This window comes from the organism of the source record quoted next, unplaced genomic scaffold (genome assembly GCF_019419815.1).
Source record: "Pyrus x bretschneideri cultivar Hongxiangsu unplaced genomic scaffold, Pyrus_bretschneideri_v1 Contig1, whole genome shotgun sequence".
Taxonomy (NCBI): Eukaryota; Viridiplantae; Streptophyta; class Magnoliopsida; order Rosales; family Rosaceae; genus Pyrus; species Pyrus x bretschneideri.
The window spans coordinates 6113720-6240486 of NW_025999390.1; the positions used below are offsets into that span (position 1 = coordinate 6113720).

The window sequence follows — 126767 nt, forward strand, 5'->3', positions numbered from 1 at the left end:
CACCTAATGGCGGATCCAGGATTTCAACATTGGGTGGTCCTAATTGTAAAAGTTTCAAAAAAACTTAAAACAAAAATAACATTGAATTTTTTATAACAAATTACTATTTGATGTTAGAGAGAAACATTCCAAGATCAGATTGTATTTATAAAAATACTATTTAATATATATATATATATATATATATATATGAAATTATTATTTGCACTCTAAAAATATCACTTTGTATTTATAACTTTCTAAAATGAGAAAGAAATCTACACTTACGATGAGTGAAAAATGTGATTTTTAAAGTATAGATAAAAGTTCTCTATAGATTAACCAACAATGATCAAATTGTTATTAAAAAAATCATAAACTACATCACAATAATCATATGAATATTTTCATCTAATACACATAAGACCAAAATCATAAAATTTAATTGAAATTCAATATTGTAATGGGGTGATGATGGAAAGATAGAGGTGGAATAAAGGCGCATTTACTAATCCATAATCAAATTGAGAGGAATTGAATTGAGGAGGAAATGAAATGAGGTGGAATCAGAATCAAATTCTTGTTGAAGTTGTCTACTAAAACTGTCATATCCCGGCCCGGGGCGGATCATTTCCCGGGCCTACTCCACCACCGTAGCACGATATTGTCCACTTTGGGCTTACCATTCCCTCACGGTTTTGTTTTTGGGAACTCACGAGCAACTTCTCAGTGGGTCGCCCATCATGGGATTTTTCTAGCCCCTTTCTCGCTTAACTTCGGAGTTCCTACGGAACCCGAAGCTAATGAGCTCCCAAAAGGCGTCGTGCTAGATAGGGATGAGAATATACATTTAAGGATCATTCCCCTGGGCGATGTGGGATGTCACAATCCACCCCCCTTAGGGGCCCGGCGTCCTCGTTGGCACACACGTGACCAGGGTTAGGCTCTGATACCAAATTGTCATATCCCGGCCCGGGACGGATCACTTCCCGGGCCCACTCCACCATCGTAGCACGATATTGTCCGCTTTGGGCTTACCATTCCCTCACGGTTTTGTTTTTGAGAACTCACGAGCAACTTCCCAGTGGGTCACCCATCATGGGATTGCTCTAGCCCCTTTCTCGCTTAACTTCGGAGTTCCTACGGAATTCGAAGTCAATGAGCTCCCAAAATGCCTCGTGCTAGGTAGGGATGAGAATATACATTCAAGGATCATTCCCCTGGGCGATGTGGGATGTCACAAAAACTGTCTGGAATCGAAATAGAATTCCATAAAGCTGTTTACTAATTCAGCAGAATCGGAATATAAACCAGTATGATTACTAAAATGCCCTTGTCCCAAATCAAATATTTTATGTACTTTTTTAATAAAATTTGATATAGTATATAATAGTAAGAAAAAAATTAAATTGCTTTTTTATTTCATAGACACACTAAAATGATTTTGTTTATTTATTTATTTTTATAAATTTAAGTATATACTTTAATATCTAAATTTTCTCGCTCAAGTTGTAGTTTCTTCTCTTCAGCATATATATGGAGTTGTGCATAATGTGAGTCTAGGGTAAAGGATAATCTTGAAAATAATGAATATAAGTGAGGGCACAAATGGAAAAAAATTATCATTCTGATTGCTTGTGCAATCCGGAATCCAAATACATTCTCTATGTTAGGAAAATCAGCCAAATCTTGGAATTGGATTCCATTTTTTGTGTGGGCCACACGCACTTTTGATTCCTCCCAATTTTAGCAAACACATGTATAATCCGTAATCGAAATCAGATTCCTTATTCTCATTCTGATTACGGATTAGTAAACACGCTATAATTGTGGTGGGGTTTCGGGGTAAGGTTTGTATTGGATGGGTGGATTTAGGGTTTTGTGCTAATTAAAAGAGGGAATTGCATGAGGAGTAGTTGGGCCTTGGGTTTGTAGACGAAAAAGAGTTTTAATTTTTTGAATGGCCTGACTCAAAACGGCACCTTCTAGGCCAGGAGAAATTTTTAAATTATGATGAGAATACAAGTAGTACACCACATGTTTTAATAAAAGTGGTACGAAATTTTATTTTTTAAGTTATTAAATTTTTACCACACATATCTCACAATTTGTATAACAATATTAAACTTTCTTCTTCTTCACTAAATTCTGCTGGGTACTGAGCTGCAAATTCATGGAGTTCCAAAACCAGCACAAGACCTGGCAGTCTGGTGGTCCTCAACGATCTTCACATATGCTTCTCTGATCTTCCGAAGGGTCCTGGGACCACCCAGGTCCTGTAATGGATCCGCCCCTGATTCCACCCCAAAAAAAAAATGCGCCAGCACTCAGCCTATATATCCACTCAATGAACAGTAATAAACCCTAATGAATAATAATAGGCCAAAGTATCTCCACATCTAACAAAAAATAGCCTAGTCAATTTTATTAAAATATATTTTTTATTTTTTTATAAAATAATTTTTTTATTTTTATTTTCTGACTTTAATCTCTGTAAGCTCTTTGCAGCTTCTTCTTTCCCAACGTCACTCCTACACTTTAAAACCCGAATCAATGATGCAATAATCCCGGCTCTAATCAAAACAACCTTGTACGAACGAAACCTAGAAATAACAAAAATAATCTTTGTAGACAACCTCATGTCGTCTCTGCAAGCTCTGTTGCCGGGCCTCGAAACTACGATTGCAAACTGCCGTGTCAAAACGCCGGCGTTGTAAACCTCTGATAGGTTTCTTGAGTGAATATCGAGTCTTGCGGAAAGCATGTCCAAGTCGCTCTGCATCCGGAGCTTCCAGTTGTACGAAAAATCGATGCAGTGCTCTCCCTCATTCTCCCTCCGTGGCTCCTTGCCCTTTGACGCCACGGTGGCGTCAGAATGGCGTCAGATGGGCCGGTCCCAAGGTCTGTCAATTTTGGGTTGGCCTGGAGACCAGCTTGGGTTGGTGCCTGGCAATCTGCTGGGCTGGAGAGACTTCCCTAGGTGCCGGGCCATTTTTTTGGCTGTGTGCCGACCTATCCCACCTCGGTGGAAGTGCTCTTAGCACATTACAACAAAGGGCCATTTTGGGATATAATAAAGTATCGCAAAATATGTGAAAATATATTCATTTTATAGTTTCTTTTTACGCATGCATCTGATGACCAAAGATTTAGAGTTGTAAACTAATTGATCAGTTTGTTAGGCTTATGCTTTTGATTTCAGAAAGTGAATAAGAGTTGCTAAACATGCTTTGTACATTAAAGGGTATGTTTCAAACCAAAAAAACAAAACCTCTTTACCATCCAAATTTATCACATTCAATATTTCATCGTTACGATAAAGAAATGGCAGATACAAAGTGTAGAGAGCTGAGAGTACCTTCTAACTCTAAGTGCTAATTCCAGCAAATGCAAAAACTTGCATTGCTGAGTCCATGACCATTTCTTCCTCTGAAAAAGAAAACCCTAACAAAATCCAAAAAAGAAAACCAAACTAATTTGGGAATGTTTTTCATTTGTAACTCCTTAGGTGGCTTCACGATGGGAGTTTGTCATTGAACAAGTAAATTACAAAGATTGAACACCTTTTTTATTTAGAAGATTTAAACTTTTATTAGAAGCATGTATCAGCGGCTGGAATTGAATGTCATCAGCTAATCGATGATCAAAACTCTTGCTCGGCGAATATCTGGTTCCAGGCTCCAAATTAACCAAAATTTAGAACTCCCTGGAATTTAACATTACATTATCTGTTTTGGTTTCAGATTTTTGTGTACAACAAAGGAAAACGGAAGCATAAGAGTATCTGTATTTGAAGCGCTACAAGTCCATGAAGCATCAAAATAGACTTTTAATTAACTTTATTATATAGTAACAGGAATACAACAACAACAATAATAATACAAGTCAGTCAAAGTTCTTTGATCAGAGTAACAACCATTTCACTTCCAGATCTTGACAAACTTATCGTGACTAGCCGAAGCAATCAAACCTGTAACAGTTGACACCGCCAAAGAAGCAATGAGTCCTTCATGTGCTGGTAGAGTCATTGTCTTGTTCTCTGTGATGTTCCATAACTCCAGTGTCTGCAATTATTTTCCCCAAATAAAAATCAAAATATGATATCTTGCAGCAACACTAGTACCAGTAAAGGATTGTTTCTCCCGTGTAAAATGGGAACAAATATCCGAACGGCTTAAGAGAGTAGTGGTCTCCAAGCAAAAAATGTAACAAACATTATATAAGAACAATAATGCAGAATTGACTTGCCTGATAACAGCCAACGACCAGCAGTGAAGTATCTGCAGGATGGAAAGCGCATGAATGAAATTTATTTCTGTTGCAGCTTAACTCATGAACGCATTCCCCTTTGCCTCCCGCTCCAAGTGCCCAAACTCTTACAGAGTCCTCGCTGACAGATGCAAGGAATTCGCCAGAAGGATCCCAACACACAGAATGGATAGGCTTAGTATGCCCCTGCATTCAAATCCAAATTCCCAAGTAATGCAGTTGAGAATTCACATGATAATATCACATGATCCGTTTAATTACAACTATGAAAGAAAAATTATAGTGACACAAAAAGTTAGACTGACCTGTAAAGAATGCCGACAAGTCAGAGTCTCAACATCCAGTATAGATACAACATTCTCTGCGGCTGCAGCAAGAAATCTTCCAAGACGGGGTTGAAATCTCATTTGTGCCGTACCACCCTAATACGTTCAAGCATATCAGAATCACCAAAACGTAAATAATATGAAAACCACCACTACCCCACCCCCATGAACTTCCTGCATCCCAGAAGACAAGATTCTACCTTAGACACGCACAAGCAGCTGCCCTTGTGAATACTCCAGTAGCGTATCTGACCATCCACGTCGCAAGAACAGATGAGGTCATCTTTATTTGGGTGGAAATCTAATGACATAACTGAGGCCGAATGTCCCATAAAGGTACGGAGAGGATAACGAGGCTGCAGAATAAAACCATAAAGAAGGCTTGATACAGCATGTCACAAAAGATAAATCATCTTTTTAAGAATAGAGGCACAAACTCAGCACCCGAGCAATGAAGCATATAGAAGAACTCATAATGGCAAGGATTACAGAATGTATGATAGAAATCAAACTAGAAGTATGTATACTTAGTTTGATTACTCTAACAAGTCTTCAAATCTCGAATCAATAGGTTAAAATCAGAGTATAAGCTAACTAGATGATAAGGACAGAAGAATTTTTCACTAACATTGTTGGCATCCCAAACCCTGACAGTCTTGTCAAATGAAGACGTTGCAAGACGTGGCATGCTCGGACTAAAACGAACATCAGTTATAAAAGCTGAATGTTCTTGTAGCACACTTATTGGCTTTAATGTATCTGTGTACCACAATACAGCCTGCATAATACACATGTCAAGAACACTCTAAAAAAGTAGAAGCATCAACCAACAAAGTAAACGTTATAGCTTTTAAGAAGTAAACTAAACAAACAATTTCACATGTTAATGTTCGGGAAGAATCAATTAGCCCATATGTAGCAGCAGTTCTGAATCCTCCCACAGAAGTTATTAGCAATTTCAACATTCATTCACTCACCTTTTTATCATGGTCCCCACTAGCAAGAAACTTCCCATCTGATGAGAAGTGACAGCTTGTAACCTTGCTTGCGCTTGCTCTAATAGAGTTTACTTCCGTAAATGTGAACCCTGCAGTCAAATTCAAATTCTGAGCCCTCAAAGTAAACAATAGTAGCTGCGAACAACCAGGTTTACTATTTTAATTATTTAAAAAGAAAAAAAAACTACGATGAACAAAATAACACTTACAAATGCAATTCCCTGAAACCAAGTACACGACCAAAAAGATGAAAAATTGGTTGACAGATTTTTTATTAGTTGACCGTATGCTATTTACTTCCTATGATAAGTTACATCTACATTCTCTCTTTTGAATGTTTCCGAAGATAAGAAGAACGAGTATTGACACTGTTTGTGTGTTTGTGGACAACACAATTATATATGGGAGATAAAAATTGACAAAAGAAAAAAGACAAAGATCATTAATTGAGACTTGTGAGTCAATACAGATAACTTGCACTGTCCTGGTTTTTATGAATGTATATATCTAATATTCAAGAAAATACGAAAGAATTGCATTGTAGGTGAGAAAATACTGGCAGATACTACGTTCAGGATGATGTTAAACAAAGAATTCATTCCACAACATGGCACCCACCGCACCTTTGCTGACATCGATACCTCGACCAATAGCATCTCTATGATCCACATCATCAGGGGATACAAGAGACTGGACATTATCATCAAGAGACCCATCCTCTACAAATCGATCCATATCAGCCTGCAATTCAAGATCTTTATCATCCCACTGCCAAAATGGAATCCCAATGAGAATCCGTGCAAGGAATTCCCTGGCTGGTTTTTTGAAACCTTAAATTGCGTAGGCAAAACTGTATAAGGAGCTTCCCCAAGAATTCTCGACAATGTGTAAATAAAAAATTGAACAATTACTATTCTACAAGGTTGTAAGTTTGATAAGCAATACGAGCCTGAGTTAATTGACCAAGAAAAAGTTCATAATAAATAACCATAAAAGGACAGACCTGATCATTTCCTTGAAAAGAGTTCGACATGCTACCAACCATAGTGATGCTGCCAGCACCCCCCATTTTATCTTGCTGATGGGGAATGAGATTTGAATTTTGTGACTGCTGATTGGAAAGAGCGTGCTGTTGAAGCTGGTGAAGTTGAGGCAAAATAGGAGGTGATCCTATATTTGCAAGGCCATCCTTCCCAAGAACGCGATTCGATAGCATTCTTAGTCTTCTACTTTCATCATTGGCAGCAGACGGTGATGTCATATTTTGCTGAAAAAGTCCAGAGCAAAGCTGCTCCAAACCCTAACAAGGAGAAAAACAGCTGTAGAGTATTAATGGGTGATACCCTAATCTTCGGAAATGCAACCAAATAGACGATAGAGATTATAAATTTAAACGAACATTGGTCGCTTCCAGATTCTAAACTTCACAGATGGACAACAACTGAACTAATATAGTTTCCAAATTCAGAAACAATGTAATATTGATGCATTTAGAGTGGGGATAACAATTATAACCGTTAAAACCGCTAACTGTGAATAACTGCCCGAATGAATTAGATTTAGGTATGAAAATTCGGGTATATTTTGGATATGGAAAAACTGTGAATAATATTTTGTTATGATTTTGGATATGGTTACAGGGATCCTCAATCTATATCCGTCTCCGAATTAGAACCGAATTATATATAATATAATAATATTTATATATAACATAATTGTATTATAATATATATATATATATATATATATATATTATTCACTGAATCCATTACCTTGAGAATACAAAAGTTGCACTATGTGAGTTGCATTTTGTTGGCAAGTTAAAGGGTTTTGATATGAATCAAAATCTATGAGAATCCAGACCAATAGTACTTATGGGATGTATCAAAAATCAGCCAATATTATTAATGTTTAGCTTTAATTTTTATGCTCCATAAGATCTATTCATTAAGTCATTTTATACATCAAATATTTAATGACGAAATTAATATTTACCAAATTATCATGTGTCAATTGAATTAATATATTTTTTGTATTGACGAAGATGAGTATAATCGTTAACCGATGGGGAATTTGTTACCCGATGAGTATGGTTATGGAAATAACTGATGGTTAATTGACGGTTATGGATATGGTTAATTTTCATCGTTATGGGGATAGATATAACATTTCCGTCTCTAAACCAAACCGTTGCCATCCTTAATTTAGCACATCTATTACCATTGTTTTAATACAGGACCAGAAACTCAAGAAAAGAAATGGTCCAAATAGACAGAAGAATTTTTCTAACAAAGGCTAAGAAACAAACAGAAAATTATCCAGCCATAAAAAACTTACTGTGAGCGACCATCCTAGAGCAACTCCATCGTAGGTGGGTGCTCGGGGGACAGACCCGAGAAAAGAGGTCGGAGGCCCTATGGACCGGCTCCAGCGTGAAGGAGCCCGAGTGGAAGTGGAGGCCCTAGCTTCGGGCCTGGGAAGAATTGCCAGCCCAAGTAGAGATGGAGGCCCGAGCTCTGGGCCCGAAGCCCTGTGGGCCGGCTCTAGCGTCAAATTATTTCCACCCAGATTTGATCCTGAAAAAGAGTCTTACATGTAAGGTACAAGCATCATTATACAATATCGTCAAAACCTACAAAATCTTTCAACTCTATAACTACTAACTCACAAATTACTTTCGTGTAGCAGGCTACCAATATAAAAATAGAATACATTAATCAGCACAGCGGATCAATATGTGCACATAATATTTCAGAGTGAGACATGGTCAATCAAACGTCGTGAAAGACATTATCGGACCTGCAGCTCTGGGATTCAATACTGGATTGATTTCTGTCTTTATGTCCTAATTCCATATACAAGCAAGAACAGATAAACATGATCCAAAACACATTTAATGGAATTCCAAATAAAACCAAGGTCATCTCCAACTTAAGAGTTCAGATGACCAAGGGCTTAAAAATAATCCGAAAATCGTCTGCAATCGAGGGCTAGGCCAAAGGGCTCATGGGCCCCAATGAACAAAAAAGGGCCAAAGAGCCAACCAGCTGGCCCAACTCAGCCAACCAGCAACGGCTAGCTAACTTCAGTTACCAGTGGATTCTTTTTCTTTTTCTTTTTTTTTTTATATTAAATTTAAGTTGTTGTAGTTTTCAAATTTAAGTTAATGTTGTTTTTAAATTTAATTTGTAGTTTTTAAATTTAAGTTGTGGTTTTTAAATATAAGTTGTAGTTTTTAAATTTAAGTTGTTGTAGTTTTTAAATTTAAATAATAAATTATATTTGGTCTTATGGTCCTTTAGCCCATGGTTAAAGAGGAAGACAAATATGATCATGTACTGTTCATTAAAATATTAATATCTTTGAAGACCAGAAGGTTAAAACAAGCCTTTTGGTCAGCTTGGAACTGGCCTAAGCATACCGGTGTGGACCCTGCCGATTGCCAATTGCTGATTTCGAGCTTGGACTTGTTGAGTCATCACACCAGCTGTACCATGCAAAACTTGCCTGCAAAAAAGCGTTCACTGTTTTATATTTAACGTTGATAACAGGATCAAGTAACAGCTTCCACATCTAAAACCCTATCAGTAAGTAGTTATGCGGGCACAGCATACGAACTAACATTTTACAGTTTTCCGAGCCATATGCAGGTCGCACTTTACTCTAAATCCTAAAAATATATAGCAGAGCAATCCCAAATTTGGTATCATCAATATGAAACTGTTTTCTCCAAGCCCTAAAATACACCAGGCGCATCTTATTGTGTTAGCGTCAACGCATGCTACAACAATTAATGGCCCAGCAACATAGCCCGTCGACCCAAACCGGGTCCATTAAGTAAAACCGAGTTGAATCGTTCGAGTCAACTCGTTTCCTGGTATACTCTAACCAATTTTCATGGTTTGTTCATCGGGACTACGGAAAAACCAACAAACTTTATCAACCATAGTAGGCGTATTTTAGCTGGGGAGAGGAATAGTAAGCTAAAATGCGCTGGTAGTGAATGACGCGTACCTTGTCTCTGAAAACTTGCGTGAGGTACTGTCAGAGCGGTCGGGCTCGTGACGCCTCTTTTTCAACGGCTCTAAAGAAAGGGGAGAGTTCGCGCTAGACACGGAAGAACCGATATCTGTGTGCCCGGTAGAATCGATATCTTCGAGCTCGGGAGAATCTGATCTTTGAAGCTCGGAAAAAGTTATTCCAGCTGTGATTTTTGTAATGATTTCCCTTATAAACATTCCTTCATACCTGATAGGTAAATTTGAAAACGAAGCAAAAATACGTAAGATTTATTAGCAACTACAAGGTTAAATAAACTAAAAATATACCTTGATTCATTATTACTAAAGAGCTTGGGAGTGAATAAGATTTGAATTATGTATGAGTCCAACAATATCAATCAAAATCTTCATATGCCATTATATCTTACCACATGATACATATCTCATGTTTTTCTAAGGGGTCCGTTTCATAATCACCAAGGCAAGCGATATACACACTAAGGGCAAGGGTGAGGGTTTGAATCGTGAATCTAGTGAGTTGTTGATGAAGGGCCCAACCATCATGGCAACCCACCACTTACCACCTAATAATTTTTGTTTTCATTTTATATGAAAATTAAAAACTTGTTTTGTAACTAAAAACTAAAAACGAAATAGTTATCAAATGATTCCTAAGTTTTGTACTACACTGTTTAATATCAAAGATTTCAATCCATACTCACAATCATTTTATAGGTTTTCATGTGGGCAATTAACAACCTTCTTTTTTTTATGTGAAATGATAAACAGTTTTACTAGAATCTTAAGGAAATGTACAAAATTCAAAGAGATTTTGGCAAGTGGTTTGTAACTTAGTTGGTTAACAGCATTCGCTCTTTCACTCGAGGTCCATGTTGTGTGTTACGGCTCAAAATTAGAATGATGCAGAAATTAGGTTTGTGTTACCTATCTCATTTTGGTGTGTATTTGAGTTTGGATTTGACTTCTTGGTTGGATTTTCTGTTTGGTAGAAATTTTTTGTTAATTAACTATTTGATTAGGATTTGGATTTACATCCAATTAGGATTAAGATTCTCATTCTAGCCTAAGTCCTATGCATTATAATTAGGACCTTAGGGTTTAGTTTATTTTGTGTGCCTTCACCACTGGCTTAGAGAATTTTCTCTAATTGGGTTTTGGGGTGAAGGTTAGCATTTGGAGTCATGAGTGCAGACAAACGTCATGGCTCATTCGTTTGGCAATTCATGAGAATCAATTTACGAGTTAGAGAACAATTTAGGAGAATCTTCTCGATTTGTTTTAGGTTCTCTACTCATTTGGTTTAAGGTTTGTAATTTGTGGAATTTGGGTTGTGAGAGTTTCGCTCATTTGTAATATTCGTTTTTTTTTTTAGTGAAATGATAAGCAATTTTATTATAATCTTAAGAAAATGTACAAAATTCAAAGAGGTAATTTTAGCAAGTGACTGGTAACTCAATTTGTTAAGAGTATTTGCCCTTGCACTTGGGGTCCCATATTCAAATCCTCATTTTTGTAAAAGGTAATCCTGAAGCAAATTTAGAGGGTCCTCAAACAAAGAAGGCTTCAAAGAAAAAAAAAGGCCAATTTGGCCAAACTAATAGCCACCATATTGGCATCGAATTTATAATACGACAAATCACGACAAGCAACAAAAGAACATGTTCATCACTCAAAAGTCAAAAGAACTTCAATTTTGGAAACTAAAAATTCAATCACGTCTTATAAAACCCACCACATGAGAGATTATGCGCACAGAATCACCAACCAAATTAGTAAGGGAACACTGTGCATAAAAAAGCACCTGACTCCAAATAGAAATACAAAAGATACAAAAGATTCTTCGCGCCCCTAACTGCCATTGAAACTACTGGTTACATCGGGATAGACAACACCAACACGAGACACTAACAAAGACATAAGTCCAAAAGAGCAAAGACAAGCCGCACTAACATCTATAAAACTCACACTACGAAAACTCAATCTTTTACTAAGCCCACACTACCCTAAAGAACCAAAACCCTAAACAAATCTAAAAGTTAGGCCTCGTTTGACATCCCATATAAGTGATTGGATAGGATAAATAATACAATCCTGGGTGTTTAGTGTAATTGTGTACTAAATAGTACTCATACAATTTCTCTGATCCCACCCTTTAGTCCAATTCACACCCACTTATTTATCCCTTAAAAAAACTCGATATAATTAATTGGGTCAGCGATATGCTCTCTCTAGCTTCCTCCCTGTCTCTCGTTCTCTCTATTTCCTTCTCCAATCTATCTCATGCACATCAGAAACGCGAATAATCAGCTACCCACCCTACCTCGCAGGTGACGCCGAGAACACCATCCTCTCATTCTCCATTAGCCTAACCCCGATTTCTCCCATCCCAAGATCCATTTTCGTCCTCACACATTGACATCGGCTATAAATCGAACCCATTCCTCCTCATCTCTCTAACCGTGTTCTTTCTCATCTGTCATTCATGGTGTTCTTGTGAATCCAGTAGCAACACTTCGACAAGAAATGTGGCTAGTAGGGTTTCCTCTTTCAAATCTGCTTTGAGTTTTGAGTTTCAATTCTTGGTAAAGATTGAGCAACTGCAATTTTTGGTTGTACTTGAGTGGAGGTTGATGAGTTGGGTTTGGATTTGGTTGGGTGAAAAGCAAAGGTGTTGAGAGGAAGATGGAGAATTTTTGGCTTTTCTGTGTGAGGAGCAAAGGTCTGGGCAAATCTGGAAGTATCAAGGCAAACTTTTTGTTTTGGATGAAACTAATCAAAGTTGAGGCACCCAAATTTTTATCTAAAGTTAGATTTATAATTTATCTTCTCAACAATTATCTTTTTAAAATTAATTTTGTAAAAATAATAATTACAGTATGATGATCGGCACAATATCAAACATTATATTAAATAGTCAACTTTTTAATCTGGTAGAGCACCAAATGTCCGATTAATTATGTCAGTACTATTCGATGACTAATTATCTTATTCGACTGAAATAGTCAATACAGTCTTAGCTATCAAACGAGGCCTAAATCATGAGTACCACCGCCCCCATTTGAATGAGCGCAGCTATCAGGCCACACACATCTAGAAGAAACAATTGGAGAACAAGCTCATGTATCTTTAGAAGGCTTGAACTCTAGCCATTCAACTTTGACGTTAAATTTAGAGAAATTGATGAAAGTTAGAAGGAGAATTTCGGGAGAAGAATTGGATTGAAAAAGAAAAAAAAAATCACAGAGAACTCAGAGTCAAATCTAAGCATGACTGTTGATGACGATTTAAAAAAATAATGAACAAACAAACAGAGAAAAGTACGTACTAACCCATTAGTCGTTCTGAAAACCCGGACTGTCAAACCTGCAGCTGCAGTAGGAGCATCTGCCCAGACTGTCAAACCTGCAGCTGCAGTAAGAGCATCTGTCCACCGCCGTAGCTTTTCTTGTATATCTGTATCTTCATGGAAGCGCTCTCTATGCTTCTGAAATGCTAGTACAAAAGTACCTATAACATCTGACGGACTAAGATCGTAGAATATTGGCAGAACCATTTGCTTCACTGTTCCTCTGCACTCCATGATCTGCACTAGCTCCTCAAGACACCAGATGGAATCCGCATACCTACTTGAGAAGACGATGACCGAAACCTTAGACCCTTCGATTATTTGCTTCACTTTGTCTGATATATTTTCCCCTCTTCTTATTGATTCGTTCTCCTCCATAAAGAAGTCAATTCCGGCGTCTTTCATTGTCCAGTAGAGGTGGTCCGTGAAGGTTTTGCGCGTGTCTTCGCCAAAGCTCAAGAACACATCGTAGGGTGAGGAGGAAGAGGTGGTGGAGAAGGAGGAGGACGGTGAAGATGAAGATGAGGCTTCAAGGGCTGTACTTGTATCCATAACTGCTTACTGCAAATTAATGATTAATTCAAGTCAGATCACCCTTCATTTCTTCATTTCATTTCAGTACATGAAAAAAGAGAAGTACTTTTCTATGTATATAATTGGATCGAAGTGCGCAGATCCGCTCGCCCAAGGTAAAATGAAATACGATGGCTTTTCATAAAAGCAAATAAACTATTAATCGAAAACAGAGGAAAAAACCTGCATGATCCTTCAGGCCACGCCTCATTCCCCAATTTACTAGATGAAAGATTTGCAGAGGAAGAAAGAAAGAAAGAGGGAGGAGATGGAGAGCTGCATAAGTAGGCAAATATACTTCTTTGCCTCTTTCCTTCCGTTGAAGTTAAGGGATCTTCGAATAATTTTATTGGAGGGACAAGTTGTGGTGCTTATTCCGGAATCTTGTTCATCGATTTAAATTATTTGTATTTTAGACATTAAGATTATAGATTATTAATGTAAAAAATTAGACAAATTCAATACCGTTAAGACATCCAATTACAGTAAAGAAAATTAAGGTGTGTTTGCTTGACAAAACTAGCTTTCATTGAACTAAATTGGACTAGACTAACAGCTAGTGTAGTCGCGTGTTTGGCGCAGCAAAAGATAACTTAAATGACGCTATCTCAAACTTGCTCGTGCCTTGCTAGCTAATCCCGACCGAAAACATGGTATTAGTTAAGACTTATGTGGATGACCACTTGTCTTCCCCAAACTCGTCTCAAGCAAGCTTTTTCAGTGACTTCAACCCTCCACAACCTAAAATCTTAAAATTCTGTTACCACCTAGAATATGGAAAAGAGAATTTTTTTATTTTTTTATTTTTTATTTTTTGCTTTCTACTTTAATATTGTATTAAAAGCTTTACTAAATTAGTCTAACTTAATCTATTTTAAACTAGTTTAGCTTAGTCTTTGAAATTAATTTAGTTCGAGATATTATGTTGTAATAAACTCACCCTAGATGAATATGAATACAATTTTTCAAAGAGATACTAACAGTACTACTATTTAAATCAACAGTCAAATAATTTGAGATGTGAGTGATTTTTTTAGAGAAATGATCCTTGAGGGAAGATGTACAAGGTGAACGATTAGATCATTGAAATATGATGTGGAATGGACCCTATAAAGGATCCCTCAAATAAGCCTTAACGGAAGGGACGTGCATGATCCACTTGTCTCAGGAGGATATAGCTCAGTTGGCAGAGCTTCGCTTTTGCAATAGGGTTGTTGCGATTATGGGTTGAAGTCTAATTATCCAAGCGGTAATGATAGTATCTTGTATCTGAATCAGTGGCTCACTTCTTTAAGCAATGGGGAAGATGATTGAAACAAGTCACTAAAAGACTCTAAAACAGAATTGTAAAGGAACAAAGAAGTATTGTCTTGCTTATTGGCACTTGAAACATTAATTGTCGTCGAAGAACTCTAAAATTTTAATTGTACACCAAGAAGTGCACGATTAGGTTATGGGTAAAATGTCATTTAACTCCTTGAACTATTTTTCCAGTTGAAATTAAACCCTTTGAACTATTTTTTTAGTAAATTAACCCCCTAAACTATTTGAAATAAGCAAATTGACCCCTTGTCGATAGATTCCATCCATTATTTCGTCAAATTCAAAGGAAAATTAGTCTTTCCTTCATCAATTCTTATTTATCAACTATAACAAACAATGTAATTATGATATGTGAAAACAAAATAATGTGTAATAACAATGTGAGATGATTCATTATGTAAACGTTTGGTTTTTATGTTTTCTCATTATGCTATATATTTTTGAATTATTTTGTGTCCATGTGTCAAAATTTTATTGGTGGTTATAGCCGATAAGTAACAATTAATGATGAAATGACTAATTTTTCCTTGAATTTGACGAAATTGATTCTGTAATCTAACGGAAAAAAGTTAATTGACTGATTTTAAATAGTTCAGAAAATTAATTTTTCAAAAAATTAATTTAGAAATCAATTTCAACTGGAGTGGAAAAATATGACAAAAGTGGGAAACACTTTCCCTTCGTGATTTAGGGAGACTGAAGGGTCACTAAAGCGACTCGTTAACTTGGCATTTGCACATCATCTGGGAAAACCACAAGCTCTGCCAACAACAATCCATGGATACTACCATCACAGCCGTTGATCCCTCCTCTGCATCTTTACCCTCCTCCTCGAAACAATGGAAGCACGACGTTTGTTCTTGAGCTTTAGAGGCGAAGACACGCGCCGAACCTTCTACTGGACATTAAAAGAGATTAATGGGGACGCTCCAATCTGCAATAAAATTGAAAAAGATTCTTCACATGGCTTTGTCCGTGACAATGAGAGACTTTGATTATATTTGCGATGGCCACTGTTTCTGTGTATTTTGAATTGAAGATGGCTCAAACATATAGATTAATGGGGACACTCCAATTTATGATAAAATTGAAAATGATTCTTTACACGGTTTTGTCTGTGATAATGAGAGATTTTGCTTCTATTTACAACAATCATCGTATGTGTATTTTGAATTGAAGATAGCTTAAAGAATATAAATTACTAAGATGCTCTAATGTATGATTAAATTGAAATAGATTCTTTAAATAGCTTTGTCAGTGACAATGTCATATTTTTGCTTTCTCATTTGATGGTGGAATGACTTTATTTGGTTCTTTGTATCTTTTTCATTTTTTGGTCAAGGTTCTTTGTTTTTTTTTTTTTTTTTTTTTTTGGAAACTGGTTCTTTGTTTCATTTGGGACAAAAGTTGCTATCTGTGCCTTGTTTAACGATTTTATGTGTTGAATGTCGCCAACTTGGAAGTTTTTATCTTTTTTATTTGGACTGACATAAACGGTGGCCACTGACTGAAACCTAGGTTCATGTCCATGAAAATGGTTTGAAAACTTGAGTTCTAACGATAAGGGCAAAATAAAAGGTAAAGTAAATAATATCAAAATTGATTTTTTAGTGTAAAAATATGATTTTTCGTTAAAATGAACAGTAACAAAAATTTTCGTTAAAGCTTCTTAAAATGAAATAGGATGGCTTTTCATAAAAGCAAATCCAATATAATATCCAAGTAAAATCTAATTGAGAAACTAAAGACTATTAATCGAAAATAGAGGGGAAAAACCTGCATGATCCTTCGGCCCACACCTCATTCCCCAATTTGCAGGATGAAAGATGAACAATATTTGACGGCTGAAAATTTAGTAGTTATTCTAGTGTTTATTCAATTAAATTTGAACATGGATTCAAATAATTGAAATTGTAAACACAAATTAGATATATATATATATATATAATTTTTTTTTTTAATTCTTAAAAATTCTATTTTTTTCCTTATAAATACCTAAACCATTCATTCACCATTTCTTTAAATTTAATTTATAGTTTTTAAATTTAATTCGTCGTTTTTAAATATAAGTTGTAGTTTTTAAATTTAAGTTGTTGTTGGATTTGAATTTAAGTTGTTATAGTTTTTAAATTTAAATAATAAATTATGTTTGGTCATTTGGCCCTCGGTTGGAGACGAAGGCAAATATGATCTTGTACTATTCATTAAAATATTTAATATCTTAGAGGGTCAGAGGGCTAAAACGATCCTCTGGTCAGCCCTCGGTTGGAGATGGCCTAAGTACCCTTTGGGTATGACAAAAGGCTTAAATCATTTGTTTTATGTTGAATAATTTTTTGATATATGATCTTTAGAATGATGATAAAGAAAATGAATGATTCTGATTATAATGTTTATACGGTGAAGATACATTAACAATAAGTGAAGGGATAAGTAGATACCCTAATGGAGGAAACACAAACATAGTTCCTTAAATTTTAGTGTTGGAGAACAATATTGCAAAGTTGCAAATGTTACCCACTTCAAATTACCCCATAAATTAACAAACTTGTACGTGAAGAGTTAGTTACATTTGTAGTGACAGTTGGAGATGCTGTAATTTAATTTGATGATGAGGGTAAAATAGGATTTAAAGCTTCGGATGGAAAAGCACTTTCCCTTCTTGATTTAGGTGGACTGAAGCGAGTGGTTGACTTGCTATTTGCAATTGTGCAGATCATCTGGGAAAACAACAAGCTCCGCCAACAACAATCAATGGATACTACCATCACAACCGTCGATCCATCCCCCGCATCTTCACCCTTCTCCTCGAAACAATGGAAGCACGACGTGTTCTTGAGCTTTAGAGGCGAAGACACGCGCCGGACCTTCACCGACAACCTCTACTGCACATTAAAAGACAAGAAAGTCAACGTCTTCATTGACGAGAATGAACTTCCAAGAGGAGAAAACATAACAGATGAACTGGTGGAAGCGATCAGACTGTCAAGGATGTCCGTCGTCATCTTCTCGAAACGGTACGCGGAATCCCGATGGTGCCTTGAGGAGCTGGAGAAGATCATGGAGTGCAGAAGAACACTTGGGCAAATTGTTCTGCCAATATTCTACAACGTCGATCCGACGGATGTTAGGAACCAGACTGGTACTATTGCAGAAGCATTTCAGAAGCATGCAGAGCGCTTCCATGGAGATACAGATAAAGTCCAGAGGTGGAGATCTGCTTTTACTGAAGCTGCAAATTTGTGTGGTGGGAACCTTAAAAACACTGATGGGTAATTTCTCTGTTACTTTTTAACTTACTGTTTTTACATACATAGCATGTATTTTACAGGATGATGTATTACAAGTGTGGAACCAGAAATTTTTACCAGGGTGGGCTAGCAAATTGTTATAGGGTGACTTGTTGGTTGCTAAAAAGAATTTTCGACGGAAATTCAAGAGATAATATGGAGAATCAATAAGCCATAGAGACTTAAGATTAAAAACTAGAGTCATGAAGGGATTGTTTTAATAAATTGAGTAAACATACAAATTAACATGAGTTAGGCTTAATTTGGGTGAATTACACTTTAAGATATATATTGATATGCGGATTATATTCAAACTTTTCACGAAAAAAGTACCTGGATTATAGCCCGTGTTCGCCATCATGCTAGTTACGATGTTGATGTATTAGTTTTGGTTTAGCAACCTTTAATTGCCAACTTCAAGTGTTGGCTTTTCTTAAGCCTCTACTACAAAATGTCAATAAACTATAAAATGATAGGGCTTAGAACCTTGATCAGTTTACACATTGTAATGCTGCTAATGCGAACCTTGATCAGTTTACACATTGTAATGCTGCTAATGCAAAGATTAGAAACCTGATGTGCGTGCGTGTGTGTGTGTGTGTGTGTGAGAGAGAGAGAGAGAGAGAGAGTATTTCTAAACGCTTGATCTATCAGTTTGGTCGAATTGAGCTAATCACATGGATCAATATAATGTGCCATTGTTTTGTTGTTATCATGACAAAGTTATTAGTTGAGTTTAATCCTGCAGTTCATGATTCTTACTTCTTTTTACTTTGGAAATTTTTGTTAACAGGTACGAAGGTAAGTTTATAAGGAAAATTGTCAACGACATCACTAGAAAACTGAACAACACAAACTTAAACGTGGCTGCCAAAGAAATTGGAATAGATTATAGAGTGCAAGAAATCATCAATGATTTAGATGTTGGAGGATCAGATGATGTCCGCATTGTTGGAATTTTGGGCATGGTTGGAACGGGGAAGACAACGGTTGCAAAAGCCATGTTCAACAGAGTTCATCAAAGCTTTGAAGGTAAAAGTTTCCTTTCAAAAGTGAGGGAAGAGAGTGTGGTTAAACTGCAAAACCAACTTCTTTGTGATATCTTGAAACCGGCCAACATAGAGGTAAGTAGTGTGGATCAAGGAACCAAGGAGATACAAAAAAGACTTGGCGGCATAAAGGTACTTGTCATAATTGATGACATAGAATCTGTGGATCAACTAGAAGAGTTAGCTATAAAACACGAGTCGTTTGGTCGAGGGAGTAGAATTATTGTAACAACAAGAGATGAACAATTGCTAAAGTTCATTAGAGTCGATAAAACGTGTTTGGCACAAACAATGAATAATGAAGAAGCTCTTCAGCTTCTTAGTTGGCGTGCCTTCAGGAAGAGTCATCCTAACGATGATGAATATCTCGAACTCGCAAATAAGGTTGTTGATTACTGTGGAGGGTTGCCACTAGCGCTTGAAGTTTTAGGTTCTTATCTAAGTTCAAAAACCAAAAGAGAATGGAGAAGTGCACTGCGCAAATTGAAAAGAAAGCCTCACGGGAAGATTTATGAAAAGCTTAAAATGAGCTACGATGGGCTAATTGACGATGACGTGAAGGCTATATTCCTTGACATATCTTGTTTCTTTATTGGAATGAACAAGGACTATGTCATGACAATATTAGATGGCTGTGACTTCGACCCAGATATAGGAATTGGAGAACTCCATGATCGGTGCCTTGTAACTGTTGATGAAGGAAACAACCTTATAATGCATGATATGCTTCGAGATATGGGCAGAGAAATTGTACGTGCAAAATCTCCTACCATCACTGGAAAACGTTGTAGATTGTGGGACCAGGACGATGTAAAAGACGTATTGAGTAACATATCTGTAAGTACATTTGCAATCAAATTGTAGTATAAGAATGTATGCAATGAAAGATAAGTGTATGCATATCCCACATACAAATAACCCTTTTCATATTTACTTCTTACTTGATGGATCCAATTCATGGCTTTGCTTCGTGTATAAATCGTCTTTTCGCTGTCCCTTTCTTACCTTTTTTTTTCTTTTCTAACAGGGAACGGAGGACGTTGAAGGACTCACTTTAGATTTGCATGAATCTGACAAGCCTAGCTTCAGTACAGAAGCACTTAGAGAGATGCGGAGACTGAGGTTGCTCATGCTGAAAGGTGTGAAGTTCACGGGAAACTGCACGTATCTTTCCAAAAAGCTAACATGGCTGTGTTGGCCTGAGTTTCCTCTAGAGGTCATGCCAGAAAATTTTAATCTACCAAACCTAGTTGATGTCGACCTGAGTCATAGCCAAATGCAAGTTTGGACGGACTCCGACGTGGTACTGCATAATTTTAACCAAGCTTTGATTCTTTCTTCCAGGTTTTGTAAGTACTGACATCATGCTTTCTCTCTTCTGTTTGGATTTTAATTTTGTTTTCGTTTTTGTGTCACAGCGGCTTGAGAAATTGAAGTTTCTTAATCTAGGTTATTGCTGTCGCCTAAAAAGATCACCAGACTTTTCAAAACTCCCCAATCTCGAGAGATTGATACTCAGAGACTGCAAGAGTTTGTCCGAGGTTCACCCTTCCATAGTACAACTGAAGTGCCTTAAATATCTCTCTTGCGAACTCCAATTTAACAAATGATGCAATTCCTGAGGATCTCGGGTCTATATCTTCTTTAGAAGTTTTAGATCTAAGAGGCAATGATTTTACTGCACTACCTATCGTCACTGGCCTTTCCAAGCTTCAAACTTTACAGTTGGGTAATTGCACAATGCTTCAGGCAATTCCGAATTTACCGACGAGGTTGGAAATCCTGGAAGCGAATCAGGGCGCTGCATTGGAAAGAATGCCAGATTTTTCGGAGATGTTGAGATTGAGAGAGGGGCAATCAAATTAGGCGGAGGCTGTGGTTGGAAACAGACGACGACAGCAGCTAAGTTGTCCGCGCTGTTCCTCTTCAAAGCCTCATTAACCAAATCCTTGCTACACGCGGCTGGGTCATTGTGCTCCTGAAGCCTCCGACGAGCAAAATCCACAGCATTTTGACTCCTGAACACATCCCAGATCCCATCACAACCAATGATAAGGAATTCGTCCTCCTTTGTCAACTTTGCGGTCATAAGTTCCGGCTCTGCACTGAGTGGCCCACCCTCCCTGGCCTTCATCCCTTCCATATGCCAGTCTCCCAAGGCACGAGCAACACTAAGTTGCCCATTAAGGTAACCATCATCCACATGTCCTCCAGATGCCTCGATCCGTTGCTTCTCTTTGCTGCAAATTGGTTTGTGATCTCTTGACATTTCAATTGCTTTTCCACGGCGGCACAGCACTGCTCGACAATCTCCAGCATTTGCAACCACCAACAACCTAGCAATAGAAACTAAGATCAACATATGACTAATCAATGACACACATCTCATGGTACATCTGTAATATTTCAGGACGTACATAAACGGGTTAACCAGAGAAGACACAGATCGAACCACAATAAATCAACTAAACACGTATGCTTGACCTTAGGTAAACACTAAACAGGTCAACTGGATCATAGTTACCCGCACCCATAAGAAGAAACTAATCTCAACAGAATATTACTAGGCAGCCTAAACTTTCCAAGTACTCTAATTAAGTCCGAGCTTGCTTCAGAAGGCAGTAGACCAACAATTACAATTTAGGGTAACAACCCAATTATGCTTTTAGTGTCATTGATCTACATTGAAACAAGACAACAATTCATTCAAGGAAAAAAAAAGGGAAACAAACAACAAACAACCACCACCAAGCCTTATCCCACTAAGCGGGGTCGGCTGTCTGAACAGTCATGATACATGCATCAATAGTTCCAAGGTAGAGAAAACGAAAAAAAAAATCCAACCTTCCAATGACAAGAGCTATCAATGCAGTGGTACCAGAAGCAAGTTTGGCATCCAAGGTGCAAGCTTCCTCAAAGGCAGTGTCAGTATGCAGAAATGCTGAAGTGACAACCCGTTCAATATCTGTAGGGAAGTCTTCATTCTCCAAAATGAACTTCGGCAGATGAGATGAAGCAAAATCAGCCGCATGCTTTCCTCCATGTCCATCAAACACCTGAGCAACCAATACGGTAGGAATGTTCAATTAGGAAATTCTAAGGATATATTAGCTAGCAAGTGCAACACATATAGTTATTGTTCCAAACATATGTTTTAATATCAACAACCACCACAAAAATCTACCTCTAAAGAACTGAGGCATATAGTCAACAAATGAAAACTAAACAATTCAGAGTAGAATGTTATTGCACAATGTGTTAGGAAACTCGTAAGAACATGTGGAAAGACGATAAATACCCCATAGAAGGCGCTTGGGCCATCGGTATGATCCTTGAGCCCATAATCGTCAATAAAATTGTCCACGCAGACATACACATCTTCCATGTATGAACGACACCCAATGTCAGCCCATGCTCCGGAGCGGACAATTGGAATGAAATCAGGTTCAAAGTCCTCTGCTTGAACTCCCGGCTCAACTTTCATCTCTTTTGTTTTCGTCTTCATCTGCAAAATCCCATTCACACATTCAACAATTGCACCAAGACCAGAGAATTTATAATCGACAATTTAATCGCTACGAAAACAGATCTTCAATACTCCGAAAAACAGAACTACTCATAGCAAGTAAGCTTAATTAATCAAAATTCTAGAACCCATTTCTACATAATTAACAGCTTAAACATACAATTAATCACTAATCATCTAAGAAACCCAAATGGAAAAATGCAGAAGCAGAGGAATGAATGAAACATACAAGAGACGGGTGTCGAACGAGTGATTTCTTGCACGGCACTGGAACGCCATCGGCGGCAACTGACTCGGGATACTGACCGGGTCCATTCCTGTTACGATTGACGGTATTACATGACAAGGAAAAATAAAAAGTAAAGCGAAAAGATAGACACTAAGAATTTAGGTGGTTCAACAATTTTTGCTTACGTCTACAAGATAGCAATCAATCTTCCACCATATTAAAATAATGGATACGGCAAGAACAATCTTACCAAGCCAAAGACAAGGCTTGATGAATAAAAGAAAATATAACTCTCTCACTGTTAATCTAACTCATAATTTATGGTGGAACACTATCACTCTCAACCTTGGAGTGGAACAACTCTTAGAACTCTCACTCATAGTCTTTTGGATGATCTACAATGGTGAAATGCCACCGCTATTCATATGCATGGATGGAAAATCCCAGTGAGTCCAAGAATTAACTATTCCACTATCAATGGAAGTCGAACCACTAATGCACCATCCAATGCATTACCCTTGGAACTCCATATGTTCATGCACCACATAGAGTTCCCATGTTTGATTAAATGAACCAACCATTAAATTCCTTTGAATATGGTATTCTCCAATGTATCATTTGTTCTCAAAAGACTTCCAACATTTTTATGGTTCGTTGATACTATGGAAAAACCAACCAACTCTTATGGTCTCAGTAACCGTGCTAGAGGCGTATTTTAGCTGGGGAGAGGAAATGTAAGCTAAAATGCGCGGGTAATGAATGACGCTTACCTCCTCTTGGAGTTGGAGCAATGGTACTCGCTGGAGCCGGAAGTAGATCCAGTGCCAGGTAACTTCCCCGGAAGCGTAGAAATGGGAGACTTAGCGCTGTCAGTAAATGCTATTTCAATTGGAGTCGGGCTTTGGAGTAGTTTAGTGATCTTGTCAATAATTTCCCTGATAAACTTTCCTTCATACCTGGTTGTTATATTTAAAAAGGAAGCAAAAGTACACAAATATTTATTAGCAACTGCAAAGATTAAATAAATTTTAAAAAATATTTTAAAGTTTTTTGAAATGACATATAAGATCATCTCCAAAAAGGAATGTCAAATTTTGAACATGAAATTTAAATTGACAGTTATATGACACTTGGACATTACTCCATTTGATATGTCAAATTTTAAATATAAAATAAAAATTCATATTTATTTTCTTTGCATTGATAATGAAAGAAAATGAACTCAAAGGTATAAAAATATTTAAACATTATATTGGTAATGAACGAAAATGAAAAATTGTGTTTCGAGTTATTTAAGCCATTATAACTTTTTAACAAGTTTTTATTTATTTATTTTATATACACACACACACCACAAAGACGTGGGGAATAAATTAGTTTTTGACTTTTAAGTTTTAACCTCCTTTTCACAAATTCTCTACTTTCTTTGGCTTGAACACAAGACTTTTGGTTGGTAAAAAGAACATGCGGAGTTCATCTCAAACATTTACTGTCAACTACTTAAAAAACCATTAGCCTCATGAGATTACCCACTAGGAAGATGGAGAATTTTTGGCTTTTATGTGTGAGAAGCAAGGATCTGGGGAAATCTGGAAGTATCATGACAAAGTTTTTGTTTTAAGTGAAATTAATCAAAGTTGAGGCACCCAAGTTTTTATCTAAAATTAGATTTATAATTTATCTTCTCAACAATTATCTTTTTAAAATTAATTTTGTATAAAAAATAATTACAGTTTGATGATCGGCACAATATCAAACATTGTATTAAATAGTTAACATTTTAATCTGATAGAGTATCAAATGCCCTATTAATTTAGTCGATGGCTAATTATCCTAGTCGATTGAAATAGTCAATACAGTCCAAACTGTTAAACGAGGCCTAAATCATGAGCACCACCGCTCCCATTTAAATGAGCGCGGCTATAAGGCCACACACATCTAGAATAAATTGGAGAACAAGCTCATATATCTTTAGAAGGCTTGAACTCTAGCAATTCAATTTTGACATTAAATTTAGAGAAATGGATGAAATTTAGAAGGAGAATTTCGGGAGAAGAATTGGATTGAAAAAAAATAAAAAGAAATGATAGAAAACTAAAATCTAAGCATAACTGTTAATGACGATTTAAAGAAATAATGAACAAACAAACAGAGAAAAGTACGTACTTACCCATTAGTAGTTCTGAAAACCCGGACTGTCAAACCTGCAGCTGCAGTAAGAGCACCTGTCCACCGCCGTAGCTTTTCTTGTATATCTGTATCTTCATGGAAGCGCTCTCTATGCTTCTGAAATGCTAGTTCAAAAGTACCTATAACATCTGACGGACTAAGATCGTAGAATATTGGCAGAACCATTTGCTTCAGTGTTCTTCTGCACTCCATGATCTGCACCAGCTCCTCAAGACACCAGATGGAATCCGCATACCTACTTGAGAAGACGATGACCGAAACCTTAGACCCTTCGATTATTTGCTTCACCTTGTCTGATATATTTTCCCCTCTTCTTGTTGATTCGTTCTCCTCCATAAAGAAGTCAATTCCGGCGTCTTTCATTGTCCAGTAGAGGTGGTCCGTGAAGGTTTTGCGCGTGTCTTCGCTAAAGCTCATGAATACATCGTAGGGCGAGGAGGACGAGGTGGTGGAGGAGGAGGAGGAGGAAGAGGACGGTGAAGACGAAGGTGAGGCTTCAAGGGCTGTACTTGTATCCATAACTGCTTACAGCAAAATTTATGATTAATTCAAGTCAAAGTGCACAGATCAGTCCACAAGAAAAGAAGTGCTTTTCTATCTACATAATTGGATCGAAGTGCGCAGATTTGCTCGCCCAAGGGGAATTGAAATACGATGGCTTTTCATAAAAGCAAATAAATCTGGATAAGCAATACAATAGAATACAATACCCAACTAATATCTAATTGAGAAAATAAAGACTATTAATCGAAAACAGAGGAAAAAACCTGCACGATCCTTCAGCCACACCCAATTCCCCTCCTCTGTCATTTTATTTTTTATCTTATTATTTTTATAAAAAAAAATCAATATAAGATGTTGACGTATTTTTATTATTTTATTTTTGTCTTATTTTTTGGATTATAGCCCGTGTTCGCCATCACGCTAGTTACGACGTTGATGTATTAGTTTCGGTTTGGCAACCTTTAATTGCCAACTTCATGTGTTGGCTTTTCTTAAGCCTCTATTACAAAATGTTAATAAACTATAAAATGATCACTACAAGAATTCTAGCTACAGGACACTATTTTTTACACACTAAAGAAAGTCAGTGGCTTTCTAACTTTATATCACCAAAATATATTATCCGTGGCTATTGAAACTCAGACACCAAAAAACAGTGTGGTTAACCAAATTATGAATTTCAACTGAATTTTTTTTTTTTTTACCTCTCTTTTCGGTGGCAACTTGCAATTTTCAGTGTTGAAGTTTGTGCATTGGTGCTAATTTTTCCCTTGGTCATGTGTGTTGCAGGTGCGTGGCCATCGGGTTTTGTGGAGAAGATGCTGGAAGCTTCTTTCATTTAGCTCTCTCCTCTTCTTTCATTCAACTTGAACATAGTCATTTCATCGCAACAGTTTGGGTGGTTTGGTTGGTGTGAGACGTTATTTTGTGTTTGGTTGGTGATAAATTTTTTTAATTGATTGCTGTAAAATTCGATTCTTGCTAATTGCTTTCTTTATTTTTTGCTGATTTGCGTGTGGATCTTTTGTTTGATTTCATTTTTGTTTGCAGGAAACGTTTATCTTCCAATTTTAGGATTTTGTTGTGGGAGTTTGCAAACGCTTTCTGGGTCAGGTGTGTAATTTATCATTAACTTTTTTCTTTTTTTTTGTTTTGTTTTGTTTTTTCGTTTTTGTGTTATAATTAAAATTGAAAGATTGATAAGGAATGGATATGGCGACGACTTAGTTGTGAATTAATGGTGCAGCGGCAACTCCTAGGTTGCTATTTAGGTAAAATCTCAGAGCTCCCCTAATTTGAATTTTCAATTCGGAATTTCAGTGTCTAGGGTTCATTTCGATTTGGGTTTGTTTTGGAATCTGCACTTTATTTGGTATTTTTGGTTATTCCTTCGTCGTTCATGGCCTCCTGAGATGAAAGGGCCATGGGCGTGCATGGATGCTGCCGTGCTTGCTTAGTGTGAGAGGCTGATTTGCTTTTGGGTTTGTGTTTCTCTTGCTAATTTTGGATATGTTTGGATTTTGTTTTGCTGATTTGCTTTTGGGTTTGTGTTGTTGTAGCTTAAGAAGAAATTGAAAAGGGTTGGTTATTTGGTTCTGGGCTTATTAATTGGTTGGTGATCTGGTTCTGGACATTTTAATTTCAGTTTTGGTTTTGTTTTTTCAGTTTTTATTGCATGTTGTTTTGAGTCATGTTATTGCAGCTTTGAAAAGACAAATTAGGGGTTTTTATTTAGTGAAGCGGAGGAGTGAAATTCACTTGATGGACAAATTAGGGGTTTTTATTCAATCAACTCTGCATGTCTCTGTTTGCAGGGGAACCTCGATCGACAGCCGTGGTAACAAGGGAGACAACCCGAGATGGCGGTTGAGATTTTAAACAGCCAGCCACGGATCAAGGCTAAGAAGGTATAAAATTGCTTCCCTCTGTCAATTGTGAAATGGGATCTGTAAATATTGTCAAAATTTGTGAGTAACAAACACAGGTGTTGAAATACTGTTTGTATTTTCTATTTTTGGTTGAATTATAAATTTTCCAGTTCTTATTTCTTATTTTCTGATTTTGTAAACTTAAGGTTAACTCTCGTGGTGTTATCGTTATGCAGGTGAATCTGGAAAAATCTGTTGATTATGTAATTGAAATGACTATGTTCAAGTTGTTAAATGGATGCAAAGATTGTGGAACTTCCTGGGATTGTAAAATGTGTGGTATTAATAATGGGATTGGTAAATGGGTCCTCAACGTTCCTATTTTTTTTTAAGGAGAACTAATGAAAAAGATTTGAGAATTTTGAGTTTTAACGATAAAGATAAAATAAAGAGTAAAGTGAATGATAGTATGATTGATTTTTTAATGTGAAAATATAATTTTTCGTTAAAATGAATAACACCGTGTATTTTTTTGTTGAAACTTTTTTTTTAAAACATAAATTGCAATTTGACCACCGATGCTAATTCAGTCGCTTCTCAGACAAAATATTTAATATTTTTAATAAACAAATAAGCAAAGAGATGAAAATATCATCTCTACCGTTCCTTTGCACACCGTTGTATAGATGGTGGTGTTTGTTACAGTAGAGGACACGGACCCTAAATCAGTCGCTGCATGGTGGCAATTGATGCTTGCCACCGATTTCAGTGTCCACTGTTTCCAATAGGCACCAATAAGATTGCTCTATGGTTATTTTTCTAGTACTGGATAGGGCTTAGAACCTTGATCAGTTTACACATTGTAATGCTGCTAATGCAAAGATTAGAAACTTGATGTGTGTGTCTAAGTATTTCTAAACGCTTGATCTATCAGTTTGGTCGAATTGAGCTAATCACTTGGATCAATATAATGCGCCATCAGTTTGATCGAATTGAGCTAATCGCTTGGATCAATATAATGCGCCATTGTTTGTTCGAAGGATTGTTCTCATAAGCTAAACCATATATTCAAATTTTATTCGCTTCCAAAAGTTGTTATCATGTACGAGGGTCATTTTAAAACCTCACTTCGCATCTATTAAGTTGCATTTGACAAAAACAATAAACTCTAGGGTTTCTGAAAACACAAAAGGAATTGATATGCGAGTTTTTGTTAGAAATGGGAAACGATGACCCTCGTTATCTGTGTTTTGAATTGAAAATGGCTCAGGAATACATATCACTAGGGACGCTCCAATCTATGGTAAAATTGAAAAAAGATTCTTCACATGGCCTTGCCTATGACAATGAGAGATTTTGATTCTATTTGCGATGATTCTCTTTTCTTAGTGTTTTGAATTGAATATGACTTAAGTATATAGATTAATGGGGATGCTCCAATCTATAATAAAATTGAAAAAGATTCTTCACATGGCTTTGTCTGTGACAATGAGAGATTTTGATTATATTTACTATGACCCTCGTTTCTGTGCATTTTGAATTGAAGATGGCTCAAACATATAGATTAATGGGGACACTCCAACGTATGGTAAAATTAAAAAAGATTCTTTACACGACTTTATTTGTGATAATGAGAGATTTTGCTTTTATTTGCAACAACCATCGTTATGTGTGTTTTGAATTGAATATGACTTAAGTATATAGATTAATGGGGATGCTCCAATCTATAATAAAATTGAAAAAGATTCTTCACATGGCTTTGTATGTGACAATGAGAGATTTTGATTATATTTACGATGACCCTCGTTTCTGTGCATTTTGAATTGAAGATGGCTCAAACATATAGATTAATGGGGACACTCCAATGTATGGTAAAATTGAAAAAGATTCTTTACACGGCTTTATTTGTGATAATGAGAGATTTTGCTTTTATTTGCAACAACCATCGTTATGTGTATTTTGAATTGAATATGACTTAAGTATATAGATTAATGGGGATGCTCCAATCTATAATAAAATTGAAAAAGATTTTTCACATGGCTTTGTCTGTGATAATGAGAGATTTTGATTATATTTATGATGACCCTCGTTTCTGTGCATTTTGAATTGAAGATGGCTCAAACATATAGATTAATGGGGACACTCCAATGTATGGTAAAATTGAAAAAGATTCTTTACATGGCTTTATTTGTGATAATGAGATATTTTGCTTTTATTTGCAACAACCATCGTTATGTGTGTTTTGAATTGAATATGACTTAAGTATATAGATTAATGGGGATGCTCCAATCTATAATAAAATTGAAAAAGATTCTTCACATGGCTTTGTCTGTGACAATGAGAGATTTTGATTATATTTACGATGACCCTCGTTTCTGTGCATTTTGAATTGAAGATGGCTCAAACATATAGATTAATGGGGACACTCTAATGTATGATAAAATTGAAAAAGATTCTTTACACGGCTTTATTTGTGATAATGAGAGATTTTGCTTTTATTTGCAACAACCATCGTTATGTGTGTTTTGAATTGAAGATAGCTTAAAAAAAATAAATTATTAGGACGGTCCAACGCATGATTAAATTAAAATAGATTTTTTACATGGCTTTGTCAGTTACGATGTCATATTTTTGCTTTCTTATTTGATGGAATGACTTTATTTGGTTCTTTGTATCTTTTTAATTTTTTGGTCAAGGTTCTTTGTTTTTTCTTCTTTTTTTGGAAACTGGTTCTTTGTTTCATTTGATACAAAAGTTGCCAGCTGTGCTTTGTTTAATGATTTTATGTGTTGAATGTCGCCAACTTGGGAGCTTTTATCTTTTTTATTTGGACTGACAGAAACGGTGGCTACTGAGTACTGAATCACTTAAACCTAGGTTCATGTCCATGCACTTTTCTATCTACATAATTGGATCCATCTGCTTGCTTTGGATAGAAAGGAAGGAAAATTAATAAAAATGATTTGAAAATTTTAAGTTTTAATGATAAGAACAAAATAAAAGATAAAATGAATAATATCAGAATTAATTTTTTAATATAAAAATATGATTTTTCATTAAAATAAATTTTTCAATAAAATTCTTTAAAATGAAATAGGATGGCTTTTCATAAAAGCAAATCCAATATAATATCCACGTAAAATCTAATTGAGAAACTAAAGACTATTAATCGAAAACAGGGGAAAAACCTGCATGATCCTTCGGTCCACACCTCATTCCCCAATTTACACGATGAAAGATGAACAAAAAATTCAACAGTCATTCAGGTGTTTATCCAATTAAATTTGAACATGGGTTCAAATAATTGAAATTGTAAACGCAAATTAGATATATGTTCAAATTTGATTGGATGAAAGCAAAAGTGGTTGCTAAAAATTTAGCGGCCAAGTATTGTTCATGAAACATCTAATTGTAAAGAAGAAAGTGAATGAATATTCTTTTTCAATGAAACACTAATATAACTACAATTTAATTTAACGGTCAAATAGTTTCAGATTTTAGTGATTTTTTATAGGGTTAATCTCAGTTTATTATCATGAAGTTTATTAGTTTTCAACATTTAATACATGAAGTTTTTTTCATCCTAGAGTGGTACATAAAGTCATAATTTTGGGATACTTTCATACATCTGTTAAGTTTGATGTTAAATCAATTGTTAACTAGTGACATGACACTCATGTGGAAAATGACTAGGCACTACGTGTCATAAGGGCCCACATAAATATTAAAAAATTAAAAAATTAAAAATTAAAAAAAAAAGTTTCTGGGTTGTCCCCTACCTCAACCCTCAACCTCCGCCCCCCTCTTTCCCTTATCTCCTCTACAAACCCTGTCCTTGCCCGCCCTTTCTTTCTCCGGCTAATCAATTCCTTCTTGTCCATCACCTTCGCCGCAAATACACACCCCTACGCCCCACCGGGGGACTTAAACTCGACCAAGTAGACAGAGCCGATGTCGCCAGAGCCTAGGTGCTCTGCGAATTTGAGGTCACAGAGGGAGAGTTGATGGGTCATGGATTCGGATCGGATCTTGTAGATTGCAAACCAGAGAGGGTCAGAGGAAGATGACTGAGGTCAGGACTTGAAGACTACAGAGGCGAAGAGGCGAGCGGAGGAGGAGGCGAAGGGTAGAAGCGTGGATTTAGAGTAGGAGCTGGTGTTGCGCTTGGTGGTGATGGTGTTGGCGGTTGTGGTGGAGGTGAAGCTTCAGAGCCGAAGCGCTCTGAGAATTTGAGGTCAAAGAGGGAGAGTTGCCAGGTCGGGGATTCAGATCGAATCTTGTAGATTGTGGACCAGAGAGGATCGGAGGAAGATGATTGAGGTCGGGACTTGGGGACTTCGGAGGCCTGCATGTGAGCGGAGGAAATGACAGATGGCGGGAGCGTGGATTTGGAGTAGGAGTTGGTGCTCCACTTGGTGGCGGTGGCGGTGGTGTTGGAGGTTGTGGTGGAGGTGAAGCTCAGGTTTTGGAGAGAAATGAGAAAGGGGGTCGGGGTTGAGGTATGGAACAGCCCAGAAACTTTTTTTTTATTTTTTATAATATTTATGTGGGCCCCTATGACATGTGGCACCTAGTCACTGTCCACGTGAGTGCCACGTCACCATTTAACCGCTAATTTAACAACAAACTTAACGGATGTATGAAAGTATCCTTAAATTATGACCTTTTGTACTACTATGAGATGAAAAAAAATTTATGTATTAAACGTTGAAAACCAAAATATTTCAGGATGGTAAACTAAGATTAACCTTTTTTTATATATAGATAACCTTTGAACGAAGACCTAAAAGATAAACGGTTAGATCATTAAAATATGGTGTAGAGTGTGTCATATAAGGAATCTCTCAAATAAGCCTTAACAGAAGGGAAGTCAATAGAATGGGGAAAGAGCAAAGAAGTATATCGTCTTTCTAATTAGAATTCTAAAAATATAATCGTGCACGAGATAGTGAAAAACAATTTGCTTTTTTTTTTTTTAATCTCTCTGCATAGATCCAAATGTGAGGTGGGTGTGGACTTGACATATGGTTTGTTAATGTTAACTATCAGAGTCGGCTCTGAAGGTGTGAAAAAGGTGCTATCGCATAGGATTCCTAAATTTTCTTTACATGTAAAGAATACATATTATATACTTATTGTGCAAAATAGTAATGATTATCGTACCATCGCTAGTGGTGTAGTCCTTCAATCTTCTTGTACATGGCTTGAGTTCAAGTCCTTGTAGAGCAATTTTGCTATTTTTAAGTTTTGCAAATTTATTAACTTAAAAAGTTGATAAGTTTTACACAAAAACCATGCAACATATTTCAAACTGAAGACCTTTCAAGACATGAAACACTCTTGTCCGCTCAAATAATACTTACAATTTGGTGCTCTAATTTGTAGTATTCAAATTTTATAGATACAAATTGAAAAAAAAAAAATACAGTATTAAACAAGATGAAGGGTCTCCAACTAAATCTTTAATAGGGCTCCTAAATTCTCAGGACTGGCCCTGTTAACTACAGAGACCACTTTTGTCTAAAGGTTTGTTCACAGTTTCCAATCAACCCAACGAAAGCCTTCCAATCCTCCAGCTTTAGACCAAAAAAAGAAAATGTCTCTATTCTAGCAAAAAAAAAGTCTTTATATATAGTTATATATAGTCTAAAAATTGAATTATGCACAAAGAAGTGAATAATTAGATTTTTTTTTTTTAAATACATCGATATTTTTATACTAAGAGGAGGGGGAGTTCGGTTAAGCCACATAATGGACAACTTAATTTGGTATCGAATTTACCTCCCCTCCTCTCACATTTTTTTTTTGTCTTATTATTTTTATATAAAAAAAATCAATATAAGATGTTGACGTGACTTAATCGTAACCGTTCAAATAGAAAGAGAGTATAAAGAGATTAAGAGGAAACAGAATCCTATTAGGTTGTGGACTTGACTGATGGTTTGTTGACTTTTAGGTGGATAAATTTTTTGTTATGACGGGAACACGGATGGTACACCAAGTGTTTTTATGTAAGTGGTGGAAAATTTTAATTTTTAAGTTATTAATCTTTTAACGCACATATCCCACAATTTATATAAGAACACGTAATGTACAATCTCGTATGACGGTCACACTGAAAAATCTCTCTTTTAGGTGGTTTGTTGACTTTAATTAAAGAGTAATGTTATTCATACCATGTTTTTATACCACTTTATATAGCATTTGATGTGGACAACCACATCATTTGAATTAATCAGATTTTTTAATTTAGTTCCTTATTTAGTAAATTAATAATTAAGAAAAACTAGTTAATTAAATGATAATTGTGATATACGAGGAGTATTTCTTATTCGTTTCTTGGTTTTACAAATTTTCAAAATAATGTGACTATCCACATCAGATGTCATCTAAAATATAAAAATATAGTATAAAAATATGATATATAACATTACTTTAATTGTGAGGGGGTAAAGTTGGATTTAAAGCTGTGGATGGAAAAAACACTTACCCTTCGTGATTTAGGGAGACTGAAGGGTCACTGATGCGAGTAGTTGACATGGTATTTGCTGATCATCTGGGAAAACCACAAGCTCTGTCGACAACAATCAATGGACACTACCATCACAGCCGTTGATCCCTCCTCTGTATCTTCACCCTCTTCCTCGAAACAATGGAAGTACGACGTGTTCTTGAGCTTTAGAGGCGAAGACACGCGCCGGACCTTCACCGACAACCTTTACTGGACATTAAAAGACAACATAGTCAACGTCTTCATTGACGAGAACGAACTTCCAAGAGGAGAAAACATAACAGATGAACTGGTGGAAGCGATCAGACTGTCAAGGATGTCCGTCGTCATCTTCTCGAAACGGTACGCGGAATCCCGATGGTGCCTTGAGGAGCTGGAGAAGATCATGGAGTGCAGAAGAACGCTTGGGCAAATTGTTCTGCCAATATTCTACAACGTCGATCCGACGGATGTTAGGAACCAGACTGGTACTGTTGCAGAAGCATTTCAGAAGCATGCAGAGCGCTTCCATGGAGATACAGATAAAGTCCAGAGGTGGAGATCTGCTTTTACTGAAGCTGCAAATTTGTGTGGTGGGAACCTTAGAAACACTGATGGGTAATTTCTCTGTTACTTTTTAACCTTTTGTTTTTACATACATAGCATGTATTTTACAGGATGATGTATTACAAGTGTGGAACCAGAAATTTTTACCAGGGTGGGCTAGCAAATTGTTATAGGGTGACTTGTTGGTTGCTAAAAAGAATTTTCGACGGAAATTCAAGGGATAATATGGAGAATCAATAAGCCATAGAGACTTAAGATTAAAAACTAGAGTCATGAAGGGATTGTTTTAATAAATTGAGTAAACATACAAATTAACATGAGTTAGGCTTAATTTGGGTGAATTACACTTTAAGATATATATTGATATGCGGATTATATTCAAACTTTTCAGGAAAAATGTACCTGGATTATAGCCCGTGTTCGCCATCATGCTAGTTACGATGTTGATGTATTAGTTTTGGTTTAGCAACCTTTAATTGCCAACTTGAAGTGTACTTGAAGTGTTGGCTTTTCTTAAGCCTCTACTACAAAATGTCAATAAACTATAAAATGATAGGGCTTAGAACCTTGATCAGTTTACACATTGTAATGCTGCTAATGCAAAGATTAGAAACCTGATGTGTGTGTGTGTGTGTGTGTGAGAGAGAGAGAGAGAGAGAGAGTATTTCTAAACGCTTGATCTGTCAGTTTGGTCGAATTGAGCTAATCACATGGATCAATATAATGTGCCATTGTTTTGTTGTTGTCATGACAAAGTTATTAGTTGAGTTTAATCCTGCAGTTTATGATTCTTACTTCTTCTTACTTTGGAAATTTTTGTTAACAGGTACGAAGGTAAGTTTATAAGGAAAATTGTCAACGACATCACCAGAAAACTGAAAAACACATACTTAAACGTGGCTGCCAAAGAAATTGGAATAGATTCTAGAGTGCAAGAAATCATCAATGATTTAGATGTTGGAGGATCAGATGATGTCCGCATTGTTGGAATTTTGGGCATGGTTGGAACGGGGAAGACAACGGTTGCAAAATCCATTTTCAACAGAGTTCATCAAAGCTTTGAAGGTAAAAGTTTCCTTTCAAAAGTGAGGGAAGAGAGTGTGGTTAAACTGCAAAACCAACTTCTTTGTGATATCTTGAAACCGGCCAACATAGAGGTAAGTAGTGTGGATCAAGGAACCAAGGAGATACAAAAAAGACTTGGCGGCATAAAGGTACTTGTCATAATTGATGACATAGACTCTGTTGATCAACTAGAAGAGTTAGCTATTAAACACGAGTCGTTTGGTCGAGGGAGTAGAATTATTGTAACAACAAGAGATGAACAACTGCTAAAGTTCATTAGAGTCGATAAGACGTGTTTGGCACAAACAATGAATAATGAAGAAGCTCTTCAGCTTCTTAGTTGGCGTGCCTTCAGGAAGAGTCATCCTAACGATGATGAATATCTCGAACTCGCAAATAAGGTTGTTGATTACTGTGGAGGGTTGCCACTAGCGCTTGAAGTTTTAGGTTCTTATCTAAGTTCAAAAACCAAAAGAGAATGGAGAAGTGCACTGCGCAAATTGAAAAGAAAGCCTCACGGGAAGATTTATGAAAAGCTTAAAATGAGCTACGATGGGCTAATTGACGATGACGTGAAGGCTATATTCCTTGACATATCTTGTTTCTTTATTGGAATGAACAAGGACTATGTCATGACAATATTAGATGGCTGTGACTTTGACCCAGATATAGGAATTGGAGAACTCCATGATCGGTGCCTTGTAACTGTTGATGAAGGAAACAACCTTATAATGCATGATTTGCTTCGAGATATGGGTAGAGAAATTGTACGTGCAAAATCTCCTACCATCACTGGAAAACGTTGTAGATTGTGGGACCAGGACGATGTAAAAGACGTATTGAGTAACATATCTGTAAGTACATTTGCAATCAAATTGTAGTATAAGAATGTATGCAATGAAAGATAAGTGTATGCATATCCCACATACAAATAACCCTTTTCATATTTACTTCTTACTTGATGGATCCAATTCATGGCTTTGCTTCATGTGTATAAATCGTCTTTTCGCAGTCCCTTTCTTACCTATTTTCGTTTCTAACAGGGAACGGAGGACGTTGAAGGACTCACTTTAGATTTGCATGAATCTGACAAGCCTAGCTTCAGTACAGAAGCACTTAGAGAGATGCGGAGGCTGAGGTTGCTCATGCTGAAAGGTGTGAAGTTCACGGGAAACTGCACGTATCTTTCCAAAAAGCTAACATGGCTGTGTTGGCCTGAGTTTCCTCTAGAGGTCATGCCAGAAGATTTTAATCTACCAAACCTAGTTGATGTCGATCTGAGTCATAGCCAAATGCTGGTTTGGACGGACTCTGACGTGGTACCGCATAATTTTAACCAACCTATTGATTCTTTCTTCCAGGTTTTGTAAGTACTGACATCATGCTTTCTCTCTTCTGTTTGGATTTTAATTTTGTTTTCGTTTTTGTCTCACAGCGGCTTGAGAAATTGAAGTTTCTTAATCTGGGTCATTGCTGTCGCCTAAGAAGATCACCAGACTTTTCAAAACTCCCCAATGTCGAGAGATTGATACTCAGAGACTGCAAGAGTTTGGCCGAGGTTCACCCTTCCATAGTACAACTGAAGTGCCTTAAATATCTCTGTCTTGCAAACTCCAATTTAACAAATGATGCAATTCCTGAGGATCTCGGGTCTATATCTTCTTTAGAAGTTTTAGATCTAAGAGGCAATGATTTTACTGCACTACCTATCGTCACTGGCCTTTCCAAGCTTCAAACTTTACAGTTGGATAATTGCACAAAGCTTCAGGCAATTCCGAATTTACCGACAAGGTTGGAAATCCTGGAAGCGAATCAGTGCGTTGCATTGGAAAGAATGCCAGATTTTTCGGAGATGTCGAGATTGAGAGAATTGCATCTGAATTACTCCCCCAAAGTCACTGAAATTCCAGGCCTGGATAAGTCGTTAACCTCCATGACAAGGATTCATATGGAAGGGTGCACCAATCTCAATGATGCTTTTCTGGAAGCAATCCAACGGGTTCTCTCTCTCTCTCTCTCTCTCTCTCTCTCTTATGTATGCATACATGCATGTATTAATTGCTCATACAAATCTTGCTGCGCATGGTATAGGGATGGAGTGCGAGTGGAAATGGTGGCCTTTTTCTTCCTGGACCTTCATGGTTAAGGGGTGTCCAGCCTAAGGAGGAAATCAATGAATATACGCTTGACTGTGAGTCCAGGTCATATTCAAGTGAATACAAGGAAGGCAGAAATCATGAGGCAGCAAGACCTGGTGATGACTCATACGATGAGAATCGATCTCACAAAAGAATAAGGTTTGATCTCAGTATAGAAAGCAATGCAGAAGGAACTGTTGCCGGGGAATATAATTGCATTGTAGTTCAAAACCACAAAAGCTGCATGGAATCTGATGCGACCTTTGAGGAGGGGGGAGATGGTGAGGATGAAGAGAAGGCTCCAAGTGCTGTGCTGGTATCCGTTAATTGTTCTTCAAGCGGAACTGATCAGAAGTACAAATTCGGAATCAGTTGATCTTCTGACTTGAATGTTGTGTTGTGAGCTTTACTTTGCTTGGCGGAGGTTTGGTGTTGCACTTGCATATGAAGATTGAACTAGCAAAGTAAGGTCCAACTCCACATTGTTTCGAATCACAAAACAAAGTGCAAGTACGTCCTCCTGTCGGTGAGAGTGCTGAGACGCAGAGACTGTATTCTGAAACACGAACAATTTGTTTGTTCATAAATTATTAGATTGAAAAGATTGACCTTTGCATCTACTGAGGTTCAGAGCCCTTATGTTAATGAATTGCTCTTTCCGAATGAGTTCATATATCACGATTAACGAACCCTTGTTAATAAAATGGACACTGAGAGCACTATAATCCTACAATTACATGCAGTTGAAGGAAGAATAATTAGATTATAATCTATGAGACTTGACTCATCTGCCTTCTGTTGATCATCTTTCTCAACAAGTATAGAGTTGATATGTCGCTCCTAAGCATTCTCGGATTTCCCACAGTTTAGTTCTTCTGTCACCGTGATGGAAGTTTTGTTCGACATGTAACTTGATAGGAAAATAGTAAGAAAGCTTCGCTTGTTGCAGAGCCTCCACCGACCTTGAGATTGTCTCCTCAAGGCCGCACACCCCGAATAGGCGGCGGCTTCAGTTGTCGACGAAGGCAGTGTAAGATGACACTTAAGTTGTCAAAGTTTTGTAATGGTATTTTATATGAAACATGAAAGACATTAATGTAGAGGACATTATTGCAATTATTGATGAGTTATTTAGAGTTCTATTGTACTTAGGTGGTACCGTGGGATATAATGATAAAGCATATGAAACGTATGTTAAAGACATTAAGGTAGAGGTTACGAGACCATTAAGGTTGGTCCATGCACTCTTAGAAGACACGGTTAACTTTCGACAAGTTGAAAGCATAAGCATTTTAGCGGGTTGTTCGTGTAGAAGACAGTCTTCTTGTACCGGAAAATCATGTCTTCACTTCCACAGACAATATTGAACTACCAACTTAACTTCTTTCACTGTTTACTGAGGGACGAAATGACCTTCTACCCTCAACAGTTCTAACCCGATAGCATGAGACAAAGTTGGACATACAAAACGTTGGATAAATATTCAAAAATCTAACGACAAAGAGGAATTTGCCTAATTATAAACGTTCAAGGGTAACTTGACACTCTAGTGGATAGGTATGTTTTATAATTGAGTAATGCTAGGAGACTTGTTTTGCAGATAAATTTTTATAAACTAAATAACATAAAAGTTTAACACTCAAAAATTGAAGTGTTATTTCGAGCTTAGAGATAAATGCTCTTACCGCAATATATCAAAAAAAAAAAAAAACTTTTCTTGCAAGAATAAACAACATTGTAAAATAAAGGAAAATGCATATTTAAGCTGGGAACTGGAAATAAAAACATCAACATCAACGTAAAATTCCTTAAATTAAAATAACTATAACTGTTGCATCCCACATTGTATCAAAATGTTAAAAGTAAAAGAGGAAAAACAGCAGTTAGTTTTTCCTCACACCTAATCTCTTCTACGGCATCATCAAATGCCTCTGAAAAATAAGCTTGACCAAAACAAGGGGACTGAAAAAAGCCGAAGGGATCTTAATCTGAAACTAGGGAGATGGATATATGGGGTTAGCAATCTGCAGCTTCATCTGTGTTCAAATGTTACGAGTCCATGGCGATGGCTTCCGGCAGCGGATGCAGTTGGAGGGCCGGGATGTTGGACTTGAGCGGGAGGTGGGTTGGCCCGGCCAACTTCTTCTCCTTTGGATATCCTTTTCCGCCTATTCCAAGAACCTTCCTCACCGCATTTGCTAGCTCTATCACATAGTCCTCTTCATGGCCTGCTTATGTCAGAAATTCTCTACTCAGTATTAACATCTACGTGAATTTAATAAAGAACTAAGAAACATCCGGTCATGGACCTTGCACAGATAACTTTGATTCGTAAACAGGAATGTGGGTGACGAGTTTGCTCACCTATATCGAACATAGCCTTCTCCAACAGAAAGAGATAGTCTCTATTGTTTCCGCAGGGCCCAGATGCTGTTGCAATTTGCCTGAAAGAGAAATACTTAATGATCAGTGGAAGCTGTTGAGAGATAAAACTTTATTGCAAAAATAATGACAACCATCATCAACACCGCTAAAACCAGAAACAAATTGCAATCTGCATTACCTTGCCATGTCCTCCAATGGAGCAGGACCGAGGTAATACTTGTTCGATTCTTTGTCTGGAGTGGATGTGAAACTGCAATATCATGAACAAGTTAGGTGAGGGATGCTTGGCACAACACAGCATTTCTAAATTTTACTTAGGATAAATTTAATGAGGCGCAGGAAATGAGGGATCTACAACAAAAAGACATACACAATAACTCCTGTCAAGGAAGGCTCGGTCTCAGAGAACTCCCCTTCCTATACACAAAGAACATAGATATTATGGCAAGCAGAACAAAACAATATCAAAAAATCCCAAATGTAAAGAAAACTGGCTAGTCCAGGCGTGAAGGTAGACTAATATTCAAACTACTCTTACCTTGTAAAAGTCGACGAGGGTCGTCAAATCATATTCACATTCTCTCCTTTTCAAGTACTGCAAAGAAAAGAAATGAATTAAGCATGACTATTAGATGCATATGGTAAGACAGCGACCGCTGGTTTCTAGTTTCACAAACCAAAATGCCGAATAAAAATGTCAATTTTATCTCAAGCCATATTTTTTCCTACTCAATGCAAGTATGTCCAACACTCTCAGCTGACGATCTATCACCACAAGGATAAATGTTACAGTTGAATAAGGATACCTCCATTGCCAATTTCTCCCTTTCTGGCCCTCCACGAACACAATAAGCAGCACCCCACTGTTAGAAACACTTTGAATGTCAGAACGAAACACTAATCGCATGAACCATACAACAAAAGCTAAAAAATAATCAAACGTTTAACGGGTATCTGTAGTACTCTAGAATGTTACTTACGCAGATAGCTCCTTCTTGGTACTCCAAAGTGCAAGTCCGAGCAGGGTGCTCAGGTGTACCTCTGTGATCAATGCACGCTTCACAATTCAAAAACATTATGACCACAATCAGTGACAATACATAACAATATCTTCCAGTCCAGAGACTAATGACACATACCAAGATCAAACACACGCCTGTAGTCCTTGATGTAACCTATCACTTTCTCGTCGTACTCGAATCCTGGGTTCCACACAAGTGAACCATATCCAAAGACCCAGAATACCATGGTTGCGTTTGACTACTGCAAAGGGTACATTGGTGTAAAAATCCCAAGCTCTCATAAACCAGTCCAAAACAATAAAGTTTCAAAATATAAAACGGACTTTCAATTGGAAAGCTCAATGATGCCTTACTTTATAAAAATTAAAAAGCTTCTAACTTTATTTCCTTTTCAGGAAAGGAGTTAATTAATTTCATAAATCACCCAAAAATTAGAGATTTGATAATTGTAGAAATCGTTGCAAATGCGGGAAGTTTTGAGCTTTTTTTTTTTAAATAAAATCTCACAAAACCCAAATCATTATTAATGCACTCCACAATTTAGGAGCTAAAGGAACTGATTTTTCCATATATGGGAATTTTCCAAATAGAGAAACATAAAGTTCGAACTTTTCCAATTTTCTCCCTTTCGTATTTTCCGAGCATCCAAACAGAAATTGCAATTCATGGCGCCAAAGAACAATTAAAACAAATGAGAAAAATCAGCGGCATTGTCATCCAAGCAACAAAATATTCAACACTTACAGAGGAATCGGGAGCTTTCAACGAAGAATGCAGAAATTTTCCCGAGAAAATAAAGCGAGATGAAGCGTTTGGCGAAACCCCTGGGGCGATCTGATTCGATAGATCGAGAAAGCGAAAAGATATCGACGGTGGTCGTCAGTGGCAAGGAAAAAGAGAAACGAAAAGAGAATGAAGCTAAACGCCGCGTTTCTCTCTTCTGGTTCGTTTGTCTCTCTCTTTCTCTCCCTTCGCCTTCTCTTTCTCTCTCTTCTGGGTTTCGCTGGGCGAGGATGGAGGGAGGCGACAGCCCTCCGTATCTATATATCGAGGGGAAGCGAAAACCCGCGTGAGTGTGCAGTGCGTGATTTGCCACGTGCGCTAGAGTTGTCATTGATGTATGTGGTATGGATTTTTGTATCATGTGCATCCATCACATCCTTCATAATATCTCATACACTTTTCTCTGTTTCTGACTATTAAATTAAATAAATTAAATAAAAAGAATTGTTAATATTCTAAAAATTTTATTTTACATTCATAATTTTTTATAATTAGAAAGAAAAACACATTTGTGAGAAATGTAAAATAAGATTTTTAGAGTGCTAATAACAATTTCCTAAATAAAATCAATTGATAATATTAAACATAAGCGTATGAGAAATAAAATAAATTTTGTGTTTATTATTTCCCTAATAATCTGCAAATCGCACAATTTTCAATACTTATACACTTTTATTCGATACGTCTGCGCTTGTCATTTAATTTATTTAATTTGATAATAAAGAAAGAAAATGTGTAAGAAAAAAATAGTGAGTTATTTTATTTCCTTAAATAATACTTTAATTTTTAGTAAGAATGTAATCTGATTGGGTAAGGTAAAAATAATAATGTTGCATGAACCTTTTCTTTTGAACTAATTAAAATAACAATGTAACATGATGGGATAAGGTAAAAAAAAACAAGTGAGAACAGCTTAGGAGACAAACTAAAAGGGTTAGGACAAATTCCAAGTTTCTAAATGTTAATATTTTAATTCAAGGTTGGAATCAAATTTGTTGACTGATCAAAAATTAAGAGAGGATGGTGGTGTCTAATTTGTATGCAAATGTGATTCATTTTTCATATGCGTTTCTTATCTTTCGTAATTTATTTTAACTTGTAACTTTGTTCAATAATCTTATATTCTTGTCACAACTTATTATATGTACGTAAACGAAGTTCAAAGTTAACTATATGCCTGGTTACTTGATGTTATTAAAATATCAAGCCTTTTATTTTCTAGGACAAATACTTTAAACTCATTGTATACAAATAAAATCATACGTGTAAATTTTGCTACCACAAAATCATATGAAATGACAAGAATCTTTTGTAGTCCATTCACAATCGTATCTTTATTTTTTTGTCTTTATATGATAATGAATATGTTATAACTTGTGCGGTTATAGTACATTCACATTTTTTTGGGAAGAAAAACAAAAGATTAACAAATAAATATTTTTATCAAATACTTGTCCAATTGTTATAGTTAAAACACAATTTATTTTTCTATTTGATGTCTTTAAATAAATAGACCTAGACTTCACTATCTATTGCCAAAATTGTGTAATTGTTCCAAATTTGCATCCATATTCCATACCATACATGTCCATCCCATCTAATCATGATGTACGTTCACATCCATCGGCCATGATGTATGGACACATACATAGCCATGATGTATGTCCACTTACAAAGTCATGATGCACATACATAACCACAGATTGTGTTTTGGTCTAAAACGTGGATTGTATTTTGGTCTAAAACGTGAGTAGTGTTTGGTGTAACATAACACTAAAAAGGAAATTATTTAGGTTCATTGAACCTGGACAGGTTTTCACAGCTGTTATCTTTTCCGCGTTGTCGAATTAGTGCCTAAACTCCCGATGCCTGCAACAACCGCGAAATCGTGTCATGGAAGTCATCAAGAAGGAAATCAACTGATTTCGGTTCAATGAACCTGGACGCTAACTCGGCACTAAAAACCCTACAGCTCCTTCGTGGTTGGCAGGGTTTTTTGGTCAATTTGGTTGGCGGGGGGGTTAGGCAAATAGGCAGGGAAAGTGGGATCCCAAATCAGAAGTAATGTTAGAAAAATTAAATTTATAGATAAAATTTTAAAAATTAAAGGACATGGAAGTTAATAATTGATTTATTAGTTACACATTGATAAATGTGTTTATTCTTATCGGTGACACGTCATTTAATTTCCAAATTTAGTCTCCAAATCTAGTTTCCCTATCATTAAAGTCCCGTAGATTTTGATTCACTTGGATTCAAATTCCAAATTTATGGCTGGTTTCCTGCTGTTTTTGTAGGATACCATCGAGGAATGGTGGGAATATTAAGAAGATAATGTGAGACATTGATAAATGTGCTTATTCTTATCGGTGACACGTCATTTACTTTGCAAATTTAGTCTTCAAATTTAGTTTCTCTAGCATTAAGGTCCCGTAGATTTTGATTCACTTGGATTCAAATTCCAAATTTATTGCTGGTTTCCTGCTGTTTTTGTAGGATTCCATCGAGGAATGGTGGGAAGATTAAGAAGAAGATAATGTGATGATTGAAGTGCTTCGTTTCTATCTATGTGAGGATAATGTGTTTCTTGATACGAGGTTGGGAAGCTTTGGAAGGTTTCTATCTATCTGATTCTGTGTACGCATCGGTCTCTTTTTATTTTTCTCAATTTAATTATTGTCTAGAAAATAAAATATCAGGATTTACCTGTAAATTTTAATGTTGATGTTTCTTTTGATTTATCTGAAATTTTTTATTTTTTGAAAAAGTGAAGTATTAGAATTTGACTGTAAATCTTGACCGTGACGTTGAGGATATAAGGGTGAAAAAGATCGTTGGCCTCATTCATATTTGCACGTCAATGTGTGACTATCAACTTACTCTTATGTGTATTTTTAAACTATTGAGTTTTGCATGAAAAATGTATGTGAGTTTGTAATTGCGCGCAAGCATATATGCTTTGCATGCCAAACTTATGAGTTGTGCGTACAAAGTATACGTATATAAGTTTTTGATTGCACGAGTATGATGTTGCTAATGAACAATAAACAAGTAGTGTGCATTTCTTGCGAATGGCCTAGGAAATTGGCTTTGTTTGTACTCCACAATTTATATATACACGTACTTTTCAATCTTTACGAATTGGGACGTAAGATGGGAGTTTGAATAAATGTGATTTTAAATTATTTGTATGACCTTGAAATCATTGTGTAATGTAAGTCTAAAGGTAATGGGTTGGTTCCACCAAACCTACTTTGATCATTTTTCTGGTAAGTCATGAGATTGACCTAAGTACATATGGCAACATATTAACGGAGGTGTGGGATTATCAATGGAACAAAAGTACCATGCTGATGTGCAGTCTTTATTACGATAAAGACCGGCATTATTAATTTTTATTATTAGAGATCATAGGTCAAAATCTTTGAACTATTTTGACTAAAAAATCATGTATTTTATTATATTAAGGACAACGATGAATTCGTCAAAATTAACATGTCAACCATGGCCAACGGATTTACCATTTAGGCAGCTGGCCAACATACTTCTCAATAGGCAAATTAGATTTATATGTTATCGACCTTTCATCCTCACAAGGGCCACCCACTCATGCAGTCAACTTTTATCAACAGATTGTTCCAATTTTTTCTCGTTTCACACGTTTCAATGGTTCGGATATTCGGACTTGATGAATTAAGAGAAAGGAATCCAAAGATGATTTCTTTCCTTTTCATTTTATTACAATGAGATTCCAAATCATCGAAGAACATTACATTTAACATTCAAGTATCATTGATTAAGACTATCTATCGCTTTACATTTCTCTTAGTTAACTTACCAACCACAAACACTTATAAAACGTTTAATTGAAGAAGAAAATTGATATTCACATTTTAAAAATGTGATCATGGAACATTTTTAGTGAAAAACATAAAAATGAAGAAGTGCATAATGACTATTTTGTAATGTTGAAGTGACAGTTGTCCCCAGCATCGAGTTGTTTATCTCCAACTTCACCACATCTCAAAAATCGTGACGAACTCCAGCAATAATCGAAATGAATACGTAAGAACTAGGTGGGAGAGAAAGAGACATAGACATAGGAGAGAGATGAATTAGGTTTTAAGATAGGAGGAAATTATGATGCTCGGACTAATGTATTTATATGACGATCAGTGGAGGAAAGAGATGAAAGAGAATGAGTTTAAATTTTCGATATTGCATTCAACTTAATTGTAGATTTTCATTTTTTATAATTTGATTCTTAGAATGAATTCAATGATTCTAATGGTTTAACTTAGCACCTAAACCCTGCACAAACCTCCTTACTCTAACAGCTTTGTTGGTTTACAATAGCACGAGCTGCACGACGAGCTGGACAAGTATTGCATTTAACAAAAATATTCTTTTTGTCACCAAGTGATGCAAGAATATAGAAAATTTTAATGGAAAACTCCCGATACTATTTGTTTTAATGAAAAATCATATGATCACTCGTCTTTAAATTAAATGTCGTCTTTATATTAAATATAATGGTAGAAAATAAATAAATATTTTTAGTTTTTTAATCTATTTTCCAAAAATTTAAAAGAAAAATGAACCGAAACTAGAAAAAATGAAAAAAATTTAGGGCAAGTTACTACACTCCACTGTGGTTTTAGGGTTTGCCCAGAGCCATCGATCCATCCGAAACGACTGCTAGTCCTGGGTAAGTCGATTCCACACTCACCGCCGCCCAATTTCCAAAAAAAGATGGCATTTTGAGCACAAATTTCGAAAATGAAACCCGAACAGACCCCGTCCCAGCTTGACCGATCTCACGGTTCTTCCGGCAACCGGCGCAGCACGCGTTCGCAAGCAGCACCGGACTGGAATCCGACTGACGAGCTCATCCTTGTGAACGAGGTCGCCGCCGTAGAGGGCGACTGCCTGAAAGCGCTGTCGTCGTTTCAGAAATGGAAGATCATAGCTCAGAACTGCTCTGCTCTGGGCGTGTCGCGGACTTTGGACCAGTATCGCAGGAAGTGGGAAGCTTTGTTCGACGAGTACAAGGGGATTAAGCAGTGGGAGGCGAAGTCCCGAGCTTCCGATTCGTACTGGGTTTTAGGAATTGAAAGAAGGAAGCGGAATGGGCTGCCGGAGAATTTTGACCAGGAGTTGTTTAGAGGGATTGATAAGCTTGTGACGGTGAGGGGGAACCAATCGGATACAGACCCAGATAGTGATCCGGAGGATGAGGCGGAGGAGGAGCCTGATGTTGATTCAGAGCCAGGTATGCTTGTTTTTCAGCCACAAATGGAAATCTGTATTGATATATATTGCTGCATTGTGATTAATGTGCAGTTGCTTGTTTTATTTCACATTTTTCGTGCCGCATATTTTTGGGTTGGCATCATTGGTTGCTGAATGAAAGTTCGCATTTTGAATTTGATTGCTGTATGGATGTTTACATTGTGAAGTATACGAGCTCATTATCTAGGAAAATTATTAATGAAGAGGGAGGGTCCAATCGAGCACCCTTCGTGTTGTAAGCTGGTATAATTACCACCCACAAATTGCGTAAATAACGGATAGGTGCAATATGCAAGGGGCTTGTTGCTCAAGTGGTTAAGAACGTTTACTCTTGCACCTGACGTCGTGTGTTTGAATCTCTCATCCCCTATATACAAAAATAACCTACAGATGATTAAGAGAGTATGAGCTTTAAAATTTGGAAAAGAACATAATCTTATTTGTTAAATGCAAGATATGTTAAATCTAAGTAGTAAACAGAACTGGAAAGTTTCTTTTTTAGTTTGTTTATGATTTTTTAATCGTTAAGTTCACTCCTTAAACAGTTTATTTACGCACTAAACACAAATTGAGACTTGAATCATAAGGTTAGAATGTTGATGTACATGAATGTTTTATAAACAAGGGTAAGTTGTGATATACGACAGCTTAGATATGTCATAATGGTGGATGTCATGAAAGGTCTAAGATGGTTGAATTTGCAATGTGAAAGTACTTTAGATAGTTTTTATAGGGAAACTGCATGTGTTGTGCTGAAGTTTTGAGTAATGGGCGAGTAAATGAATGGATTGTAGTTATTGTTTAATTGTTTTGTAGTTGAAGTTGTGAAAAAGCATAACAATCAGGTTGTTTGCGTAAGTAACCCTTGCACCATAATTCTCAACAGCTCTTTTCTTATAATTTTCTTGTATGCTAGAGTCAAAGAGGAGAAGACGTCGATCAACATCTCAGAAAAGCTGTCCTAGAGAAAATTCAATTAGAAGCTGCAAGAGAGAAAAGCCTCAAGAAACCCACGCAGAAGGAAAACCTCAAAAAACCCATGCAGAAGAAAAACCTGTAGGAAGTGGCTTAAAAGCAATTCCTCCGAAGAGCCTGGCAGAAGAACATCCTCAGAAGAGCTGTGTGAAGAAAAAGCTTACAAATAGTCATAGAAAAGATGAGGCAATCAGCATTGAAGAACAGGAGAAAATTGCGGCTATGAAATTGCATGAAAGTGCAGATTTAATCCGTGCTATCGTTACTGAGAAACCTGACCATGAGGCTGCTGGCGTGAAGAGCACCGGGGACCTCCAAACTGATTTTGTTAGGTGCCAAGGGGATCGGGTCATTGCATGCCTTGGCGATATTGTGAAGACACTCGACCAGCTCCTTCATCTTGTCCAGGAATGTGAATAGTTTTTCCCTAACCTTTATTTCTTTTGAACTGAATGTGAATATTTAAACGGTTAAGAGTTTGGTGTTAATGTTTATCTTTAATGGTAGATGCAGTGTTGGAATTAGCTTCATTACCGTGCTGTGTGCGTGTGGAACACCCAGTTTAGGCGTGAATGAGAGTAGTTCCCGGTCTTTTTCGCGTTATAGTCCACTCCGTCTAGTCGAAATAGCAAGCCTACTTTGTCATCCTAGACACATTATTATTAATCTCCTTTAATTAGGTGAAACTTCATAACAGCCAATAAGGCGGTTATCACTTACCTTTGGGTGATTGTCAAACTTTGATGCATGTGGATCTCATTGTAGACTTGGTATACATCAACGATTTACGACCACCACCATACACGTAATACACGTCTGGACGACCGTCAAGAACAATCCTATAGGCAACAAGGCCAAATTGTAGTAGTATTGTATAATGCTGTCATGGGCTTTCGCTGATGTATTAGGAGTCGGACTTCTTTTGCTTCTTTCTTAGGAGCTTCACGTGTGGAAGTTTGAGACCATTAGAAAGCAATAACTACCCTTATATCTGGCAATGGACCCGTGATTGCCAACTGTGCAAACGACTACGCAACGACGTTGAACATAAAAAAGGCTAGGGTGGCAAGGAGACCTCTCACGAGATTTCGGACTTTGGTTTGGTTCGATTTTTGGAAACCTTAACCCTTTGATTGTCAAAACCGAATCAAACCGCAACTTGCGTTTGAATCTGCCGGTTTGGTTCAAGCTTATGGTCCCGTTGATCCTTGAACCATCGATTCTTCATCTTCCGTGCAAACACAAAAGGCCTCTTCCTCTCCCAACATTGTAGCTGTCTTCACAAACTGCAGATTTTTTTACAGACTCCATTAGCTCCTTGATTTCCAACACTCACAAAACCAATCCATGGATTCCTTTACTTTAACGAACAACCAAATCAATGTCAACTTCACCAGCCAGAGCCACTCTGAAATTTCATCTCGCCACCCTCCCAATGACAACTCAAACCAACCCGACATTCCCTTACTTCTCCAATCCTCATATGAGCTATGCAGCTTCAGAGTCAGCCTCAAATGGTGGGCACTCGACCACTCCTCGTGCCTTGGAAAATTCATATCTTACTTCACCTTCATCTTCTTAACAATCCTAGTCCCTATCCTCACCTCCCTCTCTTTAAATACCTCATCTGACCCCATCTCGTTCAACAAGCTAGTCCAACTTCCTGAGTCCGGCTTAGCTGCCATTGGCTTCATAACTCTCTCCGGCTTCTTCAGGAAATATGGCCTAAGACAACTTCTCTTCCTTGACGGTCTTGGAGACGACTCTGGCTTTGTTCGTCGCGAATACACTCGTGAGCTCAATAAGGCCTTCAAGTCCCTTGCTTGCATACTACTGCCTTCATTTTTCATTGAGCTTGCCCACAAGATCATATTCTTCTGCACTGTCAAGATCTCACTGCCTCATATTAGTTCAAGCGTCCCACTCAATTCCATTATGTTTGTTATCGTTCTGGCTTCTTGGGTTTATAGGACAGGCGTGTTCTTGCTGGTTTGTGTTTTGTTTCGCTTGACGTGTGAGCTCCAAATACTCAGGTTCCAAGAACTACACAAGTTGTTCGAGGGGTGTGAATCCGAATCCAGCATCATATTTAAGGTATGCTTTGAAATTTCAGTAATGTCTTTGCTATTTTCTCTCGAAAGAGTGTGATAGAGGTAGTAATTAGTTAGCACATTACCAGATACCAATCTGTAGTACTTGGTACTTTGTCGGTATTTGGTCAACAATTTGTGGATATTTACAAGATATCAATAAAGTATCTATAACATATCAGTGAAGCAGAATATCCATGATGAAGCAAAAACTGGTACCTGATACCAAACAATCTTCTCTCTTTGGTGCAACATTTGTTTTCCACATGTTTTTGTGCACATTTGATATAATTTCTCTTGATAATTCTGTATTTTCAGGAACATGTAAGGATAAGGAAGCAATTGTGGGTTACCAGCCATAGGTACCGGTTCTTTATCATTGGATGCTTGTTTATAATCACCGTGAGTCAATTCGGGGCCTTGTTGCTGGTTTTGGCATCCAAGACGGAGAAGACTTTCCTCAACTCTGGTGATCTTGTGGTTTGCTCTGCCGTTGAGCTCAGCGGGTTGTTCTTGTGTCTAATGGAGGCAGCAAGAATAACTCATAGAGCTCAAGGAATTGTGGCAATTGCAACGAGATGGCACATGTTCTTGACTTGTCCATCTACTTTATCAGATCAGCAGTGCAAAAACTGGCTGCGCTCCGAGGCTAGCGGACAGCATGGAGAGAGCGACTCCGAACATTTATCCGACGTTTTCTCTTCAGTTCCTCAAGAGGAGCCTTCCTCGTTCCAAACCAGGCAAGCTTTAGGTCAGTATGCTTATTGCTTTCTAAGTTTCTACCTTCCTTGCTTGCTAGCTAGTAGCGTAAAGCTACTCATAGTAGTACAACTACTTTGGGTAACAAGAAAAATTTGAGACCTAACCCGGACACAAAGGCGTACGGAAGACTCTGATAGTTGTAGTGACCTGCAAATTTGTTAACCATGCGTATCAGGTAAACCCGAATGTTTTTTGAACATGTGAAAACTCGAACCTAGGACAAGAGAAGTACCTCCATTTTTGCCTAAACTCGAACCTAGACTCTATACATGCTTGTATTTTATGGTTGTCGTATGGATGCGTATGGATAACTGGGGTGTGTGTGTGTGCAGTGGCGTATTTGCGACACAACAATGGAGGGATCACGCTGTTTGGATTTATGCTTGATCGGGGGTCGCTTCGCACACTGTTTGCATTTGAGTTCTCTTTGGTGCTGTGGATACTCAGCAGAGTGGTTGTTTTGCATTAAAACAAAGTTATAGGAATTTTCAGTGAAGATTCCAACACCAACAACAACAATGCTGGAGCCTTGATAGTTTGGTGTTATGGCCTGAAAAAAAAATAAAACAAAAACCAAAAAGAAAAATAAATTGAAAGTGGAGGATTGGTATAACGTTACCCGACTATCCAGGGTGAGGATCGTGGTTCATCGGCTCATCCGGGGAGGATCAGTCGTTTCCTACCAATCCTCTCATGCTTCGATTTTTTCCTTGGTACGTTATTATATTTTGTTTGAGTGTTTTTTGGTTTTCGTTCTTTTCTTCCCTTTTATTATGTAATTGGTGTGATTATTTGTTTCTTCACAAATCATAAGATGTAATTTTTAAGGTATGCAAATGCTTTAAATTGTTCATTTTATTTTTTTCGGTTTCAGAACTAATTTTTAACTTGATAATTCTTTCATTCATTTTCATTTATTTGAAGATAGCTTAGATTGTTTTTAATAAGAATGATCAATTCACTTTGTTTGTCTTTGCATGTTCAATTTACGTAAAGTCGACATCTCCAAATTAAGTAAAAAGTTTTAACCCTTCGGCGGCCTTCTTGCTTTTTGCTCAAAAGGATTACCTTCAAGGTTCTAGTTTTCCTTTTGAAGTCCAAAATTTTCAATAAATTATGCACATTCTAATGAGCAATGAAAAACCATTATTAATGAATAGACAAGAATGAACAAATGGTGTGATACCAAAAAGTGTAGTAGCCCATCACACTCCCAACAAATTTTGGCAGCGTAGGAGTTCCGCGGTGTGGCCTTTTTGTTGCAAGTGAATATTCTACGACCATTAGTACTACCGTAGCAATCCATGTTGCAACTTCTGTTGTGGGCAATATTGCATAGGAGGAATATTGATCCATGTTGCAACTTCTGTTGTGGGCAATATTCCATAGGTGGATTGTTGATGGTCCCCCAGTCCCGCAACTATTGTGTATTGGAAGATCAAATGATCCAAGTCATTGATTCTCGAAAAATCACAAGCAAAGTGATGACCTCCATGTAGGATATCACTCTTATTACTACCCCTCATGCAATCATCTATGTATTTTGGACATAAAATATACAATGTGAATAATGTGAAACATATGCATTCTTGAGTTAAGCTAGATGATCAGCACAATGTGCCTGCCTCTTCTCCGTAATGCTCAAGTTTGAAGTTGAAAATTCACATCAGTTTGGTTTGTTTTTTTCCTCTCTTCCTGTCGCAGGGCATTGCTCTATCCGTTGATGAAATTTTTGGTGAATTTAATGGCAAAAAAATAGATATAAGTTATTTGCCCATTAATATTATAATACATGGCAAGTGGTTAATAGTAGCCAATGAAGTGATTATACATGAGTGATTGTTCGTCGTTAATGCATGTTTTATTAATTTTTTAATAAAAAAAATGTGACAATATTGCTCACCGTTTCTCCCTTAATCTTATTAAAATAAAGAGAGAAATACAAATAAAGGGATGTATGTACATCTCATTATAGATACTCACATACATCAACAATTAATCACCACCACTATACTTGCGTGGATGCATGATTGTCGAAAATAAATATCTAGGAAACAATGCCTAAACCGAAACACAATTGACATAGATATTTTAGGACTCAAGGACTTCATTTTCTTCTTTCTTGTTTCACGTGTCGCAAGTTGAGATCATTGGAGAGTAATAACTATCTGCCTATTGGCAATGAACCCGTGATGTTGGGTCGGGTTAGCTTCGACCAAAAGCTTACTATTGTACCTTAATTTGGCACAGTATACATAATACAAGTGCTCAAATACTAACTAGTTAGTAAATTAATTGGCATACTCCACAAAGTAAATAAATTATTTTTGATTTAAATGAATTTTTACATGTATGATCTTTCAATGATAATCTAATAAATGATCAGTTTAGATTATAAAAAAATATCATGAAATGGCTAGCGCTTGAACGGCTCTCTCTCGATATTCATTTCAATATATATGTATGACATTGCTTTGTTTCTCAGGAATCAAAGAATATATATGCAACATGTTAAGAAATTAATATGAAATGATATGGAAAACAAAAAAAAAGCAACTAAACTCTTTGTCAGTTCATCTGTACTCTTCACTCCACTTGAAACCCCTAGTTGAAGAAGGCTAGGGTGGTAAAGAGGCTCTCACGAGAAAAGGCAAGCTCTTTTGCCCTTCCTCAACTTTCCAACTTCCCTTTTGTTTGGGTTTTGGATCATTTCTAATTTGATGGTCCAACCTAAACTTAATTGATGTTATGGCTTGAATCGTTTGATTTGAAGTTCACCCTAAGTTTATAAGTTGGCGTGACTTCTCGGACTTTTATTGATCAGATTATCTAAGCAGTCGTGTCTGCAAATGAGTGGTCCAAGTGGCATTGAAGTTAGCTGGCAATAGAAAATTATGATCGTCCAAAAGGAGGAAATTAGCATGAAAAGTATGTCTACCACAAAAATCATTGTGGACACTTGCTTCATCCACCCTTCAATTACAAAGGGACTCAAATTTTTACAAAGAGCGTATTACTCTTGCCCAAATGCCAAGCAAAATCTTTCCCAATCTTCCAACAGCGTTGCTTCCATTGACCCCTTTACTCTCCAACACTCACAGAACCAATCCATGAACAACCAAATCAATGTCCACTGCACTAGCCATCCCCAAATTTCTTCTCCCTGCCGCCCAAACGACGATGCCAACCAACCTAACACAGCTCCCTTACTTCTCCAATCCTCTGATGAACTCCGCAGCTTCAGAGTCAGCCTAAAATGGTGGGCACTCGATCACTCCTCATGCTTCGGAAAATTCCTATCTTACTTCACCTTCATCTTCTTAACAGTCCTAGTCCCAATCCTCACCTCTCTCTTTCTCAAACTCCCATCCGGGGACCCCATCTCATTCAACAAGCTAGTCCAACTTCCAGAGTCTGGCTTAGCTGCCATTGGCTTCATTACTCTTTCTTGCTTCTTCCGAAAATATGGCCTGAGGCAACTCCTCTTCCTTGACGGTCTTAGAGATGACTCTGGCTTTGTTCGTCGCAGATACACTCGTGAGCTCAATAAGGTCTTCAAGTACCTAGCTTGCATACTACTGCCTTCATTTTTCATTGAGCTTACCCACAAGATCATATTCTTCTCAACTATCCAACTCTCACTGCCTCATATAAGCTCAAGCGTCCCAGTCAATTCAATTATGTTTATTTTGGTTTTAGCTTCTTGGGTATATAGGACTGGGGTGTTCTTGCTGGTCTGTGTTATGTTCCGGTTGACTTGCGAGCTCCAAATTCTTCGATTCAAAGGGTTGCACAAGTTGTTTGAGGGGCGTGAATCTGAATCCAGCATCATATTCCAGGTATATATATGGTTTCAAATTTCAATAAAATCTTCGACATTTCTCTTTTTAACAAGTATCCTAAAGCCAATTTAGTTGTTACAGTATTGTGTACCAGTCCATATTACTTGCTTGATAGTACTAGATATATCAATAAAAGATCAATAATAATGCACAACACTTTTTCTTATACATTTGATAAAAAAATTCATATAATTTCAGGAACAGGTAAGGATAAGAAAGCAATTGTGGGTTACGAGCCATAGGTACCGATTCTTTATCATCGGATGTATGTTTACCATCACGGTGAGTCAATTCGGGGCCTTGTTGCTGGTTTTGGCATCCAAGACGGAGAAGACTTTCCTCAACTCTGGTGATCTTGTGGTTTGTTCTGCAGTCGAGCTTAGTGGCTTTTTTTGTTGCCTAATGGAGGCAGCAAGAATAACTCATAGAGCTCAAGGAGTTGTAGCAATTGCAACAAGATGGCATATGCTCTTGACTTGTCCGTCTGCCGGATCAGAACAGCAGTGGAAAAGCAGGCAGATCAGCTCAGAGACTAATACACGCTGTGGAGAGAGTGACTCCGAGCATTCATCTGACATTTCCACTTCAGTTCCTCCACAGGAGCCTTCCTCATTTCAAACCAGGCAAGCTCTAGGTGAGTATGCGTGCTTTCTAAGTTTATACACGCCTTAACTTTATAGTAATACAATTATTTTAATCAGAAAAAATAAGGACCTACTTATTCAATAAAAAACCAAAGGGTAAATAAACTCCAAATATGTGTAGTTACTTGCAAATTAATCAACCCCACGTATCAGGTAACCTCGGATGTTTTTTAACATGTGAAAACTCGATCCTAGTACAAAGTACCTCAATTTGTGCTCCCTTTATACATGCTTCTATTGCGCAGCAGTGATATGGATGCTAATGTATAGCTTGGCGTGTGTGTGCAGTGGCGTATTTGAGTCACAACAACGGAGGGATCACGCTGTATGGGTTTGCACTTGATCGGGGGTTGCTTCACACATTATTTGCATTTGAGTTCTCTCTGGTGCTGTGGGTGCTCAGCAAAGTGGTTGTTTTGTCTTAAGAACGACTTAGAAGTTTGCCGATTGAAAGTTAACAATGCTGGAGGCTGAAAAGCAGTACCAATCAGATGTTATATTGAAATCTTTATATTTTTCATGGACAATACTAGATATTTAACATTAATATATACATGAGGTATTCAGCTTGATGTTTGTGTCAGGTGCCCTCGAAGAGAATCCACTACGATCAATTATTTGCTGGCAATATTTCGTCAATCTCCTGCGGAATATACAAGGTTGCCAAAATATAAGCTTCCTTTGATAGATGTCCATTGACGATTCCTCTTTGCGTGGTAGCACATTGAACGAAACAGTTGTTCATTAACTTTTGGGTATTCCACCTAAATCAAAATAACAAGCGATTAACTTGTGTTTAGCGCATCATAATAAACAAAAAATCAAAGCGTGTGGCAATAAACTAGTTTTATATAAATCCTACACATTAGATTTCGTATGAGTAGTAAATTTAACAATACCATGCAGGATACAAAGGGTTGTGTGGGAAGCCCCTTGCGCCATTGAGATCTGATGCAGGAGCAAATTAAGGAATTATTTCTTATTTTGTATTAAGTTTTGTTATTTATTTTATTTTTCATAATTACTAATTCGACAGAGAAATTAAGTACTTTTCTAATGTATTTTTATTTCTTTGTAGAACACTAGGTTATTTTCTTTAATTATATAAATATAATGTAATTTAGAGTTAAGGAGGACTTTTGGATTAATACTATTGAATATTTTCTTTGAACAACAAGAATTCCCTGCGTTTTTATCCCTTTCTCTTGTGTTTATTCATTGTATTGATGTGAGTGCTTCTGGATTCACATTAAAATGTACGAGAAAGTTGATCAATTTTTTTGAGTAAGAGTGAAACTACCATAGTAATTTACGTTAAGATACACTTTGAAGTGTAATCAGTTTCAAACTGTGTACAGAAAACTAGAGTATTTTATTTTGCTCGAAGAAACAAGAACCATTCTAATAATAAATTCTAACGAGTTTACAAACAGTAGAGGGATCAGTTTTGCTATTTTCTTAATTATCGATGTCATACAGGTATATATCCACTGCAATTTGAGTATACATTTTATATAGTTCTTTTTACAAGGTATTTTATATAGCTTATATATGCAGAATACGTATGATTGAAGTATTTCATAGCAGCATTGTAACAAAATTACAGTTTTTTGTTTGTTACAGAATTACTGTTTAGGACAGGTGATAATACTCTTAAGTATTAAAATAATAGTTTTTATAGTGCACACAACTCTTTTTTTTTTTTTTTTTTTTTTAATTTTAAATAAAGTACATGTAATTACTTGCAAATCACGTACGACATCTTATATATATAATTATACAAGTATATTACTTGGAAGTGAAGTTACCGTCTACATCACATAGAAGTTTGGCTGAACCAACAATGAAGTTCGCGTCGTCATTACAAGAACAAAGAGCAACCTAGCTAGGTAAACAGCACAAACCAAGCTGGAAAAATTATTAGTATAATAAAGAAACTAACGTTGTGTATGTAGCTAACCTGCGACAATTACAAATCTTGGATTTTATGGGGCGCTCTAAAGTTGGTCCTCTCAACAGATTATGCTTTCTTTTTATAATCTTAAATGTCCCAATTTATATATCTATAATTAATGGACCCATGTTTCATCAGAATATTACTTTATCATACTTAAAATGTATCAATTTTTTTAATGTAAAATATACTCATATTATTGTTTTCGGTATAAAAAGTTTAGAGGGGAAGGGAGGATACCACATCTAAGGCTAGGGCATACCACGAGTTTCTTTTATGACTTACAAACATGGTCTTAGAGCCTTTTAAGGTTTTTACAAACTACCCACCAAGAGGGATTGCTGGCGTTAATTATGACTCGAACCCAGGTCTTAATATAGCGAAGAGAACGATCCTTACCAACTCAACTAACTCTCGTTGGCTATAATATACCTATATTTATAGAAATGTTTCATCGTTTTCCATAATTAACATAAATAAATAAATTACCGGATTTTCACAGTATATATGAGGAAAAAAAAATCTCTTCTTGATACTAATCTTTGCACAATTTTAGGGAGAATTATTAATTTTCTTGATTGAATTTCTTAATTAATATTGAAATTTAACATTTATGTTTCAATCAAAATATTCAAACCAGTTAGGTTAAGTCTAAGATATTGATCAATTAGGGACCAAAACCAAAATTTTCCGTAGATAATTGGTCGGCATGTCAAATGATGTTATGGTCACATGAAAAATTACTGATGTATGGTCGATATCTAAAATAATTTAGAAATTATAACCAATTGAGGGAATGAAGTAAGTAGTGAAAGTGATCTCGTTGCTAATATAAATCCGATCGGCTGAGCCAACAATGAGATACAATTTCCCCAATACCATTAACAAGAACAAAACAGCAACCCAACGGCACACACCAAGCTAAAGATGAATAATAAACAAACACGCTTAGTATTGCTAAGGGAAAATCAAATCGAAATCTTTTAATTAAAATATTTATGCCGGCTTTCAACCCAGCTCATGATTCCTGATAGGGCACAATGAACCTTGTCATTCTCGCACCCCTCTTCTTCTATTTGTACCCTTCCAGCTTCCCCTACTCTAATTCTTTCACCACACCGACTGAACCTTAACCCCATTTTATTCAATCCCTCCATTCTTCTTCTTCTTCTTCTTCTTCTATCAAAACCTACTTTCCAAAACGAAAAACCCTAATTTTTATATATGATGGCTCATATTCACAAGGCATATGATCACCATCACTGGCTTTTCATGCTAATTTTCTTAGTATTATCGTACGTTGCTTCATCTTCGGACCCGACGGAGGCAGCCACGCTCCTCAAGTTCAAGTCATCTCTATTGAACGCCACTGCTCTGGACAACTGGACTAATGCCACATCTCCCTGCAACGGCAAGGACAACTGGGCAGGTCTGGTTTGTGATCACGATGGCAATGTGTTCGGGTTGAATTTATCGAAGATGGGTCTCCGGGGGATCATCGATATAGACGCACTTTTGGATTTATCTGGCCTGAAAACCGTAAGCGTCATGAACAATAGCTTTGACGGGCCTATCCCTAGTGTGAACAAACTTAGTTCACTTGTGTCATTTTACTTGTCGTACAATCACTTCTCTGGTGAAATCCCAGAAGACTTTTTTGTTGGGATGAATTCGTTGAAGAAAATTTATCTGGATGGGAATAAATTCACGGGGAAAATACCGAAGTCGTTGGCTGCATTGACTAAGATTGTGGAATTGGATATTCGGGGAAACCAATTCAGTGGGAAGCTACCAAATTTTCCACAAAATCCTAAGGCATGGAAGACTATGAATGTGTCATACAACAGACTCGAGGGTCGAATTCCGGCAAGCCTGAGAAATTCCGACCCAAGCGCTTTCCTCGGTAAGTAATCAGTTCAAGAATTTCATTATTGTCCATCTTTATTTTAGAATGCTTTATTTTTTTCAGTTTTCAGCCAGTACAGAATACATGATTTTCCTTTAAATGTGTTTCTAAGTTCAGAATTTGACAATAAAATTGTGCTTTTACACATCCACTTATGGGTGAACTAGCAAATTGATGTGCACGATTACTCTATTTCTTTGTCGCAGTGAGAACTTCTTTTTCAATAGTCTCTTATGTGAATTTCATTACAAATTAACGTACATCAACGGTTGACAGTCGTTCATGCACGTGTAAATAACTATTGTTAACAGTCACTTAGAATGTATTTAATTGTGTATTTGAGTGTGAGAAGGGGAAATTTGGTCTAAATGTCATGTTAACTAATGAAATATATTAGAAAAAAATGTAATTGCATGATTTGGTACTTTCATATTAGAACTAAAAGTTCAAACATTAACAAAAGAAGGAAAATCAAGACCTTCTAATCATTTCTAAGTAGAAGAAAAAATTGGATTCGTTGACAAAAACATTGAGACATGCTCTAAACTTGATCTTCACAAACACGAATTTTTTTATATAATGGAAGCACGTCGATACAATGTCATAATCTTTTGTTTATTAAGCAAATTACTTTTATCAAACAAAATGGGTTCTTTCCATTTTTAGTTTCTTGGGCCTAATTATGGGCCTCTTGTGTTGACCAAACAGGAAACCTAGACTTGTGTGGGACACCACTGCCTGCGTGCAAGTCCTCAAAGTTGTAAATTTAACAATATTATGCAGGATACAAAGGGTTGTGTGGGAAGCCCCTTGCGCCATTGAAATCTGATGCAGGATCAAATTAAGGAATTATTTCTTATTTTGTATTAAGTTTTGTTATCTATTTTATTTTTCATAATTACTAATTCGACAGAGAAATTAAGTACTTTTCTAATGTATTTTTATTTCTTTGTAGAACACTAGATTATTTTCTTTAATTATATAAATACAATGTAATTTAGAGTTAAGGAGGACTTTTGGATTAATACTATTGAATATTTTCTTTGAACGACTTGCGTTTTTATCCCCTTCTCGTGTATTTATTCATTGTATTGATGTGACTGCTTCTGGATCCGCATTAAAATGTACGAGAAAGTTGATCAATTTTTTTGAGTAAGAGTGAAACTACCACAGTAATTTACATTAAGATACACTTTGAAGTGTAATCAGTTTCAAACTGTCTACAGCAAACTCAAGTATTTTTGGTCGAAGAAGCAAGAACCAATCTATTAAGAAATTCTAACGAGTTTACAAACAGTAGAGGGATCAGTTGTGACATCCCACATCGCCTAGGGGAGAGATCCTTAAATGTATATTACCATCCCTACCTAGCACGAGGCCTTTTGGGAGCTCACTGGCTTCGGGTTCCATGGGAACTCCGAAGTTAAGCGAGTAGCGCACGAGAGCACTCCTAGGATGGGTGACCCATCGAGAAGTTCTCGTGTGAGTTCCCAGAAACAAAACCGTGAGGGCATGGTCGGGGCCCAAAGCGGACAATACCGTGCTACGGTGGTGGATCGGGCCCGGGTTGTGGTGGGGGCCCGGGCCGGGATGTGACATCTGTTTTGCTATTTTCTTAATTATCGATGTTATAAAGGTATATATCCACTGCCATTTGAGTATACATTTTATATAGTTCTTTTTACAAGGTATTTTATAAAGTTTTAAGTTATTTTCATTAGTTTTCATTATTTTATATAGCTTTTATATGCAGAATACGTATGATTGAAGTATGTCATAGCAGCATTGTAACAAAATTACAGTTTTTTTTTGTTAACAGAATAACTGTTTAGGACAGGTAATAATACTCTTAACTATTAAAATAATAGTTTTTATGGTGCACACAACTCTTTTTTTTTTTTTTTTTTTTTAATTTTAAATAAAGTACATGTAATTACTTGCAAATCACGTACGACATCTTATATATATAATTATACAAGTATTTTACTTGGAAGTGAAGTTATCGTCTACATCACATGGAAGTTTGGCTGAACCAACAATGAAGTTCGCGTCGTCATTACAAGAACAAAGAGCAACCTAGCTAGGTAAACAGCACAAACCAAGCTGGAAAAATTATTAGTATAATAAAGAAACTAACGTTGTGTATGTAGCTAACCTGCGACAATTACAAATCTTGGATTTTATGGGGCGCTCTATAGTCGGTCCTTTCAACAGATTATGCTTTCTTTTTATAATCTTAAATGTCCCAATTTATATATCTATAATTAATGGACCCATGTTTCATCAGAATATTACTTTATCATACTTAAAATGTATCAATTTTTTTAATGTAAAATATACTCATATTATTGTTTTCGGTATAAAAAAGTTTAGAGGGGAAGTGAGGATACCACATCTAAGGCTAGGGCATACCACGAGTTTCTTTGATGACTTACAAAGATGGTCTTAGAGTCTTTTAAGGTTTTTACAGACTACCCACCAAGAGGGATTGCTGGCGTCATGACTCGAACCTAGGTCTTAATTATATAGCGAAGAAAACAATCCTTACCAACTCAACTAACTCTCGTTGGCGCAAATGACCCTTTATCACAGTGGTGGAAATGTGTTGAGCTCTTGTATAAAGGTGTGAGTTCGAACCCTATTGGTGACTAATCTAACATTTAATATAACAAAATCTGTCATTTGACAAAAAAAAAAAAAACTCTCGTTGATATACCTATATTTATAGAAATGTTTCATTGTTTTCCATAATTAAAATAAATAAATAAATTACCGGATTTTCACAGTATATATGAGGAAAAAAAATCTCTTCTTGATACTAATCTTTGCATAATTTTAGGGAGAATTATTAATTTTCTTGATTGAATTTCTTAATTAATATTGAAATTTAACATTTATGTTTCAATCAAGATATTCAAACCAATTAGGTTAAGTCTAAGATATTGATCAATTAGGGACCAAAACCAAAGTTTTCCGTAAATAATTGGTTGGCATGTCAAATGATGTTATGATCACATGAAAAATTACTGTTGTATGGTCGATATCTAATACAATTTAGAAATTATAACTAATTGAGGGAATGAAGTAATTAGTGAAAGTGATCTCGTTGCTAACATAAATCCGATCGGCTGAGCCAACAATGAGATACAATTTCCCCAATACCATTAACAAGAACAAAACAGCAACCCAACGGCACACACCAAGCTAAAGATGAATAATAAACAAACACGCTTAGTATTGCTAAGGGAAAATCAAATCGAAATCTTTTAATTAAAATATTTATGCCGGCTCTCAACCCAGCTCATGATTCCTGATAGGGCACAATGAACCTTGTCATTCTCGCACCCCTCTTCTTCTATTTGTACCTTTCCAGCTTCCCCTACTCTAATTCTTTCACCACACCGACTGAACCTTAACCCCATTTTATTCAATCCCTCCATTCTTCTTCTTCTTCTTCTTCTATCAAAACCTACTTTCCAAAACGAAAAACCTTAATTTTTATATATGATGGCTCATATTCACAAGGCATATGATCACCATCATTGGCTTTTCATGCTATTTTTCTTAGTATTATCGTACGTTGCTTCATCTTCGGACCCTACGGAGGCAGCCACCCTCCTCAAGTTCAAGTCATCTCTATTGAACGCCACTGCTCTGGACAACTGGACTACTGCCACGTCTCCCTGCAATGGCAAGGACAACTGGGCAGGTCTGGTTTGTGGTCACGATGGCAATGTGTTCGGGTTGAATTTATCGAAGATGGGTCTCCGGGGGATCATCGATATAGACGCACTTTTGGATTTATCTGGCCTGAAAACCGTAAGCGTCATGAACAATGGCTTTGACGGGCCTATCCCTAGTGTGAACAAACTTAGTTCACTTGTGTCATTTTACTTGTCGTACAATCACTTCTCTGGTGAAATCCCAGACGACTTTTTTGTTGGGATGAATTCGTTGAAGAAAATTTATCTGGATGGGAATAAATTCACGGGGAAAATACCGAAGTCGTTGGCTGCATTGACTAAGATTGTGGAATTGGATATTCGGGGAAACCAATTCAGTGGGAAGCTACCAAATTTTCCACAAAATCCTAAGGCATGGAAGACTATGAATGTGTCATACAACAGACTCGAGGGTCGAATTCCGGCAAGCCTGAGAAATTCCGACCCAAGCGCTTTCCTCGGTAAGTAATCAGTTCAAGAATTTCATTATTGTCCATCTTTATTTTAGAATACTTTATTTTTTTCAGTTTTCAGCCAGTACAGAATACATGAGTTTCCTTTAAATGTGTTTCTAAGTTCAGAATTTGACAATAAAATTGTGCTTTTACACATCCACTTATGGGTGAACTAGCAAATTGATGTGCACGATTACTCTATTTCTTTGTCGCAGTGAGAACTTCTTTTTCAATAGTCTCTTATTATGAGATACGATTGCAGTTGTTGATATGTATGTGAATTTCACTGCAAATTAACATACATCAACGGTTGACAGTCGTTTATGCACGTGTAAATAACTATCGTTAACAGTCACTTAAAATGTATTTAATTGTGTATTTGAGTGTGAGAAGGGGAAATTCGGTCTAAATGTCATGTCAACTAATGAAATATATTAGAAAAAAATGTAATTGAATGATTTGGTACTTTCATATTAGAACTAAAAGTTTGAAACATTAACAAAAGAAGGAAAATCAAGACCTTCTAATCAATTTTAAGTAGAAGAAAAAATTGGATTCGTTGACAAAAACATTGAGACATGCTCAAAACTTGATCTCCTCAAACACGATTTTTTTTATATAATGGAAGCACGTCGATACAATGTCATGATCTTTTGTTTATTAAGCAAATTACTTTTATCAAACAAAATGGGTTCTTTCCATTTTTAGTTTCTTGGGCCTAATTATGGGCCTCTTGTGTTTACCAAACAGGAAACCTAGACTTGTGTGGGACGCCACTGGCTGCGTGCAAGTCCTCAAAGAAGAAAGTCCTCCTAATCATCGCCGTCACAGTCATCTCAGTGGCTGTAATCTTGTTCATTGCAGCATGCCTCGAACGACGCCGTTCAGCACAATCAAAACAAGTAACAAGAGTACAAGACAAACTAGGGGCTCACCATGACACAAGTGCAATGGAGGTCCAATTGGCAGCTGAAGAAGAAAATAACAACAAACTAGGGGCTCACCATGACACAGGTGCAATGGAGGTCCAATTGGCAGCTGAAGAAGAAAATAACAACTTCCATAACAATGCTGAGAGAGAAGGAGGAGGAGGAGGAGAGTTGTATTTTGTGAAGCAGGACAGAAATTTTGAGTTGGAAGAGTTGCTGAGGGCCCCAGCTGAGGTTCTAGGGAGTGGGTCCTTTGGGTCATCTTACAAGGCAGGGATTTTGAGTGGGCCCGTGGTTGTGAAGAAGTTTAGTCAAATGAACCAAGTCAGGAAAGATGAATTTTATGACCACATGAGAAGGCTTGGGAGGTTGTCACACCCTAATTTGCTCCCACTTATTGCTTTCTATTACAGGAAAGAAGAGAAGCTCTTGGTTCATGCTTTTGTTGCCAATGGAAGCTTGGCTAGTCACCTCCACGGTATGTTCATAACCCTAACATTGCATATCATTACATTACTAATCACACATTTCACAAAGTTGAGATTCAAGTAGAATTTATATGAATGAGTGGGTATTATTTATGTATGAGATAAGATTAACAATGTTATTAGTAAATGTGGTACATATTGTATGTTTGTAGATGATTATATAATTTAATAATTTGGTATCTATCTTATTCATGTTAACTTTTGGGGTAAAGTACAAAAAACTACCTCAACTATTAGGGTCACGACAGTTTCATACCTCATCTTTTAAAATTGACAATGTCATACCGCATCTTACGAATTTGTGACAATGTCATACCTCTGTCAATTTTTCTGTTAGTTTTTCTGTTAAATGCTGACGTGGCAAGAGACAGGGACCACTTTCTATTAAAAAATTAATAAAATATTATTAAAAACTAAAAAAAAATATTTAATATTTTTAAATATTAAAATAATAAATAAAAGTAAAATTAAAAAAGAAAAAAGGTAAAGTACAAAAAATTACCTCAACTATTGGGGTCACGACAGTTTCATACCTCATCTTTTAAAATTGACAATGTCATACCGCATCTTACGAATTTATGACAATGTCATACCTCCATCAATTTTTCTGTTAGTTTTTCTGTTAAGTGCTAACGTGGCTTGATTTGGAACTTACTTTCTATTAAAAAATTATTAAAAACTAAAAAACAATTATTTAATATTTTTTAAATATTAAAATAATAATAAAAAGCAGGAAAAAAAACCCTCATTTCGTCCCTCCCCTCCCCCTCCTCCCTCCTCTCTCCTCTCCCCATCTTCATCTTCTTCCCCCACCTGCAAATCCCAACCAAAAAAAAAAAAACCCAGATCCCGTGGTTGAGCAGAGAAGGTGGAGGATGGGTGCGGAAGAGAATGTGGAGAATGGATGAAAGTGGTGGATTTGGGGTTTGATGGGTTTTCAAAAAAAAAAATTTTCCTTCTTTTTTTCCTCTTCTTCTTCTTCTTCTTCTTCTTCTTCTTCTTCTTCTTCTTCTTCTTCTTCTTCTTCCGCAGGGGAGTTGATGGTTTAAAAAATAAAAATAAATAAATAATTTCCTTCCTCCTTTTTTTCCTCTTCTTCTTCTTCTTCCTCATTCTCCTTCTCCTTCTCCTTCTTCTTCTTCTGCAGGGGGGTGTTGATGGGTTTTCAAATTTTTTTTTTTCTTCCTCTTCTTCTTCTTCCTCCTCCTTTTTTTCCTCTTCTTCTTCTTCCTCCTTCTCCTTCTCCCTTCTTCTTCTTCCGAGCCAACAGGGGGGAATTTTTTCTTTTTTACTTCCTCCTTTTTTACTCTTCTTCTTCTTCTTCCTCCTCCTCCTCCTTCTCCTTCTTGTTCTTCCGCAGGGGGTTGGGTTTTCAAATTTTTTTTATTTTTTTGGGTTTGCAGGTGGGGGGAAGAAAATAAAGATGGGGAGAAGAGAGAGGAGGGGGGAGGGGGAGGGGAGGGACGAACTGATGGTTTTTTTTTTCCTCTGCTTTTTATTATTATTTTAATGTTTAAAAAATATTAAATAATTGTTTTTTAGTTTTTAATAATTTTTTAATTGAAAGTATGTCCCAAATCAAGCCACGTGAGCACTTAACAGAAAAATTAACATAAAAATTGATGGAAGTATGACATTGTCACAAATTCGTAAGATGCGGTATAACATTGTCAATTTTAAAAGATGAGGTATGAAATTGTCATGACCCCAATAATTGAGGTAGTTTTTTGTACTTTACCCTTTTTTTTAATTTTAATTTTATTTATTATTTTAATATTTAAAAAATATTAAATATATTTTTTAGTTTTTAATAATATTTTATTAATTTTTTAATAGAAAGTGGTCCCCGTCTCTTGCCACGTCAGCATTTAACAGAAAAACTAACAGAAAATTTGACGGAGGTATGACATTGTCACAAATTCGTAAGATGCAGTATGACATTGTCAATTTTAAATGATGAGATATGAAACTGTCGTGACCCCAATAGTTGAGGTAGTTTTTTATACTTTACTCTAACTTTTGCTAGACTCGGTCAATTAGTACAATATTGGCCAACTTTCCAACCAATTAGAACTTGTTTGACCACATTATTGATTACATCTCAAACACTAATGCACTTAATTAACTTGATGTTTTCCGTGTATTTTCAGTTAAGCGAGAACCCGGGCAGCCAGGATTGGATTGGGCAACTCGGTTGATGATCATCAAAGGAGTGGCAAGGGGCTTGGCCTACCTCTACAGAGAGTTCCCCGGCTTAACCGTACCCCATGGTCACCTCAAGTCTTCCAACGTGCTCCTAGACCACAACTTCAACCCCCTATTAGCAGAATATGCCCTCATACCCTTAATCAACAGAGACCATGCACAAAAGTTCATGGTGGCCTTCAAGTCCCCGGAGTTCTACCACACCGAACGCACGTTGAAAAAGACCGATGTATGGAGCCTAGGCATACTCATCTTCGAAATGCTCACGGGAAAATTCCCAGCAAACTATCTCCAACCGGGGAAGCGAGCGAATGCAGACTTGGCGGCTTGGGTGAACTCGGTTGTGAGGGAAGAGTGGACGGGTGAAGTGTTTGACAAGGACATGAAGGGGACGAAGAATGGGGAAGGCGAAATGCTGAAGCTGCTGAAGATTGGGATGTGTTGCTGTGAGAGCCATGTGGAGGGGAGGTGGGATTGGAGAGAAGTTGTGGACAAGATTGAACAGTTGAAGGAGAGGGATACTGATGAAGATTACTCTTCTTATGCTAGTGATGGGGATGCGTATTCTTCTAGGGCTATTTCTGAGAATGACTTCTCTTTCTCTGTCACTGCTTGAGTTTAAGGGTTTTTGGTGGGGGGGAAAACAAAAACGTATTAATATTTAATGGAAGTTAATTAGGAGGATTTACATACGCTTTTGCACTGTGTTTTTTGGTAAACACAATTTGCACTCCTAATTTGAGGAACAATGAATAACAATGGCCAAAGAAAAATAGAAAATGCGCCATGAATTTTTTTCATACTCTTTTATCCTATTCTTATTTGAAGGCTTATTCTTAATTTGAAATCTATTTGCATTTCTATGAGGGAGAGAATTACTGAAGGCAAAGAGGACAACAGAAAAGGAGCCCTTACCCAGTCACAAGTCAATTGTCTTGTTCAGCGGTCTTCCGCTGAAATAGTCCATACAATTCAGCGGGCAGCCACGGAACTTCAGCCCACCGAACACATCCGTAGCACAAGGAATTGGCTTTGTTCGGTGAAAGAAAGCAAATAGTGCAACCAAAGTGAGATTATAGTGGAAATGAGTTCATTTTATGTTCGAAGTTTTCCTTCTTCAGGACTTGCATGTACTAGGTTCGCATATGTGGCGGTAACAAAAGGTTAAAAATCAATAATGCAATTTTATTTAAAGAGAAGTTTGCGCATGACATTGTATTATTGGTTTGGAACGTTACCGTGATTATAATTAAGAATGTAAAATGGTATCAATTGATTTCAATCTGAATGACTTTTCATTCTATCATATTTACCGAACATCTTGTGACATCTTGTGCAAGTATAGCTGTGAAGTAATTGGATTTTCAATTGGTTGGTACTTAAGTGTCTAGTATTTTATCATGTCATTTTAATATCTTAAGAAAGTGTCTTCCAAAACGTCTACTCATTGGGTTTTAAGAGGGCTTCAACCATTAACATCAACTCCAAGAGTTTTAGAACTCGTTTGGAAATATTTTTAGAATTATTGATAACATTTCCGGTAAAAATGCTTTCTATACCAATATTTAGAAAAAATTCAAATGAATCTTGAAAAAACAAAGTGCTTTGTGCAAGAAACAAAAACAAAACAACGCTTATAATGCAGAGATAGATAATAGTAGTCATAGCCGTCAAAAGTTATCATCTAATAAATTGTTGAGGAGATTTTTTAACATGTCCGAAACACAAGAAAACACTACATGTCATTATCCAATGATAGGGTTCCAACCATGGTACGTTTATTAGCTATATGAAGGCCCTGACACTTCTTAACAAAGCGCGCGCAATTTCTCTGTTTCGTTTTACTAGCCTTCATTAACAGCTAGGGTTTAAGGAACGGAAGCTTACACTTCAATGGCTTGGTGGGAAGGCTCCGACGAAACCCGTCTTCTCATCGCAGCAGGTAAAACTACTACCCCAATCTTTTGTTCTCAATTTTCAATTTAATCCTTTCTGCGCACAATCCCTAAACGTAAGCGCAAAATCTACAGATACTGCTGAAACCGGAAACGACGCAGGACAATTGCTTTCGCTCCGCCATCCCAAGTCCGGTATTTCAAAATGCACGCATTTAAGTTCTTGAAATTTTGGAAATTAGGGCATTTTTCATTTTTTTTATTTCATTTTTTTGACAGGAAACAAAATGTGCTGCCTTTTTGTAAATGAGGTGCTTCAGGAACTTAATTGGTTCAAGCAATCCTACACTTCTTGGTTTCTGGGTGATTACGTTGCTGAAGGTTGTACCTTTATTGATTTTCCTTTTATTCTATTAATTTCTGATTTTTTATTTTTTTGGTGAAATTTAATTGAATTATTCTGATCATTGGCTAATTTCTGTTGCAATTCCATATAGATGGTGGGTTGTATACTGCCACTCCAGTTGACCCTGTGTTCATTTTCTTGCCCATTTTCGAACAAGCTAGAATGAAGGTACCCGAACTTCCGTGGTGCTTTAATCCCGCACCCTAATTATGAATCTTGTTTGAGTATTTTTGTACATTATGTTTATCCCATTGATCCCAGCGGTTGTTTCATTGATATAAAAAAATGCAGAAGGGGGATGATCCTGGGAAGTTCAGGCTTTTAGATGATATAATCTTCATCGAAGGCTATCCTGGATACCATAAACTACTGTCCATTGCGGAGAACTGTATGCAATTAGTTTGCGAAATTAAAGGTGGGACACTACCCATGCACTTGTAGTTCAGATTTTAGGTGGAAGCTTGCAAATTGATCAATGAACATGTACTGCTGTATCATGAATGCATCTTACATTGCTTGTCAAAATACGGTTTCAGTTTCTAACAGAACTAATGACCTCTAATTTAAGGCGCTATATGAGCCTGAGTTTCAATGTGCTTCTTTTGTTGGAGTTTCCAATTGAATGATTTGAATTCTTACAACTTTTAGTGTCAAATATTAAAATGGACGGTGTTATAGTATTCAAGCGGATAAGGTTTTTGTTTCCCTCTTTGTGTGCAGAAATTGGATCCTCCAAATTTTTTAGGCTGGATGATTCCAAGGTTCTGGCTTGGTTGTACCACAAGGTCTGTCTACTTCTGATTTTGCTCAAATTTGATGTGCGATGATTAATGATTGTTGATGAATTACTCCCCATTCTCCCTGTTTTAGTTAGTTTTCGGGTATGGAAACCTTGTTGAAAAACAGTGTGATCTATAAAATATGTATTTGACAGACCTCAACTTTCAGTTTAAGAACTGCAGTTGTACGTCATTCAAGCATCAAAGCCATATGTGAAGGATAAGCATGGATGTTTACTTTTATCCGTTTAGCTTTTTAAATAGAAGGCACTTCATATTACTTGCGGCGCACATGACACGGATGACCATGAACTAGTTGGTTTACTTATTCCTGCTGGCGTTGTCAAGTTAGTCTTGTTTATTGTGATAATTTAATTTTTCTTTCCAATCCATGGCCTTTGGGGACAGTAACACCTCTTCCCCCAAATAATACGGTGGAGGGTAAGTTCTGGGGTTCAAGCAAGTGCAAGTGTTTGTAGCGTGTTGAGATTAGTGAAAATATCCATGAATAACAATGGAAGACTATCTATGTTGTCCATAGAACGTTGTTCTAAGTTTTTTATAATTTGTGTTCTGTGATGGCAGGTATGTCAGCTAAAACAGAGACTATCCACTTTGGACCATAATTATGCTGCACGGGAAGAGAAAGAAATATGTACAACTTCAGTGATAGAACAAGTTTTTTTTTGACCTTTTTGTTTCTCCCCGCTTGATGGTCAAAGAATGACTTGCAGTCAAGACTATTATGGGATGGGCAAAGCGAAACATTTTGTAAACTCACCTCTGTTACTGGTGCAGTGACTGATGCAGTTTCAGTATTAGGGGAATACGTGAAGGATGAGCCCTGGTTGAAGCTTTTGAGTGACCGTTTGAGGTATTTCCTAAAAAATGGTTCTAAGTCGTAAATCTTGTTCTGTAGAAATTTGGGAACGAGCATATTGAACATCTTATTGTCGGTAATTGTGATGATTCTTCTTAAGATGTATTAAGTCTGGGTTTCTGATTGTGTATCCAGGATAGATTTTACAGAAGCAACAAGAAAAACGTCAGATATCGAATTTCTCCCAACTGCCACAGGAAGTAACCTGGAGCCTTTTAATGGTTTACAGGTATGACCCCCACAGTCCCAGACATAGGGCACTTTTCTCTACAAATTGGAAAAAGGAATAAAATTCACTTAGTTTCAGGGTTGGAGCCAGGATTCTTTCCTGCGACCCAAACACACACACACACACACACACACACACGAACTCAAATGTTTAACCTGGAGTGTTTCTAATGTAAATAGTTAGAGTTGATAAATGCTTTCCATATCTCATGACTAGTAAAAATTTGGATTAATTTTGATCGGTCTTTAATCTTTATATCCCCCACGTAATCACTTGCCAGGAAAAGAGTAAGAGTGAGAATAAGCCTACCCGGTCTGGAAGGCAAGTGAAGAAGGCCAAAGTGGAGACGGAATCACATAACATCAGAGATATGTTTACTAGGGCTTCTTCAAGAAGGAAAAAGTGAACCATTTGAAATCGAAACACACTTGTGTAAAGTGTGAATCGTGAAGTTCCTTCGTGATTTGGTTTGCCAATTGAAACCGACTTGATTAGCAAACAATTAAAACATCAGCATTGACTAACATGCTGCTGCCTTGTAATGCGTCGACTGTATCATTGATTCGTGTCACAGTGATTAGTAACTTGTTGCTCAAGTTTGATCAATGTTCAATTAGTAACATCTGAGTTTGGCACATCATGATGTATCGTGCACAACTTTGTTCAGTTTGTTGAATATGTACTGCAAATTTCTGTTCAGAGGAAAGCTAAGCTCAGTAGCCACTGTGCGGGGATGGGTGACTCTTAGTTGTTGGACGGACAAATGTAGGTCCCATCGTGGTACCTGTGTCCATTAACGGTAGACAGCGTCCCATCGTGGAATCTATGTTCATTAATGCTTGACAGTCACCAACACGCAACCTCGCTGAGGTGTCTTGCAATACAAGTTGCAATCTCAATTGCGCCCCACCCGTCTGGCCCATGAATTTGTCATGCCGTTGGTATAGTCGGGCCCTGGAATCCGTCGACCATATCTGATCGTTTGAATGTGACTCTGAATAGTGTTTTTATTTTTTATTTTTTAAATGTTAGGATTTACTCTTTTTTTTTTACTCTCTGTGGCTTTTATTCCTTGGAATTTGCATAAATATATTCAAGGCATGATTTCAGGAATAAAAGTGTAAGGTACACTCGTTTGCTTTAATTTTGATTCACTTGAGGATTATTTTTTCTGATTTATAATTGGGTATTCCATAAGTTTTGTTTCTGTTCATCAACACTCCCACCAGATTAATCAATATAATCTACAGATTTTCATTTATGACAGTGAAAATTTTCTAGTTTTTCATGTGCATGTTATCCGTTAATGTGTTTTTTGAGTTTCATATACATTCCATCAAGGATTGACAATTGCTGATACAGATGATATTGATGATTGTCAAAGCACAACTCTTTATGAAATACTAAAGTTTATGTAGTTGTAAGGACTATTAGGGAGCATTTGCCTTCAGTCGAGTTCGAATTCTCCCTTCTTTTAGCCTTCTTATGGTCTGATTCTACACGGTTGAGAGTTCTTAATTGCACTTTATGTGACATGCTTGACTTGAGGGCTTGTTGCCTCATGGGCTGGTAAGTTCTAGCTCTTGCGTAAAACGTCATCTGTAGAGCATCTCTCACAAAAACATAAGACTCTGTATTTTGTCAGATGGACCTACCTAAGTTTTTCGCCCTTCTTAGTAGGGAACCATATTTGTTGGAAAATTCCTTTGTCTAGATGCTCAAAAGAGTTGCCAGATGAATCATACAAGCTAATAAGATACGTATATCCTTTGTTCTTTGATTTATTGGAGAATGTATAGGCAGTTACAAGCTGATTCATCATCCTCATGTTTCTTGCCTTCCCTTATCTGATGAGTAACATTTTGTGAGAATAATCGATTAAGAATTGATTTCTTTCGAAAATGTTTTAAATTCAATCCCTATGAAGCTTGAAAACATGATGTACATAGTGCAACAAAGTCTACCTACTTTTGTGAATGTCGCACTTTCTTTTCGTTACAGTCGCCATATTGATGAGTGACATGTACCGCACAGATCGCATCCTATCACTCATTTCATTAAGTTCAGATGGAATATCAATTGAGGAAGACTTGGTTGGACTGATTGAAGACTATGGAGCTGACGCATTTCCATTCATCTAAGAAGAGAAGACAAGAGCTAAGGGCTGCCGATGAAGCAAAGCATGAAGGGGGAAAACTCGAAGAGTTGTTGACGCATCAAGGACGAAACCATGTCTTGTCTAGTGATGGCAGAGAGGTAGAGTTTTAGGCCTCTTTACTTTGGTGCTCATACGAAGAGCTCATGAGCTCCAGTGATCAAGACTTCGAAATCATCCTAGTCTCCACAGACCGAGGCCCAAAAGAGTTTGACTCAACACGAGTAGCATGCCATGGCTTGCCATATCCTACCAGGACAAAACAAGGCAAGACCTTTGTTGAATCTTCGACATCAAAGTGATTCCGGCCCTGGTTCTGATAGGACCGGATGGGAAGGCTATTAGCACAAATGGGAAGGCTATGATCTCCTTGTACGGTGCCAAGGCCTTCCCGTTCACAGAATCGAGGATCAAAAAGCTCGAAGCAGCATTGAGAAATGAAGGAGAGGCATTGCCTCCTCAAGTGAAGGACTTGAAGCATGAACATATGCTTAAGTTGGAGATGGCCAAAGCATATGTGTGTGATTATTGCAAAAAACAAGGGAGGTTTTGGGCATTTTCTTGTGGTGTTTGTGATTATGATCTTCATCCAAATTGCGTAGAAAAATCGTTGTAAAAATAGGTTTTACGAGTTATGAAATTTGTATATCCTGAGAAGTACTGTAAAATGTTGATAAGATAATAAAAAATCTGAAAGTGTGTACTTCTCACTCTCAGCTTAGGTTAGTATGAAATCTGGATCTTGATGCATAAGTAAATGCTTTTAACTGTTATAGTTACGAGCCCTTGTGGAGCATTAGTTGTCATATTCCCAAATAAAATGATATTAACAACATTTTGTATTTGTAACAATAAAACGATTACTTTTGTTAAGAAAACTAAAGTCAAAGTAAAATTTATTAATTTAGAAAACATCATTAATATTACCTGATAAAGGGTGCATTTGTTAAATTAAGTTATCTAGTTTGATGAAATCTTGACTCTTGACTTCTCATATAATGGTATGATGGTTTCACTTTGACTGTACATTTGTTAAACTACTTCTCAAATTAGTCATCCATGCGTGTGCTCATCCTGACCGTTCATGATTGTAAAATTCATGCCCGGGTGCAAGACTGATCATAACCTTTTCTTAATCTCTGTCAATGCGAGTCAGTTTGTATCCGAATTCTTATAATTTGTTTTAAAAGTGAATAACAATGACATGGATGAGAATTTGAAGGAGAGGGAGGGTTGACTGAGAGACAAAATAGTCATTAGATAGGGAGAGGCCAAAACACCAAAACAATCCGCAAATGGTGGAGGATCTCTCATATTAACAACCCAATTGAAGAGAGTGAGATATTTATGGATTCACCAGTGAAAAAATCAAAAGCAGTTTGTTATTCCCAAAAGTGCTTTTTTTCCCTTCTTGTTTGTTGCTATCCAACAACAAAAAAAAAAGGTAACATTAAAGTCAACACAAACACAACACATACTTGAAACGCAAATCCTTTTGTCTCTCTTTGGAGACCCTGCTGCAAAAGAGAGACAGAGGACCTTAAACAAAGATATAAAACTTAAAATCCCACAAAAAAGAAGTTAAAAACCCTTTATTAATTCTGGGATTCTAAGGCTTTGTTTGGTAGTTTGTATTGGAAATTTTGTTTCTTCTTCTTTTTGTTTTCTTCTTATCTCTGAGGATTAAGAAACTACAGGAAAAGAAGAGAGAGAGAGAGAGAGAGAGAGAGAGAGAGAGAGATGTGGCTGCCCAATAATCAAGTGGACAGGAAGGAAGTAGGGAATGGAATTGTGGCAGTGGCTATAGACAAGGACAAGAACAGCCAATGTGCTCTCAAATGGGCAATTGACAATCTCATCAAACCAGGCCAATCTGTTCTTCTCATCCATGTCAAGATCAAGCCTCCTCTATTTTCACAGTCACCTTCTCTTTCCAATTCCACCCCAAGTGCGTACATATTTTCCATGTTTTCGTTTTTAGAGTAGTAATTTTCACGCTCCCATTTTCTTCTTCTGCACTGCTCCCCTCGCTTCCTTTCGTTAACTGTTGCTTGATATGCAATGTCTTTCGTCGTATGTTGCTTGATATGCAAGTTAACTCACTCTTCAAGATTTTTCATAATGGTGTTTGATTTTTGGTTGCAGGAAGTAATCCAAATTGGGACCAACAGTTCGTCTGCAAAGAACCTGATTCCCAAACCCGGGAATTGATCCGACCTTTTCGTGTTTTTTGCGCACGTAAAAATGTGAGTTTGATGAACTTATGCTTGCATTCTTGACCTTAACCTGAACTTTCATATTCATTGAGGTTTCATGTACAATTACATATCTGTTTAGGATTTGAATTTTTGATTGCTTTTTTATACTTTTGCGTTTTCTTTTCTTCTTCAAATTCAGATACAATGCAGAGACGTCGTACTAGAAGACTCCGATGTGACAAAAGCATTAGTCGAATACATTACTCAAAGTTCAATCGAGCATTTGGTTGTTGGTGCATCAGCGAAAACCGGCTTTCTTAGGTAAGTTCCTCCGTTTCTAAGTCAGCAGCCCTTGAACAAATTATTTACCCTCCTAGTTGTGCTATTTGATTGCAAGTTAAATTCCTGAAACTATGAAACCAACTGCCTTCAAATAAATGACAAGACTCTCTAGGGCGTTATGATGCTTCGAATGCTTTGAAATTCCACAGAACATTGTCTTAATTTTTTGAAAAAAAAATTATGTAGATTCAAAGCATCAGATATTCCAGGAAGCTTATCAAAGGCGGCACCAGACTTTTGCAATGTATATGTTGTAGCCAAGCAAAAACTTCAATCAAGGAGGGCCGCCTCGCGTCCTGCCCCCGCCACCTCACCCCTACGAAATCCAGCTTTTAACCACACCCCAAGCGCAAAGCCAGAGCCATATGTCTTCCCACCTTCTGGTAACAAAGGTTAGTTTCTTTCATCACTTAAACATAATCATACCCCACTAATTTTTCGCGAGTCAAGAAACCTTAAAATGTTGAATCCTCTTCCAGGAAATGAAAAGCCACCAGAACCGCAACGTAAATCCCACGATGAAATGGACAACTTCAGGTCAGTAGAAGCACTCAATCTCTCCCTTTCAACGAAGATGGACAAAACGGTGTTTTTAAACATACAGCAAATTTTATCTATTTTGTTGTGAGAACTAACATAGTCGTATCATGGAAAGCAGGTCTCCTTTTACTAGGAAAGGCCCAAATGGGAAGTCATATGCAGATCTCCCTATGCCGGATACTGACATATCTTTTGTTAGCTCTGGAAGGCCAAGCATTGACCGTATCTTTCCTGCGTTTTATAACGAAAACCTAGATTCAGGGAGAGTCACCCCACCGCGAATGTCCAACAGCACGGAAATAGACTTGAACCACAGCTTTGAGTCTATGCAGTACTTTGGACGGAGGTCCGTAGATGTCAACTCCTCTCCACCCACATTCTCCTCGGTTTCTCAGGATAGCGATAGGTTATCCTCTGCATCACAGCCAATGGTAAGTGTATCTAGTCTCTATCTATTTACTAATATGTACTTCTAGTTAAATTTTGTTCCAATAGAAACATTTTATGTCACTTGAAATTTCAGGAAGAGGTGGAGGCTGAAATGAGAAGGCTAAAGCTGGAGCTCAAGCAAACTATGGAAATGTATAGCACTGCCTGTAAAGAGGCACTCTCGGCGAAGCAAAAGGTATGCAAAATTCTATCAGCATTTACACCTGTCATGATTTCACATAGCTCTTATAATTGATGTTATTTTACAGGCGGTAGAACTCCAGCGCTGGAAGTTAGAAGAAGAAAGGAGAATGGAAGAGGCGCGGCTAGCTGAGGAAGCTGCAATGGCTATTGTAGAAAAGGAGAGAGCTAAGTCCAGAGCAGCCATTGAGGCTGCTGAAGCAGCTAAGAGGATTGCAGAACTAGAAGCACAAAAAAGAATCAATGCAGAAATGAAAGCACTTAAAGAACAGGAAGAGAAGAAAAAAGCACTTAACGCTCTGCAACATTCGGATGTCAGGTATAGGAGGTACTCAATTGAAGAGATTGAGGCTGCCACGGAGTTCTTTACAGAATCCCGCAAGATTGGAGAAGGAGGTTATGGTCCTGTATATAGATGTTATCTAGACCACACTCCTGTTGCAGTTAAAGTTTTGCGTCCAGATGCAGCGCAAGGAAGATCACAATTCAACCAAGAGGTATGAAACAAAAAGGCGCGTGTTCCTTTCCAAACAGTTTGACAATATAGGATACTTGTGTTGCCAAACTATGCATTTGGGCCACCAGTTTGGTTGATTCTTGTATTGCTGGGCTGTTGGACAAGAGAAAATTTCATTTCATGACAAGTTTGGAAACATTACTTTTTCTTTGGTTGATTCGCTAATTACTATGAACAGGTTGAAGTACTGAGCTGTATACGGCATCCTAACATGGTTCTCCTGCTGGGAGCCTGCCCGGAATATGGATGCTTGGTTTACGAGTACATGGCTAATGGGAGCTTGGAAGACCGTCTTCTTCGTAGAGGAAACAGTCCACCTCTCTCTTGGCAACTTAGGTTTAAGATTGCAGCTGAAATTGGGACAGGCTTGCTATTCCTCCACCAGGCCAAACCAGAGCCACTAGTCCACCGCGACTTAAAACCCGCTAACATCTTGCTTGACCGCAACTATGTGAGCAAGATCAGCGATGTCGGCTTGGCCAGACTCGTGCCCCCATCCGTTGCTGACACCGTGACGCAGTATCGCATGACATCAACAGCCGGCACATTCTGCTACATAGACCCTGAGTATCAGCAAACCGGCATGCTTGGTGTCAAGTCTGATGTGTACTCTCTTGGGATTATGTTTCTACAAATGATCACAGCCAAGCCGGCAATGGGATTGACTCACCATGTTGAAAGGGCTATTGAGAAGGGGACTTTCGCGGATATGCTAGATCCATCCGTGCCAGATTGGCCGGTTGAAGACACATTGAAGTTTGCCAAACTGGCTCTCCAGTGTGCAGAGTTGCGGCGAAAAGACAGGCCGGACCTTGGAAAAATTATCCAGCCAGAACTTAACAGATTGAGAGGGATTGCCGAAGAGACAATGCACCCAACACTGATGGCTGGTGATCATAGCCCCTCATGCAAATACAGCCAAGTTTCGGTGCAGCTAGTAAGTGTATATGGCCAATAAACTTAGTCCTCTTTCCCTCATCAAAATCCTAATTTCAACCCTGAAAATTGTCGAATGCAATCTAAAAGGTGTTGATTCGTTTTTGCAGGAGGGGAGTGAACCAGGTACAAGATCTACTGAGAGCTAGGAACACCCATCAAACACTCCCCATCATCTCAAACCCTTAGACTATTTAAGAAAACATGTATAAGGATTGTAAGTAATTAAGCAGAACAAAAAAAAATGTACAAGTTTTGTAGATAAACTGACGAGTCGATGAAACTCAACATGTACGTGAGTTTGGTTGCTGGTATTCTAGAGTAGTCAATTTCTTACGATCAACTATCAATTTCTTATATATTCTCTTTGTTGAAACACAAAAAATAGAGGATTCAAATCTTTCGGTACTGCATGTATCTAAATCACTATTCTCAAGTATTCTTTGTCGATAATTGATACAAGTATGAAGAATTGAAACAATCAAATATCCTTAAAGACTACAGATTAACACTACGCTTATGTTTCCAGATGTTTAAGCGATCGAGTCCAATCAAAACCATAGTCGAACTGAAAACCTTCCCTTTTAAAAACGCCATTAAAGAGTCTCTTCAGATAAGCATAATCTGGTTTAGCATCAAACGTCAATGACCTACAGTAATGGAAGTATACCGAAAACTCGGAAGGGTAACCAGAGCATAGCGACTCGATAGAAGTTGACAATTTCTTTTCTGCGATATTCTCATCTTTCTGCTCTTTTGTCCCCGCTTTCAAACCCTGCCAAGGAAGACTTCCTCTTAGAAAGTACAAAAGCACATATCCTAGTGATTCCAAATCGTCCCGGCGGCTTTGTTCAATGCCAAGATGGTTGTTCACGCTTGCATATCTTGCAGTACCTACCAGACTTTTATTGTCTCTGTACGCAATATGCCGATGAGTTAAAGAGTTTCTATACTTCTTAGCGAGACCGAAGTCGATGATGTAAACCTGATTCGCCCGTCGACCCACTCCCATCACGAAATTGTCTGGCTTGATGTCGCGGTGCAGGACTGATTTCGAATGAACAAACTCCACTCGATCGAGCATTTGATCTGCGAGCATGAGAACCGTCTTAAGAGAGAATTTCTTACTGCAAGCTTGGAATAAATCCTCAAGGCTAGGTCCAAGGAAATCCATGACAAGAAAACTGTAGTCTCCTTCAGAGCCAAACGATCTCACGTTTGGAACTCCAGGTCCTCCATGTAGTATTTTATACAACTTTGATTCATACAGCAGTTGTGGATGCCTCGTCTTGGCACTTTCGAGCTTGATAGCAACCTCCTCGTTTGTCTGAATATTACTACCCCGGTAGACCTGTCCAAACGATCCGCTACCGATCTTTCTAACAAGTTGAAACCTTCCATCCACCAAAGGCTCCATATCCCCCAAAACCCTACGACGACAGAAAAACCCTAGCCCTAAATAAAAGCTTAAGATCGAAAACAATTAAGGAATGGTTTTGAAGGGAAGGTGAAGAATCGTCAAAAGGGAGAAAATTCCTGACGAGTAACGACTACGCAACGTTGACTTAATTATAAAACATTACAACCCTAATTAGGAAACCTAACGATTAAAACCCTAATTAGGAAACCTTCCGATTCCAAGATTATTATTACCCTTACTAAATTTTTAATACCACATTTGTACTCCTCCTTTAATTTGAGAGATTTTTCGTTTGATCGGAACATTGAATGATACATATGCCATTATATAAATGATGGGATATGTGTGTTAAAAAATTAATAATTTAAAAAATACAAATTTCCATCACTTATATAAAAACACGTGATGTACCTGTCGATCACAAAGAAATTTTTTTCCTTTGATTCCACATTTGGGCCGGATGTTTTCTTTCCCAATCAATTTGGGCTTTCTACTGTTAAAATATTTCAATGTACTTTTTTCCTACCAATATATATATTATCTTATTTTTTAATTTTTTTGCTTTATTTTTTTAAACAAAAGATATTATTTACATTAAGGATGAGTGGTAGGAAATAAGATACTTTATTAAACATAGTAAAATAAGAGAATTGCTATTAGCACTCCAAAAATCTCATTTGCCACTCCAAACTTTCTATAATTAGAAAGAAAAATACACTTGTGAGGAGTGTATAATAAGATTTTTAGAATGCTAAGTAATACTATTAAATATCTATTCAAAACCAAAACGTAAACATCATGAACGAATCTCTTAATTACATAAAAGACACGCAACTTAATTACATATAGATAAGAATTCTGATGAAATCATTACAAAAAATCAAACCCATAACTGAAAATAGAGATAAAAAAAAAAAGTATGATTTGTATATTCCTGAAAATATTACCCGATAGAAATTGCTAGTAAACCATAAAAACTCCCCACGAGATGGAAGCTACCTACTATTTCCGTTACCAAAAACTCTGCCACAAAGGCACAACTTTGAAATACGAGATTAATTTCCAGCCACTGCATGCTCTGCGATTGTAGCGTTCCATTTTAATGGAGGATGTTTACACGAGGCAATGGGAGGGTCTGCATGTCTTACACCTAATCCAGACAACCAAACTCACATGCGGTGCATGCATCTACTTCAGTTCTCTCTATTCTTCCCTTCCTGTATATCTTGAACCAATTCGCTCTTGTTTCATCAACTAGCAAACTTTGAGTTGCAAAAGTTAAAGAGTGTCTTCGTGTAGTGATGGAGTTCCGTCTCTCAAAAATGCTTACTTTTCTCACTGTAAGTATAATTAAGCTAGCTCCATCTCCTAGTTAATTTATTTGGATTATCCCTTCAAATGATTTTTTTAGTTCAGTCTCTGCATTCTAATTGTTTACTAATTTCGTTGTTTTCTTAAGTAATGATTGTTTAACTTCTACCGTTGCAGCTGACCACACTGGTGGGAATGGCAAGTCATGCAGCTGCTGTGCGGCAGCCGTTGCCTCAACTTTCCTACTGGAACTCCGTCCTGCCGAACACGCCAATTCCAAAAGCTTTTCGTGAACTTATCCATCCTGGAGGTTTGTGTGTGTGTGTCTGTAAATTATTGAAAATTGATAGCAAAATGGTTATCAAACGAGTCTATAGTTTCACGTACGATTATATTGACTATATTGACATGTATGCATACGTATAGTCCCTCACTTGTACTTTGCTTTGGTTTATGTTGCTAAATCTGCAGACTTAGTATCCAAGAACTTTCTCCGTCCTGCTGGCACTGAGAACCAACTTGACAAAGCCACTGATGCTCTTGGCCCTTGTGCTGGCTTGGTCCTCATGGAGAAGGACTTGCACCCTGGAAAAACACTGAAATATGGCTTCCCCAGAGATACCACAAGCAAATCATCACGCTTTGTGTCCCGCCCAACCGCGGAGTCGATCCCCTTCTCATCAAACAAAATGGAAGAAATTCTCAAACGATTTTCGCTGAGGCCGGAATCATCAGAAGCCAATACAATCAAGGAAACCATTGGTTATTGCGAAATGCCGGCCATGAAAGGAGAAGAAAGATATTGTGCTACCTCTTTGGAGTCACTGGTTGACTTCGCCACCTCCGAGCTCGGATCGAATATCCGAACAATGTCGACGGAGATGGAAAGAGGAGCCAACAATGATGTGGAGCAGACTTACACAATAACCGACGGAGTGAAGGTGCTGGCCGAGGACAAAGTCGTCACGTGCCATAAGATGAGCTATCCATTTGCTGTGTTCTTGTGCCATGCCATAGAAAAGACAAGGGCCTACATGGTGCCTATGGAAGGTGCCGACGGGACCAAGGCAAATGCAGTAATTATATGCCATCGAGACACATCTAAATTTGCACCAAACAACTGGGGCTTGTCACAGCTCCATCTTAAACCAGGAGAAGGTCCCCTCTGCCATCTTCTCTCCGACGGACATCTTACCTGGCTTAGAGAGAAAAACCTAGATGAACAATACATAGTTTCAGTTGCCTGATCGTCGTTAATATCTGAAACAGAACCCCATAAGAATGGCGTACTTGTATCTGCTCCATGAAAATAAATAATAACAGGCAGCTGAATAAAAATAGAATCCCATAAGAATGGGGTACTTGTAGATGCTCCATGAAAATAAATCAAGGAATGCCTAGAGAATGGGTTGTTAGTTAATGATGCATTTGAGAGTTCTTTTTGTTCCCAACACTTCCTTACGAAGATCTAGATCCCTATTTCAAAATCTAATTAAAGTAGGTTTACAACCGTTGAATCCCACGACCAGAGGGGAAAGGAGAAAGGTAATTTAAATAAGATTACTCCATTCTAACTGCACATGCACCGAGGCTTTTTCTAATAAAATCACATACCTAACAGATTAAACAAGTAGTAATTACTAAGTTGAGAGCAATATTGATATTGTTAGAGTAGGGTCCTCAGCCCGTCAACATGAAAATTTCAACATGGTACCAAAGTCAAGGGACAAGCTCATACAGCCACGTGATTGGGTGGATCCCTGTTCGCCCCGGATGATTATTTTGTGCAAATTGTGAAACCCTGATTGGGATTTGAGGATCAAAATCGAAGGTGACATGATTAATAAATGATGTCGAGTAGATTTCAAGTCAGATGCCATGACTAAGAGAAGTTAACGTAACTAAAAAACACCCCCATTTCATTAACAAATCCCACAAAATAAGGACGATAATCTCATCTCTAATCACATATTACATGTTACAACATACATAGGAGATCAAAAATTCATGTAACTAAAGATGAATTCCCAATCTGTCACCGGAAAGAAAGAAAAAGATCGACTCACAATCTCGTTTGGAGAACTAGTAAATACACACCACACGCACTGGCAAGAATTGGCACAATGCAATCAAACGCAATAGCAACTCCGCCAAAACCGACTACCAGCTCTAGTGTTAACGGTAATACATTAACTGGTTGCCGGATGAACTATTAGGATAGGCATCATACATAGGTTGGGACCCGCCGGAGTTCAAGGCCATGGACGTGGCACCAGCCTGACTAAAGGCAAGTTGGCGCCGATAAGCCATCAAGTCAGCCGGAGAATAGCCTTGGTTTATACCGGCAGTTGGAAGAATCTGATAGGGCTGGGCAGGAGGAGGTAGTGGATTAGAAGCTATCCCGGCAGGAGTTGGTTTGCTACCCCACGAGCACTGGATGCACGATTACACAAAACAAAAGATGTTTTATCATGACAGAAATAACACTGACTGTAATTTGACTGACCACCAGCGAAAGACGTAAACAGTACAAGTCGTCTGTGTAGGTCAATCGTATGCATAGCAACCCACTGAAAGGTGTCAAGTGTCATTTGCATATGTGCATTGAAGAACAATATGAACGAGGCAAAGGAAGTGTGACCATCAAAATGAAAAATTTGCAGTAGAGTTTCCATTACCTTCATGGACTTTCCATGAATTATCCTGCCATTTCCCATTTGAATAGCCAGGGCTGCTTCATCATGGGTGTTGTATCTCACAAATCCGAAACCTTTATCCCTCTGCACACGTACTTCCTCAATAACCCCAGCCCCAAGAGCATGAAACTGACTATGAAGTTCAGCTTGAGTAACCTGCTAAGGCAAACCAGATTTTCAGCAGGATTTTATGGTTGACAACTTATAGACGTAACCTGATAAGGCAAACCAGTTATGTCATAGGACCAAATTCAAGGTTTAAAACTCATATTCGAAACATAATAATCACTGTTAATCACCTCATGGGAGAGGTTGCCAACATAGACAGTCGTGTACGCTTGATTGTTTTCTGGGGCCTCTTCATTGGAGTTCTCCGGACCTCCATCTGCAAAATAAAGTAAACAGAAGAACTAGCCATCAACATCAAGTCTTGTCTGAACTAACCATCAAGTTCCGGTATAATGACTCATATAATACGGCAACATATACTAGGATCAACCATCAATCTAAGACCTACCTCCTATAGCCAGTTATTTTAAATTGCAATAGCAAAATGCAAAGGTCACCTAGAAGCCCAAAACAAGAAACTTCTGGCCAACCAAGTCAGCAACTTTTCAATCTACCTGAAGATCCATTTGTAAGTACAACGGCGTTTTGAGTGTCACTACTTGGCTTCTCGTCACTAGAACCAGCACTTTTGGTTGCCCAGTTGCATCTTATTTGCCTATTTCCAAGCCATTTACCTACACAACAAAGTCCAGAACACATCAACCATAGCTCAACCAGTATCACAATGTTCTTGCACTGACGAAAACTATGCAGCACGAGGCAACATGTTAGATGTGTTACCTGTTAAATCATTGATAGCACTCTGAGCTTCCTGAAAAAAATTTCCATGAGGCACTTAATCAGTTTAAAATGTACCAGAGTTCTAAGATTGTAAAACCAACACAATAAATAACACAATAAATAAAACAATGGCGTCATGTTAATACCAACTCCTCTAGGTACACAAAGTCAGCACAAATGGTGCAGAAAAACCAATCCGCTATAATAAGCGACATTGCTTTACACATTTTATGTGCACCACTAAGCACATGAAAGAGTGCAACGCACAAGCAACCTTGATGTGATTCAGGGATTTTAAATAAATGTGGGAGAAGATTTAGGCTGGGATGAATCTCACACCAAAACTCTCTAGTTTATACTCACAACAACGTAATACCTGCTGTTCACGGAAAGAAACAAAGCCATATCCCTTTGAGCGGCCAGTTTTGTGATCCCACATGACCCTTGCATCACTGCAAATGATAAAAATGACAAAAACAAAAAGTCTTGTAAAACTAACATCATGCATTTGGAAATTAATAGGGTGATTCAAATTGTTATCCACCCAAGTGGAAACAAGCAATAAACTAAGTGAGAACCCTTACTAAGTTTAACATGAAAAGTTGATGATAGTAATGAGGAAAAATTATAACATGCTACCCTAGCCCCTGGGATATATATCCTACAAATTTGAAAAAAAAAAACGATAATCAAAAGAAACAGGAACTCACGAACAACTAGGATAGAACCTGAAGCAAGCAAATAAAGTTGCATCGGTAACCTCTGGACTAAGATCACCAACAAATATGTTGAAGTGCCCTGATCATTGTAAAATTGCATAAACGGAATGAACCCTAATAAGATTGTAACGACCCGTTGAAAAAATAAAATAAAATTGTAAAAAGAACAGCAGTAGAACAACTGAAGCTCAAAGTAACCTGAAGTATCCTCCCTCTGGCTATTGGCATATGCCCAATTCACCTTAAGTGCCTGACCATAACTGCAAACCAGATTTAGAAATACTAATGAATATAAACAATTCTCGAAGCTATTGACAGACATACAACATACATGGTCGAAGTCAAGAAAGGCAAGAGAATAATAGCCACACTTGTTCTAAAGTAAGTGAATGCTTACAGTTGGCGTCCATGCAGATTCGTTATTGCATGGGCTGCAGAGTGTCGATCATGGTAGTCAACAAATCCATATGACGACTGCCAAAAAAAAATATATATATATACATACAGCCACATCATGAATTCGTAAGGAAAAGAAATCTTGAAGTTGAACATAGGATTCCGATTTTGTTTGCCGCAATTAACAATTTCTCCAGCTAGTTACATATTTTACTTAAGAAATGCATCATGTTACAAGATCAAAGTGTAAGCACTTGTAGAATCATTTCACGACCAATTGGAAAACACTAGATGTCTTATAGATGTGTAGGAGACTCACATTATCGCATATATTTCCGTAAATTGAAGTAAAAAACAGAACCTTCAAAAGAGGAATGACAAAATTATATACAAGGATTCAAAAGAACGCGAAGCATGTGATGTATCATGTACCTTATCCTTTTTTATGAGCTTGCATCCTGCAAGAGGACCAACACTCTGGAAGACTTCAGCTAGAAGCTTATCGGTGACATTTACATGAATATTTCCAACATAGCTGAAACCATCATACCATCAAAATAATAAGTCTTAATTCAAGATATATCCACTTGAATATTAAACGGTATGAACTACTTGAAGTTTCGCTGTCCACTTAAGCTAAAGAACCTTCAAGTAGATAAGCATAAAGATGAATGGGAAGGAAAACAAAAAGAAATTCCAGAAAAGAAAAAATGGAAAACTACTATCTAGCACTTACACACTGTTGCACTGAGACGGGTCAAATCCGGGAGGCAGATTTCCACTTGGGATAGGCTCCATCTGCACATTGTAAAAATATAAAGAAGATAAACAAATAATACTACTCTCAACCAAAGAGTATATAAAATCTTAATCCCCACACAAAAAAAAATTGAATTAACAATTTATATTTGCTGTTCTGATGAATCACATAAAGCTTGAAATTTTAAATAAATTAAGTGAAACCCAATAACTCAAATTATCTAAATTTGTCCACAAACAACAATTTCTTCACAAACAAGAGAGAGAGAGAGAGAGGGAGGGAGGGAGAGAGGGGACCTGAGACATGGCAGCAGCGAGCACGCCAGGATGGTACATGTGTTGTTGTTGCTGCTGAAGAAGTGCTTGCTGCATTATGGCTTCTTGTTGTTGCTGAAGCTTCAATCTTTGTTGCATATTACACTATTCTCCCTAATTTAATTTTTATTATAAAAAAAAACCCAAAAAAATAATCAGAAAAACAGAGGCAGATCACCCATTAAATCCCAGTTTTCAATTTCAATCATTGAAATCAAAGCAAGTGCAAAAACATACAGTAAGAAAGAAATAAACCAAATTGAATTCAATAATCCAAATTCCAGAAAGTCCCAAACTTTCAATCGAAATTCATTTGGGGTTCTGAAGAATTGAACTATTTTTTCTCTTGCAGGTGAAAAATCGGAGTGGCGATAAGATAATTCAGATAAATTGAAACCCAGAAACAAAAATAAATCAAAAAATGGAAAAAGGAAGAGAGAGAGGGGGAGAGAGAAAGAGAGAGAGAGAGGAACCTGAGGGTAGAAAATGGAGCGAAACTCGGTGCGGGTTCTTCTGTGCGTTGTGTCGGAGCAACTTTCTCACAGTGAAAGGCTGAAAAGCAGACGACTCGGGTTCGGGTAGAATAAGATTGTCCCCATTAATCAATCATTGTTTTTTTTTTTTTTTTTTTTTAAATTTTTGCTGTCACATTAATGATTATTTTGTGACTCCAAAATTGTCTTTTGCTTTTGTTTTCATGGAAAATAATAAAAAATGTCTTTTTAATTTCGTATGAGAGACATTTTTCTATGTATCGAAACACAATTTGACTTTGATCCGAGTACACAAAAATTTCTCATTGATTCCGTTTTATTTAAATGTGATGTTTATCTCTCTCTTAAGTGGTTCACGTGTTGTTCAATGTAAGAATGTGGACGGAATGAAAAAATTTGACAACTTGAAAATAATTGGCTATTTATAAAAATTTAGAAAAGTAAATAGAATAGAATGAAAAATTTTGACGACTTGAAAATAATTGGCTATTTATAAAAATTTGGAAAAATAACCCTTATCATATTCTTTCACCTTCCGTAGAGGCCAATTCTCAATTAGATGTGCTCAGCCTGGTACCAAATGAAATTGTTTCCATGAAACAATTAGTACATTATTTAATTGATCAAATGTCATTATTCAGAACAAAATATAAAGAAATTGCAACTTAAATATACTTTACAAAAATGTAAAATTCCCCACCCAAACTTGGAACATGGCTACCAATTACCAGCTAAACTCAATACCGTGTAGCTAGCTAAACTCAATACCGTAATCCTAAAAGACGCCGTATCTACGATGTTACGGTGTATAGTAGGCAAATGCGCAAATTTGACCATACAAAATGGTTTCCTTCACTTCGGAATACTAAGTGATTCAATGCAGGTACGTGCACAAAATAAGGTCGTTTCTTCAATTTGCTCAGCATTTCTGAATTTGGAGCTCGTGCAGTAAGAAGCATCTGCTGAACGAACTTCAGCATCCCACGTTCAGTTGAACCACTTTGTGAGGGGGAATTGGTGAATGTGCATATGAATTGAGTTGTGAAGGGTAGTGATCATCAGAGGGCTGCTTGGGCTTCTTCAATTTGTTCTCTCGTAGGTCGACCAAGTTTTCTTACATTCGTACCAGACAAAAGCTTCAATGCACCCTTGAGGGTGATTTCAGTGGGTTTCTTATGCTGCATGTGCAATTAAGATAATCCAACTCACTAAACTCGGTAAAATCTTGTGCAATGTTGATCAAAACTCTTGACGACATAATTCTGAATGTACATAAAAAGAATACCTTAGGAACAGAAGCAATTGTGCTCCGATGTCTAACCGCAAACCCAACCTTTGAAACCTTTAAAATGACCGGTTGTCCATCAGCTGGATGTTTTCCCTGAAATGAAATTAAAACAGGGAATCAAACAGAGAGAGAGAGAGTGTAAGTTCAAGGATGATGAAGAGCAGGAAACAGAACTCAGCAATAAGAATGAAAAACAAACCAATGTCACAGGATATCGCAGCAACTCCAGCGCATATTCAAGGGTAATGGAGTTCACATCCTTTATCTGAAAAGTAATTTCATGTCAAAATATAGACTCAGATTTCAAAGAAAAGCATGGTGAATCTTCAATACATGTGCACACAAAGATGGAGGGAGGAGAAGCAAAAGGCAAGTAAAAGGCATTGGTAAACTTGAAACGGGCATCGAAATTTTGTTGGTACATCAATGCACTAGTCAAAACAACTACTACGAAAGACAGCACATATTTCAAAACAACTACTACAAAAGACAGCACATATTTAAGTATTATGGATATGATTTTGGACAGCAGTTTTCGAATGAACACAAAAAATGGCAAGAAGATGTGTAAATGAACGAAACAAGAATAAAATGTTCCAATATGTAGTTGCAACACAACTTTTACATACATGGGATGCATTGGCTCTTCTAGGTAAATAAATCTTCCTGTCTTCACCAAGTTGTACATAGCATCCGTAAGGACCTTTCTTCAAAAGAACCTGAAAGAGTACATAGGCCTTTTTTGGTGTAAACGTAACTTGCAAATAATAAATTCAAGAAAGGCCACTGCTCCACACTTAGAGCAACAAAATATCAAAATTCAAAGCAAACCTTTTCATTGGAAAGTGGACTTAGACCTAGCAGTTTTGGTTCCTCCATGCTGCTGTTCTTTTTTTGACCATCTTCTTCTTCTTCTTCTTCATCACCGTAGAATGTCTTAGCAATGTATCTATTTACAGCAACAATAGGAAACATTGATCAATTATGGATAGTGATTTTTCTTTCACTACAACTAAGACAAATTTAGGCCAACAAAATGCAACTTGAAACTAGAACAAAGCTCAGCAATTTCAGTTTATTATGTTATAGAAAGGAGCCATGTCTGATAACTCAATCTTTCGTTTCAGTTTAAATGACCTGGAAATACATAGTCAATTGACTTGCCAGCTCTGCCTATATATGTAGGCACACGGCCACGGGCAATGAAACTGGTAATTGTTTGTTACTCTGAATTTTCCTTTTCCATTCTTGTCACTTGTACTGCTACTGGCAATAGAATGATCAACTCACAATATAGCCCACATGCATGAGACTAAGTTTTACTTATACCATAGCTTTTCATACTCACTTGCACTGTGGGTGTTGATCACAACCTATAAAATAGCCAGCACCGAACCGACTCACTTTGAAAATCAAACTGCCTTCCGCACAACTGAAACATGTCCAAGTTAAAATTGTAATGTGTTAGAAAAATGTTCTCAAGAAAACAGTTTCAATCACAACATAAATTACATGCTAGTGACAGCATCTGCATACTATGGGCATGTCCTGCTTTGGTCGGGAAGAGAAGCAAACAAGAAGTCTCCAAATTTCTTCTCCATCATCTTCTCTACCTGTGTAATTGAATGGCTTATTATAAACAGGAAAGTTCTTCCAAGTACAGGTATTTTACAAAAAGAGGCTTGATTTTAACGAAGACCCAATTATGCAGAATAATGAACTAAAAATTTTACTTTAGTTTCCTTTTTTTTTCTGTTACCTTCCTGTTCTTATTACTTTCCTGTTTCCAGTAAGTTTGGGATTGCAATCCCGTTTCTAGCAAGATTACGTCATTATATAAATACATACTTTGTAATTCAGTTGAAGCAGAATTGATAAGACTTGAATGATTTATTAAACAGATTTTCTCCCTGAGTATCTTTGTTTCTCCTTCTTCCCTTCCGTCACTATAATTTATGTATCAAATCATGGGTCTTCTTGCCATATTCTCCTTGTGCTGACTATCTATCACTCTTCTCTTGAACTCTAATTCTCTCTCTTCTAAATCCGTCTCTAATTTCTAAATCCTTGGTGCTTGTTCTACAAACCAAATCTTACCTGATGAATATGAACAGTACTGGTACGTTCACAATAAGTGCTGAATCGGGTCCAATAATCTTTAAGGAGGCCTTTCCATTCAGTCAAGCCAGCAGAGACATTATCAAGCTGGATCAAAAGTGAGAGACAAAGAAGTCAGTCACCAGGAACAAATATTATACGCATTAATAATTAACAATGACAGAACAACATTGCTTGATGGAAGAAATATTATACGCATTAATTCTTTTCTATTACAAAATAATTAACTTATACTGAAAAATGTAATAGTCAATATACAATTACCTCAGTCTCCATGTCAGCAGTAAAACTATAATCTGTGACCTCGGAAAAATGGTCGCTGAGAAATGCTGACACCTAAAAGTAAGAAAAATAAAATAAAACAAATTAGGAGGCCGTAAGGAAAATCAACATATCTCATGGACTCAGCGATTGAGGAATCCAGAGTTAAGTATGCTCTTCAACTAAGAACTATCGAGAAACTAATGAAAAGGCAACCAAGAAACCAGCAAAAAATAATATAAAATGGCACAACTTAGGGTTTAGGGGGAAAATTCCACATAACAATGGACTTGCATGGATCTACAAGAGAGCATGTAAAGGTCTTTTCCGTTTCTTTGATTTGCATTAATTCAAAAGGAATGCCGGAACATACCATACGACCACGAAATTCTGGATGTAATACACGGCTTTTCACTGTCACATAGTTTCTACCCTGGCACCACAAATCAATAAGAGATCAGAATATTGTTAGTTTAAAAAATCACAATAAAAAGACCGGCCAAAATACTTCCCGGAAATTGTTGACAAGACACAAGTTTGACAAGAAATAAGAAGTTCTTGAGAAACTACTAATAAGGTTTCTAAGGATATGAGATAGACATAACTCAAAAGTTGTGTACAATTTCCGTTAGAATAATACATTTAAACATATGATCAAAGAAAACCTGACAATTTGAACACATTCAACTACCTGTAAAACCTTCAGAGTGCTCACATATGTTGAAGGTCTTCCAATCCCAAGCTCCTCCAATTTCTTAATCTATAGAACGCAACAACACAAGGGTCAGAAAACCAACGCTAAACAAAGGTACACCAGTTATAACACTAAATTAAAGCGTTTGTTATGATTAAACCTTCCATGTATGGAAGTACATTCAAATAGTAGAAACACCTCTGGAGGCGTCAAATTTGAAGTAGTCCTTATTGGCAATAGATTCAGAGTCCCCCCTTCCAAAGACAATAACTAAAGAAATCTAACAGCATTTCTTGTATAATGTAAAACCAAAATAAAATATTACCAGTGCTGCCTCAGAGTAGCGGGGAGGAGGTTGAGTATGGTGCTCCTTGAGTTCCACTTTACCAATATCTAATGGATCCCCATACTACAGAATCAAAATAAAACACTTAATCAAGCAACAACGCTGGCACATCAAGGAAACTTTTACAAACATTCAAAGATTAAAAAAAAAAAAAAAAAAGGATAAATCTCGTATGAAATTGAACTGAATAAGAGTTATATGTTGCCCTTATGAACTAAAGGTGCCATACCACCTGCTAACAGGCTAAGAGCCATATATGGTTCCACATTGTATTCAATACCATAGGCTCTTATCTTGAAATTAAGACAGGGCGTGTGTATTTGAGCATATGTGGGTGGGGGTAATAAGAGTCCAAATTTACCTTTAATGAATTAAGAAGTACAAAAGCTTCATCATGACTGTTTTCTTCATGTTCTTTATATTTGACTGCTTGAGCTTCCATGTCCTAAAAATTAGAAATTAAACACGCTCAAAATCTCACATAAAAGCATGCAACAAAGTGCAAATTTAAGATACGGCATCAAATCAATCACATAAAAGTCAAGCTACATGAATAAGAGGCTATTTACTTTCCAAATCCAGACATAAAAACTGCCTTTTAAAAACAAATAATAATGCAATTATATGGATTTGTGCAATTCCCAATTTGGATCCTATGACTAATAGATATGATAAATTCATGACACCAAAAGTTAAACCAGCATATAAGCTCGTATAAGTAGCAATATTTGAACATTTCATGGGTGTTAAAGTGTATCCCCTTATAAAGAAAAAAATAGCAAAGTCATACCATAACTGAAAAACATTAAAAAGATTCCATTGTTTAGCATAACAAGAGTTGATTCAGTTTACTGATACTCAAGGATTCCCTCCAGTTTCAGTGACACAATTTTAGAAATGAAAATGTGTTATGATGGTGGCACATGAGCCAAATGCATATGTTTACAACAACATTAAGATGGAAAACAGAATTATACCCGGAAGACTGCCTGATATCCAGGGAACTCAACCCTTGAGGACGAAGTGCAGAGAACAATGGAGTTGTGAGCATTTCCAATATCAAGATGTATCTGGTAGATTGATGGGGAAATGAATAAGGCAAGAGATGATGAATTTGCATTGCATATGTATGAATGGAACATAAGAACAAGGATATGAGGAAAAGTCAACAAGTTAATGCCTTTTCTTTTTGACAAAGAATGTGCTGCTTCTGTCACTATAACCTATGAGAACCAGAGTTTTAGCATTAAACTTTGAATAAATTAAATTTCAGTCACTTGTACTCTTCTCAGCAAAGTATATGCTAACACCTAGGAATTGTTCTAAATAGCATCCAATTAGGTCTCCCTGAAATACATGGTGAGGGTTCAAATAATAGGAAGCAAACTGTGTTTTCCTCTCTTAATTTCACCCTCTATTCCAGGTTTAAGAATGCATAACAACTGTGAGCCTTTTTTTCTCAGAAATAGAAAACATGATGATGACTGCATAACAAAGTAAAGTCGATTTATGTTATGTAGCACAAATCGACAAACAATCCTAACGTGGTATAAAATGGACTTTTAACATTCCTATCTATCACGGCAATACACAGTGTTACTCATAAGCTGGAAATTACTGTATTCCCACTATGATGACAGTTCAGATGCACACCACGCATGTACTGAACTTTATAAGATAATAAAAAATAAAAATAAAAAACATAGATTGAAGACGGTGGAACTACAGTGTACAACAAAGTACAGTAACATATATTAAAGATATTCTAGAAATGCAACTACTTGTCAAAAAAGAAGAAACAGCGTGGAAATAATTAATTTTTTACATAAAAATAAATTATTCATATGAGAAAACATAAATTTGCAGCCTGCATTATTACGATGTTGACCAATGGATAATAACAGTTATTTTTGCAGCCTGTTTGTTCCCATCAACTAAAAGAGAAGAATTTTCAATATGTTGTATTCTAACCTGCTCAATTGTAGCAGGCTCCATCTGACATGCCACTGTCCGACACCAAATAAGAGTGTACAACTTCAGGGAATCTTCGTCAAGTACCCCACGGAGCAATGCTTAGATTCCAAGAAGAAAATTTTATAGTCAGTTCAATAGAATGAGCCTATCAACAGATTAATTGTACATCTGAGAAACTTGCTTCAAAAAAATGTAGAAATTTTCACGTAGCATGCAAAATTGTTTAGTTACATGGCAATCTTCGAACATCAGTGGGTCTGATTGCTTCATGGGCCTCTTGGGAATTCTTCACTTTCTTAAAAAATTTGCGTGCACTTTCTGATGCAAAATTCTGTCCATACCTGCATCAAAGGAATATTGTTTTAAACGAAAAACATATAGATCTCATTGCACAAGTATAACCACAAATAGTGGAAACTTATAGGTCACTTCTCCATTACGGGAACAAGTATTTATATGAACTAAGTTTGGAAACTATAAGTCATTTTAAGCTCTCACTCTCAATGCTTTAGGCCAATGGTGATTCCAAAAACTGGGCAAATTAAATTTCAAACCTTAAAAGCTAAAAAACTATTAAGTTTTGAAACTGTAGGCTGAAATAAGCATAAAATATATTAGAACAGTTCTGGATTGAATAAAAACATGAAACTACTTGTTCAGGACCCTGGGAAAATACACTTGCATGATGGAAAAAAATGACAGCATAAAGACGTGAACATGCATATCATTGTTTAGCATTACATCTAAATTTAAATTCCAAATAAAATAGAAGCCATCTTGACATTTATCTGCAGCACCTTTCAATGACCAAGGAGCGCACATCCTTACAGGCTTCATCAGAAATCTGAAGAAATTAAAAGCCATCAGTATTAGAAATAATGATAGATATCACTCTCAACTAGAAATGAATTTTATATGAATCATTGAGACAGTGTAAATCACGCGCACATGCAAACAATCAGCATATGTTGTAGTAGTTACCATCACAAAGAAACGAAGTACATTTATAGTCCTAAGCAAACTGAACAGAAAATTAGCTGCCTTAGACAAACACTACCCCATAAAATTCATCTTTTTACATTGTGCAGTATGAAAGAAACCAATTTGCAACTCGGGAATTTTAAACACTACATACCATTCCACAAGAGCAGTTCAGTTCAGTTATGAAAATAATTAACTAGAAAGAAGAATATTATAATCAATTAAAAATCCTATTTTAAAATTTTCTTTTTAACATTACATTGGTTCAGGTATATCCCAATCCCAAATTAATTAAAATTTGATCACCCAAAGAGAAGGCAATAGAAATGTAAAAAGGAACCAGCCATCAAAAACATTGACAGACAAGAAACTCAATCAAGTTTTTGTGCAAAAAGATACATACATGTAGTCCATCTGTTCGAGTGTATGTGATCAAACCCATTGCTTTACCATCAGATAACTGAACCCCCTCGTAAAGTTTCTGTGCAAGCTGCAAATATAATGTATCTTCCATTAGACAGACAAATATAATGTATCTTCCATTACCCAGACAAGTATTTGTGTGTGTGTGTATACGATGCATATCCTTAAAGCAAATAAAAAAGTATACATACGGTTTTCAATTCAAAGGATGAAATCATAAGATTAACTGAATCAAAGAAAAAACTAGTGGCTAGAACAGAAGAGGAATGGTGAAATAAAAAATTTACAACTCTTTCTGGTAATTACAAATGTTGGTTCATTTCAGAACATCATATGCTTTGCACTTCAAATTAGAAAAATAGAATCATAGCAGTAAGGTCACCATTAGGCTGGTTTTGTTTTGTAAAGCCATCTTTCTTCTTCATAAGAAGATAATACAACTATACGATAACAGTACAGAACATAAACAGCAATGTTTGAAGTGATACAACATTCCATATGCACAGAACTGATATGAAATGTTTGAAATGATATCAATAATGTCTAGTGTGATAACACTAGCATGTGTATCCTGATAGTGATACAAGATTTCATATGAACTGGATAACAGCCACTATAAATCTGGACAGGAAAGTTGATCAACAATTGTGAAAAAAAAAATATCCTTCAGAGCAGAAGAAACAACCCCAAAGCTAATAAAAACATTATACTATGAAGCAATGATAATGAATAAAATATAGGGATAATTGTCTAAAGCTCTTTAGATGGAGGAAATCAGAAGATAAATGCTCTCACGAGCGCACCTTCATTGTATATGCTGCACTGAAATGCAATTTGTTGGCAGCATCCTGCTGAAGTGTGGATGTTATATACGGCGTGGGAGGATTCTTCCGCATTTTGTTTTTCTTAGAATTAACAACTTGAAAATTTTCTGAATTAATCTGCTGTTCAATTTCTTTTGCTTCGGTATGAGAACTGATAGAAAATTGATTTAGCTTTTTGGAATCATACTGGGCCAAGTGTGCTGGGAAGGATGGAGCATTAACTGATGAAACATTTTCTTTTTTCTTCAATTCAATCGCAGCAGTCCAATATTCCTGTGGTCTAAATTCATCAATTTCCATTTCTCTATCGCACAGAAGAGCCAGTGCAGCAGATTGGACTCGCCCCGCAGATTGGCAACCTGGTAGTTTCCTCCATAACAGTGGTGAAATGTTAAATCCAATCAAATAATCAAGTGCACGCCGTGCAAGGTAAGCATGGACCAAGTTCTCATCAATTTCTCTTGGAGCTTGCAGCGCGCTTTTGATAGAGGCCTCAGTGATTTCATGAAAAACAACCCTGGCTACGGTAATATCTTCACGTAAAGCATCCTGTTGTTGCAGCATCTCAATAATATGCCAAGCAATAGCCTCTCCTTCACGATCAGGATCTGATGCAAGAATAAGAGTTTCTGCTCTGATGAACAAGGTGAGAGAAATAATAAATTCAGAAACATCGCCCCAAAATGAAATTAAGAGAGAAATACTTACGATGGAAAGTTCAATATCATTCCCATACATTAGCAGCTAGTATTGTTAGTAGCTTGTGGCTAATTGGATGTGAATGAAAATGATAAGAAATCATACCCTGTTAGCGCAACCTTTATGCTATTTAGAGGAGTCCAGGCGGCAGATGGAACTTCCCACACCATACTAAAATCATCATCAGGCCGTACAGATCCGGACCTAGCAGCCAAGTCCCTTACATGACCATAGCTAGGAAGAACTTCAAACATATCACCAAGATAACCCTGAATAACCTTTGCCTTTGTAGCAGACTCCACCACCACCACAGTTTTCCCAGTTGCAGGGTACAGCTGCTTCAGTGTCATTTTCCCATGAGGTTTCACTCCGCCTATTTTTTGTGGTATAAGTTTCTGTGGCGACTTGGTATCTGAATTTATTAATTTTCCCCTTCTAAAAGAGTTCCCACTTTTCTTCTTTGGCTGGGGTTTTGTTGAAGAACCATCAGCAATTTCCAAGGGAGTTTTCGCAGCTAGGTTCAACTGAAAGTCTGCAGTGTTAGTTAAAATAGTAAACATAAGATTCAATCCTAATTCTACTAAAAAATTTATAGTTGCTATTTGCTAACCTCTGAAACCTCCACTGACTTTTCGCCACTTTTGGCACCAGCAGATTTCTTTGGTTGAGAAGTAACCTTAGAACTTTGTGACATAGCAGCTTCTGCTGGAGGATTTGCAGCAGAAATTTGTTCTGTAGTTTTCTTGCTCTTCGACCTCTTTTTCCCTTTGACTTTAGAGACCTGGGTATCATTTCTTATAGGAGAATTGGAAAACAAAGATCCCAACTTTCCTGCCCCCTTCTCACTTCCAACTTTCTGTTCGGTTAAGGCTTTTACTTCAACATCTTTAGAGATACTAGAATCAGTAACTTTGGTTTTGCTTTGAGCTGCTAATGCCTTTTCCCATTTCTTGCATTTAATAAGCCTTCTGAAAAAAAACATATTTCCACTATTCCTGCCATCTTGGACACCCACAGTCTCTCCTTTGTTTATCACAGATGGAACTTGAGAGAAAAATCTCTTGGGAAAAGCTCCAGCACCATGATTAGATAAACCTAATCTGCAACTATTCTTAAAAGAGCCACAACTGAAAATACCAGCAAGCCGTAAAGAATTAAGCGAACCATGTTTTAAATGAGAATGAAAGGTAAAAGCGCATTCAGACCCATCGCCACTTCTTCTGAAAGGATGAAAATTTGGCCCAACCTTCGAAGGGTTGGCCGTGATCATGCAAGAAACTCCGGGCTTTTTTAATCTATGCCGAGAATAATTTCTGTATACATTCGTTGTCAAATTTGACGAAGATGGTAAGCAAGCGCATGGATAAGCCTCAAACGCCCTCCACTGCAGCTGTAACACCAAAATGTTGCACGTCACTATAAGATTTTCTGGGAGTTGACACCAAAAAAAACACACACACACACACACACAGAAAACAAAAAATCCGAATATCCCGTGTTGCATTAGTTAGCACAACCAAGACAATTTAATCAAACCCAACAAGAATCTACGCATAATCTTCGAATTCGTCGATAAAATGTCCCATTCCAAGTGAAAAAGCTTCAAACTTCAATCTCCAATAACCAAAACATCCCCCAATTTTACCGTAAATAAACAACCCACAAAGATAACCAACTAATATAATTACAATCACTTGAAAAAATTGGCCTTCTGGGAAATGCATGAAATTAAAGAAACCCCAGAAGATGGAAATAACAGAGTATCAAAAATGAAAGGGGAAAGTGGGAACCTTGGCCATGGAGCGGCGGAGACACAGGGCGGAGGCAGCGAAGGTGTTTGAGAAAATGAAGGAGGAAGCGGTGGACAGCCGTTTAGAATGTATCATCGCCATGCCAGTTTCATTTGCTTAACGCAAACAAATATAAGAGTGAGCTGAGTTTCGAATGTTTTGTTATATAGTCAGAGAGAGAGAGAGAGAGAGAGAGAGAGCGGTTACGAAACAAAGGGTTTTGATCGAAGGGTTTTAGGGCAGGTTTTCGGATTCGGGTATGTAGTCCGGGTACCGGCTTCAAATTCTGTTCCAATATTTATGGGCCATTTGTGGCAGAATTTGTTACTTGCTACAAACCTGCAGCGGATAGGGGGTGCCCCGTAGGTATGCAGCGGGACTCATCTTTCTCGTGCGATTAATTAATTTAATGTCATGTTTAGTTATAAGTTACACTAAAAGTTGTTATTTGACATTTATTAGTTCAAATTCTCATCTTAAACAATGATTTGAAGAGAAAAATTTTAATCATTAAAACAATTCACTTACGTTCGAATACTAAACTTGAATATTATCTCACTCACCGTTAAGTCACATAAAACTATATCATTGTATTGGCATCTCAACCCTCCAACATAACCTTAAATGTTGAACCATAACCATATATGTTCAATTGAACCAAGCCTTGGATCTCAAACATGGACCTGTATGAGCAATTTTAATCCCTCCTCAACATTCTTTGTGAAACATCTTGGAAGTTAAAATGGAAGTTTCTTATTCGATATAGAAATGTTTTTGACAAGAGTAGTTAGAAGAAGCCCTAAAGCAGGTAGATTTGAAGTTTTTCCCCAACACCCCCAAATCAAATTGGCGAAAACGAAATCAAATCAAATTAGAAGAAGGAGAGGGACAATCCAATTAGGCAGCTTCATGTGATATACCTTACAAATGATATTTTGTTTGAAAGGTAATTCCAATGGTGCATTATTCATTCATGGTAATTGCAGAATTCTTGTTTGCAGATCAACAGATCATCTATAATTTTGTCATAATTTTTTTTTGAAAGCTCCATCTTTTACACCTGAAAGACTCTATCTTTGACACAGATGCTTGATGATAGTGCAAATAATTCTTTGACAGTTCTTTCTTTGCCCTTGAATTTACAGCTCGCATCGACGGACTGGTGAAGGCCTTGATAATGAAGCACTTGCACTCAAACCTATCTTAGGTTCGATGCTTGGCAGGATTTATCACAACCCCCAAATCACAGAGGATTGCAGCAAATTTTACAGTTGTGGGCTTCTAAGAACATTTATGATCAGGATACTTTTGATGCACTAAGGAATGAGATGCTTGGTGGACCATCAAGTAATTCTTTTACAGGGCTTCCAAAAGACTTATCCACTGCTTCAGCAGATTCAGCAGCAGGTAGGCAGTAGGCTTCTGTGTTGTGTGTATGTCTAGGGCCTAGGCTACTAAATTTTAGTAGCCTATACGTTAATTATCTTTTTCTTTATCTTGAATGCAGGATTGCCACCACAAACAACAAATCATAACGTATTTCCATGGCAGCCGGATACACAAAGCTCTGTTTCCAGTTCCCACGATCAAGATCACCTTGATAAACATGCAGTTCCTGGCCAAGGCATGCCACTGTCTCTGCCATCCCATCAATTTCTTCTAAATTCAGTCCCTTCTGTTGCTTTTCCCGGGTCCATGCCTATACCATCTTCCGTTCAACCAGCAAACCAACAACCCACACCCCATTTACTGTTAGGTCAACCCGCTAGTAGCGGTGAGAAGTTGCCGCTATATCCGTTGTTCCCACCTGGTCTTATTCCTCAGATGGTCAGAAAGATGCAGATTGCAGTGGTGTACCATACTCGCCGATGAGCCCTTTGGATATTCCAACCGTTATACCTCCATCCACTGTTCCTCAGTCAGAAATTCTTGAGAGAGTGTCGAAATTCTTCAAGGAGATTGGAGAAGTTAACCCTTCTGAAGGGCCCTTTCATGATTCCGATGGTAGGGATGAGGATGATTATGAAAGAGAGCCTGCAGAGCACAAGGGTGGAGCTTGCATTCCTCCACCCCCAAACCTGCAGATGGACCCCGAGACAAGGGCTTATGCTGATGGAAGTGTAGATAGAAAGAGTGGCTCGGGAAGGTTTGGATAAGGGGCCACAACTAATCCAAATGAGTGCAAGAGCTTCAGCAAGGTGTAAAACAGATCTGCTGGGAGTTGGAAAAGGGCAGCTTCTTCTTCCTTTTTCCATTTTTCGAGTTTTTCTTTTCTTTTCGATGATGTATTCTGGGTGTCAGCATGAACTTTTGGTTAATGTTAACACATGTAAGAAATAGTACCGCAAGCATTTTACCTAACAGATAAATTAAGAGTCTTTTAATTCATGGAAAGTTTCCCTTCATCTATCTATTGGACATTTTGTACTTGGATTGGATCCTACGGGACAATTCCAGCTTCTCCGCTCTCTTCGACGAGAGAGGATTCTCGCTGAATCCTTTTAGTGAGGACCAGAGATCTTCCAATCACATCATTTTATCGTGCATCGTACGGTTATTTTTTATTAGATACTGTTTATATTTAATTTTAAATAAAAAAATTTACAATAATTTCTGATCGTACGATATATGATAAACAGATGTGATTTAAGTATCTCTGAAATCCCCACAAAAAAAATATCCAGTGAGGATCTCACTGCCCCAAAACCCATGCCAGGCGGCAGTCCCCTCAGCATTTATGCATCTTTTACTATGTAATATTTTATTTATCTATCCATTAAAATCATTTTATTTATCAAAACAATCCATTATTTACTATGTAAAAAGATACATAACCGTAAGATGATAAATTTTCAATCATGTAATGAGAAAAATAAACATGAAACGCTAAACTATAAGTTTCAAAATAGATTTCTCTAATAAAATGTGGGAATGCTGAGTACAAGTGATATTTTAACACTAGCTGACAATTCACACATTAATTTTTATGTTTTATACACTTTCGTTAACTTTTTAATATTAATTTTTTTTAATTTATTAAATTTAACGGTTAAAAATAAAATTAAAAAAATATGTGAAAAGTACAAATAAGGGTACTACTGTCAGAGAAGTATTCTATCCCAACAAATGATGTTAAAATGATTTTTATCGAATTCGCAACCGACAATACACAAAGGTAAAATTTCGAAAGGCAGAGCCTCTCAACGCTCCAATCTTTTCCCCCCAATCACGTTTTGGCGTTGGCTTTCGCCCAATCCATGGCAAGTTGGAGGTTAGACTCACATTTCCCATTTCTCACTTTCCCAATTTTCACATTCCCTTTGCTTCCTTTCCGTTACTCTCTCTCCTTCCCCTCCATTTTTTTTACTCTCTCTCCCTCTCTACACACTCTCCTCACTCCACTTCCTGGACTTCCTTTCTCTCTCCTTGATCCAAAAACCTAACTCAAATCCAGGTTTCATTCGATCCAATTTGCTCTCGAATTGGATCGGTTCCGTGTTCTTCTAACCTGGGTCCAATCCAATCCCATCCCCTTTTTTATTTTTTTCAATTTTCCAGATTTGGGTTTTTTTTATTCGATTTGCAGGTTTTTGGCCAAACAAGAAAAAAAACGCAGGTTTTTTTTTTCCCATCAGATTTGTCATGTAATTTTGGGACTTAGCTGCCACTGAGCTCATTTGACACTGACCCGAAAACAGAGGATTTGTGTTTTGAAGCTTTGATTAGGCCATGGAGAAACGCATCGAGACAGAAGCTAGCTCGTTTTTGAGGTTGTCTTTCTATCTGTCCTACTTTGTTTTCTTTTGGGTTTATGTTAATTTTTAGAAAGATTTTAGCTTGATGATTACAAATGTAAGCAAAGGACATGTTTTATATGTTAATGTGTATACATGTTGCGAATTTTCTATGCGTTGAATCGAAACATTGTCGATTGATTTCCTCAAGTCTTGTTGTGTTTGAAATTTGAATGCAGTTTGTCCGCGGCCTTGTCGTATGGGGCTGCTTCCATGGCGATGGTTTTTATCAATAAAGCAGTTATTATGGAGTACTCACATTCGATGACCCTTCTCACAATGCAGGTTTTACTTTAACAATTCGAATATCGGTCTTCTAATTCCATGAGCATGAGATGTCCTTCCTTGATTGTTCACAAGGACCTGTCTTTCGATTCTTCGTTGTCTTAGTAATTTGCTAGTGTTTTATGCTTGGTTTTGCATAATGAGCCTTCCTTCGTTTCTTTATTGTCTTAGCAATTGGCAACTGCTTTGCTTATATATGTTGGTCGAAGATTGGGATACACGAGATCAAGAGGATTAGAAATGTCCACTGCGAAAAAGCTTCTCCCTGTGTCGCTTTTCTATAATGCTAATGTGGCGTTTGCGTTGGCCAGTTTGAAGGGAGTTAATATTCCCATGTATATTGCAATCAAAAGACTCACACCGCTTGCTGTGCTTGTAGCTGGATTCTTCTCAGGGAAGGAGAGACCCTCAATACAGGTTATTACAGTTAACGATAGGATTAGTTATTCTTCTTTTTTCTTTAGTATTAGTGTAAGTAAAAACGAAACTTGTTCTGTAACAAGAGCAAAATACTTTTAGTCTTCAAAACATATGATGTAAAAATTCGGAAGAAGCCTACACGATTTGACTAACACTGTAAGCGTAAAATGGAAGCTGGATTTACATTATTCTTTGCTACGCTTTCTCTTGGTTTGGGCTTAGCGGTCTGCAATTCATAAGCTAAGATATTTTGGACGATTCAAATTATAACGGACATGTCATTTTGTCGGTGCTTGAAATGTCTTCATGATGACAGCTTTGACCTGCTTGTTCGTAAATAAGATAATTAATCGATATTTGGTATCCATATTAGGAACAATATATCTTGAGACATAACGATAGCTTCCTTATTAAGTGAAGATAAGGGACGCTTGATTATAAATAATCAGGGGTCGTAGTTTTTGTTAAAAATGCAAAGTTATTCAGAGAAGATGAGAAATATAGTGTGAAAGTCCTGACAAAAAGCATTTTCATTACCACTAAATTTGGTGATACCGAGTCCTATTTAGTTGTTCTTTTCCTCTCTTTCATGTTTTAGGTTTAACAGTACTCAGTTCTTTCATGTTTCAGGTGTGTCTTTCAGTAATACTGACTGCAGTAGGGGTTCTGATAGCTGCACTCGGAGATTTTTCGTTTGACCTTTTTGGATATAGCATGGCCCTCACTTCCGTCTTTTTCCAGGTAAGGTGATGATGTTTTTGTTCATCCACGGTTCTGTGTTATACTTGTTTCAAATGGTATGTTATGGTAATTAAGCTCATACAAGCACTTCATTTTTTATTCAGACCATGTACCTTGTGTTGGTGGAGAAATCTGGTGCTGAAGATGGGCTATCATCAATTGAGATCATGTACTATAACAGCTTTCTATCTCTTCCGTTTTTGATGCTTCTCATAGTAGCTACTGGAGAATTTCCAAATTCGTTATCATTACTAGTTGCAAAGGTCAGAACTTAACCTTTTCTTTGTTTATATATTCTAATTCATTCCTCTTTATTTATTTGGGACTCTTTGTAGATCATTGACTGCTTAAATTGATCGACAAATGAATTACTGTCTTTGACATCTACTACAAGACATTTCTTATCCAAATTATCGATAAAAGAAGACTTGATAACTAGTAAATAGCATAAAATCATGTCTATAATGGCTTTAAAATTATGAATTCCAGTTGGAAAAAGCAATGCGTTGCTGCCTGCCCATATAGTTTGTAAGTAACCGTGCAAAGATAAAAGAAGACTTGATAACTAGTAAATAGCATAAAATCATGTCGATAATGGCTTTCAAATTATGAATTCCAGTTGGAAAAAGCAATGCGTTGCTGCCCGCCCATATAGTTTGTAAGTAACCATGCAAAGATTTCTTCGGGGACCTGGGGCTTATTGCCGTGGCACTGAGTTGCTGTTCTTCTTTCTGAAAACGTTCATACTTTATATGACTGATATGTAATTTTCTTTATTTGCAGAGTAATTCCTTATACTTTTTGGTGATCCTCATTCTTTCATTTATTATGGGCATTGTTCTCAACTTCACCATGTTCTTATGTACGATAGTCAACTCCGCTCTAACAACCACCATCGTTGGAGTCCTAAAAGGAGTTGGGTCGACGGTATGACTGAACTTCCTCTTCTTTTTCGTAGATTAAATGACGATTGTGGAAATTAAGTTTTATTTCATCTTATTGTGATACAAATATTTGTGAAAATTTGTTTATACGGGTTTCGTTGTTTCACAGACCCTCGGTTTTGTACTACTGGGTGGCGTGCAAGTACATGTTTTGAATGTGACTGGACTGGTTATCAACACAGCCGGCGGAGTTTGGTATTCGTTTGCCAAATATCAACAGAGGAAGAGCAAGCCCGCAAAGCGGATTGCAGATGTGGAGGCTCATCGGAAATAAAATTACGAGTGCATCTCGGGTGGGGGGAAGGAGGGGGGATTCGGTTTTAATCACGAAATTGCCATTTTTTTATGTAAATTTTGGCTATGGTGTGGGTTTGCGGGTTTGGACCCGACATGGGGACGTAGTGTGGACTTGTGGGGTTTGGCCATGTCCTGTTCTTGGGGTAGAGTAATGTCTTTGCCTATCGAGGTTCGTCGTATTAGGCCTGGTACAATTTATTGCGGCCGATTTAAACGGATGTGGTTTTTCTTTAGGGTTAACGGCTTCAGTAGTTGGGCACGTTCATTTTCGTTACATAGATAGTGGGTAATATGTAAGTACGCTTAGTGGTATTGTTGTTGAAAACGAATGTTTTTTTTTAATATTGCTTTAATTTCATTTTGAAAAGAGAACAAACAAGAGTTCTTTTTCTTATTTTTTTTCTCGCATAAATATATGGTATTAAAATTTTTAGTATATCTCTTTGTTTACATGACAAATTTTTCAATCTGTCGCAACACACATGCATGAATACTTGTTGATACAAATAGATCGCATATGGTTACTAACCGTAATAGCTACTTTCTGTTTTTACTTTTTGCTTCCATTTCCATCAAACGTGGCAATTAGTTCTTCGAATGACAATTACACACGGTAGGATGTGGTGGCTATATCATGAAGGGTGATTGTTAATTTAGTCCTTGAATTATCAGCTCAGTGAAAATTAGGTTGCTAAATTATTTTTTCAAAAAAATCAATCCTTAAATTATAAAAATATGTCAATTACATCCCTAATATTATATTTGAAGCTACTATATTCAATTTTTTCGTCATTTAAGTCATGTTACTCGCATGTGATACACATTGGAGGGTAAATTGGTAATTTTCATAAAGAAACAGTGTATGGAGTACTTTAGAGGCTAAATTGGTAGTTTTTCATAAAAAAATTGTGTAAGTTCATTTTGAAGGGTAAATTAGACATTAGATTCACAACCTTGATGAAAAATTGGATAAAATAGCTTTAAATATGATAGTAGAGATAAAATTAACAATTTTTAATGAATTTAGAGACTTATTTTACTGACAAAATAATTCAAAGACCTAATTTTCACTGAGGTGGTAATTCAAGGACTAAATCGGCACTTTACTCTATCATGAATAGTAAAATGTAGATTATGACTAATCCTGCTTTTTAGAATATGAAGGATGGATGCTCTTTCTTTTTGAGAAAAAAATGGACTGATAATGTCACATCATTGTGTGTGAATGAATTGATTAGGTCCTCGTATGATCGTATCGTACGAATTTGGATGCATTTCTTGACTCTACTAAATCTTGAAATTTAGGTATTACAGAAAGCGAATACCATCGTCCATGTTTCAGGAACGATTATTATCCGTTGAGAAGAAAAGTCTTCCAGGATTCAGGATCTCTGAATGGATCTTCCGTCTCCTCCATACACATGCACTTGTTTTCCTGTTCGTTCTAATGCAAATTTCAGACTCTCAGATCAATGATTTCTTCGTTTTTCTCCCATGCTTCAATAATTGCTTGTGGCTGTGTAAAATGTTGATTGAAATTACTATTTGTTATTTTTTTGTCCTAATAATACAATCGATATCAAGGGAGCGGGTTTTCAAATTGTGAAACCTGGATGCATAAGAGAATGTACTTAACTAATTGAGTTACAATTCTCCCACACTATTGGTTTTTTATTTAATTTGACTTTATTATAGTTCGGTTTGGTTCGCGGATTAGCGGCTCGGGTATGAGTACATGATTGAGATCCTTCGTACCCGAAACTCAGCAATTACAAGTACAACATGCTCTGGATTCATCCGGAGTGTAAAATGTTTAGTTACTTTATGTAGTATGATTGATTTGAATATTTTTTTTAACAGAACTTTTGCAGGGTGAAAAAGTGGATAAAGTTCTCGTGAATAATACGATGATGGTTAAGGTAAAAAGAAATTTCAGGTCCGTATTTCACACAGTTCGTTCTGAATTTGATTTCTGACGTTAGTAAATTATACAGTGATGATAAAAAAAAATTAAAATGCATATGTAAGTTTTTTTAAGCTCCAAAAGACTACGCGATCAACAAGGGATGTGTTAATTGTATATCACACACCAAATATCTTGTACAGATTGTGTATAACTACCGTGGTGTTTTTATTTCTGTTGTATAAAGATGATAATGTAAGCAAATGATTGAATTCCAAGTAGATTGTCTGTCACACCAATAAGAAAACATAAACCGAATTGTTGACTCCCACTCAAAAACCATACCATAATTTTAACATAGATGTTATTCTACAAATATGCACGTAAATTAACATTTAAATAATAATTTAATCATCAACTTTCATGTCATTTAGTTTATAAAATTTGGTCTACACATTTAGTCTCCCTAGCATTACCCTTCTACATAAGTTGGTAATTTGTATTTACATTTAGTCTCCTGAACATTACCCCTCTACATAGGTTGGTAACTTGTATTTACATTTATGAACTAATCCCTTAATATCCATTGTTAGAGTTGTACCAACAAGACGATAATGATTTATATGAAACAGATTTATCAAAAATTGGTGCATCGGTTGAATAATATAATGTAATATGTAAGGTTCTTTTCACATGACATTACATTGTTAGACAGAAGTCTTCGAAAATGGCGAACCTCAGTGATCCTAATATCCTACTCATCTTAATTATTAATCAATGATCTCCAGAACTGTGACCTCTTTTGTAATTTTGTTCAGAAACATTTAAGTCTAATGAACTTGAAGAAAATGATTTTAATTCCTTATTACTGGATTTTGTTTGGTTTGCATCAGTTTTAAATATTGGCCCTTGGCCACCGCTCCCAGCATACCATATGCTTTCTTATGCTTTAATTTTGGTTTTTCTTGAGTAGAGAGTACTATATGTGAAAATTGGAAGGAAGACCATGTTTAGCATATCTGGAACACAAAACGGTTTTCACGTGTTATAACATAAGTAGTGAGGAAATAGTTTTTATGAATAGGTCCATATGTTATAACATCTGTAATTTGTTAATACCATGTGACAATGCAACGACATTTGAAAGATAGGTAGAGGAACAAGAATTTACAAAGGATTCACAGTGAAAGATAGGTTTCTTCAACAATTTGGACTATTGGCTGAGAGTTTTGATGTGAGCTAGTCATCTTCTGGCTCCATTGAGAAGTCTGGCTCTTCAGGTTTTAGCAACTTCGGCAGCTGAACATCCTTGGTCTTTTGAGCTCCTCTCCTAGTGTTTGCAGCAAACCTTGAAGCCAAAATTGTGACACCAAGATTCTGTCTCACTTGGAAAGTATTCGAAGTTTCATTACTACTAGAAAACTCTTCCTTTTCTTCTTCTGTATCATCAGCCTCTTCGTCGTGTTTGTCGTAATTATACGAGAATGACTCTGCCATGCTAAGGTTCTTCGCCAACGTTCTCTTCTTGAACCGCCGCCACGCTACCTGAATGAAGCATGCAGCCCAGGTCCTCCAATGGTAGGAGTAGAAACGAAATGTGTGTTGTAACTTCTTGCTGTGGAGGCGCCTAAACTGATTCGAGACGAATTTGAGGTCTTCTGCTCTCAGCGCAAAGGCTTCTACTTCGTCGAAGGATTTAACAGTTCTTGTGGAAGAAGGCAAGTTGAGGGTTGATTTGGGAAGCAATGCCCAAGCAAGCAACTCTTCTCCACAAAAATCGCCGGGCCTCAAAGTGATTGAGTTGAAGAAACCTGTCCTGCCTCCATTTGTTGTGGAGCTCTCTAGTTTCCCTCGGATAATGAAAAGCATCTCTGTGACAGGGTCGCCTTCACGAACAATGTACGTGCCCTGAGTACTTAAGGATGATACCAAACGCTCGCACATGGCGTCAAGCAGTTGATCGTCCATCTGTGCAAAAAATGGGACCTGAAGATAGACACAATTGAAGCGAAAAGCGTTACTCATTAGTATTTGCTTTACTATGATCAATCAGTATCAACATTCCTGTCACATGATCAGAGAAGGCACTTACGCGTCGAACAAGATCTAAACACAAGTGGCGTCGGATATCTCGACGAAGATCAGTAGGCAAGGCATGTAAGATGGATTCTTCATCAACCCCTCGAGTAGCAACCCACTTGTACTGCACGAATCGCCTTACGCGCTCTTGCAGACCTTGGGGGAGTTGACGGTGTCTCATCCACTCCTCTGTGTCTCGCCGCTTAAGCCTCCACTCCTCAAGTCTCAACGTGATCGATTGCAAATAGGTCTGCATTATATCGAAAACATATCTTTCACAAAACTAAAAAAATCACTTAACTGTTTTAAACTGCAGAAAAGTAAACAGATTTCATCATCCGCACCTGCATATTTCCGATTAAGTGAGCAAACAGAACCAAACCCAAGATTGCAATTAGTATTGCAAACGACGTTTCCCCAATAAATGTGCTTGTACTCAAATTCTGACCATAGGAGCTGAGATATATTAAAACAGATTATATTAGAATCTGCAAATGTTGATCAAATTTCAGATTATATCAGAACCATGTACTGATGATCATACCTCAAGTTCTGTAAACCCCACCAAAGACAGTAGAAGTACTTCTCAAGAAACCCCGTGGAGACGACATTTTTCGTCAATGCTTTTGCAAATATGCCATAGTTGAAATTGGTGCTGGTTTCCGGATTGCAGTTACTAAACACTTGAGTACTGTTCAACCACGTCCGGCGGTTATCATTGTTCAAATTACCACAATCCAAGTAGCTGAGAAAACACTTCATGGGGCTGAATTCATTTTGGCATTCAGACCTCCAGCACGTTGCATACCGTTCGATGGACAACAAGTACCACGATGCCCCTAAGATCTACAACGACAAACATTGTTCTAGCATTCGTTACTGCGAGTTCTGAAGGGCAATTTGAATTAAACTGGTAAATTGCATGTAAACAAAAGAAGCTGCATTACATACATGACTAGCTAACATGTAGAGTGCGAGATTATACGCAGCCCCCGCCCAGGCGGTCTTTGTGACCACACCATTGGCTTTGATGATCTGAGAGCTTAATGGGAAAATAAGATAGAGTCTAGGAACATACTGAAGAAGTACAATCAGTACAAGGGCATTATTGGTAGCATGTGAGCTTCTAACTGCAGGTATAATAAACCATATCACAATCTGCAAAAAAAGAATATAAGAAATAGCATTGTTATTTCCAGAACTGTTGCAGGAACTAATAAAATCGAAGAAATCGGATTAAAAACAGAGAAAAAAGTTTGCGATAAACAAATCATGATGCGCGTTGTTGTCTAAAATTACCATACAGAACGAAAAATCTTGAGGAGATCATAGAGAGTTGAAAAAAGAAGTAGCATATATCAATGTAAAGATATAATTACGGTGATGATTATTGCACCTGAGGGAGAGGCAGTGTAGCTATGAGATCTATGAAGAAATCCGTTCTCAAATACCTTCGAGCAATCTTCTTTGGATCCGTAACAAGCTCACCCCTCCCGAAAACTCTTGAACTCGGGGATACATAAGCTGTCCTTAACTTAATGAACATGTGTAACAGATAGAACATATCCGCGAGAGTGCGAAAAAACGTCACAACAATTCCTAAATTCAAATCAGTTGTCATACAAGATGAACTACCGTCATTTTGCACCGAAGGGAGGTAGAAAAAAAGCGGATCAACGAACAATGCTACCAAGCAAGAAAAGAGAAAAACCCTGTTCCATTGCAGGAAAATGTCACTTCCCGGATCAAGAATTTGCTTCTTACGTGGCTCCTGGTTCTCTGAGAAAACCTTAAAACTCCCAAATCTCGGAGTTTTATTAGTTCGAACTCCGGTAGTAGTACTAGTACCACCATCAGGAATTAACAAGGGTGCTGCTGCTGATATTTTGTATGCAGATAGTGGCTCTTCTGGTTTTTGGATGTCACTTTTTTCCCGGGAAAACTGAACATCTTTCTTATCATGATCATAAAACCTGCAATTATGAAATTAAACACAATAATTAAGAAAAATTAAAAATAATAATGGAGAGTAAATTGTGAAATATGAAATTGATATTGTAAAATGGAGACATTACCTTAATACCTTGTCTTTCTTCAACTCCATGCTTGTAAGTTTGATAACATCAATATGCATCACATGCAACTAAAGGATCCAAAACGTGAAATGAAGAACAAGAGAGAAAAGTAAAAGTTTAACGACAGCATAGTTTATGGGAAACATTTCCAAAATCCAAACAAATATATGTGTATAAATATATATTAAACGAGCGTTATTCTTCACTAATTCTATCTAAATTACAAAGAAGAGATTGGAACTTAGGTCAAGAGAGAAATGCATTGCACTAGTCAACATGGCCAAGCGTCTGCAAATCTAAATGAATATAAAAGTGAAAAGTTGAGAGAGAGAGAGAGAGAGAGAGGTATGAAGCTTGGTCCACGGCTGAAACTTTGGGACGAAAAGATGTGCAGAATCTGGGGGAGGGAGAGAACATGAAGGACATGAATGTTTCGATTAAAGAAGTGGAGTGTTGCGATTAAAGACGAGAGAAATATATATTAAATTCTACGTTAGTAGATAGAAACTGCTAGCCATGATTTTTCTTCACACATTTTGGTTGACTTTTTCTTTCACCAATTGAAATTGGTTGAGGAGGGAAGTGCACGATCCAATTGTGTCAAATTATTGATTAAATACTAATAAGGTCTTTTGATAATTTAACCAGATCTGAAATGCAATCCCAGCTTCACTCGAATCAAGAAATTATGAGGGTAAAGTTGATGTCAACTACAGAACTTTATATAATTTCCAAGTTAAAAGTTTAAGGGTTCTTGAAAGTGATTTTTCACATCGTCATAGCAGTACATTATACTTTAATTGAACACTGCCGGTTTAAACATTACCAGTACCACTTAAGTATCAACGTAGCCCCGCTTTTTACAAAGCGTTTCCACTAAGAGCAAACGCATGGCCAAAAAAGAAGACTAGAAGCATTGATGGAGTTAGATTGTGACTGAAAAAGATGTTGGTGGAGTTGTCACAATTAAAAACGTCTTGTCTAGTCGTTTACTATGTTCAACAATGAAGGTGTAATTGGTGCTCCAAAATGGCTATCGTACTTTTACGCATTGAAATCATATTGAAATTTGATTGAATAAGATCATCTTCAAAGAAGATGTCAAATCATAGGTGGAATTCTATGTAATCAAATTTGAAGGTAGGAGTGAGTTGCAATCGATATGTCAATCTTATGTGAATTGGCATATGAGTTTTCATATGTCAAATTTGAGATATAAAAAAAGGTGATGTCAATTTTTTTTAATTATTTTATTATATAGATCCTATTAATGCACAAATTATAGATATTGAAAAATGTATTTTAATTGATTTCTTTTTAAAATGGGTCTTACAAATATCATTTATAACAAATAAACATATTGGTTGGAAAAAGAGAAAATCTGGCATTGCCACATCAGCTATCAAATTAACATTTGACATTTATCTTTTAACATTTCATTTGGAGATGCTCGAAAGACAGGTGAACGGATGGCATTGTTGAAAGGCTAGACAGTAGACCAATAATGTGACACGTGTGTGCAATAACAATGCAGCATTGTGATGCTTCTTATGTTGGTGGCATGAACAACCCCATCTCCATAAAAATCATTAATTAATTCACCTTACAACTCTATTCGAAAGGTCATTATCTGTTTGGAGAGTGTCCGCCCATCAAAATATAAAAAGATTTTACATTTTGAAATTTAAATTATTATTTTTAATTAGAAGAAAATCAAACTTAAAATTTTGAGTGCGCAAATAAATGTTCTAAATTATTTGAGTTACAAGTTTCTTGTCATGCAAGTGGTCTTTTACTATAGTGGTGAAAATGTGTTATGCTCTTATATGACAGCGTAAATTTGAACTTCGTCAGTAGCTAATCTAACATCTAACTTACTAATGATGTTGCTCAACTCACAAAAAAAAAAAAAAAAAAAAAAAAAATGAATAGAAAAGGTTTCTTGTCATCCCCAAGTTTATATTAGATTTTGAATGTGACTACCATCTTGCATTAGGAGGAATTTTTCTTTGCGAGAAAACAAAAACTCGAACACGCCATCACTTTTTGGACTCGTACATAAAAATATGGTGTCGTTTGGATTGGATTATATTGGAGATTCAAGGTCTATTTAACATACAGATAAACGATTTTTCGTTTTACGGATTCGAGATGAAAAAAGCCTTATCCTTTCGTATATTGTAAATTGTGTTAAGTGAAACACAATTTGCTTTTGTTTTACATTAAATTGAATATAGTGAGGCGTACATTCCAACCAAATACTAAACACCAAACAAACACAGCTGCAGGCTTTGCATTGGAGACCATAATCGAATATATTATCGCGCGCTTTCACCAACCGGTTATATTTAAAGAAAGATAATGAAAATGATTTGAAAATTTTGAATTTAACAATAAGGACAAAATAAAAGATAAAGTGTATAGCACCAGTATTAACTTTTTAGTGTAAAAATATGATTTTTCGTTAAAGTAAACAATACCAGAAGTTTTTCGTTAAAATTCCCTTATATTTATCGCACTCTTTTACCAACTGAACTGCAAACCTTTTAAGACACAATAAACCACATCCTTTTTTCTTTTTTGTAAAATCAAATTTATTAGAAAAAAAAAATTTCTATTAAAATTAATCTCAAACTGCGGGCAATTCAACGGTGAAAATTTTACAGGATTGGCCTGAAGATTTATAATTGCAATGGTGCGTCACGCATAGGGAGATTACCAAATATTTCAACACCCTTAATCTTTTTAAACTGGAAAAACTAGAATATATCTATTCTATTCTATTAAGAGAAGAGTCCTTGTCAACCTTTTTTCCCCTTTTTTTCAATTTTACCCTTACTTTTCAATACACAATATTTACATGAGGACAAAATAATAATTTTGTACCTTTTGATAAAATTGCAATCATATTCCTATTATACCCTCTCTTTTTTTTTAAATAAAATGACAATCATATTCTTATTTTTTTTATTTTGTCCTCAATTTTGATGTACAATATTTACATAGGAATGACAAAAAATAATAATTATGTAATATTAAGATAAAATATGCATTTCTTAAAAGAAATTGTCCCACCATCATTTTTTCATACTTTTTTTTTAAATTTTAAAAACTAATCACACTTCTTAATAAAAAAACACAAACAATAAAATGAAATTGTTCATACACACACAAAGTGTGATCATCGGCTAGTTAGCTATAAAATCATCCGCCACGAAAACAAGAGGTTAGGATTTCGGTGTGGTCGAGATTTCACTTGGAACCAAATTTGTTTCTGTACTTTTGTATCCAATTGAAGTTCAAAGGCAAGAATATGGGTGTTGGGTCTAAGAAACGATAGTCACTACCAAATCTCTAAAAAGTGGCGTCACGTATGCATACGCAACGACTCAATTATATATAAAGTTCAAGAAGAAGCAAAATCCAAACAACTCTTTCGTTTATGAACAACCCAACTTCTGTAGAACAGATGTGAGTACCTGCATAAACATTCGACGCGTAACCCACTTGCTCAATCCTTTTAAGTAAGAGTTAAACAAATGCCACTATAGTAGTTTGAGGGAGGCGCATTGCTACCGACGAAGTTCAAGGAAAATAGAAGCTCTGCAGATAGCAGGCTGGGATCCACAACTATTCAAAAATTGAAGATCCCAGTAGCAGGGCAGTGAAGAAATCCCCGGGAGAGTGCAGAAACACAAAATTGAAGCTCTAGCCGGCTGGGACCGACAACCATTCAAAATTGAAGATCCCAGAGCAGGGCAGTAGTGAAGCACAACAATCCCAGGGGCCAAGGGAGTGCAGAAGAACAAAACCAATGAAGCAGAAGAAGCAGACGACACCTCAACACAAAAAGCAAAGAAAAAAGCATCGAGTTTTAGCAGCATTCTCAGAAACACTCTTAAACAAAGTTATAATGTTTACGACTTTACCTTTAAGATCCTTATCCCTACGCCTATTTTGCAAAGATAAATAAAACCAGCTAGAGTTAAGAAAGGAAGGAACTTAACCAAATCAGAGAGACAGTAGAGGCTGAGGGCGTCCCCCAATTTAAACATAGTTGTGCTGATGTCCAAGCAAACTAAACAACACTTAATCCCAGTATATCTTCTAAAACAACGCCAGGTAGCCATGTATGGACTCCTTAACTCCTGCTTCGGCGGCGATCCTTCAGACCATTGCTGCAAATATTCAGCACCCAGATGTCAGAGGACAAAGCAGCAATGCCAACCTTACTACTGGCATGCTCTACCATCCAAGTCTTGGAACAGTAACTAATGTAAGCATGCATAGGACATATACCATCATGGCATGAATCAAATGGAAAGTCATCCTTCCAACACAACCAGTTTCATGCTGTAGAACTAGGGTTTAACAATTTTGCAAAAACACAGTTAAGGAACCTCACCCATTGGCATAAGGCAACTCCTCCCGCCCACGGTACGGTGGGGACCTGCTGCGGCTGTTCCCACGTGGTGTCAAACTGCGACGTCTTGGGGATCTCCCTCGTGGACTGTAGCTCCTGTTTAACAGTAGAGAGATGTCAAAAGGTATTATATAAGAGAAATCATCTCCAACCTAGATTAACAGCTAGTATAAGATATGTTTGTGAACTTGCATCCAGAAAGCCAGCTTTCAATACCAAATACACCAGAACACAAAACTTGTTTGATAACTACCCACCTAACTACCGAGAGAAAAATAAAATGAATTTTTAAGTAAGGAATATCTGGCAAAATGACTTCACCTGCGACCATAACTAGGACTTCTGCGATAGCGAGGAGGGGTGCGGCTACGACGCCTTCCACCACCACCACCACCACCACCACGTAGACGGCATTCACGAGCAAAATGCCCAGGCTCACCACACTCATAGCACTTCAAATCAGAACCGCCAGAGCGGCCACGACCACCTCCACCACGACCACCACCACCACCTCTAGAGTTGTGTGAAAGCTCAACTCTCCAGTTATTCTTACCTGCTCCAGAAAAAATCTATACATTTTACATCTCGCAAAAGTTAAAACACCGGAAAACAAAGAGAGAAAAATAGCATATAAACTACCCAACGAAAAGGCTGCTCTAAATGAGTTAAAATAAAACCATCTTACGAATCACAAACAAGCTGAAAATATAATTTCAAGGAAGGCATGAGACCGTCTCTTTCCATTAGGAAGGGACAGCTTGCCAACATATTTTTCACTATTTACTAGTTCAACAAATTCAGAACCAAAGACCTACCAATGAATACATAAGTAAAAGGATTAACAGAAAAAATAAAGAGAAAAAAACGGTGCATCATAAAAAGCAAGACCACAAGTCACACTTCTAGATGAGGAAAACATAATGCTCACAACTCAAGCAACGGTGTCAATATTGTTCTACTAAATTACACAATTATATGATGAGCATTAGTTTGATGGAGAAATCTCACATTGCAAAAACTTCGGAAATTCAAACTAAGGTGACCCACGTTATATAAATAAAAAACCTTGACCTAGTTGAACACGCATAATTCATGAAAAACCAAATGTTCCTTAAGGAAGATTTTAACATGCATCTCGAAAGAGAAACCCATCATTCATTGTTGAGCTCAATTATGCTTCTTCACAAACACAAAGTTGTTCATGAACTTATGCTTCTCCCTTACGGCGGATTCAAATGATATAAACTAGCTACGAAAACCCCATATAAGCAATCAACAGCCCAATCATAAACATACCATCTAATCCACGGATTGCGTCCTCAGCGTCTCTAATATCATCAAAGTCAACAAAAGCGTAACCCGGTGGTCTCCGAGCAACCCACACGCTGCAAAATCAACAATCATCCTCCATAAAAATAACAAAACTTTAAGCATTTGCGAGTAAAGTAGACGAAAAGGTCAAAAATTTAACAGCAAAGTACCTTCTAATATTTCCAAAAACACGAAACTCGTCTTCGAGATCTGCCTCGGAAACTCGAGGACTCAAGTTTCCCACGTACACACGAGACATTCTTCGATACAAGCTGTGAAATCACAAGCTAAAAAGCATTAGCAAAGAACAAATTCTGCAATTTTAATCAGAAATTAACAGCGATTGATACCAAAATTTAGAGATTTGGGGGATTAAGAATCGAACTGAATAGAAGGGATGAAAGGGGAAAGAGTGAGAGAGAAAGAGAGAGATCTGAACCTTGAGCGGTGCCGAGTAGACGGAGAGAAACCCTAGCAGCAGCTCCTTTACTCGGTTCGACTTTTTGGGGATGGGTCACTGAGGTTTTGGAATTTATATAAGAGGCTAATTGATTAACGACCCCTATAAAGTTTAAAATCTTGAATTGGCCCCTCCAAATTTGTTTTTGCTACATAGGCCCTCAGAAAAATTTGTAGATGCAGTCTCACTCAGCTAAGCGAGTGGGACTGCACCTCTTTCGTGTAATACATTTCTCTTTCCCATTAAGGAGCAAAATCTTCTATCTTCCTAACGTAACATTATTTCACCGAACAAACGTCATAACTAGAATAGCTCTTCTTTTTTTATTATCAAATAAATATCACCTCTAGAAAATTCATTCAATTTGAAGACTATTTAGTCATTCATCTAAATAAAAAGAATTAATGTTTTATCACAAGGATGCTACTTGTTATCATAACTATCAATTTGGTTGACATGTATAGATTGGTAATAACTGATCTTTAAATCGAATTAGTTTTTTTATAAACTTCTTTAAAAGATGATAAAATGAACAGTTTGAAATTCGATAAATGAAATAATTTCACGTCAGAGAAAGAGAACTTTCCTTTTTAATTAGTAGGAATGATGAAAGTATTATCTAAAAATTATACAGAGTGCAGTACCCAAAAGCGCCTTTGCCAATGTCCACCTCTCACGGATCAACTACGATGGTGCTTTCGATGCGTGTTTGGGGATTAGGGGTGTTCGAGTGGTGGTAAGGGAACCGGAAGGGGAGTTCTCTGGCAGGCTTGTTGGTTTCGACAGATGTCCTCACTCGATCATGTTTAGACACCAGCATGTTCGGAAGGTTTGTGCTTAAAGGAGGACACTACAGATGGATTGTTACCAGTCAAGGCCCTTAAAGAAGGAGACTGCAGATGGATTGTTACTTGTCGAGGCCCATAAAGGATGACACTCCATTGTTGAGACACCGCTTTTTTTTATTATTATTAAAAATGAACTAGCTGGTAGCTTCGTCACGGCAATTCACTTTTTCAAGGTCAGGAAAGACTCACATAGGTATTTCAGTCTCTCTCTGGCCACCATTGTGCGATTCACCATTTCCAGGAGTTAAACCCAGGACGTGTCGTGTGAAATACGAGTTTGGAATTCATCTCCAACCATTGGATCCCGTGGTGGTTATTGTTGAGACACTCCTTTACTTTCTCCCATCCCTTGCAGAATGTACAAGTACAAAAGTTAAGATGGATAGCTTTAGTTAATTGCAAGTGGTGGATTGTTTGAGCTGATGGTTGAGTTTTTTTTAATTCATTGTGTCTCGAAATTAGACTCTCCCTCTCATCTTTAACGTTGATTAATGTAAATATTATTTATACTAAAAATTTCTTCATCGGCAATTCAAATTTCCAATCGAATAACATAAGAGAATCGAGAATCATTTTAGTATGTTGCACACATGTGTACACTTCCATATCCTCCAATGAGGTTTTTTATTTCTCGGAATTGAGATTTGGATAAGACGAACTAATCTAATCTATTGAGCATAACATGCACATAGTTGGTCAATAAGATTTTGTAGGGCTTGATTGGACGAACCACCTTCTTGAACCACACGCCAAGCTACTCTTCCCAAAGCTTGTGCTCTCTCCCTTGCATCCCTTCCCTTCTGTCCTTCCATCAATTCTCTCACTCCTTCACAAACTGCCTGCCTCGAAACCTCAATTCCTGACCCCAAATCATGGCTCTTTCTAATGCCAAGTCCAGCCCCAAGTCCTTCGGCAATAAGCTTGGCATTCAAAGACTGCTCAGCTATCATAGGCCAAGCCAAGATTGGCACTCCGGCTGATATACTTTCAAGCACTGAGTTCCAACCACAGTGACTAAAAAACCCTCCGACTGCTCGGTGTGATAGTATTTGGCGCTGGTCAACCCATTCCCTTACTATCAATCCCTTACCTTCAAAGTTAAGTTTTAAAATATTAACATAACATTAATGTAAGAAATTGTTATTGACACTCCAAAAATCTTATTTTGCACTCTAAACTTTCTATAATTAGAAAGAAAAATACACTTGTAAGAAGTGTAGAATGAGATTTTTGGAGTGCTAATAACAATTCCCTTAATGTATTGGATTCAAAATTATTGACAAAAGTCACAAACATATCAGAATTTGGACATGTAGATTGAATAATCAAAAAAAAAAAAAAATCAAGTGATATAAATAAAAATAAAAAGGTGTGCGGAAATCATTTCTTTTAAATAAACTTTAAAACTATATCTAAAAAATATTCTATCTAATACCGTTACTCTTTAAAAATACATGATTCGATATAATAAGGAGAATACTGAAATTTCATATCATAACAAGGTTTACCTTTCATCCTCTCTTCAAGTCCATTTGTTGGAGACCACGTGGTTGATCGAACCACCAATAAAAATGGAACCCCAGCCTCCTCCAAGCCCAAGCCGACTTCATCAAGTTGAGCATCTGACAAGTCTGCTTGCGTGCCGAACGAGACATATAGCACAGAGCCTAGAGTCACTTGGTCATTGAGCCATTGCATTAACTTGCTGGGTTGGTTGTGGCTGATGTGTTTCTCAACACCTTCAACTTTGTCATACAACAGCAAAGGTCCCAAACACCAAGCTCTAGCTCCATTTTCATAGAAAGCTTCAAATGAAGAAACAGTTCCGCTCTCTATCTCCTCAAAGCTGTTCACAATAACCCCCCAACTATTGATGTCAGCTTCTCCCACAGCGTCTATGAATTGAGAAAAAGGGTCCTTCTCATCAGTTGCTTGAATGAGTTGAGCAGGTAATTCCGAGACACTTAGATCAAAGGGAAGCTTGAGACCTGGCAACTCTATGGGGTCGAAAACCGACTTCCCCTTCGTGTGTGGCATGTGCACGCACACAGCTTTGGATATAGCCATTGATAAGACCCCCATGCCATGAAAAACCAACCTAGGGACCCCAAAGGATCTGCATGAAGAGAGAGTCCAACCCAAAAAGAAGTCAGAGATGACACAAATGGGAAGGGATTTGGATTCCCTCATTCCTTGTAGGACTTGTTCGAAAGGGGTTTGGAGTTTTTTGGTGGCCATGAGGAAAGGGACATAGAAAGCCATGGATGGAAGTTGGGAGGTGTTTTCACAACCTTGAGGAAGGCCATCGATGGTGGGAAATGGGATTTCAATCAAGTCTATATCTTGGTAGTTTGCTAGGTGTTGGGCAACTGATTTTGCATTTGATGGAGTTGTGATGATGGACACCTTGATTTTCCGGTGGGAGAGAGCTTTCGAGAGGTCCAGTAATGGAAGAGTGTGGCCGTAAGCCATGAAAGGGAAGATTACTACATAGGGAGTTGATGGTGCTGATGCCATGGTTTGATCTCTAGTTAATTTTCTCTTACCAGAGGTTCTTGTATATGTAGCGTAGATACATTTATAGATCTAGTAACTGTCGTAAGGTGTGTTATGCATATCGTATAGGGATGGCAACGGTTTGGTTTGGGGACAGAAATATTATATCCATCCTTATAACCACGAAAATTAACCATACTCATAATCACAAAAGAACCATCGGGGATTATCCATAATCATATCCACCGGGTAATGGATTTTTAATCGGTTATCGGTTAGATCCATCTTTGTCAATAAAAATAAATTATATTCATTCAATTGACGCACTATAAATTTTAGTAGATACTAATCCTACCATTAAATAACCACATCCAATTACCAAAAATATAACAATATATATTTGAAGTTGTTCATGATAAGCCACTATGATAAATTGGTTCAATAAAAAAGAAAAAGAGGACAAAAACAAATTTCTTGACAGTAAGACTCTTGAAGAGAGATGCATCTGATAAACTTGAAATATTTGATAATTGATATATAAAATGATTCAATGATTTAATTTGGTTGAGTATAGCAATAAGAGTATTCAATTGATGAGGTTGTTGGTATGCCTCATGTATAATGTTTGGTGCATAATAAAGATAGTATAGGGTTTGATGCATGCATAATGAATTAGTACTATAGGGATAGGAATAATTGAATACGTTGTGGGCATGATTCCAAGACTTCGAAGGGCATAATTGAATAAAATAATATATATATATATATAATATTCGGATCGGATTCGGGTACGGATATGGATTGGGTACACCTATAACTATATCCAAAACTATAACCAAATAAAGTTCACGGTTTTTCCCCATATCCAAACCATACCCAAATTTTCATATCCAAATCCAATTCATTCGGACGGTTATCCACAGTTATCAGGTTTAACAGTTAGAATTGTCATCCTTAATATCATATCATTTATTCAATGCAGTTTATGGATTGCCCAAAAATATAATATTGCAGTTTATGGCTTGCCCAAGAGTACAATATTGTAGTTTATGGCTTTATATGCACATGTATAGCTAATGGTAGCACATGTATACTTACATGGAACTGCATCCTCGTGATATCAAAATATAATTGAAAGGAGATTTAGTTACCAAAACGTTTAGGTCAACATATACTAATAGGATAACCTACTTAAATAATACAATAAAAGTTGATAGGATGAATGACAGTAATTCATGAAAGGCACTTATAAGTAAAAGGTCTTAGATTCAATTTTCGCCAAAGACGAACTTGAACCACATTATTGCTAGTCTATTGTGAGTCTTAGCGCACTCTTCCATTCTTAAGTATATATATTGTTTGTTAAAAAAATCACATAATTGGATTGTTTAATTAGACCCTAAAAAGTGGAATTTGGGAGGCTGGTTTGCTTTTGTGGAAACAGTTTTGCTAAAAACGTCCTAGCCACAAGTGATTTTATTATAAAATGTCCCAAATTTGATTGAAAATAAGTACTTTTCATGAAATCACTTGAAAGTGCTTCAATGACTCAAATTTAATTTTTTTTTCTGTTAAACGTAATCATAAGCATTTTTAGTTCTTAATAAGCATTTTAGCCCTTTCATAAGCAATTAATCTAAATAATAAAAAAAAAAACCATTTAGCTTGGAATGTAAACGATGTAAGTGGTGGAGTTCCTTTGAGGTTAGGATCTTCTTCTTCAATCCATTACATCCATATTCAAACTTTGTTATTCATGTTTAATACATTTCAATCATTTGAAGGGAAAAAGAGAATTCGCGAGGCCAGCAGCGAAAGTTTTTTCAATTTTAATTACAGTACAATATTGTATGTGGTCCTAGAAGACCCCTTCTTATGTACCTAAGACCATCTCCAACCGAAAGGTCCAGAGGGTTAGAGTGTCGAAAATAGCTAGAAAACCGTCTTCAACTGAGAGCCAGGCCAAATGGCTCGTGGGCCCCACTTGCAAAAAAAAGGGCCAAAGGCCCAATCGGCCGGCCCAAATGAGCTAGCCAGTAGGCCCCGGGCTGGGCTCCATTTTGAATCCCCAACGGCTACCTAACGTTAATTACTATTGGTTTTTTTTTTTTTTTTTTGGGCCAATATGTTTTTAAAAAATTCTAAAAAATTCTCATTTTTTCCTATAAATACCTAAGCCATTTCTACACCATTCATCGCAAAATTTTCACCATTCCTACACCGTTTCAATTCTCATATTTTCTTACCTTTTCCAATAATCTTTCCTTCAATTTTTTCAATAATTTTCAAATGGCCTCATCTGCAATGAAGGGTATGGCTTGGACTCGAAACGAAGATGAAGCTCTTTGTAGGGCTTATAGATGGGTCTCAGAAGATAGTGTGAGGGGGAGTTCTCAAACAAGTGATGGTATTTGGACTTGTGTGTCCAAAAAATACTTAGAGTTCTACGAAGACACCACTCCACCGAATACCCAAAACCACGAGAGTCGTTCTTCAAGATGGAAGAAACATCTTTAGCCAACTTTGAACAAATGGCATCAAGCATTGTTAGCAAACTGCAAGTAGATATGAAATTGGCGCCAATTACTACAACGAAGTAAGTGTTTTCACAATTTATTTTAAATATTTAATTATATTACATTTAATTTCATAAATTAATTTCCTTTATTTTTTGTAATTATATTTTCTAGGTACGCCAAGTGGAGGAATTGTATATGGAGGGCAGCTCGAAACCCTTTCAGCATCATAGGTGTTGGGAAATTTGTAAATGGTAGGTGTTATTTGAAGATCCACCTCAACATAAAGTAGGTCATACGATGGTGTTCGGAACTGCATCCTTAACTATAGATATGGATGAAGATGGATCTCCTACCATTCAACAAACCAGGGTAGAAAATCCATCTTCGAGCGAAGGTTCCATACCTAGGGCTATGGGACGAAACAAGGCCCAAGGGTTGAATGAAAAGGGTAAGGCAAATGATGATTACGCTGCTCAATAGGAAGTGACAGCCTCATTGCGATTAATGGCGAAGCAAAATGCCTTTGCCGCGGAAGAAATGAACCGTAGGCATGAAAAACAGGCCAAACAAATATATACAAGAAGAGATGGATGATAAGAATATGGAAATGAACACTTCGAATTACAATCCAATGAGTAAGACCTATTTTGATAGAAAAAAAAGAAATAAATTATGACTCGGTGGCAATTGTTTATCTCCGACTATACTCCTACAATGGTGGATGATGAAGATCATGATGATTATAGATATTAAATTTAAGTTGTTGTAATTTTTTATTTTAAGTTGTTGTAGTTTTTAAATTTAAATAATAAATTATGTTTGGCCCCATGGCCTTTTGATCCTCGGTTGGAGACGATTTTTTATGACAAGGCTAAAACAAGTCCTATGACCATTTGACCCTCAGTTGAAGATAATCTAACTGTCTTAGAGTCATCAATGGGATGTGTCCTCGGGCAACATGATGGGTCAGGCAGGAAAGAAAGTCTATTACCTCAACAAAATGTGCATGAATGTTTCGTCCAGCCCCCAACCCCAGAGATCATGCATGCATGCATAGATGCATGGAAACCTCGTTAATGTTTACCCAAAAATATGTACAAAATCAAATAAAATGGTTGAATCACGAGCTGATAGTCCATTGGTAATAGACGAATTGTAAGGCTTCTTTTAAATTAAAAACTGGAGGTCTTAAGTTCAAAATCCGCTTCTGGTATGGAAGCCAGACTTGTGGTTAGGAAGAGGCTGAAATGAGCTTTCCCAACCCTCAAAAGGAATAGATAACCGTGACTTATCACCAGTTATCCTCCTTTAAAAAAAAAAGAAAATGGTTGATTTTGTGGCCAGATTTGCAAGTCAACGTAAATTAGTAAACGAATAATACAAGAATTAATGCCTTGGATGAATGAGAAATAAATGTTATTCTAAAATGCCTTCATGACCCCGTTACCATAAAAACTTTGGAGTACCACTCTGTTTCTCTTTTCTTTTTCTTTTTTAATCATGAATAACAATGTCAAATAAAGGGTCTCAATTACGTCTTATGTAAATATTCACATACGTTTCACTAATAATATTTAATTTATCTACTATTTTTTCATCATCTAATAATTTATATAAATATAGAGAAAATGTTCTCATGTCAGTTGATACAAAATGTTCTCTTGTCAATAGATATAATACGGGCACGTTTACTATGAATCATAAATCTAAGTCATGGATCAAGTTGATTTTTGTTAGAGTTTAGTGGGCTAGATATTTATGTTAGGGGAAATAAATTAGTGGAGATTGAACGTGCACCAATGTGCATAAGTAATATTATTTTATGCCCATGCGAAAAAGCGCTATTTGCAGAACGGTTATGAGTGAGGATTGTAAATCTACAATACATATTCAAACAAGAATGAACTAATGCAGGGAACAGCGTGGTATGAAAAAAAAAAAATGAATATATAGGATACATGGGTACGGTCCACCATTCCAACTGTAAAGAGAGAGGCTTGAAAATCCTAAAAAATTTGTTTTTAGCACCAGCTTACAACATAGACAACTAGAAAAACAAAGCAATAAACTCTTAAACAAAAGCAAGGCACATTAAACAAGTTTACAACTCAAATTTCAATATGATAATTCTAACAACTTCTGCTCCTTGCATCATGAACTTAGTTTTCTAAATTTACAGTCTAATTTTCACAATAATGTATCATTGAATAGTTTGAAAAATTAACAGTTCAATTTTGCTTGCAACAATTAGACTTAGACTTGCAACAGTTAAGTTGTGCATAAAACTCGAAACACTGAATAGTATGTAACATTATAGCCGAACCCCTAATATTATAAAACAACATTTTCATATATATATTAAGCAAACGATAATTCCTTCCAAGAACGCAAGGCCGCCCTATAATTCAACTAGTTGGTTGTCCCTGTCTACTTAATTGACTAATTAAACAAAGTCAACTATTGATTTATTATTGGACACGTTACTCTACCTAGTGCTGTTGTCCCCATGCTTTGTATTTTAGGGGGTAAAGTCCAAAACCCCACTTGCTGTCCACTGTCACCACATGATCTGCAGCATGCTTAATTGACCGTTTATATACAAAGAATATTCAAACACACATATAACATAAATCACCACGAAATGACTCAGTAGTTGGAGATGAATTTTAAGGTCGTATTCTATTTGGTACGTCATGAATTCAATTTATGACGCTGATGAATCACATGATAGTAGTCAGAGAGACTGAAATGCCTCGTCAATCTTTCTAACCATTAAAAGAATAGACTGTTATGGTAAAATTACTAGCTGATCTATTTTTAAAAAAAATAAAACACATATATAGCACCGTTGATCGTACCAAATAATTTAAGGGAGAGAAAAACCTTTAAAATCACCGTCCCTATTGTATACATATTTTGATTTCACGGTTGTCCATATCACATGGGACCAAATCAGCGGGCCATGCTGAACGACAAAATCCAACCACGGATCTGAACCATAAAATAAAACTCAACTTAAATTTGTTGTGGGTGTTTGTGTAGCTTCTTGGGGAGAGCATTTCGTGTGATAAAATAAACAGATTTAATTATGATATTTATAGA

The 126767-nt window shown here is 36.9% G+C and overlaps 20 protein-coding genes and 1 pseudogene across 29 annotated transcripts; 12 read left to right on the forward strand and 9 right to left on the reverse strand.

Moving 5' to 3' along the window:
• Positions 1 to 3788: 3788 nt before the first annotated feature.
• On the reverse strand, positions 3789 to 13838 carry LOC103957514 (transcriptional corepressor LEUNIG_HOMOLOG-like). 4 transcript variants are annotated; one of them, XM_048582026.1, is made up of 14 exons: positions 13697 to 13838; positions 12997 to 13501; positions 12924 to 12957; positions 9587 to 9820; positions 8994 to 9079; positions 7910 to 8148; positions 6576 to 6872; positions 6196 to 6340; positions 5552 to 5661; positions 5203 to 5352; positions 4775 to 4930; positions 4554 to 4670; positions 4228 to 4434; positions 3789 to 4043 (listed from the first exon to the last, which is right to left on the reverse strand). In XM_048582026.1, the coding sequence occupies exons 2-14, from the start codon at positions 13490 to 13492 to the stop codon at positions 3900 to 3902; spliced, it is 2415 nt and encodes an 804-aa protein (XP_048437983.1). In that variant the 5' UTR covers positions 13493 to 13501; positions 13697 to 13838; the 3' UTR covers positions 3789 to 3899. The 4 variants fall into 4 exon arrangements, with proteins under 4 accessions (XP_048437983.1, XP_009367963.2, XP_048437979.1 ...); XM_009369688.3 differs by having other exon boundaries at positions 6196 to 6313; positions 12924 to 13501; XM_048582022.1 differs by having other exon boundaries at positions 12924 to 13501.
• A 3602-nt stretch (positions 13839 to 17440) lies between these two features.
• LOC125468277 (disease resistance protein RUN1-like) lies at positions 17441 to 38395 on the forward strand. Its single transcript, XM_048582032.1, has 5 exons — positions 17441 to 18108; positions 18920 to 20012; positions 20203 to 20478; positions 37050 to 37613; positions 37706 to 38395. The coding sequence occupies exons 1-5, from the start codon at positions 17591 to 17593 to the stop codon at positions 38126 to 38128; spliced, it is 2874 nt and encodes a 957-aa protein (XP_048437989.1). The 5' UTR covers positions 17441 to 17590; the 3' UTR covers positions 38129 to 38395.
• LOC125476204 (probable protein phosphatase 2C 22) lies at positions 20667 to 24065 on the reverse strand. The gene is made up of 4 exons (XM_048582040.1): positions 23701 to 24065; positions 22474 to 23018; positions 22020 to 22231; positions 20667 to 21511 (listed from the first exon to the last, which is right to left on the reverse strand). Exons 2-4 carry the CDS (start codon positions 22678 to 22680, stop codon positions 20869 to 20871), a joined length of 1062 nt encoding a protein of 353 aa, XP_048437997.1. The 5' UTR covers positions 22681 to 23018; positions 23701 to 24065; the 3' UTR covers positions 20667 to 20868.
• Positions 33953 to 36618, forward strand: LOC125476202 (disease resistance protein RUN1-like). Its single transcript, XM_048582037.1, has 2 exons — positions 33953 to 34600; positions 35376 to 36618. Exons 1-2 carry the CDS (start codon positions 34083 to 34085, stop codon positions 36493 to 36495), a joined length of 1638 nt encoding a protein of 545 aa, XP_048437994.1. The 5' UTR covers positions 33953 to 34082; the 3' UTR covers positions 36496 to 36618.
• Positions 38396 to 39545: 1150 nt separating the features above from the next.
• Positions 39546 to 42158, reverse strand: LOC103957519 (gamma-glutamylcyclotransferase 2-1). The gene is made up of 9 exons (XM_009369697.3): positions 41904 to 42158; positions 41277 to 41400; positions 41118 to 41194; positions 40944 to 41000; positions 40676 to 40732; positions 40508 to 40554; positions 40316 to 40387; positions 40117 to 40196; positions 39546 to 39980 (listed from the first exon to the last, which is right to left on the reverse strand). The coding sequence occupies exons 2-9, from the start codon at positions 41383 to 41385 to the stop codon at positions 39802 to 39804; spliced, it is 678 nt and encodes a 225-aa protein (XP_009367972.2). The 5' UTR covers positions 41386 to 41400; positions 41904 to 42158; the 3' UTR covers positions 39546 to 39801.
• Positions 42159 to 46522: 4364 nt separating this feature from the next.
• On the forward strand, positions 46523 to 48739 carry LOC103957520 (trihelix transcription factor ASR3). Its single transcript, XM_009369698.3, has 2 exons — positions 46523 to 47214; positions 48151 to 48739. The coding sequence occupies exons 1-2, from the start codon at positions 46722 to 46724 to the stop codon at positions 48627 to 48629; spliced, it is 972 nt and encodes a 323-aa protein (XP_009367973.2). The 5' UTR covers positions 46523 to 46721; the 3' UTR covers positions 48630 to 48739.
• A 405-nt stretch (positions 48740 to 49144) lies between these two features.
• Positions 49145 to 51940, forward strand: LOC103957521. Its single transcript, XM_009369699.3, has 3 exons — positions 49145 to 50303; positions 50618 to 51050; positions 51394 to 51940. The coding sequence occupies exons 1-3, from the start codon at positions 49557 to 49559 to the stop codon at positions 51528 to 51530; spliced, it is 1317 nt and encodes a 438-aa protein (XP_009367974.1). The 5' UTR covers positions 49145 to 49556; the 3' UTR covers positions 51531 to 51940.
• A 2020-nt stretch (positions 51941 to 53960) lies between these two features.
• On the forward strand, positions 53961 to 56578 carry LOC103957568. The gene is made up of 3 exons (XM_048590127.1): positions 53961 to 54900; positions 55102 to 55537; positions 55836 to 56578. Exons 1-3 carry the CDS (start codon positions 53983 to 53985, stop codon positions 55970 to 55972), a joined length of 1491 nt encoding a protein of 496 aa, XP_048446084.1. The 5' UTR covers positions 53961 to 53982; the 3' UTR covers positions 55973 to 56578.
• A 2147-nt stretch (positions 56579 to 58725) lies between these two features.
• LOC103957571 (probable LRR receptor-like serine/threonine-protein kinase At4g31250) lies at positions 58726 to 68259 on the forward strand. The gene is made up of 4 exons (XM_048590181.1): positions 58726 to 59404; positions 64335 to 64529; positions 64599 to 64991; positions 67152 to 68259. The coding sequence occupies exons 1-4, from the start codon at positions 58726 to 58728 to the stop codon at positions 67820 to 67822; spliced, it is 1938 nt and encodes a 645-aa protein (XP_048446138.1). The 3' UTR covers positions 67823 to 68259.
• A 649-nt stretch (positions 68260 to 68908) lies between these two features.
• LOC103957522 (ribonuclease H2 subunit B) lies at positions 68909 to 72035 on the forward strand. 3 transcript variants are annotated; one of them, XM_018649919.2, is made up of 10 exons: positions 68911 to 69148; positions 69237 to 69296; positions 69381 to 69482; positions 69599 to 69675; positions 69799 to 69922; positions 70228 to 70292; positions 70872 to 70941; positions 71085 to 71160; positions 71307 to 71395; positions 71676 to 71791. In XM_018649919.2, the coding sequence occupies exons 1-9, from the start codon at positions 69100 to 69102 to the stop codon at positions 71368 to 71370; spliced, it is 687 nt and encodes a 228-aa protein (XP_018505435.2). In that variant the 5' UTR covers positions 68911 to 69099; the 3' UTR covers positions 71371 to 71395; positions 71676 to 71791. The 3 variants fall into 3 exon arrangements, with proteins under 3 accessions (XP_048438019.1, XP_018505435.2, XP_009367975.2); XM_009369700.3 differs by having other exon boundaries at positions 68916 to 69148; positions 71302 to 71395; positions 71676 to 72035; XM_048582062.1 differs by lacking the exon at positions 71676 to 71791 and having other exon boundaries at positions 68909 to 69148; positions 71307 to 71396.
• Positions 72036 to 73168: 1133 nt separating this feature from the next.
• Positions 73169 to 74205, forward strand: LOC103957572 (annotated as a pseudogene).
• A 933-nt stretch (positions 74206 to 75138) lies between these two features.
• On the forward strand, positions 75139 to 79004 carry LOC103957523 (U-box domain-containing protein 35-like). The gene is made up of 10 exons (XM_018649920.2): positions 75139 to 75498; positions 75696 to 75796; positions 75948 to 76069; positions 76277 to 76482; positions 76570 to 76627; positions 76749 to 77061; positions 77154 to 77255; positions 77329 to 77757; positions 77956 to 78714; positions 78824 to 79004. The coding sequence occupies exons 1-10, from the start codon at positions 75291 to 75293 to the stop codon at positions 78860 to 78862; spliced, it is 2337 nt and encodes a 778-aa protein (XP_018505436.2). The 5' UTR covers positions 75139 to 75290; the 3' UTR covers positions 78863 to 79004.
• A 109-nt stretch (positions 79005 to 79113) lies between these two features.
• On the reverse strand, positions 79114 to 80266 carry LOC103957524 (casein kinase 1-like protein 1). Its single transcript, XM_009369702.3, has one exon. It carries the CDS (start codon positions 80128 to 80130, stop codon positions 79231 to 79233), a length of 900 nt encoding a protein of 299 aa, XP_009367977.2. The 5' UTR covers positions 80131 to 80266; the 3' UTR covers positions 79114 to 79230.
• Positions 80267 to 81434: 1168 nt separating this feature from the next.
• Positions 81435 to 82691, forward strand: LOC103957525 (BURP domain-containing protein 5-like). Its single transcript, XM_018649898.2, has 3 exons — positions 81435 to 81473; positions 81622 to 81754; positions 81871 to 82691. The coding sequence occupies exons 1-3, from the start codon at positions 81435 to 81437 to the stop codon at positions 82689 to 82691; spliced, it is 993 nt and encodes a 330-aa protein (XP_018505414.2).
• Positions 82692 to 83342: 651 nt separating this feature from the next.
• Positions 83343 to 87709, reverse strand: LOC103957526 (RNA-binding protein 208). 3 transcript variants are annotated; one of them, XM_009369704.3, is made up of 13 exons: positions 87652 to 87709; positions 87161 to 87292; positions 86841 to 86902; positions 86537 to 86639; positions 86106 to 86182; positions 85907 to 85968; positions 85700 to 85787; positions 85366 to 85441; positions 84990 to 85020; positions 84764 to 84883; positions 84440 to 84525; positions 84123 to 84296; positions 83343 to 83877 (listed from the first exon to the last, which is right to left on the reverse strand). In XM_009369704.3, the coding sequence occupies exons 2-13, from the start codon at positions 87275 to 87277 to the stop codon at positions 83620 to 83622; spliced, it is 1254 nt and encodes a 417-aa protein (XP_009367979.2). In that variant the 5' UTR covers positions 87278 to 87292; positions 87652 to 87709; the 3' UTR covers positions 83343 to 83619. The 3 variants fall into 3 exon arrangements, with proteins under 3 accessions (XP_009367979.2, XP_048438051.1, XP_048438048.1); XM_048582094.1 differs by having other exon boundaries at positions 87161 to 87283; positions 87652 to 87686; XM_048582091.1 differs by having other exon boundaries at positions 87161 to 87320; positions 87649 to 87675.
• Positions 87710 to 88245: 536 nt separating this feature from the next.
• On the reverse strand, positions 88246 to 99236 carry LOC103957527 (DNA topoisomerase 1). Of its 3 annotated transcripts, XM_048582080.1 has the most exons (22): positions 99071 to 99236; positions 97891 to 98670; positions 97386 to 97804; positions 96561 to 97215; positions 95738 to 95824; positions 95151 to 95197; positions 94585 to 94694; positions 94351 to 94451; positions 93357 to 93449; positions 92741 to 92824; positions 92359 to 92442; positions 92031 to 92099; positions 91713 to 91772; positions 91343 to 91414; positions 91058 to 91165; positions 90497 to 90573; positions 90309 to 90392; positions 89792 to 89909; positions 89590 to 89679; positions 89160 to 89225; positions 88958 to 89053; positions 88246 to 88850 (listed from the first exon to the last, which is right to left on the reverse strand). In XM_048582080.1, exons 1-22 carry the CDS (start codon positions 99170 to 99172, stop codon positions 88731 to 88733), a joined length of 3522 nt encoding a protein of 1173 aa, XP_048438037.1. In that variant the 5' UTR covers positions 99173 to 99236; the 3' UTR covers positions 88246 to 88730. The 3 variants fall into 3 exon arrangements, 1 of the variants encoding a protein (XP_048438037.1); XR_007257543.1 differs by lacking the exons at positions 88246 to 88850; positions 88958 to 89053; positions 89160 to 89225; positions 89590 to 89679 and having other exon boundaries at positions 89858 to 89909; positions 90309 to 90399; XR_007257544.1 differs by lacking the exons at positions 88246 to 88850; positions 88958 to 89053; positions 89160 to 89225; positions 89590 to 89679 and having other exon boundaries at positions 89858 to 89909; positions 90473 to 90573.
• Positions 99237 to 99776: 540 nt separating this feature from the next.
• On the forward strand, positions 99777 to 101499 carry LOC103953598. Its single transcript, XM_048582101.1, has 2 exons — positions 99777 to 100477; positions 100578 to 101499. The coding sequence occupies exons 1-2, from the start codon at positions 100399 to 100401 to the stop codon at positions 100940 to 100942; spliced, it is 444 nt and encodes a 147-aa protein (XP_048438058.1). The 5' UTR covers positions 99777 to 100398; the 3' UTR covers positions 100943 to 101499.
• Positions 101500 to 102258: 759 nt separating this feature from the next.
• LOC103957528 (UDP-galactose/UDP-glucose transporter 7) lies at positions 102259 to 105945 on the forward strand. The gene is made up of 7 exons (XM_048582096.1): positions 102259 to 102840; positions 103044 to 103149; positions 103321 to 103566; positions 104200 to 104310; positions 104415 to 104573; positions 105094 to 105237; positions 105364 to 105945. Exons 1-7 carry the CDS (start codon positions 102800 to 102802, stop codon positions 105526 to 105528), a joined length of 972 nt encoding a protein of 323 aa, XP_048438053.1. The 5' UTR covers positions 102259 to 102799; the 3' UTR covers positions 105529 to 105945.
• A 2666-nt stretch (positions 105946 to 108611) lies between these two features.
• LOC103953596 (probable cyclic nucleotide-gated ion channel 14) lies at positions 108612 to 112337 on the reverse strand. The gene is made up of 7 exons (XM_018649007.2): positions 111609 to 112337; positions 110930 to 111506; positions 110485 to 110691; positions 110078 to 110379; positions 109878 to 109989; positions 109547 to 109783; positions 108612 to 109440 (listed from the first exon to the last, which is right to left on the reverse strand). Exons 1-7 carry the CDS (start codon positions 111665 to 111667, stop codon positions 108694 to 108696), a joined length of 2241 nt encoding a protein of 746 aa, XP_018504523.2. The 5' UTR covers positions 111668 to 112337; the 3' UTR covers positions 108612 to 108693.
• Positions 112338 to 115593: 3256 nt separating this feature from the next.
• LOC103953595 (serine/arginine-rich splicing factor RSZ22) lies at positions 115594 to 117910 on the reverse strand. The gene is made up of 6 exons (XM_009365356.2): positions 117782 to 117910; positions 117513 to 117614; positions 117328 to 117416; positions 116353 to 116584; positions 116014 to 116127; positions 115594 to 115786 (listed from the first exon to the last, which is right to left on the reverse strand). The coding sequence occupies exons 2-6, from the start codon at positions 117599 to 117601 to the stop codon at positions 115750 to 115752; spliced, it is 561 nt and encodes a 186-aa protein (XP_009363631.1). The 5' UTR covers positions 117602 to 117614; positions 117782 to 117910; the 3' UTR covers positions 115594 to 115749.
• Positions 117911 to 119179: 1269 nt separating this feature from the next.
• On the reverse strand, positions 119180 to 121282 carry LOC103953594 (UDP-glycosyltransferase 73B4). Its single transcript, XM_009365354.3, has 2 exons — positions 120159 to 121282; positions 119180 to 119740 (listed from the first exon to the last, which is right to left on the reverse strand). The coding sequence occupies exons 1-2, from the start codon at positions 121165 to 121167 to the stop codon at positions 119319 to 119321; spliced, it is 1431 nt and encodes a 476-aa protein (XP_009363629.2). The 5' UTR covers positions 121168 to 121282; the 3' UTR covers positions 119180 to 119318.
• Between the last annotated feature and the right edge of the window lie 5485 nt (positions 121283 to 126767).

Excerpts from the sequence above, each read along its gene's own strand:
- LOC103957514 (XM_048582022.1), bottom strand. The coding sequence starts at position 13,492 with ATGGATACAAGTACAGCCCTTGAAGCCTCATCTTCATCTTCACCGTCC. Across the intron at positions 6,341-6,575 it reads CTTTTCAAGGAAATGATCAG|TGGGATGATAAAGATCTTGA; the intron begins GTCTGTCCTTTT and ends CCATTTTGGCAG. Across the intron at positions 4,044-4,227 it reads TGGTCGTTGGCTGTTATCAG|ACACTGGAGTTATGGAACAT; the intron begins GCAAGTCAATTC and ends AAATAATTGCAG.
- LOC125468277 (XM_048582032.1), top strand. The coding sequence starts at position 17,591 with ATGGATACTACCATCACAACCGTCGATCCATCCCCCGCATCTTCACCC. Across the intron at positions 20,013-20,202 it reads ACGTATTGAGTAACATATCT|GGAACGGAGGACGTTGAAGG; the intron begins GTAAGTACATTT and ends CTTTTCTAACAG. Across the intron at positions 20,479-37,049 it reads TTTGGACGGACTCCGACGTG|CGGCTTGAGAAATTGAAGTT; the intron begins GTACTGCATAAT and ends TTTGTCTCACAG.
- LOC125476204 (XM_048582040.1), bottom strand. The coding sequence starts at position 22,680 with ATGAAGACGAAAACAAAAGAGATGAAAGTTGAGCCGGGAGTTCAAGCA. Across the intron at positions 22,232-22,473 it reads GCCCAAGCGCCTTCTATGGG|GTGTTTGATGGACATGGAGG; the intron begins GTATTTATCGTC and ends TTGGTTGCTCAG. Across the intron at positions 21,512-22,019 it reads ATAGCTCTTGTCATTGGAAG|GTTGTTGGTGGTTGCAAATG; the intron begins GTTGGATTTTTT and ends TTCTATTGCTAG.
- LOC125476202 (XM_048582037.1), top strand. The coding sequence starts at position 34,083 with ATGGACACTACCATCACAGCCGTTGATCCCTCCTCTGTATCTTCACCC. Across the intron at positions 34,601-35,375 it reads AACCTTAGAAACACTGATGG|GTACGAAGGTAAGTTTATAA; the intron begins GTAATTTCTCTG and ends TTTTGTTAACAG.
- LOC103957519 (XM_009369697.3), bottom strand. The coding sequence starts at position 41,385 with ATGGTATTCTGGGTCTTTGGATATGGTTCACTTGTGTGGAACCCAGGA. Across the intron at positions 40,555-40,675 it reads CCCTCGTCGACTTTTACAAG|GAAGGGGAGTTCTCTGAGAC; the intron begins GTAAGAGTAGTT and ends CTTTGTGTATAG. Across the intron at positions 40,388-40,507 it reads TCCTTGACAGGAGTTATTGT|TTTCACATCCACTCCAGACA; the intron begins GTATGTCTTTTT and ends ATGATATTGCAG.
- LOC103957520 (XM_009369698.3), top strand. The coding sequence starts at position 46,722 with ATGAAACCCGAACAGACCCCGTCCCAGCTTGACCGATCTCACGGTTCT. Across the intron at positions 47,215-48,150 it reads TGATGTTGATTCAGAGCCAG|AGTCAAAGAGGAGAAGACGT; the intron begins GTATGCTTGTTT and ends CTTGTATGCTAG.
- LOC103957521 (XM_009369699.3), top strand. The coding sequence starts at position 49,557 with ATGGATTCCTTTACTTTAACGAACAACCAAATCAATGTCAACTTCACC. Across the intron at positions 50,304-50,617 it reads AATCCAGCATCATATTTAAG|GAACATGTAAGGATAAGGAA; the intron begins GTATGCTTTGAA and ends CTGTATTTTCAG. Across the intron at positions 51,051-51,393 it reads CCAAACCAGGCAAGCTTTAG|TGGCGTATTTGCGACACAAC; the intron begins GTCAGTATGCTT and ends GTGTGTGTGCAG.
- LOC103957568 (XM_048590127.1), top strand. The coding sequence starts at position 53,983 with ATGAAAAGTATGTCTACCACAAAAATCATTGTGGACACTTGCTTCATC. Across the intron at positions 54,901-55,101 it reads AATCCAGCATCATATTCCAG|GAACAGGTAAGGATAAGAAA; the intron begins GTATATATATGG and ends ATATAATTTCAG. Across the intron at positions 55,538-55,835 it reads TCAAACCAGGCAAGCTCTAG|TGGCGTATTTGAGTCACAAC; the intron begins GTGAGTATGCGT and ends GTGTGTGTGCAG.
- LOC103957571 (XM_048590181.1), top strand. The coding sequence starts at position 58,726 with ATGATGGCTCATATTCACAAGGCATATGATCACCATCACTGGCTTTTC. Across the intron at positions 64,530-64,598 it reads AGGGGCTCACCATGACACAA|GTGCAATGGAGGTCCAATTG; the intron begins GTGCAATGGAGG and ends ACCATGACACAG. Across the intron at positions 64,992-67,151 it reads CTTGGCTAGTCACCTCCACG|TTAAGCGAGAACCCGGGCAG; the intron begins GTATGTTCATAA and ends GTGTATTTTCAG.
- LOC103957522 (XM_009369700.3), top strand. The coding sequence starts at position 69,100 with ATGGCTTGGTGGGAAGGCTCCGACGAAACCCGTCTTCTCATCGCAGCA. Across the intron at positions 69,676-69,798 it reads TCGAACAAGCTAGAATGAAG|AAGGGGGATGATCCTGGGAA; the intron begins GTACCCGAACTT and ends AAAAAAATGCAG. Across the intron at positions 70,942-71,084 it reads ACGGGAAGAGAAAGAAATAT|TGACTGATGCAGTTTCAGTA; the intron begins GTACAACTTCAG and ends TTACTGGTGCAG.
- LOC103957523 (XM_018649920.2), top strand. The coding sequence starts at position 75,291 with ATGTGGCTGCCCAATAATCAAGTGGACAGGAAGGAAGTAGGGAATGGA. Across the intron at positions 75,797-75,947 it reads TTTTTTGCGCACGTAAAAAT|ATACAATGCAGAGACGTCGT; the intron begins GTGAGTTTGATG and ends CTTCAAATTCAG. Across the intron at positions 77,256-77,328 it reads CACTCTCGGCGAAGCAAAAG|GCGGTAGAACTCCAGCGCTG; the intron begins GTATGCAAAATT and ends GTTATTTTACAG.
- LOC103957524 (XM_009369702.3), bottom strand. The coding sequence starts at position 80,130 with ATGGAGCCTTTGGTGGATGGAAGGTTTCAACTTGTTAGAAAGATCGGT.
- LOC103957525 (XM_018649898.2), top strand. The coding sequence starts at position 81,435 with ATGGAGTTCCGTCTCTCAAAAATGCTTACTTTTCTCACT. Across the intron at positions 81,474-81,621 it reads AAATGCTTACTTTTCTCACT|CTGACCACACTGGTGGGAAT; the intron begins GTAAGTATAATT and ends CTACCGTTGCAG. Across the intron at positions 81,755-81,870 it reads TGAACTTATCCATCCTGGAG|TCCCTCACTTGTACTTTGCT; the intron begins GTTTGTGTGTGT and ends GCATACGTATAG.
- LOC103957526 (XM_009369704.3), bottom strand. The coding sequence starts at position 87,277 with ATGCAACAAAGATTGAAGCTTCAGCAACAACAAGAAGCCATAATGCAG. Across the intron at positions 86,640-86,840 it reads CCGTCTCAGTGCAACAGTGT|CTATGTTGGAAATATTCATG; the intron begins GTAAGTGCTAGA and ends TGATGGTTTCAG. Across the intron at positions 83,878-84,122 it reads TTCATGGAAAGTCCATGAAG|TGCTCGTGGGGTAGCAAACC; the intron begins GTAATGGAAACT and ends TCGTGCATCCAG.
- LOC103957527 (XM_048582080.1), bottom strand. The coding sequence starts at position 99,172 with ATGGCGATGATACATTCTAAACGGCTGTCCACCGCTTCCTCCTTCATT. Across the intron at positions 94,695-95,150 it reads CGCTCCTTGGTCATTGAAAG|GTATGGACAGAATTTTGCAT; the intron begins GTGCTGCAGATA and ends CCTTTGATGCAG. Across the intron at positions 92,443-92,740 it reads TACTTCTTAATTCATTAAAG|TATGGGGATCCATTAGATAT; the intron begins GTAAATTTGGAC and ends TTGATTCTGTAG.
- LOC103953598 (XM_048582101.1), top strand. The coding sequence starts at position 100,399 with ATGCTTGGTGGACCATCAAGTAATTCTTTTACAGGGCTTCCAAAAGAC. Across the intron at positions 100,478-100,577 it reads TTCAGCAGATTCAGCAGCAG|GATTGCCACCACAAACAACA; the intron begins GTAGGCAGTAGG and ends TCTTGAATGCAG.
- LOC103957528 (XM_048582096.1), top strand. The coding sequence starts at position 102,800 with ATGGAGAAACGCATCGAGACAGAAGCTAGCTCGTTTTTGAG. Across the intron at positions 104,311-104,414 it reads TCACTTCCGTCTTTTTCCAG|ACCATGTACCTTGTGTTGGT; the intron begins GTAAGGTGATGA and ends TTTTTTATTCAG. Across the intron at positions 104,574-105,093 it reads TATCATTACTAGTTGCAAAG|AGTAATTCCTTATACTTTTT; the intron begins GTCAGAACTTAA and ends CTTTATTTGCAG.
- LOC103953596 (XM_018649007.2), bottom strand. The coding sequence starts at position 111,667 with ATGCATATTGATGTTATCAAACTTACAAGCATGGAGTTGAAGAAAGAC. Across the intron at positions 111,507-111,608 it reads AAGAAAGACAAGGTATTAAG|GTTTTATGATCATGATAAGA; the intron begins GTAATGTCTCCA and ends TCATAATTGCAG. Across the intron at positions 110,380-110,484 it reads TCTACATGTTAGCTAGTCAT|ATCTTAGGGGCATCGTGGTA; the intron begins GTATGTAATGCA and ends TTGTCGTTGTAG.
- LOC103953595 (XM_009365356.2), bottom strand. The coding sequence starts at position 117,601 with ATGTCTCGTGTGTACGTGGGAAACTTGAGTCCTCGAGTTTCCGAGGCA. Across the intron at positions 117,417-117,512 it reads GTTTTTGGAAATATTAGAAG|CGTGTGGGTTGCTCGGAGAC; the intron begins GTACTTTGCTGT and ends TTGATTTTGCAG. Across the intron at positions 116,128-116,352 it reads AGTCCTAGTTATGGTCGCAG|GAGCTACAGTCCACGAGGGA; the intron begins GTGAAGTCATTT and ends ACTGTTAAACAG.
- LOC103953594 (XM_009365354.3), bottom strand. The coding sequence starts at position 121,167 with ATGGCATCAGCACCATCAACTCCCTATGTAGTAATCTTCCCTTTCATG. Across the intron at positions 119,741-120,158 it reads ACTTGAAGAGAGGATGAAAG|GTAAGGGATTGATAGTAAGG; the intron begins GTAAACCTTGTT and ends TTAACTTTGAAG.